At 42.0% G+C, this 132,426-nt stretch overlaps 1 protein-coding gene across 1 annotated transcript; it reads left to right on the top strand.

Annotated features, from left to right (window-relative positions):
* Positions 1-32,430: 32,430 nt before the first annotated feature.
* Positions 32,431-101,661, top strand: KDM7A (lysine demethylase 7A). Its single transcript, XM_074144640.1, has 20 exons — positions 32,431-32,560; positions 61,167-61,252; positions 67,789-67,906; positions 68,691-68,851; positions 70,673-70,814; positions 71,672-71,858; positions 72,533-72,695; positions 76,097-76,184; positions 76,914-77,020; positions 80,617-80,708; positions 85,197-85,286; positions 86,114-86,323; positions 87,767-87,891; positions 88,417-88,574; positions 94,201-94,298; positions 96,590-96,738; positions 96,887-97,092; positions 99,230-99,315; positions 100,382-100,658; positions 101,438-101,661. The coding sequence occupies exons 1-20, from the start codon at positions 32,445-32,447 to the stop codon at positions 101,530-101,532; spliced, it is 2,754 nt and encodes a 917-aa protein (XP_074000741.1). The 5' UTR covers positions 32,431-32,444; the 3' UTR covers positions 101,533-101,661.
* The last annotated feature ends 30,765 nt before the right edge of the window (positions 101,662-132,426 follow it).

The following is a 132,426-nucleotide window of genomic DNA, read 5'->3' on the forward strand; positions in this document are numbered from 1 at the left end:
TGAATGGCTTTGGGGATCACTAGTGGGACACAAATACTTTCACTACTGCTTTGTTATTTGAATTCTAATCAGTACTGACCAAAATGGGACTGTTGGGTGACCCTCTGAAGGCAGCTGGTGTCACTGATTTCATACTCATTGGGCAATTGCTCATCTCTGGCAAAGGAGAACCAGAACAGAATTAAAGGAATTTAAGGGACTTGGCTGCTCTCGGACACGGGCTTCCAGACAGGGACTGCAGCGTACTCATGGAATAGCATCACGGAGCGAGCGTTGCTCTCCTCCCCAGTGCTCCTCTGCCTATGGCTGCATAGGGGACCTCAAACTTCAGGGTTCTAGAGCTTGAGTTGTATCTTGAAGAGAAAGGTACATGCAAGTCAGCACTAAAAAACATGTGACTGCACTTAGTGTGGTGGTATTTGAGTGTTTTGCGGTGCTGCGGTAAGCAGGGTGACCGACCGACACCTCTGACATTTGTTGGTGATGGTAATGGGATCATCGAGTAACTTCTCAACAAATTGTTTTCTGCTTATGCCTTGAGATGTTTCGTTGCAATAGGTATGTGTTAACAGGCAGAATTTCTGATCAAACGCTCAATCTAACTAGTCAGTGATGCCTGGATGGGGTGGGGGGCAGGAATATTCTGGGGGCTGAAAATTTGAAACTTTTTAAATGGGAAAAGTTGCCTTTTTAAAATGTACAGTGATTTTATGTTATTTTTTAAATTTATGAATGTCAATTTTTAGTCACGTGTTGATTGTAATGAGTGGAACATTATTAGTGCCTTACGGTTCTACTGTATCGAATGGTTAATTGGCGATTGCTGCTTCTGCAGTGACGGCTCTGTGCACAGCTTTGCTTACTGTGAAACTCACTTGCTCCATTTTATACATTTTTTTTTTTTTTTTTTGAGATTCTCTCTCTTTCTTTCTTTCTTTCTTGGTGGAGGTGATTCTTGCCTTTTTTGCTAACCCTTGAAAAATTTCAGTGCTTGGGAAAGCGGTGCCATTAAGCTGATGAGGGACATGAATCCTGTTCTTGTCTCTTCTCATTCCTATTCCAATTTTTGCCTGTATAATTAGAGCAGGAGACTGAGAATCTATCATCCTGTTCTCAGAATTATGCCCTGGGGTTAGTGTTCACATCCCAAGCTACTCATTAGCCCCTGTACAAATAGAATCAAAACTCCCTGAAATTTAGTTCTAAAATTGATGGCGGCACCGTTTGCCCCAGCCACCGTGTCTGAGAATCTGTGGTTTCAAATTCCAACCTGGATGAGCTTTTTTGGCCGGGCCGTCTGGGCGCTAGATAAGCTTCTCATGAGAGGTGGGGTGGGAAAGGGACAGTCGCCGGCGCCCGGGGGGGGGAGGAGGAGAGGCAGGCCTCCATGACAAATGGTTTCCTGTAAACAGTTCTGTCCCCTCTTGAGAAGTGTCAGATGCGTTGTGAGCGCCGCAAGCACAAGCTGCCCAGCAGCTCGCATGTAAGTGCGCAGCGGTGCTTTGAGGCCACCTTCAATTAGCTGGGCGTGCCGAGGACTTCAGGATCGTTGTGGTGGTGGTGGTGTTGTCCTGGACTTTTGGTTCTGTGTTATTTCCTCAAGGTGCTCAGATGGAGGAAGGTTTTCAATCTGATCACGTCCAAACTGATGTCACATGAATAAACTTATTTTGACTTGATCTGCACTAATTCTTCTGTGTGCTTTATTCCATTTTTCTCAATGGGGTTCTGCTGAGCGTGTGTCTCTCCTGCCTCATTATAGGCCTACCTCCAGCAGCTGCTTTTCACTCAACCGCTGTGAAGACCAAAAACCAAACCCTCATCCCAGCCTAAAAGGGGACCACGTTCCTGCGTGCTGCGGTTCGTCACTCTTCCTCATCAGTCTCACGGGAAGCTTTGTGAGAGTCCCCTAACAGAGATGCCCGTAACAGTGTCATTAATGGTCTTAAATAAAGAAGCCAGAACATACACTTGTTTTTATTTCTTTATTTGTTGATCCGCATGTAGAAGTCAGGTGTTCTCCCCTTGAAATCAAACATGCCATGTGGCTGCTGGCCCTGCTGTGCCTTCTCTCCTGTGGCTTGTTTCTTTAAACACAAATCCCCACCTAGACTTAGCTGTGTTTAAAGGGACACAGCGGGGAGCTTTGTAATTGTGTTTGTGTTGTATAGTTTACCCTAAATTCAGAGTTGAGCACAATGCTAGATTGCTGGAGAAACCCCCATGCCTGCAGGTTCTGGTCCCTCAACTCCCAACTAGTGTGGTGGTGCTATGATGCTATTCCTCCAGAAAAGTAACGATTCATATTTTAACCCCTTTTCTGTCACTTTTTTTTTTCCTTGCTACTCATGAAGACCTTTCCAGTCTTCTCTGGAAGTACTCTAAGGAGAAGGGCTGAATGTTTGGGCGAGCAGAAGTGCCGGAATTACTTCAGAGGGCAAAGGAAGCACATTAGGAATGGATCTCGGGGCGCTTGGCTGTAGCCCAGGATGTGCCAGACTGTCTGACCAAATCGGTTATGAAAGAGAAGGTGTGCCTCAGCCCCACAATGCTTTTCCCAATCAAGGAAGGTCCTTGCAATAGATGCCCTAGGAGCAGCGCTGCTGGGTCCTGGTTTTCTCGGAGGTCTGGAACCCAAATGGCCTGGTGACAGCTATCACAGCGCTCTCCAAAGGAGGAAGAATTGGGCTTCTCCTCCAAGTGCTGGGCTGCCTTAGAGAGTGAGTGAGCTTCTTGTCCTCACCAAACCCAGAAGAGCAGCTTTCCCTTCTGCAGGAAAGGGGGAGGAGAAGCAGCAGCGTGTTTTAAGGATCATTTTTTTCTCTCCGAGATAAAAGGACAAAGTATCTATTTGGAGATAGTCCCACAGATCTCACCAGTAGAAGCACTGGCTGTTCTGGGACATCTCAGACACACCACTGATGAGTTACTCTTGTGTAATTTCGCCCTCTGTCCAGGGGTGGCCAAAGTGCTCTGCCAAACCTCTTTCCAATTCCCCCCCACCTCTTCTTTTCTAACTGAAAGTGCCTGCAGGGATGTTTTGGGTTCTGTATTACAAAAGGTTTCTAAGGCACAGTGTGGCCACCTTCCTCCATCTTTGTCAAGCCTTGTCTAATCCTTTTAGTAAACAGCCTACTCTCCTCTGAAGGCTGTAAATAAAAGCTCTTAGACCATTTTGTGGGGCTGGGTCTGTGGGGTGTGTGTCACGTACAGGCCCATGAAGGCGTCTTCATTCTATTAAAGCTTTTCCTAAATGACAGTTGCTTGGATGAATATGTGCAGTAATGCAAAGAAGAAGAATTTGGGCAATTGCTGTGAACGTTCCCTTTGGTTCTCCTGCGCTGGTGATGGTGTCCATGTACAGCCGGATCCAAAGAGGTTCTCCTGGAACATCTCCTTTGACCACCTCTGCAACAGAGTGCAGGTGTCTGTGAAAACCAGAAGCGGTGGGCAAGTCCAAATGTACTCCTGGAGCACAAGGGCAGAAAACAAAAGCTTTGTGGCTTTCTTGATAGGTTTAAGGTTACTGCCAGGAGAAGGAAGGTTTCTACTGAGATTACAGAAGCTCAGGTAAATGGTTTGGGGACAACCTATCTTGTTTCAGAATGGCTTTAAAGCAGCAGATGGGAGTTGATGGACCTCAAGGTGAATTGGTGAAGTCTCTGTCCATTGGTGTTCTTGCTCTGTTGCCAAGGGTAGGAAATCCATACACCACCCCCTCTTGTCCTTACGGGCCACATAAGTGACAATATAATCCAGAGTGTATCAGCGGAATGACAGCAGATGAGGATAAGATTATTCAGATGTGCTATTTAAAGCTTCTTTCCTTATAATGTGGTAAGAAAAGCATTGGGGATTCAGGATGGGTTGATTTCTCTGGGCTCCTGGATTCCAGCCACTAGCTCAGAAAGCTCCCACACCCGGAGACCTACATCCTCGCTCTTTTTCCCTGTTTGTCAGGTGGGACCAGTTTCCAAAACCTCGCTCCTCTGCTCTGGGGTGCCTGGCAGAGAAAAGCGACATTGGGCTGACAAAAGCTGGTGCGAGTGCCAAAGGTGACAAAGCAATTGGGTAACAGCTGACTGCGCTCTTCAGCCAGAGGGATGGGAGCATCCGAGCGGCAGTTTCATGGGGACTGGCTCCGCTATCCGCTCACCTCTCCTTCATCCTCCTTGCCCTCTGCTGTAACCCTGGCTTCCTTCTGGGAATATTAATGTTTCGTTTCTCCCGGTCAGAAGCAGGTTCATCCCAGGACCGCTTATCCCGGCGTGGCGACAAGAAGGACAGACGGCAACAGGCGGCTGTGGTTCCTGCTGTTGAATGCGAAGGAGCTGTTAACGCCGGGAGAGATGCAAAGGTGGGAGCCCTGCCTGCAACAGCAGGCGTGCGGCAGCGTCGTGCCAGCACCAGTGATTCCTGAATTAGTGCACGCCTCCGAAACCCCAGGTGAGCAAGCGTGCAGGGCTGGCAGGGTCTCTGCTGGAGCTGGCTTTTCGCTGCCGAGCTTTGTTTCTGTGCGCATCTGCGATGCCCTTCTGGGCTACTGGAGCTCCCAGGCCCTTTTTTAAACACCATCTTGGCCCTGCGTGCTCAGGCAGCATCAGGGCTGGTTTCCCTGAGGGGAGGAGGAGGGTGTCGGGGGAATACGGAGCCATGGCCCCAGCAGCTGGGTGCCACCTTGGTTCTGAGGGACTCTGGCCTTCGCTCCCAGATGGCGAAATCCAGATTGCTTTGTGCGGCTGGTTCTGCTGTACTTTGCCACTTGCTTTGGCTGCCGTTTCGCTGTCAGTTGGACGGGGATTTCTGCCTGTCTTCTGCGACTTCGCTGACTGCCGTTTCCTCAGCTGCCTTCTCTCCTTAAGAAAGGAGCAGGGAGTCGCTTTAGGGGGTTTATCATAAGTCAAGGTCTTCATTTGACAGATTTGCTCTTTTCTTCCTCCTTCCACTGTTTCACCTCAGGTTACCCATTCTGTCTCAAATGTGCAGGGCTGGATTCCTCTCTCTTCTGTCCTCAGCCCGTTTTCTTTGCTCCAGCCTTTGTGGTATCTCGTCTCCAGGACTAGAAAAGGAGCCAGTATTTTTCTGTGCTAACAAAGTGAGCATTGTAATGCAGTTGCCGAGTGGGTGGATGTGATTGCCGACAGACGTATTCCTCCTGCTAGGGTGTGGATTAAAGCTCAAGGTGACTTTGTTCCTGCATAAATTTCAGTAACTTTCCCCAGGGAACTGAAGGGGCAGGGGTGGGAGGGGAGAAGTATGATAAATGAAAGTGTCAGAAGGAAAAGCACTTACATCGCACGCACTCCCAAAGCGTAAATGTGTGCTCCGTAAGGAGCTTTCAACATAGCTTAAGGTAGCGCTCCATGGGTTAAAAAAAATACCCAGGAGGATGTTTAGCCGTGAAGTTGAGCCTGGCACTCTGCAGGCTGCTGTCCCAGTGTAATTGCCTGGGTAAGTGGATTAGTGAGCAGCAGTGTGGCTTGTTCAGGGCTAGGCAGGCTTCGAGGGGAGCGAGGAGGGCACTGTTCCTCACAAAAAGGATGAGAGGGAGGCAGGCTGCCTTTGCTGCTCTCCACCAGTCAGACCTGTTCAACACTGGAAGCTGTGGCAGACGGCTGGGCTGTCATCTCCTGCGCTCGCTAGGAAGGGTCCCATGGAAACAGTTCCTTTCAGAGCTATCGCTTGTCCTTATCTGCCGCGAGGTGGGTATGGTGACAGCAAATCACATCTTGGGACACCTCTCCTCTGCCTTTGTTGCCATGGGAATCGGTGTCTTCCGCAGCTTTGTCTTCTGTGAAAAAAAGAGAAGTACTGTTACCTCCCCTGGCTCACCCACCAAAATGTGTTGAGGATGGAGGGGGGTTGTGGTCAGCCACGTGGCACCTGGAGCAAAACGTTCGTGCCGCGGACGGGGCAGTGAGGTCGCTTGTCTTAATGTCTCATCCGGCCATGCATGTGCCTCTGCGGTAGTCACCACGTCTACGTGATGGCGTGGTGATGCAGAGCATGAAGCGGTGAGGCACGCTGGCCCAGGTAGCCCGGCTCCTCTCCCCCTGGGTGTCAGACGCAGAGCTATCTGACCTTGTCACCCTCTTCACAGATAGGTAGGAGAATCTGGGTCATGCAGATGTCTGACACGCCAAAACATGATGTTGTTTTGAAGGTCTGGCACAGCCCAGGGGTTCAGATGCTTTTCCAGGGGGGACTCAGGTGGGTCTTTGCCGGGGGGAGGAAAGAGGGTGCACTAGATTTATGGGGAGAGGTACTGTGTTTCAACTCCCTCCCTGGGTGATGAGCAGCCCCCGGAGGGGATGTGGGAGCCGCGTGGCCGGTCCTTCACAGCCAGGAGGTGAAGGCACTGCGAAGCCTCTGAAAGGGACACAAGGATCTCCCGGGCAGCCCAGTCGGGAACCTAACCCAGGATCTGCATCTCTCCTGTGCTTCAGCTCATGGCCAAGCCCTGACGAGTGCGGCAGGGAGAGAGGGGAAACTGCATTTACAAAGCGAGCCTTAACTCTTAGGGGAAACTGGTCCCTGGAATTTTCCGTGCTGTACGGGGACTCAAGGCTCTCGCTCTGAACTATCCTGAGGTGATTCGAGAAATCAGCTCGCTTCAGAGAGCTCCCTGCCTTTCTATTGCACGTCTCGTTCCCTCCTCCCAGCCTTCGCTTGTGTCATTTCTTTAGATCGTAACCGATCTCTATTTTAGTTACGCTTCTCGAGCGGATTCCGATACCCAATTAAAAGATATTTATCTGCCCAAAACTCCTACGAAATAAAGAAGTGGTGTTATTTCCACAGCATGAATGAGGAACTGAGTCAGCGGGAGGCCCAATGACGCATCCGAGGTTACCCAAGAGGGCTGAGAGCTGCTGGGAACCGAATCTGGCAGTTCCTCTCCCAGTGGCCAGAGCCCTCCCTTGCTCTTGCTCTCCACGGCACTGGATGTGGGGCATCGCCCCGCTCTGTCCCTGGCCTTTCATCTCAGCCTGGGTCCTTGGACTCTGAAACGAGCCATAAATGCAATCAGGCTCTTTCAAGGGGAAAGAGTGATTTATCTGAGCCCTAAACGTTTGGCACTGGAATTAAAAGTAGAATTTGAACTAATCTGTGTAAATGCATTCAAACTGCGCTGCTTCATGCTATGCAAAGAGTCTTCTTGGTCTTCAGCCATTCAAACTAGAAGTGGTTAAATGTAGAAATATAGATGAGAAGCGTGGAACTCTGGAGCAGCAGGAAAAAGTATGCCATAGCAGTTTAACCCGGGATGGAAATAAAACATGCAATTATCTCTCAAAAATGTGTGCAAGTGCTGTATTTTTAAATATTTTTTTTTAAAAAAAAAGCTGTTTTAAATGACTCATTCAAAAATGCAGGAAGTTTCACTTTCTCGTGTAATAGATGCATGTTTCTGTGTTTACCCTTTTGCATATGTATGAGTATATCCACATGTATAAATACATGAAATGCTCACACTGTTTTAGCTCAGTTTTTCCATATTTCTCCCTCTTCAAGTGGCGTTGTGTACTCTTCAAGGATATTCATTTTAAATCCACTTTAACTTGAGCACTGCTAGTTTAACAGAAAGGGGCTTCAATTACAGCTTGGAGCTGTTTTCGTTGCCCTTGACCTCCGTCCCCGAAAGGGCCTTCTTGGAAATTGTCAAGAATATTGAAATAAAGTGACGGGATAAAAACAATGAATAATGGAGGGTGGGCAACAAATGAGTCACCGCGAAATACCGTCAATGGAATATTGCTGAGCTGCAACTCAGCTCGCTCTGGCTGCCTATGTATCATTGCTGAGTTCTTCGAAATGTGCCCCTACAACCGGCTGATGCAGTCAGCAAACCGCAGCGAAACGGTACAACTTCAAAGCTCTGGGAATAAAGCGAGCCGTGTCTGCCACTCTCTGCTTACTCACCCTTGAAACGAGCTGGTACGAAAGCGGCAGAGAGCGATTCAGGCTCACAAACAAAATGACTCGCAGGCTGTGTGATGTGTTAGAAATTAGTCACGTTTCGGTCGGGGCTTCTGATTTTGCTCAGCAGCTGGTTGCGGTGCCTCGGCCTCCGCCTGCCGTCCTGGAAGTGGGGCAAGATGGGAGAAAGCAGGGAGACATGGGGGGAGAAAGGAAAAATTGAGCCCTCCGAGCCGCCCCGCTGCATGTGGGGTGTGCACGGTCGGGTGGTGGCGGGCAGCCCTCCATGCCGGGATGGCTGTGCCAGTGCCTCCAGGCAGGGATTTGCCCGGTGACCTGCTGCTGAGGGCTGAGATTCTCCAATGCTACCAAGCAGGCAGGAGTGATGGAGGTTGGGAAGCGCCTGTTTGAAGGCACAAAGGGATGCTTTATTGGCCCGGGGCTTCTCATTCAGCGGCTTCCCTGGTGTGGACACCTCCGCAGGGAGGTCTTTTACCTTTGCCAGAAGAAAGGAGGGGAAGGTCACCCCATTGTTCTCAGGCTTCAAAACTGTGTCCCCTCCCTGAAACTATGGGGCCAGTGGGGGTCTGCTTTGGTGGCATTTTTCTTTCATGGGTCTGGGGGTGGGTTAGCCTCATTTTCAAACACCTTCCTCCAGCCTTTCCCTTATTGTATAGCCATATACATCTGCCGACAGGCAGTAAACCAGCAGTTAAAATCCAACCCTGTTCTGGCCGGCTCCGTGAGCCCCCCATCTCTTCCTCCTCACTGCCGCGGGGCTCAGCCCTGCCCTGCTGCTTTTGGGGATGAATGTACAAAGGTGCATCCACCCCGGACGCTGGAGGTGGGAGCTCGGTGCCCGCCGTGCCCACAGCCCTGCCCGGTACAGCTTGCTTCCCCCAGCAAACTGCAAATGCTGCGGGCCAAAGCAGGGCATTTTCCCCTGCTTATTCTGTCCCGGGAGCCCATGAGGGCTGCTGGCATCTCCACCTGCTCCCATCGAGAAGAGGGTGGGATCAGGGGATGACAAACAAGGTATCACATGGGATACCTGTGCTGGGGCGAGCTGTGGTGGGAAACAACTGAGGGAAACGAGCCTGGGGGTGTCACTCCATGCAGAGGTGGCACCTCACCGTCCTCGCCCTCTGAAACACGGTGCCCAATGCACAGGGAGGGAACAATGATGCTGGAGTGGCACTGGTGCCACGCTGGGAATGCAAAGGGCCTGAGCAGTGGGTGGGTTGATTTGTGGGATGTGCAGTGATGTATTTTTAGGGTTAGGGTGTGGGTGTCCTGGGTTGTAAAGCGAGCTGAGACTGCCGGGTGCTCTGCCGGAGCCCGGTTCTCAGCAATCGCTTTTTCTTTCTGCCCAGTACCCAGTTACAGGGGACACAACCCAAGCAACGGCATGGCTGAGCACAGGGGATGCCCACCCACCTGGCACATCCCCTTGGCACATCCACCGACAGACACGGCGCTGCATGGACCCCACCTAAAGCTCACAGCCATCAGGCAAGAAAACCTGCATCGGCTCCGGTCTTTCAAATAAGAGGCGCGCAACGTTGATGAATCTGAGCAGAAGCTGCAACGGCTGCTTTTAATCAATGAGAGGACATCTCACAGGTGAAGCCAGCTCCCTGCCGTGGGGGCCTGCAAAGGGACCCCTCCTGAAGGGGTTACCCAGTGCTGCCGGCAGAGCCCCAGAGCCCCGTGTTGGGTTTGGGCTGCTTTAATGTTTAACGGGTGCAGGTGCAGCTCGGTGACGCAGGCGGTGGAGCAGGAGGCTGGCGACAGTCAAAAGAGAAGGGGTTTTACAGCACGTGCCGCAGGTGCTTTCTGAAACGTTAATATCACATCATCTTGCTCCTACTTTTCTGAAGCGGTGACGCCCAACTCGAGCAAAAATCTGCTGGAGCTAGTGAGGGTCACACATATCAGTCCCTTCAGCAACTAGGAATTAATACAGAATATTTTATCCTTTAAAATGCTGGGCAAACATTAACTAATCCTCTCAGCACCCTTCTGGGGTAGGTAAATATTACTCCCTCCCAGGTGCAGAAACTAAAGAGGAAAAGTTATGTGATTTGCTTAAAGCCACAGAGGGAATCAGGTGGGGGTAGAGGTGGGTGGGGGAGGTTTTTTATAGCTTGGGCCTGTGCTTGAGCTCGTTGCAGGTGCTGCCTCTCAGCCAGCATTGTTTTATAAAGTCATTATGGTAGCAGGGAGCATACTGGTGGCTCCTTAGCACTATAAGGAGTGGATTTCCACAATGTACCAGCATGCCTGTATCTGTAAAGAGCAGTGATGCTCTAGGGCCTGCCTAGAGTGCAGACAAAAGGAAGGGCTTCTGGGGACAGGGTTTTCCAGGACCACATGGCTCTGCAAAAGTTATCTTGCTTTGAAGTCAGTAAAGTTTTGGCCATCCTGCCGTGAAAAGCTTGTTGCTTCCAGACTGCGCTTACTGTGGGTGGGGGGTGCCTCTCAGGGGGCTTAGCCCCAAGCTGCCAGCCTTTAAAGTGGGTGATAAATGTTGTCTGCAGAGCTGGGCTTGTTTATCTTTGGGATTTACATAGCAGATACAGTGGCGGGACAGCCCTGTGTTTGCAGACCCAGAGGGGAAGCTGTGCTCCGGCTCCTGCCAGCCCGAGGAGGGGGTTGCAGCCGTGGGTGTCGGGGGGCTGCTGCTGCCCGGGCTCAGCCTCCCCCAGTGCCCAGCGCTGTCCTCGGCTCAGGGAAAGGGTGGCTCTTGGGAAGCCAGCGCCTGGTGCTCCTCAGGATGCTTGCCTCCTCTTCTTTGCGGCTGGGATTTTAAATGCCCTTGTAGAGAGGGGTTTCTCTCATTGTGCTTAATTACACCACGCTAACCTCTCTCTGCTCCCATTCCCACAGCGTGTTGGCTTCTCCTTGCTTGTTGCCTCATCTCTGAGCTGGCCAGGGCTTCGGTTCACAGGTGATCAGATAAAATTCAATGGAAACATTTGTGTGCAAAGTCGCTCTTGCCTGCAAAGATAAAGGTCACCTATGTGACTCCAAGGTAGCGCTGGGGTTTACTGAGTGCTTACCCAGCAGGCTGTGATTGTGGCCACCTCAGGGCAGTCGCCGTCCATTGGAAAGCCCTTGTTTGTCATTCTCTCATCCCACTTCGGACGGGGTCCGAAGCAGGGCCATGTATTTGGGATCTGTTCTTGTGTGATGGGCTGCTGGGGAAGGCTCCTGTCTCTGCTGCATAGTGCCCAGGCTCTTTTAATTAGAGACACATGGTTCATTATTTAAAAGAATATGCTTTCCCGATTGATTGTTTGTTAGGACCTTGTACCTGAGAGTGCTGCAGCTTGTGAGCCTTAAATTAAGCCATACAAAGGACATTGAGCACCTTGGGAAGGGGGTGCTGCAGAACCAGAGCCTATTGTTCTCGTCCTGAATTGCAGGGAAGCTCTTTCCCCACGTCGGCTCTTTTACTTGGTAGCCAACTAATACACACGGCGGTTTGTTTCTGTCTCCATCTGTTCCAGCTTCAGTTTATTCATGGCTCTGTAGGTATTGTACACTCTGCTGCTGCTTTTTCTTTTTTTTTTTTTTTTGATGGGAGAGCCTCCCCTTTTCATGGTTCACTTATTCATTTTGTAGATCTCTGGCTTCCTTGTCAAGTTTTCTCTTTTGTTGTATTAATTGGTCTTAAATCTATAGTCAGGTGCTGTGCGCGTGCTTCCTGTGTACACCTTAACCATCTGCTGTGCTTCATCTCCATGGCACCCAGGCCAAATTCCAGCTCTGGTAATGACATCCTGCCTCCCCACATTTTCCCTCTGCTTTTAATTGGCTTTAGTTCACTTTTTTTTTCTTTCTTTCTTTTGTCCTAATGTGCCCCTCTGCTTGGTGGTGGGGAGAGGTGGACGTGGATGATGAGGGTCTCCAGGGTGCCAGCACCCACCTTGGGGCAAGAGGTCTGGTAGCTCTCCTGCCTGCGAGGAGCAGCCACAGCACAACTTAATGACTGGAGAGCAAAATGGGGAAAACATTAGATTGGAAACAAGCTGCCTGTTTTCAGTGTTGAAAGCGGTTGCACGATTTTTCGAAGGCATGTAGTGAATTTTGTGTTTCCCTGAAGACTTTTGCAGGAGAGTTGGTGGCTTTGTGAAATGGGTGCCATTGTCCTTCTGTTGAAAAAGGTCAATTGTAGAGCAACTCCTGATAATGTTTACCTCTGGCCTTAGTCCTCGTAGATCTCAAAACATTCAGGGTAAAACCCGACATGTCCAAGTGATCCCAGAGCACACTGAAGCTCCAGGAGTCTTGCTGGCACTTTTGCCTGGCTTATCTGACACTTTAATAGCACAACAGTTGTTAGCTTTACAACTGGGTTTCAGGAGGACGAGACTGGTGTCTGTGTTTGGGAATTGCTCTGCGCAGCACACGTTTTCCTGGGGGAGAGCTGAGCGGGTTCTTTCTACTCTTTTTTCCTTCTTTTCTTTTTTTTTTTTATAATACTCATTTCTAATTTTTGTTGAGAAGATCCTCTAATGCTCAAAACTCACTTAAAAGCATGGCCTGAACTTCTTATGCACTTTGTTTATTCCTTACCAGCCTGGAAGCTTTCTCTTCCGTCTGCTAATCCTGTTACTTCCAGTGATGGCCCCAGCCATGGGGCTGAGCCCCTGGCAGGGCTCTGTCTCACTTGTGCTCTGCAGCTGCAGTCCTTCATGTCACAGCCCGGCTCCAGTTGTCGTGATGAGTCCTGTACCAATGACTGTGGGCACCCAGACCATGGATGGATGGATGGATAATGTCCTCCTGCTGTTACTGCCCACTGCTTATCATCTAATCTCAGTTTCATTGGAACAACTTTGTGCGGTTTAATGTCAGTGGTCAGACCTCTGCTACCTCAGTGTGGTTAGCTGCTTGTTAGTATTGCTTTACGTGGGGCAACCTGTCAGAGGATTTCTCCCTTGCTGTCACCTTGGTGGGCGTTCAGGGCACAGATCCATTTCTCCCTCCTTTCTGGTGCTGGCTGTTGGCCCCTGCAATGCAGAACACTCATGGAGGGGGCCTCTGCATTGGGTTTCCTAAGGGTGTCTCCATGTCCTGCTTTCAGGCATTGCCAAACAGGAGAAACAGCAACTGTTGTCTTCATAAGGATGATGGGTAAGAGCCCCAGGAAGGGGCTATGCTCTTTGGCATCCGCCTCTGAGCCTGGGTCCTGCCTTTCCCTTTCCTGTCCAGAAACTCAGTGTGCTCTGCAGATCGCACTGTGAACTCTTGGAGAGGACTGAAACTGCTGTTGTCTCTGTCCTTCCTGAATCCACCATGCTCTTCATGTGGATAAGAGGTTCCCAGGCGCTTTCTGAGGCTGCACTTTGGACCACATGCCCCTCCATTTCCTCAGCATCAGGTGGAAGCCAGCCTGTTTCCACCATCACAGAATGGCTTGTAGGGGCAAACAGTCCCAGTGGTCAAGGCAAGGGACCAAACTGGACAGCAGGGCTGGGTGCCCAGTGTGGGGCTGGACCTGAGGCACGTGCCACAGTCTCTGGCCGGGGCCACCACCAGATTCTTGCCAGCTCCTTTCTTACATCAATTTATCCACGCTCAATTAACTTCCTCCCTTTACCTTTCATACAATCTTGTGTGCAGGTTATGGGATGGGTTGGAACTCTCAGGTGCGTTTAAATGTTGGTAAAATGTGTATAAAATGAAATGCCACCCACCCCACCCCGCCTTTGTGTTTGTTGGCACTTGGCTACCCAGTCAGTAGCACTCTTACAGCTGTCACAGCAGTCTGGGTGCACAGCCTGGAGCTGCTGGTGCCCACTGAGAAGGTGGGTGCCTGCTGAGGGTGGCAGCAACACCTGCCTTTTATGCAGCATTTTGTAGCAGGTAAAATCTTCCCAGTTGAGTGAAGGACCAGTGGTGGAGGCTGGGCTGCAGGGAGCTCCTCAAACATAGGGCAACAATTGGCATCACCTTTTGCCTTGGTAGGCAAAATGTTCTTGGGACTTCAAATGTCTGGTGGTGGTTTCATCTGCATTGGAAATGCCAAAGGAAGGATTGGGACTGTGGGAGTATTCAAGGGAGGGTTGTTACATGAACTTATGTCACCTCCTGGGCTTCTGTGAACCAGTGGAAGGAATGTCAGAGTTTGTCCTTGCAGAAGTCCTCTCACCCAGTTCTGCACAGACTTTCCCTTGAAACACCAGTAAGCTGCCTTCATTTCCATCCTTCCACCAGTGGAAGATCAAGTACTTGTACTGAGGTCTCCACTAGCAAACCAGCATTGAAAGTGTAGTCAGAAAGACTAGTACTTAGCAATGAACAAAGCAGTACAGTTAGCAATAAAACCACCATCAGTGAATAACCCTGCAACCCCCAATCCAACAGAATCCTTGGAATATTATATATTATTTGTGAGCCTTAAAGTCTTTGTAAAGATGGTAGCCTGCTCAGCAAGGTGGTAAGCATGCAGGAAAGAGTCTGCCCTGAAGTATTTGGAATCCAAGTGCACAAGACTGTCAGGCAAGGGCCAGGGGAAAGAAAGAGCTATGGGTCCCGTTTCCCTGACAGGGAGTAGGCTGGCTACAAGACAGGTTTTTAAAACAGTATTTGGAAGCACGGAGAGGTAGGGAGGAGGCTTCCCTCATGAGTCACTTGCTGGGACGTTTCATAGCATGGCCTGGCCTTTGGTGCATCTCTGCGTGATTAATAGTCCTTGAGAATTCAGTCTTCAAGTTTCCAGAGTTGTAAGTTCAGCACAAAGTTTCTGACTTGGAAGTAGTCTTTGAACAATGGCAGTAAGCTTTTAATCATTTGCTACAAGGTAAGACTTCTAGATCAGCAATGAGTTGGGTCAGATTTGATTGTTTTGAATGCATAGGTTATTTTACCAGCGTAGAGGGTCAGTACTTTGCTTGCGTTCATCCCCCCTGTAGCTCTAATTTCTTCATTGATGGAACAGATCGTGAATGTTCATGGATTTCTCACTGCTCTCGCTCCCGTGAGTGGTTTTCATGTTTTACAAGTAGGCGGCGTGGCATAGAAGAAATAAGGTTTTTTTTACTCGTCGTCAGAGCAGAAAGCATTGGCATGGTGTTAGCATTGGTGGGCAGCATCCTGCCTCCCCCGGGGGATGCTTACAGCAGGGAGCAGAGGTCCCCTTGTTAAGGACTCAGTCAGTGCTCCCTTCCCCTGCCTCTTTCCTTGTTCCCACAGATCGGATCAGCCCTCTGTGCCACAGCCTGTCACCTGATTTATGGGAGCCATAAACTGCAAAGCAGAAAGAAATAAAAATACTAAACGCTTAGTTTCTTAAAAGGCCAACAGCGCATTGAAGTCTCGGTGATAATTTGCTTATAAATAAATATTATGCTTCAGATCATAATCCCGGGCTGCAGATGGAGGCTGAGATCTGGCCTGAGCCCTCCCACTTTGGCTGTAAAAGGGAGGGAAAGGGATGAAAAAAGCCACATAGCATGTGGGGATTAGGCGTGGCTACCTTCCTGTCCATCGCCTCCTGTGCCTGGGAGGTTGTGTGGAGAAGTACTGATGTTCTCCAGCAAAAAACCTTGTCCCCTGCTAGAGGGACAGCAGCCTGACAGGGGGATGGGATTTGAGAAGAGAAGGGAGGATAAAAATCCACGAGCAGCAGTCAAACAACTGAGATTATATATATATAGTCTCAGTGCAGAAGTGTTCAAATTGTTGGGTCGAGAGCTGTTCCCCGTGGACTAAGCACGGGATGTTGCTACTTTAACTGTAATATTGTCAGCCTGGCCAGGGCAAATGCTTGTTGATGTTGTTTGAGCCACGGTTCCCTTTGGTGAACACCAGTTTTGTGCAGTGCAGATGGGCCTATCTGTTCCCAGTGGTGAAAACCAGCCCCCAGCCAGTACCGCACCTGTAAGAGCGGAGAAGCAGTAAGTACGTGAGCAGGTTAGACCTTAAGTGGTGTCAGTGTTTGATTTTTAGAGAGGTCTCTTTGCTGCCTGAGGCAGGGGCCTGCTCTGGATGGATGAAATTCCTTTCTGGTTAAGCTTCCTGTGCCCATTTACCTACTGGGCTTGCATCAGTGACTGGCACCTGGTGGCTAAAAGCCATGATTTATCTGCCAGTTGAGTGCAGCTGTGTTTTCTCCTATCTGATCTTCTCCACCTTCCCCTGTCAAAACCACCTACTAGGCCACTGCCATCTCAAATGAATCCTGGTGTGATGCTCTAGGGTTGCAGGAGGGCAGGAAAGTTGTCGGCAATTTGATTATTTTTTATTTTTTTTTCCTTCTATCCTTTCCTTATGTCACAGAGTCACAGACCGATGTGGGGTTGGAAGGGACCTCTGGAGATCATCTAGTCCATCCCCCCTGCCAAAGCAGGTCCACCTAGAGGAGGTTGCACTGGAACTTGTCCAGGCTGGTTTTGAATGTCTCCAGAGATGGAGACTCCACTACCTCTCTGGGTAGCCTGTTCCAGTGCTCTGCTCATCCTCATGTTTAGATGGAACTTCTTATGTACAAGTTTGTGCCCGTTACCTCTTGTCCTGTCACTGGGCACCACTGAGAAAAGACTGGCCCCATCCTCCTGACACCCACCCTTTAAGTATTTATAGGTGTCGATCAGATCCCCCCTCAGCCTTCTCTTCTAAAAAGACCCAAGTCCCTCAGCCTTTCCTCATAGGAGAGATGCTCCAGGCCCCTAATCATCTTTGTGGTCCTCTGCTGTACCCTCTCCTGCTGGCAGGGAGGCTGCTGGCAACGTTGCCTTGCGAACAGCACAGAGCTTTGTTCCCTTTTTCAAGATTTCTTCATACAAGAAACTTCTTTAAAAGAGAAACTTGCTTTCTCGGATACGCATCCTAAATGTGGTGATGTAGGGCCATTTATAGAAACATGAGAACAGGGAGGAAAATCTCACTTCTGGTTTCTTTGGGGTTTTTTTCCTTCTTTTTTTGCTCTCTCCCAAAAATTAAAATGAACACATTTTCCAGGAAGCCCTAACTCTGCTCTGGGACTCATAATATTCATGAAGTCCACTATTCCAGCTCTGGTCCAGGTGCAGTGTTGAATCATCACCTTCCTTTGGTCTGCGGGCCACCCTGCCCCTGACATTGCCCGCTATGCAGTTGGTGGTGTTTGCAGTGAGAGCACACTGCTAACTCGGACACAGCTTGGCATCCTTGTAACTCCCAGGTCCTTTTCAGCCGGGTGACTACGCAGCCAGTCTGTTCCCAGCCTGTGCTGATGCCTGGTGTTATTCCTCCCCAGGGCAGAGCTTTCCCCTTCCTGTGCTTTGTGAGGTTCCTGTTGGCCCAAAACTTGAGTTTCTCAGGGTTGTTTTGGACCCTCAGTTTGTTGAGAGTATGATCTTTCTCCCTTGCTACATTTAAAGGTTTTTTATCACTCCTTGAGAACTACTGAGTTCAGCCTTGCTGCATCTTGAGGGCTTGCTGGTGATCTCAGCAGACACATGTTAATGGTAACCGAAGTAGCAGGGTACTGCATTTCAACAAGGACTTTCTTAATTAAAATAAGAAGGCTTTAACAAAAACAGATCCCAAGCTTAAGTAGCCTGGTTGAAAAGGGAATCTGAAGTATTTAACTTCTCCCACAAAGCCACCACTTGGGCAGTTCCTGTTGCCAGGGTGGTCCTGGGCTTGGCAGCGCCTGGGCTCCTGGGGCAGGAGATGCTCCTGCTGTCCTTGTGAAATCAGGAGAGTTTCAAACACTCTTTATCAACCCCAGAGAAGCAAGGGCATGAGTCTAGTTTAACTCCCCCTGGGGAAAAAAAATCACTTTTATGTTGTAAATTAATCTAGCCAAGAGTGTTCCCTTCTCTACAGTACTGTATATTCTCTTTACAGTATTGAATGCTGTAGGAGAAACCTCTCTGGGAGAGAGGGCTCACAGGCTGTTTCTCCTCTAGCTAGAGCAGGCAGTTCACTATCTTGGAGAAATCAAAACCTTCAAAGCTTCTGGCTGCCCCCATCTTTCCCTTAGTGTTTCCTGAAATGTTTAGCAGCATCCTCTTTGCCTGTTTCCCAGAGACTGAGTTCCTCTTTGTGGTCAAGGTTTCTCTTTCCCTCCTCCTCAGTCACGGAGAAGCAAGAGCCTTGTTAGTATGTCTTTGCAGGGAAAACAAATGATCGTGATGGCCAAAATGCACTGTTTCTTCTGGTAAGTGGCTGCAAAAGTGGACCTTTGTTCCTTTCTCCAGTTGTATTTGCTTCTGCAAACGTGAGGGAGAAGAGACGCTTTGTCCCATCAGACAGGAAGTAACACTTGGAAGTGTGGTGAATTTTCAGTGATCCCGTTTAATAATACACAGAAAGAAATCAGCTTCAAACTTCATTCCCCCCAAATCCAGCCTTTGATTAAAAGGCCACAGATGATGTGGTACCATCTGAAAAGCAATGAACATCTTGCTTCTAACAGGCCTAGAATACTCTGGCCCTTTGTGGGTCAGAGTAAGTAATAGTTGCATCTTCACAACCAGTGCCAGACGTGGTTGATAAATCAGTGATCTCTCCAATAAAATGCTCAAAAATGAGGAATGCTTCCAGTAACTTTACTTGGATGTTCTTAACTCTGACCTTCAGGGAGCGCAGACACTTAAGAAGAATAATACACAGATACCGTTCATTATAAAGTATGTAAGTAAAACCACGTTAAACAACATAACTATATACTCTCTGGACATCCACAGGTTTGGATAGGTGAGGTTGCATGCTTGTCTGTGGTCCTTTAAGCCAGTGTAGGCTTGTCTGTGGGTATCAGGTCCAACGCTGTTACCTCTGCTGGTCCGGGCAGTAGCTGCAAAGTGAATGAAACCCGTTTGGCTCTTTCGCTTTTTCGCCTGCAGGAAAGCTGTGGGTAGCAGAGGATGTTTGGCTGCTCTGCTGGTAGGGAGGTAGTTACAATTGCTGTGTAACCTCTTCTCGCTGGGTAACTTGATCATTGCAACGGGCATATGCTGTGGTAAGCAATGCCCATCCCAGGCCAGCCAGGATGCAAAGCATGCCACCTGCTCAGCGACTCTTTTGCTTTGATTTTCTTTCTGATGTTGCAGTGATACCTTTGAAAAGCTATATTTGCAGCTCCATCCACCAGTGCTTCTCTTCCAGGTTTGATCAGTGATGGGCTCTCATCTTCCTCTCTGCTTTGGTCAGAATCATAGAATCCTTATGGTTGGAAGAGACCTTAAAGATCATCAAGTCCAATGTTAACATACAGCCAGGTTACCACTAAACCATGTCCCTCAGCGCCACATCTACAAGTCTTTTAAATACTTCCAGGGATGGCGATTCAACCACTTCCCTGGGCAGCCTGTTCCAATGCTTGACAGCCCTTTTAGTGAAGACATTTTCCATAATATCCAATCTAAACCTCCCCTGGTGCAACTTGAGGCCATTTCCTCTTGTCCTATCAGCTATAATAAGAACCTCTTTTCCTCTGTGCCTTTCTTGCAGCTCCTCTGCATGTACCCTCGCTGCCTCCAGTGAGGTAGGCTTTCTGCCCACCATTGGGGTGACCACACTCCGTGTCTGCCAGGGCTGCTTTGCCTTCCTCTGCCTCCAAAGGAACAGCTCCCTAGGGGCAGTGGTCAGCACAGCAGGTGGCGGATAGAAAATTATCCCTGGGATCTGCAAATTTCTTTTGGAGGTGACCTGGCTTGTGTGGGTTTAATGGCCTGACTTGGCTCCAGGGAGACCTTATAGCGGCCTTCCAGTATTTGAAGGGGGCCTACAAGAAAGCCAGAGAGGGACTTTTTACAAGGGCATGTAGTGATAGGACAAGGGGTAATGGTTTCAAACTGGAAGAGGGTAGATTTAGATTAGACATCAGGAAGAAATTTTTCACTATGGGGGTGGTGAGACACTGGAACAGGTTGCCCAGGGAAGTTGTGGATGCGCCATCCCTGGAGGTGTTCAAGACCAGGCTGGATGGGGCTTTGAGCAACCTGGTCTAGTGGAGGTGTCCCTGCCCATGGCAGGGGGGTTGGAACTAGGTGATCTTTAAGGTCCATTCCAACTCAAACCATTCTATAATTCTATGAGACTGGCTGCAGAAACCACAGCAGCCCCCATGCATGCGACTATCCCCTGCTCCTGGGAGAAGCAGCCCCGTTGCTCTCATCTGATGCTGAGGTGCAATGCTGAATTCATTATCCATCCTCGCTTGTCCAGTGGCAGATCAATTAATTTTCCAAGTGACATAGTCTATTGAACACTTCTTTAAATTAGGGCACCGGAGGCATAATTTAGATTAGGGTTAAGTTCCAGCTGCAGGGGAGACACTTAAAACGTGCAGCGCGTGTGCTGACAAACCTGCTCATCCCACCAGAAAGCGAATACATCTGCCTTCTCGGAGGAGAATTTCCTCCAAAACCTGGGGACCATTTCAGGCTTTGCTGGGGTGCAGAGCTGCTCTGTGGTGAGAGGAGGAAGGAGCCGTGGCCTGATGGAGATGGGTGCAGTAGCTGAGCAGAGCTGACTCCTCAGGCACTGGCTGGTGAATGATCAGGGTCTCACGACCCAAATGCACAGCGGTGTGGTGGAGGTCTCCGGGCAGATGGGACAGGGGATGCTTTCTCTGGATATCTCTTTTATTCCTAGAAAACCTGTGCGATGTGCTTTTCAAGTCCGCTGTTCCAGAAAAGCAGCTAAATATGTGCTGTACTTTGATCGTGCGAGTGTTGGTGTTAATAAGTTACAAACTGGCCCAAGTGCTCTGCGGGAGCTGGAGGCAGCCTGGGGAAGTTCCCTGCTTTTCAGTAAGGGGCACCTCGCTACACCCCATTCTCTTCCCATCTTCATCACCCTCCCTCCCTTCCCTGAGCTTCATTAACTCAGGCAGCCTCTCCGGCTCGGATGCCAAAACGGCTCTTGTAGTCACTTTAGTTCATCTCTGGTCTGATGCAACCAGCCTCCAGCTGCTGGAATGCCGCTGTGCGGGAGCGCTCAGGGCCCAGGGGGACAGAACTGCCATGTCCCCATTTGCCCAGGGAAGGAGACAGGTGTCACGGATCGGGCACGGAGAGGAGAAGCCAGTAGCTCTGCCACCAGCCCACCACCAACTCTCCCTTTCTCTTGACCTTTTATAGTCCAAGATGAAGGTCTTTTGCTTGATCTGGCTTTTTGCTGTATCTAACCTCACAAAGTCTGCTCTCGGTGGCTGTGGGAATGGTGGCCTTGCTTCCGCAACTTAGATGTTACTGGGATTCTCCTGTCCATTGAACTCAGTGCAAGTCCTGCTTATAAAGCGTGAGCATACTTTACAAAAGCTGCTGAAGCTTCACTGTGAAGTGCAAAACTCAAAAAAGGAAGTGATGCTCGTTAGATATCATGGTTTCTACTTTTTTTTGTCATTGTTGTTGTTTTAAAGTAGGATTTTTATGGCTTTCTTTAGCAAAAATTTATTTCTGAACAAAGCTTGTTTGGCCATCAACAAGGTCTCCATTGGAGCTTTTTTGCAACAGCTACTTAGAATTTATTTTAAATACAACAAATATAATGAAAAACGGGAAGAGAAACTGAACTTTTGATAGAGCCTTCTTCTTTAACATGCACTCCTTAATATCACAAAATGTCAGAAACTGGCTTTCCCAGCACAAAGCTGAGAAACGGGCTCTTTATTTATACGCATAGAGCTGCTTCCTTACTATCCCTGCCCTTGCAGACACCCTTCAGGCTCCTTCAGCAGCCTCTGCATGGCAAGTCGTGCATCGTGCTCGTTCCTGGACCCTGATGCTCTCTATGCCGGAGTGCAGTGGAGCACTTGCACGTCAGGTCTCCTTCATGGCCTCAGGTGCCATCTCTCAGGACTAAGCTTTTCCCTCAGGTTTGGACCTTATCTTTATTTCTTTGCTTACGTCCTGTTGCCCACATTGTCTGAATGAGACCCACCTTGTGGCTGTTTCTGTGTGTGGCTAAGATCCCTTGTGCCAGCAGTGCCGGCAGGGAGGTGCGAGACAGCCGAGGGCGAGCAGGGCAGGGACTGCATGATCCGGTGTGCCACGTCCGGATGAGCGGTGCCTCTCCGAGGGTCGCTCGCTGGAGCCAGCCCACGTGCTGTGGCTGCCGTGGAGCTGGGAAGCGCTGGGTCTCTTGGGCAGTCCTTCCCCACACTGGAGGGACCTGGCTTTCCCTTTCTTCTCTCTGTCCTGGTCCCTCCGATGCCAGCGTGCGGTGGCGGTGGGAGGAGAGCCGAGCGGCGCGCTGCAGCTGGGGACTGACCCCTCGGGAGAGCTTGGCAACCATGGCTCTGCCCTGAGACAAGGGAGTCTGGGTCCCGCCACCAGCCCCGCAGATGCGGCTTGCACGGGGCGGGGGGGCCACAGCAACCGCTTGACAAAGCAGCAGAGGTTTGGCAGAGGTGTCTGCGCTGCTCCTGAGGCCGGGAGGGATGTGGTGGTCGTGGTGGTGGTGGTGGTGGTGGGTGCTGGGCGCAGATTGAAGTCTGTGCTGCCAGATCTGCTCCCGAAGGCAGCCCAGCAGTGCTTGCCGGCCCTGCAGCAGCGGTGTGGGGTGAGGCAGGGTCAGATCTCTGGATGGAGCAGGAGATGCTCAGGTCGGGGCTGTCGAGCGCCTCGTGGGCACGAAGAAACAAGCCCCCAGTGTCCATCAGTCTGTCTGCATTGCTCTACAGCCCTTGGATCCCAGCCCCGGGCTGGGCTTGGACTCTTCGGGGTGGCACAGCGGGGACCCTACCTGCCCCCTGGGGCAGAAGGCGTGTGGGCCCGTGTGCCAGACGGGCACGTACGGCAGGGCAAGGGCAGGAGGCTTTCTGCAGGCGAGGGCTTCCTTCAACAAAGCCGTTTCTGTCCCGCTCCCAATATTTCTGCCTGTGCGGTGGTGAGGGGGGGACCGTGTGTGTGTGTGTGTGTGTGTGTGTAGGAGCACAAAGGACTCCAGACAATAGGGCGAGCAGGAGCATTCCTCACACCCATGGCGGCCGGCGAATGAGCTTTGTCTCCAGCCATTGCCTCCCTCCGTTTCGGGGGGCAGTGGCTGCCGTCGCCCCCCCCTGCTCCTTTGTTCCCGCGCTGCCTGCCAGGGGTGAGACAGGCAGGTGAGCGGCGCAGGGGGCCGGGGGCTGGCGACGTGCGGCGGCGGGTGCATGTTAATAGATTTCCCCAGCCTGTCGCCGGGCGTTTGACTTGATTCATGAGACTCCTCCGTCTTGGGGACGACGATGGATGGGGCCGGGAGGGAGAGCGAGCGGGGAGAGAGCTATTGTCTGCCAGGCTTGAGGCCCTGCCGGTGACACTCTGGTGGCTGCCATCGCCGCCCCGAGCCCCAAAAGCGCTTTGCACCTTTGCCCCGACGTCCTTTCCACCCAGGGTGTCCGTCTGTCTGGGGTGATGGGAGGTGGGACCAGCTGATACCCACACACCATGTGTGTCCCTGCGGTGTGAAGCCGGGCAGGGAGAAGGCGGGCAGGCAGGCAGCTTCCCAAACACGCTGCCTTGAAGTGCAAAAAGCAATTGGGCTCCAGTCACAACGGGCTGCATCCACGCTAGGCTGCTCATGCGAGTGGAAACACTTCCAGCAGGTGCCTTAGTGAGTGGCATCAGAAATCAAACATGGAAAAGCCTTTTTGTGCTTTCTTTTTTTTTTTTTTTTTTCTTTTTAATGGCAGCTGTAGATTTTGTACTGTATTTTATGACTGGCTATGATTTTTGAACAAAATTAATAGACAAATGGTGGACAGATATTAGCCAGGCAGCAATCAGCCCCTGTCTTGAAAAGGCTGATTCAGGTACAGTATTTGATAACGCTCGTATGGAAAGGGTGTGGATGGTAATACCAGGGAAGGAAAACAAACCAGACTGAGCGTACTCCATCATGCTGACAAAGACCTGGCTTGTACATGATGGGGTGCAAATTGGATTGTTTGCATATTCAGCTGACTGTCTTCCCTTTCCCCAACCCCAAGCATCGGTGGTGCCTGAGCTCCTTGGCGACCTATTTGAGTGGGGGGCGGGGAGGATGACGACAAATGTGCATGGAGGGGGGTGTGAAGGAGCACATGGTGGAGTGATGGTGCTGCTTTCGGGGGCTACCATGGAAAGGGGCTAGCTGGTGGGATGAAGCTCCGGGGGTAGGGTTTATCAGACTGAATGTAGGAAGCTACAGATGAGCTTGTCTGACAGCGTTCCTTTTATATCCCTAACATGCAGCTCATCCCATCCTGAACTAGACATCGAACAACACATCTAAATCATGCTCCAGAGAAAAGTAAAGTTCCGAGGTTTGATTTTTTTTTCCTCTTCTTTTTTTTTTTCTTTCTTTTTCTCAGCTTTCGAGGAATGAAGCTGAACTGAGGGGTAAAGGAGCATTTATTCCCAGTGGGCAAAGAGAGGAAGCCTTAAATTAAGGATTTTCTCCAGCAATAGCTCTCCCCAGGTGGCAAGCCCCACGTCTGTTTCCAGTAAACCTACTGGGACTACAAAGCAAACAAATCAAGAAATGTCAAGGTGTATTTACTCTCCTGTTAACCTGCTGCCCCGCTCCCTCTCTGGCATATGTTGGCAGCACATAAGGCTGCACCCTGACGCTGCATCCCGGGAAGGGGACATGGCTGCGATTCTGGCCGGGGAGAGGTGACCAAATGAGGACCTGGCTCCCAATTTCCACTCACTGGCCATGGTAGTGCGGAAAGAGGGTGCTGGAGGGGAGCCAGTGTTGGGAACAGCGGTGCTTGGGGGCTGTGTCAGCCTTTCGTGCCGTCTGCTCTCAGCGGGGCAGAAAATCGGTTGTAAAAGGGAACTCGCACACACCTGTTTGCAGCTGAAGCTGGAGGAGCGTGTTAGAGGTCACCCGGACTCTACTTCTGTCAAATATTTCCTGCAAGTGAGATGGGTTTCCTGAACACCATGTTTTACTTGGTGACACATCCAAAACCTCTGGGAAGAACTTTTTCAAATAAGTTTGTCCTCAACTTATTTGAGGACAGGTCTCCTTTTTTTTTTTTTTTTAATTTTTTTTTTTTTTCTTCCTTCTTCTAAAGAGAATTAGGCAATCACAGCATTCTGATGAAGTTGCCTCTTTGCCTCTTAGCACGTAGCCTTCCTGAAGAATCAAGGAAACGCTGATAAATTGGTTGTAGGAGACTTGCCTGCTGTTCTTATCCCCGACTAATCTTCCTGCCTGTGCTGCCCTCGGAGCACGTCCTGCCCCTCGATGCTCTGTTAACTTGTCTCTGCTTATAACACGCTGTACGTAAAACACAACCGGGCGCTTTTCGCTCTGATTAAAATCATGCTGTGTGAAAGAAAATACAAATTAGCTCTGGCCTTTGGGCTCCTGACAAGTTTCCAGCGCCGCTTTCAGCACCACAGAGATTGTGTAACCCGGCGTCCTCCGTGGGGTGACGTCTCCCCCTCCGTCAAGAGCTGGGCCGCCGGGTCCAGGTTCAGCTGTTAATACTTCAAGCAGCTTTTAGCGCTGAAGGAGGATGAGAGATTGCCAGCAGCCAGGGGAAATGCAGGAACTTGCATTTTTCTTGCTAGGGAACAATGAGGAGAGGTAAAAAGAGGAGGATTTCCTGGGTAATTCCCCAAGTCGCAATGATTGCGTAAATACCTAAGGTGTGCCCAGTGACTGGGGAGCCCAGCACAGGGAGAGCTAATGCTTCAGTACAGGTTAACCCTTGAAGGAAGAGCACAGTAGCATCTTATACAACCTAAGGCTTAACAGGGCTATGAAGATGATTAGGGGACTAGAACATCTCTCTTATGAGGAAAGGCTGAGGGACTTGGGTCTTTTCAGTCTGGAGAAGACTGAGGGGGGATCTTATCAATGCTTATAAATACTTAAAGGGTGGGTGTCAGGAGGATGGGGCCAGTCTTTTTTTAGTGGTGCTCAGTGACAGGACAAGAGGTAACGGGCACAAACTTGAACATAGGAAGTTCCATCTAAACATGAGGAGGAACTTCTTTACTTTGAGGGTGCCAGAGCACTGGAACAGGCTGCCCGGAGAGGTTGTGGAGTCTCCATCTCTGGAGACATTCAAAAACTACCTGGACGCCATCCTGTGCAACCTGCTCTAGGTGGACCTGCTCTGGCAGGGGGGTTAGACTAGGTGATCTCCAGAGTTCCCTTCCAGCCCCTATCATTCTGTGATTAAGTTTGCCAGATCTTTTACGCAATTTCCTGCCTTCTCTGGGGATTTGAGCCGGGTACGCTGTGTTACACCACCTCGGTGTTGCTAACAGGAGGGCTGAGGCTGCAATCTTTAAGTCTCGGTGACTTCCTCCAAGGACGCTGAACCAAACACCATCCAGACCCGTGAGCGAACGAGTCGCAAGTGACATCGCTGGTTCGAAACAGCGCGTGGGCAGGACGTGGGTGAATGTTCCCTGTGCTGGGTGTTTTCTAAAGGTCTCTGAGGCATGAGGCATGACTGAATGACTTGTGTTTTCTTTAAATGACGAGTGGGTGAATCTTGAATCGTTGGGCTGCTTTTATTTTTGTTAGATGTGTGTGGGCTGACAACATGACTCAGTATTTTCTCCGCAGATGCAAAGATCATATTGCCAATTCTGGGTACACTTTGGGCAGTTTCATGCAGGGAACTGGAATGTTTTTTTAGTCCAGAGCTTTGCTTTTTGGCAGCCTTAAGCCTCTTGATGTGAAAATAAATAATTTAAAAAATGAGTGCTTTTCCAAAACGTACAAAAACACAGTGAAGAAATGACTGAACATGGGAAAATTAACTCTACCCCCATATTTTCCCAGCAATTTATCTGATTATTTTCATGTTATTCTGGAAATGTCCATTAATGTCTGATTTTTTTTCTCTCTAATTCTCCCTAGTCTTGATTGCTCCTGGGCCATCTTTTTGTTTGCTGAATGTCATCTCCAGTACTCGTTCAACCAGCTGTGCCTTGCCAGGTGAGAGCCACTGTCCTCTGACTGATGGGTGTGAGTTCCCCCCCTGCTCCCAAGAGATAAGTAGGCATATTTGTATGTACATGTATGTGGTTTGGCCAGTATGCAGAAGTGACAAAAGTCCCAGAAAATTCCTCTTTCTACCTTCTGGCAACCTCCCTGCCCTGCTCCCCCTTCTTTCTCCTCCCTGTATGCCACCTAGAGCATCTGGCATGTGCCTCAGGAGATGCACGAGGCCAGGTGTAGGCTGTGGATGCGTTTATTGTGCAACAATGAGTACCCTCTTCTCCCATCCCCTCTTCTCTGCTGCTGAGCAGAGTGCTGGTAGTCATGTCCCCGATAAGAATAGGTTGCTTGCTAAGACCTTTACCTGTAATCATAGCCCAGTGTCCTAGAGCCACCTATATAAACCATTTTTCCCTGCTGATACCAGCCCTCAGCTCACCACGAAGATCTGGGAATGGCTAGACAATAGTAGACTTGTGGGTGAAGGATGTTGTATGGCAAAGGTTGTCTTTTGGGAGATCAGAAGATAATGTGCCTATAGATGTATTCTCTAGAGCGTGCTGTGTGAAATGAATTCCAAACACCCTGGTTTTTTTTTGATTTCTAACAGTACCATTAACCTCGGAAAAATTCCCACACTCATCCCCTAGTGATGGCCTTGGCTAATGTGATCTGTGCTTAGCCCCATGACCCAAACCCCACTACTGGCCCATACAACAGTGAGCCATACCCGACCATATTCACAAGCATGCACTGTAGTGCCAGGGGACTGTATCACCTTCCTATCATTCTAGTTCCTCAGTCCTAAGCTCTACTCCTTGTTCCTGACATTTTCTCTAGCCTCCACCGCCCACCCATGGCAGTAGTTCACCCCAAACTTCAGGTCGAGCACATCCATCGTCCCTCCAGACCTTATGGGAAGCCACTTGATTTGGTTAGCTCGAGTGCCTTTGCAGCTCTGTCCCAGAATGACCAGATCTTATCATATCTCTGCAATTCTCACATTATTCAAGAATAATCCTAGACTTTCAGCCCTTTTCACCCCAAAAGCCTGATTCCAGCTTTAACCATAAACTATCAGCCAACACTTCTCCAAACACAACCCAAAACCTTCTGCCTCGCTGAGCACCAGAGATTGGACTTGTCCGGGGGCGGGGGGGCAAAGAAAGAGGTGGTGCTCCTCAGTCCTCGGTGTCCCCATCTCTAACCCTGACTTTAGCGTTCACAAACCTGATGCTCTTTATATACTGGCTGGTACCTCTGACTGCCAGAGGTGTTCACTGCTGCCAGCCCCAGCCTTCGTGACTGTGTTTCTAAGGTCTTTGCTGGAGTCCGGGCACCGGGCCGGGGGCGGCCAGTGGGGCTTCCTGGGTGTGGAGACAGGAACTTGTGTTTGTCAGGGGTTGTGGCACGTTTTGGTGGAGTTTAGGGTAGAAAGATATTTTTTTTTTGGGGGGGGGGTGTGCATGGCTTGAAGGATCAGCTGGCCTGCTCCAGCTGCTGAGGGGATGGTAAGCTGGGTGCAACCTAGAGCCTGGAGCAAGGGGGAGCGTGACAGTGTCTCTACATCAGTGAGAGAGCAGGGGGGTACGCGGTCACAGAGAAGCAGCAATGGGTCAGGGATGATTAGAAACACCTGAGAATGGCTTATGCGTTCCACTGACCCCGCTCCTTGCCTAAAACAAGCCTCATTGCTCCTGCCTGCTTACTTCTTGCTGCCCTTCCACTGGTTCTTTGTCACCGTCCCCACCTCTTGTCCTCCTGCCTCTGGATCTCCAGAGCTACTTGCTCCTCTAGAGCTGGTTCTTCAGCCCTCCCCGGCTCCATGGTGCTGCTGTCTCACCTGCTTTTGGCAGTCAGATCCCACCCAGGGGCCAAGCGTATGAACCCCAGGCTGCTTATTACAAGGCGCTCTGCACCCCACATTGCACATTGGCATGTCCTGCTGGTTGGAAGCCAAGGATGGAGAGTGCTATGGCCCCGAGTCTCTTCAGGTGTCAATGTGGTGTTGTGAAAAACCAGCCTGCTTCTGAAGTTTTTTGGGGATTGGGCTTTCAACTTGCTTCATTTACTTATTTACATTCAAGGTCAGTACTGTATTTTTTGTTTCGAAGCTGCATTTAATAAGACTGTCACATAAAAGCTCTCCAAGTTTCTGGGAAGAATACTTATTAAAAGTGGTTTTGTAATTCTCTTCCAGTGTGTGGTCTTTGGCTTTTCTGAACCTTTGCTGTGCTGCATTCAAGTACAGTTTAGTGCGGCTGGAAAGAGAAAAGCTGACAAAGAGCAGATGAGACCAAGAGGGAGACGGAGCTGTTTTATCCTTCTTTTTTTGCAACAGACCAAGTAGGTATTCCCCACCTGCTTAAGGATCGCCCACAGCAGACTGACTCACAAACACACCTTGTTCTGAGAGAAATCACAACAGCCAAAGAACATTGTTTGTGGCAGCAGAGAAAGTGCTTATTAAATGGCCAGCTTTGCTTTGCACGCTTAAGGTTGCAACTTCAGTCTTTTCCAAAAAACCCAGGTTTGTTGCAGTAATCAAGGCTGGTGAAAGGAAGGTCCCAACGGAACCCTGAGACCAACCTGCTTCCTCATTCTTTGCCCTCGCATCAGTTGGGCAACTTTCTTCTGTGTCAAGCAAAAACTTCCTCATCCAACCCAGCAACGCTGGGCTCACCCTGAACAAAACAAGGTCTCCTCTCCACGTCACGCACCAGGCGAGGCAGCCTCGCCCCCATCTCTTACGGGAATACCCCACGGTTTGCTTTACCACGGTGATTAAGGGTGTTCTCATTTGCAGACACATCCTGAAATGCACCCTGTGTGTGTTTTTATGGCCACTTTGGATAAAGTTACCAGTGCAGCTGGTAACTGCGGCTTCAAGATAAAACTCGCCACGTGACAACCCGAGAAACAGCAAGCTGAGGAGTGAGTAATTGCTCATTCTCAGACTCCAGCGTGGCTACGTGCACTGACGCTTCGTTGCACAAACACAGAATAACGACTTTAACTTGAACAGTTGTCTCTCGGTAATTGTTATATTACCTGTAATTGTTTCTGTGAGAGTTTGCAGGCCCTATCGTTAATACACATCTTCATGGCTGTGCTTTTGAACCAGATTAATAAAGGAAAATAATATTTTTCATGAGAAAGCCTCTTGATAGGTATTATTTCCAGAAACCCTGAAATCTTCATTTGCTACCTTATTGGTGTTTTTAGAGGACTGATTGTCCGTGGCCACATTCTGAGTTGCTGAAGTACCGGGATGTGCTGGAAAACAGAGAGTACCGATACAGGTCAGAACTGCATGCACTTTCTAAGTAGGTCAGGGTTTGGTCTGAGAATCAGGTGTTTCTTAAAGATGCCCTCTACACTGCCTATATTTCTCTACTTCATTCTCCATTCACTCACACAGCCTGGGTGCTGGATTTATTTGTTTTACATTGCTTTGCTGTCCAATTTCTGCCAAATCATCATCTCGTGTTGCTGTCTTATATAAATGTTAACATTAGCTAGCTTCACAATAACAGCCTGGAAAGGAAACATTTACTTCTGAGCTTCCCCCTGCCAAACAAATGCACAGTGATAGTTCTTTTGTGGCTACTGGTGGTTAAGGGCATGGGATGTAAAATTATAAAGCTGTATGCACAGTCAGTCTATTACAATTATGATCACAGTAACACGCACTTCAACATATATATTGTTTCACTTTTAAATTGGCGCTTTTAGCGTGGAGGACATGACTCCCCATTCCCTTATACAACATAATCTCTGCAGGTCTTTGAGACTCTGCCAGCCAGCAGGAAAAAAAATATCTCCAAAACTCTGCTTTTTTTGTCCTTCATGACATATAATGAATGCATCAGTGTTACTTTTGTGTCCTGAAAGAAAGGGTGATGGCACAGAACGGAACAGTGAGACAAACATATGCAGAGAGTTTGACAAGAAACAAACCCATTGCAAACTCCAGCTCAACAGTATGAAGAACACTAGACTTCATGAAACCAGGTCTTCCTTGGTCCTCAGATCCCCCAGGAAGAAGGGCCACTACATGTCCACTGTTGCACTCAACATATGGCATTCGGTTTGTGCACTGGTAAATTGGGAAGAACGTTCTTCAAAAATCACAGCAAACAAATGCTATTTCATTGACTTTTTTAATGATCCTTGGTTGGGTCTTCAGCTACTTGAGTCCCCACGAGAAGAAGTAAGGTAAAGCCAAAGCTCCAGCAGCCCCAAGAGCAGAAGCAAACAGGACCTGGCTGCTCCCACCAGGTCAGGAGGGAGCCACCAGCCCAGGCCGGGAGGGTGGGAAGTGGGCAGGAGGTGACAGCGCTACTGCTCCACCACACCTGCCCCAGCTGCACTCATGGAATCACAGAATCATCTTGGTTGGAAGGAACCTTTAAGGTCATCGAGTCCAACCATCAAACCAACACACCACTAAACCGTGTCCCTCAGTGCTACATCTACCTGCCCTTTAAATACCTCCAGGGATGGCGATTCCACCTCTTCCCTGGGCAGCCTGTTCCAACGCTTGACTACTCTTTTGGTGAAGATATTTATCCTAATATCCAATCTACACCTCCCCTGGTGCAACTTGAGGCCATTTCCTCTTGTCCTATCGCTTGTTCCCTGGGAGAAGAGACTGACCACCCCCCCCCCCCCCCCCCCGGCTATGCCCTCCTTTCAGGTAGCTGTAGAGAGCAGTAAGGTCTCCCCTCAGCCTCCTTTTCTCCAGGTCAAACAACCCCAGGCCCCTCAGCCGCTCCTCATAGGACTTGTTCTCCAGACCCTTCAAACAGCTTCGTTGCCCTTCTCTGGACACGTTCCAGCCCCGCGCAACGTCTGCCGCCCCCTCAGCGGTGCCCGCCGCGGAGGCGTCTCCGCGTTCCCTCAGCGCTTGGGCCGGAGGAGCGGGGGCTGCCACTGCGCCTGCGCGAGCGGCGCAAGCCCCGACAACAAAGTCCGGCCTTCGGGAGTCTTCGGAAACGCTCGGCCACTTCCGCCGCCGCCGTTACATAAGGGAGAGCCGGCGCGCGCCGCCGCCCGCCTTCGCTCCGCCCGTGTCCTCGCGGAACCCTGCCCCTCCCCCACCCTACACCGCGTGACGCTGCCCGGGGATGGAGAGGGGGAGGAGGGCAGGGCTAGCGCGTGCCTCCCCGCGCCCCGCCTCCCGCCGGGGGGTGTCGGAAGAGTGGGGTGGGGAGGGGAGGGCGGTGGCACGTGCGCGCCCCTCCCCGCGCCCAATGGGAGCCCGCTCCCCGCCCCCCCACCCAGTGCGCACGCTCAGTTTCGGGCGCGGGGGGGGGGGGGCGGGGGTGTGTGTCTCCGCGGGGCGCAGGCGCGGCGGCGACGGTGGCCGTGCGCGAGGAGGGCGGGGCGGAGCCAGGCGGGGGGGGGGCGGTTCCCCCCTCCTCCTTCCCCCCGCCTCCGCGGGGGCCGGGTGACGCACGTGCGCGCGCCCCCGCGCGCTGTTGTTCGCTCGCTCCCGCGCCGCCTGCCCGTGCGTGCCGTGCCGTGCCTGCCGGCGGCGGGGCGCGCGCGCGGCGTGTGGGGCTGGCACGCGCGCTGTTGTTATTGGTGCCGGCGGAGGGCGGGGGGGCGAGCGGGCGCCTCAGTCAGTGAGTTCTTTAAAGATGGCCGGAGCGGCGGCGGCCGCCGCGACCCCCGTGTACTGCGTGTGCCGGGAACCCTACGACGTGAGCCGCTTCATGATCGAGTGCGACATCTGCAAGGACTGGTTTCACGGCAGGTAGGCGCCGGGAGACGCGCCGGACCGGCGGCGGGTGGGGGAAGAACCGGCGGGTCGGCCGGTCACCGGGCACAGGCGGTGGCAGTCAACACCCCCTCACACCCCCCGCCCCCTCGGTAACGGCCGGGGGGACAATGGCTGCGCGACGACGGCACGGCGGGGGGGGAATGGGCTCCTGTCCGCTCCGGCTCCCCCCCGCGGCGGTGGCAGCGGACGGTGCCGGCGGGCGCTGCCGTCCGCGGGCACATGGGTCTTGGCTTGCGAGGGGGCGGCCGGGCCGGACCGGGAGGGGGAAGCCGGTTATGAAAGAGCAACAGATGCAGAGCCGGCGCCACCCTAAAGTTCGGGCTTCGGGCTCAAGTCCTTCCCCCCTCGCCCAGTTTCCCCGGGGTGTCTCTCCCGGGACAGGGCGGTCTCTTCGCCGAGGGGGCACCGCGCCGGCTGCCGGGCTCTCCCCCGGCGGGGCCTGGGCTCCTGGCTGTCCCTGCGTCTTCTGTTGGGGGCGGGGGGCAGCAGGGTCGTCCCCGCTCCTCTCGCCGCTTTGACGTTTCCAGCCCGGTCCCGAGCGGCCGCCGCCGACTCGCGTGTGAATAATAAAGGCCCGGCGGCAGCCTGCCGGCTGCGGGCAAGGGGAGGAGGAGGCGGCGGTGGCGGCGGTGGTGGCGGCGGCGGTGGGGATTCACGGGCAGTTAAACAAAGGAGCAAGTTGGGGGGCCCCCGGTTCAAGCGGCTTGGCCGGGCTGGGGCGGCGGGGCTCCGAGCTGCCGCCCCCATTATGTGCCAGAGCCGCGGCGCCGGCGTGCGGGCCGGGGAGCAGGCGGCGGTGTCGGAAGTGCCGTGTGATTGACAGCAGGACATTTAAATACCCCCCGTGCTAACAAAAACAGGCTCCCGGCCCGGCGGCCGCCTCGCCCTCTGCCGGCGAGGGGTGGCGGAGTCCGGTCGAGCTGAGCCGAGCGGGGTCGGCCGCCCGGCAGGGCCTCGGGTCCGGCGGTGCCCCCTCCTTCCCACCCGCCCCGGGTCCCCAAATCACCCCGAAAGCCGTGACCGCACCTCGCCGGCGCTGCCGGCCGCCGAACAAAGCGGTGCGGCAGGGAGGGAGGGAGGGAGGGAGGGCTTCCCGTCGGGGAGAGGTGTCGTGCGGCAGCGCGCCGGCGGTCCGGCCGCCTCTGCCTTTCATCTCCTGCCCTCCGCGCTTGCGGCAGAGAAACGATGATTGTGTGGAGTGGGTTGTGGTGGTGTTGTTGTTTTTTCCCCTGTCGCTTTATTTAGTTTTGTCTTTCTTCCCCTCCATGGCAGAAGAAAAACGCTGGCTTAAAAGTAGGTTGTGTACCTAGGTGTTACTTAACAGTAATTATTACACATGGGTGTTTTCTTGCCACGTTTTAGGATGAAAGGAAGGCTTTCAGTATTTCAGCTGTTGACTTGTAGACACCTTGAGTTGATATGCTCTTTGTATATGGATTTCCCTCGGCTTAAACCACAGTATAATAGGAACTATGAAAAGGGCTTTGTAAACTCTAAGAACTGGCAAAGCAGAATTGTCATACCTTTAAAAACAACCCTTCATTAATATTTTTAACTAGACTGCTATTATTCTTGCTAGTACCGTTGTTTGAAGCTAGACGCACAACAGCTTTTTTGGATTAGGGGAGTTAAACACAAGTTCGTCAAAACTTGTTTGGTGCTTGTAGTAAAGATGCAGACATTGCTTGAAGGCCTTTGTAAGGTTACAGGTTCTCTCTATTGCAAGTATTTTTCTGCATTTGTGTGTTTCTCTGTCAGCCTGTCTTGGCAATTGCTCAGTTTTCATGCAGGCTTAACTTAAATGGCAGTCTTGTGCACCAATATTACTAGGGTACAAATGAAGTAATTTCTGAAATTGTTAAGAGAAAGAAAGTAATGACTGATGTGAAGGTGGGACAGAACACTGTAGCTTTCTTAAATCTTGATGTGCATAAAGATCCACAGTGGTTCCTGTGCTCTGTCATGCAATTGGTAGAAAAACTGTGCAAGCATAGAGCTGCTTTGACAGTCTGAAACCCTAAGTGTGGAAAGTAAGTAAGACAGCAGGAGCTGCCAACAGCCATGTTGCACTGGGATTTAGTTGCTTACTCACCCAGTCTTGTGGCAAAGGGACAGGATCGTGGGAGACCGTTGTTCTCTTCCAGCTGTGGTCTGTTCTGGGAGTGCCTTTTTCCTTGGTCTAAGAGTATATGAAGATTGGTACATAGCTTGTAAAAGAAAATATGCCCTCTCAACTCTTGAAGATTTTGGTGAACTTCTTGGTTTCATGCTTTCATGTTTGTTTGTTTGTTTTTGTTTTTGTTTTTTTTTTTTTTTAATTCTGTCCCTCCACCCCCCAGAATGGAATGATGTGACTTCATGTTAAGAAACTTACAAAGCCCATGCTTACTTAAGGCTGTGGTGCACTAGCATGATATGGATCATGTGTTACTGGATTACAGACTCTTTGCTGCCTTCCTATGTATAGTCAAGAGAGTGCCTTAGGAATACGCTGGAGGCAGTACAAAGTCTGTTCTGACAGATTGGCACTAGTCCCTTTAAATTTTATGTGATCTTTTATCTGGATGTTCTTGTACTATCTGTTTTCAAATGATTGTACTTTGGCTTACTATCAATATATTAGTATTATCAAATAAGCATTTTATTGCTTCTGGCAAATATTTGTGTAAAAACAAATATTTTGATATGCCTTACAAGGTTGTGAACCTACATTCTGGGTTTTAGTTACTCACGAATGGGCCTAGCATCCGGCTGCAATCTTGTGCAATTACTTATTGCTGAACAAAAGAGCATAACGTGTGTGTGTCTGTGTGGTGTTCTAGGCTTCATCACATTCTTGAATGGCTTGCAAGAGTGCAGAGACTACAGAGACTGAGATGTGACAAACTGCCAAATCTTTCAGATGGGCAAATCCATTTATATTTTAGATAATTTCTGTATTTTTCTTGGTCTTTTTATCTTCTTTAAATGAAAACTTCACATTAACCTGCTTCCCCCTTTTTGGCTTAACACCTATTTAAGTTCTTGACTTCATGTTCAAGTGATATGTATTGTAGCATGATACTTCTCGTTCTGTTTCATGTCTCCCTTTGTTTTTTGATGCTCTACCTCAGTTATTAGGTTAACTACATACTGTTGTCTTTTCTCATTTTTTATTGTGATACATATAACTTTATGCACAGAATATCTTTTTCTTTTTTTTTTTTTTTTTTCCAATCTTGCTGTCATCTCTGTTCTTGGAACATGTTTGTGCAGTTTGCGGAAATTCTATTGTCAGCTTTGAAATTTTTGTCCTTTTTCTGCCTGTGATACCTGTACTCGACTAGGCTTATGTGCATTGCACAGATGTCACTTATTCTTGTAGACTAGATTTCAGACAGGTAGGAACAAACAAGTTTAAGCCTATAATCCATTTTTTGTCTGCTCAACATAATGTTGTCTGTAATGCTTCAGGAGTAAGTGATTGTAGAGTTAGCTTTATAAGGCTGTTTGCTTTGCAAAGCTGTGCTGGTACTGTACAGGTTGTAAAGGAGCATGGAGAAGACAGTCAGTTAAACGGAGAACTGAAAATGCAGGTGCCCCTATGAAGTTTTCTGTGTAGCCCTTTTCCAATGTTTTGTTTGTCAACAAACATACAGTGAGCTTCTAACATGTCTCAGTGACAAATAGGGGAAGAAGTTATCAGATGTATGAATGTCAATTACAGTAACAGTCTCCGCCTTTTAAAATGCCTGTAGCCTTTCTAATGTATTTTTTTTTTTACATTAAAACCTGATTTTTTTAAACAATATTTTATCCTTCAGAGCCAGAGCAGTGGGGAGTAGGAAAAGAAAGCATCCTTTTTTGTTCAAAACTAGTAACTTTCCCCAATTCATTCCCCAATTCCCCAATTTCATAATGGTGTCAATTTTGGTGTTGAATTGTGTTCTTTGTTGAGAAGACAGAAAGAAGTCAGCTCATCCAGCTTTGCTCAGCTCGTGTCTTTGGCGTTTTGTGCAAATGAAACTTAAATTTAGAAGCCATAACTTCTTTTTCTTTTATAATTTTTTATGTTTACAGAAATCAGCATTTCATTCAAGCAAGTTAGAGGGCAATAAAGGAGATACAGCACTGATCTGTATGTCGTGTACATATCTACATACATCTGTTGCAAAGTGAAATAAAATTGATTAGATCTATATGGAATTTTTAAATTGATAGCTCTTGCTCTCAGGATTAATTCTGTATTCTGTGTAGCCATCTTGAAAGAATTAACTTTTTTCCCCCTTTCCTAGAGCAGTTCGTTGATGGTATATAGAACCTTGCCATTAAGCGTTTGATGTTTTTTTAGAGCTTTTTCATTATTAAAAAACATCTAATAACATAATTTGAAAAGAAAGGTGATTCACGTATCTTTTGAGAATGATTATTTAAATTGCAGGTGCCTTGAGGCTTTTTTTCTGAAATGGAAAAAAAAAAATATTCAGTGCCAAAATCACATCTGGGCTAAGTTTATGTAGAACATAGTTTTTCTGATATTGTATAGATTTGAACATGTCTTCGTTTGGTCTCTGAAGAAACAAAATTTCTCAACCACTCCTTAATCAGGTCTCAATTTCAAAATCAAGGTTTCGTCTTGCAGCTGTTAGGTTACATGGTACAGGTCCCTCATAATGCACTGGTTTGTACTCTGAAGGCAGACTTTCTCCTTCAGAAAAGAAGGAAATGTACATGCTATAGTGACTACTTTTCCTGAATTGGTTCTTTGTTTTGGAGCTTTATACATGAGGTTCTGCACGATGGGCTTCGCCAGCTCTTTGCTGCTGAAAAAGGCTGTCCCGCTACTGGCTGCATGCTACTATAATTTCTCTTTTGCTGGTTCAGTGCTTGTCTGATTGTTTGGTAAGTCAACTCTGCTCAGAAAACTGACAAAACCCATTCTTTTGCTGGATTAGCTTTTTGTTGGGTTACTGAGCTGAGCAGGCTCATCAAGGGCTAGGATGAGTCCCAGACTGTTGCAAAACACTGGCAAGAACTATGTTGCTGGAGGAGATGATAGTGGGTGGGAAAGACAGAGGAGTTGCCCATTTTTCTTCCTCACTGCCCACTTTGGGATCAATGGCTCACACAGTTTTGTGGAGCCTTGTTTTTGTGTCTCAGTCACCATATGTGATTTTGCTTTGAATCTGGTGGCCTCAGCCCAGACTCATCTGCTTGTCTAGTGGGGTCCAGTAGCAAGCAAGGCATTTCCAGTGCAGCTGCAGCATTGCAACACCAGAGCATCGTCTGTTTGCAGAGACAGGCAGAGCTCCTGCATCTGTCTTAAAGGGACTTAGAGGACAAGGTATGGCGATACTTATGTCAAGAAATGTGGAGACTGCAAAGAAAAGCTGTTACAAATGTCTTCTGGTGCAGACCTTCTGTTTACAGAAAATTAAGGCCTTGTAATTATAAATGTTATGGGGCCTGAACTGAATCAACAAATTATTGCCTGGTCACTAGAGCTTTGGTCTGGCACTAGAGGCTCTTGAGCTGACTTTCTGGCTTTTATAACATATAAGCCTTAAATTCTTCCTGTGGCAACTGATTGTGTATTAAGGAAGTGTTTTAGACCTCAAGGGAAAGTTAATGTGTTTGTTAACCTCACTTTTCTTTGGTTTAGCCTTGTTTCCTCAGAGGCAAGATGGAAGCCTCAGCTTAAATCCAGAGGACTGTGTGTCCTCTGCCAAAGAATTAAGTGACTTCAACTCACCTCGTCTAACAATACAAAAGCTGAAACAGTTTTGGTTAAACTGAGAAGAAATTAAACTACTAAGGATGCCAGTCTAGCACTTGTGTAATTGGATGTCTGTTTTCAATCCTTTTATATTCTTCATTTGACCAAGCCATTTTTTCCCTCTTGGTTCCCATCTGTGAAGTGGGAAGACTTATTAATATATATTAAACTAGATGTATTCTACCATAATAAGCACTGTAGGGTAGTAAGTATTCAAATGTCTTCAATTTTTGAAACTGTGTAATAACATGTAGAATTATACATACAAATTTTTTTCTTTACAGTTTTCTTGAAAAACTGGCTTTATTTAAAGTATGTATACTTGGAAAATTAACACTTATTTCCTTCAGATCTGTAATTTGGTATTTTTTTTCATTTGACGTTCTGGAATTAACCATAGTAGATGTTTTAGAATATGTATTCTGACATAATAACTAGGACAAGGAAAAAGAAAAACTATTGTCCAATAAAGATCTGTAAGAGAATTGAAGGGTACATGATTCAGCTTTTTAAATTAGAATTGCAACGAGATTCTAGTGAGTTTCTAAACAATTGTTAAATGCTGATAGTTCTAATTTCTAAAGTACAAATTAATTGTTGCCTATTACTTAAAAGATACAAAGGTTCAGAATTAGTGATTTAAACACTACCTTTAATCTTTTGTAATGTTGTAGTTGATCTATATCAATATTTTTGGTATCATTGGTTTTTTTTCAGCCATTCTTGACTGTGCAAATGAAGGCACTGGAAGTCTTTATGTGTAATTTAAATGGCTAAGAGTGAATTTATTAGCTAGTTAATTTATGATGATTTTATATTCCAAAATGTCTTTTGTTGATGCTTATGTAGCACTCTAGTATCTTCCTTTCCTTTTGTTATATTTATTACATGCTGGATTTGACTGAAGAATTAAAATGTTTTCAGAAGGCTCTGTTTTGTGACTTCTCTATGTACAAACTGTAGAGGTAAGAGAGCTCTGGGTAGGGGGCTGCTGCTTGGTACACTTAATCTCTGTATACATCTGCTAGGTGCAGAGCTACAGTGCAGAGTGTGAAACATATTCCTGTTTGTTTGGTTTTGTGTGGTTTTTTTTTTTTTTCTTTTTAAACTTATCTTGATTTTTTTATAATGCTGAGTTCTATTATGGCAACACAATGGCAATAAAATGGATTAAGCCTAACAGTGGAGTATCACTCTGTTAACTGCCAGTGGGCAAAGTCATATTAATTTTGTTTTCATTCTTCATTTGTGGTTTCTACCTTTTTTTTTTTTTTTTTTGGTGGACAGTTTTCATATTCATTAGCAGATTTCTTACGCTCAGTGCAGTTTTCTGTGTACATTCTATATCATTGTTTGAAAGATGATGTGATAGAGTGCCTTCATTCTGTTTACATGACGGTTTGCACAAGTCAACAATGAACTCATACTCTTCATCTTAATATTTGTACTGTCCCTACATAATTTTAAAATAAAATACCATTGTCTCAGAACAACTGAGTAATCAGTAAAGACTTGCAAGTACAATGTACATGCTTAAAAAACAGAAACCTGCTTAAGTTTTACATTTGTCTCATTGCTGAAGTATGAACATTCAATTAACAACATTGCTATTGCCTTCTTAGCAATGTAGAAGAGATACTTTAGGGAAATATACAGCTTTTAAAATAGCTAAACTATTTGTCAGTCCTTTCTAATGCATTGTAACATTAGCTCATGAATACATAGAACTAACAATCTATGGACTGTGAATAGTCTTGAGATGTCTGCTATACGGTAGTAATGTGGATTTATGTGGCTAGTTACATCTCCTCAGGTCAATTCTGCTTTTGAATGGAATTAATATTTAATACTGTTTTCTCCATTACTTCGGCATTAACTAAAGTAGACTTTAAAACTGGTCTTTCTTTTTGAAAATATTGAGTTCATTGTTGCTCAGGCAGGCATAAATGCTGATGTTTGCCACAAAAGCAAGAAAGCCTTTTTTAAAAACCCTCCCACATCATTCTGTCGTAAAAGCCAACTGGAGTGAGGATGACTGTTCTAAATTTTTAATATATTGTGGTATGAAGTCTATTTATTTTCATTTGAAACTGTCAGCTAACATTGCAGCTAGCCTGGGAAACTCATTTCATAAATTTAATTGTGTGTGTTCCATTTACATTAATGCTTTATTCACTTAAAGGCTCTTAAAGCACTATTCATGACGAGGAGTGCAAGGAAAGGTGACTTTCTGAGAAATGAAGTCTTTGATACTGAGGCTGTAGGATTGATCTGATCTGTCATTCTTGCCAGTTATCAGGCAATATTTTCTGAACAGACTGACATTTTCCTTTTGGGATATTGATGTTTGAGGGCCAATAAACAAAGGCCAAATTAGGTAAATGAAAAGCAACCAAAGAAATGGCTATGTCTTATGACCCAATAGTACTTGTAAAACTTCTGATTGACTTGCCCAGGGTACGGATTTTTAGTTTTGTTTCAAAACCAAAAATATTTGGATCTTTTCACTGAAGGATTATGTCATGCTGTTGACTTGCAAAACTTGGTGTCAAGAACAAGTGGAAGTGAAATGAGACACTGCAGAACTTAATGTACGGCTTCCAGTGGTACTTACTGATGGGCAGGTCTGTGAGTTGCACAGTATGAGCAGTCTAAGAACAGTAACAAAAGCAAGATAGCCATGCTAATGTGATAGTTTGCCCAGGCAAATGTTGCCAGTCTACCTCTCAGGATAGTATTTTCCCTTTTTATTTCATAATGGCATGCTGTGTTGACATGCCACCACTTCAAGCCCAAACACACTGTCCTAGCCATTTCTCTGTGCTCTATTGCTTATGTAAGATAGGACCAAAAGCATGTTAACAAAAATGGTGTACGCATGTAGTCTGTTAAATGTCATGTTAAGTTCTGACGATAGTATTTGTCTGCCTGGAGGATACATCAATGTGATGCAAAGGTGAGCAGCGACTTGCTGCCTCCAATGCTGTGCCCTCCTGTGTGAATTGCTAGGACCTTTGGGGACATAATTTTCAATCTCTTAATGCTGCAGTAAAATATGCTGCTCTGATGTAATGAAGACAGGAGAGGTAGTTTAGAATTCTGCTCTTATTCTTGCTAAGAAAGAATGGGGCAGCTGTAGTATTGAGTGATTGGACCAACATCCTTGCCGAGAAGTGAGTGTCTTAATTGAGTGAAAGCAAATGCCTTAGCTGTAGCTTGTCACAGAATGGTAGGGGTTGGAAGGGACCTTCAGAGCTCATCTAGTCCAACCTCTCTGCCAGAGCAAAGCAGGTTTGCTTTAGAGCAGGTTGGACAGGAACACATCCAGGCAGGTTTTGAGTATCTCCAGAGAAGGAGACTCCACAACCTCTTCTGGGCAGCCTGTTCCACTGCTCGTTACCCTAAAAGTAAAGAAGTTTTTCCTCATGTTGAGATTGATTTTCCTGTGTTCCAGTTTGTGCCCGTTACCTCTTGTCCTGTCGCTGGGCACCGCTGAAAAGAGTCTGGCCCCATCCTCTTGACATGTGCCCTTTAGGTATTTATAAGCATTGGTGAGATCCCCTCTGAGTCTTCTCTTCTCTAGGCTAAACAAACCCAGGTCTCTCAGTCTTTCTTCAAAAGAGAGGTGCTCCATTCCCTTGATCACCTTCATGGCCTCTGCTGGACCACCTTCAGTATTTCCTTGTCCCTCTTGAACTGGGGGGGCCCAGAACTGGACACAGTACTCCAGATGTGGCCTCACCAGGGCAGAGTAGAGGGGGAGGATGACCTCCCTCGACCTGCTGCCCATGCTCTTTTTAAAGCACCTCATCTTCCAGCATGGTCAGCTAGCTTGTGCTTGAAGAAGGAAATCCTTCTTACTTTAGTAAGAAGGATTTAGGTATGAACTAGAGTTAGGAGTATCATTTCAATAGATCAGAATTTTCTGAAATGAAGATGTAATTTTTAAGTGCTTCTGCAAGTTTTACTGCTTGGCTTTTATATCTTACTACTATGGGCAAACTCTAATTTTGTCTTGGGAGTTGGTGTCTTGGCTGGCATCACCAAATGAAAGTGTACTGTGCATTTGATTTCCATCAATCAACCACAAACCCTCCACTTTTTACTCCTAGTTAGTTCTGGTATTGGATACTGAATAGGCTTATTACTGTAAGAGAGATCAAAATCTTGTGTATTGGTGAAAGGAGGGTATCACCGTTGGTGCTAGTGCTCGACTTGTTAACGCGGAGTTACCTATTTCTTGCAAAGGTGAGTACATGCCTCGTACACAAGTGGTCTTTTCCCAAAAGTTGTTTCCTTACATTAAGGAATAGATTTGCAAGAACTCTACAATCCTGTTTATTGCGTGTTGGTGCTCTTATACCTTCAGCCCCCCAGTGTGAGCCAATGTGTGTCTCCACCTTAATTGGCTGAATCTGTGTCTTTCATAGGGTAGCACTGCATCTAATTCCCTTTTTTCTTTGATGTTACACGTTCTTAAACAGTGATGTTACGTGAGGAGGGGGACAAGGAAATGAGACAAAATTTTGAAAAAGTACTAAAGCAAGGGAAAATAAAACTTTAGCCTTTAAGTATGGTCAGATTATCAGTGAAAGGATTTTGAGCAAACATCTTGTTCATCTTGACTGAGCTTACATGAAGCTCCAGTACATTTACATCATGTAATTAAGAGTGAATTGCGATGTATTCCTTACTGCTCTTGGCATGCGTGTGCTGAGAATGGAAGTGAATGCATCCCTGCAGTACGTGATATCAGTTCCCTATGCAAACAAACTTCAGGGAAAATTCCCAGGGAGTTGCTTGTGGACTATTTAGAAGCTTGAAGCAGGAAAGTCTCTATCTATAGTTTTCCACGCTGTCCCAGGGCAACACTACTAAAATATAATATGCTTTTTATAGCACATCATATTAGTAAAGGTTTTGAATAGTCTGTTTTTCTGTTGTATTTTTTGTACAGCTAATGGGAAATTTGCACACAAAAGTAGAAGGTAAATGTTTTATATACTAGATCGGTGGTTAACACAGTATAGTGAAATTCTGTTTCTTATATGCTAACCTGAGAAAGCTGGACAAGTCTCTTTCCAGTGTGAATATATGCCTTACTTGGAGCTTCTGAGAAATTAATCAGCTTTTTGTGAAGTTTGTGCACCATAATACTTTGGAACAAGGTTTTTGTTATGAAATGTTCTCTATCCCTTAATGTGCTTGCCAGCGTCATGTGTACCCTCATCATATGTGTTTGGAAGAAAAACTGTGGATGTCTAAATGATCGTTGTTGGAAACTTACTGACTATATGCTAAGAGGCTGGGAGTAAAGCAGATACTTCCTTTTCAGAGCTCTGTACCAGACACAAAGAAACCTCTAACTGGATGTGACTTCTGGTTTTCAGGTGTCTGAAAAATCAGAACTGAGATTAGGAGATTTTTCTGTTCTCATGGGGTATCTACAAAGAGAGTAAGCAGCATAGTGAAGAAGAGGCCATCTTCTAGGTGAAAAGCTGGATGGAGAGAGGACAGCAAAATGAAGAAAATGCAGAAGGAAATGGTTAACAGAACAAAGAATACTTGGAGAATATGAACTTGTACTGCAAGAGTCTGGAGTTTTAAATTTGAGCATTAATTTGTGAGTGAAAAAAGCTTCTGTGCTAAAATACCCACTGCAATGACCAATCACTCTGAAGCAAAGTATGGAAGATCCATGTTCTAATGTAGTCTTGCTGATCGGCTTGCTGATGCTGATACAGATGTGTGGTTGAGTTTTTGATTTGATGGAAACTACTTTATGGTGTGCAGAAAATAAGAAATGATAATCAACATTAAATTTAAAATGTAGCTTTCTATATCTTTCTCTGAATGGAATCTAACCACAATCAGCTGCATCAAGTCCAATCTTTAATTCTTGCTTTTTCTGAAGATGAATACACAGTTTGAGGTTGTCTTGTGTAACTCTGTGATTTGAATTGCTAAAAGTAAAACCTCTCTTTTTAAAGAAAGCTGACTCTGGGTATATTTAAAATAATGTACTACAAATTATATTGTAAAGTTGGGGAATTCTCTGTCTTCAAATAACTTGATTATTTTTTCTTAGTATTTTTAGTTTTACTTGTTTTCACAGCTAGTGCTATGTAATACAAACTGATAAATAAATTTTTCTTCTGTAATTGAATTGTAAGAAAATGGCTTAATACTTGCATTCAGTGAATTATTGAACTCATTAAAGACTCTTTAGAGGTCATTGACTTCTAAATCTTTATGTAGGAAACAGTCATGGTAAAGGATTGTTCTCATGTGAAGTATTTACTACTTTTTGCTAATTATTAAAGAAAAACCTTTTTGATGCTTTTGGATTATGTTAGTAGAGGTTGTAAAGAAGAGCAAAACATTATTATCACTTTCAAACCAGAAAAGCAACAACTGTTAAGTGTTATTTATACTCCAAAAAGTCTGTCAGGTATGAGTCAGGTTTTAGGCAAATTTTAAAGTCCTCACCAGTTTGTGAAGTATTTAGAGAAATAGACAGTTCTGCCTTTTAAAAAAATGAAAAAAAAGGTGCATTTATAGTTAGGAGACAGGCTGTTATGTTCCTGTAGAAAGCACTATTCAATCCTAAGACAAAGAAAGTATTAGTATGTCTTAATACCTGCAAAAGGTTGTGCTGTAATGCATGCTCACTGTATGTATTTATTCTCTAATGTCAGGAGCAGGGACCAGAACTCAAGATAATCCTGTCTACATCTGAGTGCCCTAACCAGAAGACTATGTCTGGGTCATGTTCTGTTCTGGGTCTGTAATTCTTTGATTCTTTTCTGTGGAGTAAGAGGTCATGAGTAGGGGAGATAGAATATCTTTACATAAAAAGTAACCTGGAGATGAACATTCCCTTGAGATGTGTGGGCTTGAACTCCAACAACCTGAATAACCACTGCTGCCATCTCACTTGGAAAAGCAAAATAACTTCTCCCTTCCTCAGTCCCAAGATATAACTATTTTTTAGAGCCTGGTACTCTGAAAGCATGGCAGCTGTGTTTGCCTTCTGGCTTAGATGCCAGGGAGTGTGGCACATGCTGGCTGGGTGTGCAGGGCAAGCAGAATGCTTTTGGAACTTTTGGGTTAAGTGATGAGGTGCCAAGTTGAGTGTAGCTACCCCTGTGGTTAGCTGTCCGTCTTCTGAATTTAGGTAGGCTTTAGGAGCCAGCATCCTTATTTGGATATTGCCCTAATACCCTTATATATGGGTATCCTTTTTTGTGTGTGTTCTTGCGATTTCTCACTCATTCTCCTCTACTCCAGATTTGAAAATAGTTGTTTCTTACAACTGTTCATTCCAAGGCTGCATCCTATTATACTTGCTATTTTAAGTAATCCACTTAGTATCAATTGTTGTGGAACAAAAGTCCTCAGGTAGTCTTACTTTTGGTTTAAACCAGATTTATAACAGTCTAGTGATAGATCCAAATTAATCTAGAAAATTTTGTTTTAATAAATAAATTTCACAGAACCACTGAGGTTGGAAGGGATATCTTAAGATCATCTAGTCTGCTTTCCCTGCTTAAGCAGAGTAACCTACAGCAGGCTGCTCAGAACTGTAACCGATTGGGTTCTGAATATCTCCACAAATGGAGACTTTGCAGCCTCTCTGGGCAACCTCTTCCAATGTTTGACTGCTCTGGCAGCTAAAAAATAAACACATAATTTTTTTTTCTTGTGTTCAGATGGAATTTTGTATGCTTTAATCTGTGGCCATTGCCTTTTGTACTGTCACTGGGCACTACTGAGCAAAGTCTGTCACCTTTCCCCTCCCTTCAGGGGAATTTATGTATGTTGATATTTACACACATTGATAAGATCCCCCTGAGCTTTCTCTCTTCCAGGCTGAAGGGTTGCAGCTCTTTCAGCATCCTAATTGAAGATTCTTTAGTCCCTTAATCATTTTAGGGGCACTTAGCTGGACTTGCTCCAGTACGTCCATGTGTCTTCTACTGGGGATCCCAGAACTGGACCCAGCACTCCAGGTGTGGCGTCACTACTGCTGAGTAGAGAGGAAAGATCACCTCCCTCAACCTTTTGGCAGCATTTTACCTAATGCAGGCTAGGAGGCCATTGGCCGCCTTTGCCCCACAGGGTTGCATTGCTGGGTCGTGATGAGCTTGTTTTCCACCAGGGCTACAAAGACCTCTTGAAGAGCTGCATTCCAGCTGGTTGGCCTCCAGTGTGTAATAGTGCAGATTACTCTTGCAGACAAAGCTCAAGACCTGTAATAATGTGTACTTTCAATCTTGAATTGCAAGGGCATAATTTACTTAGCTTATATCAAAACATTTTAATATGATCACTTCTTGTAGTATTGACACCCAAAATAAAACACTTGGATGTGTTGCTCTTTGGCAGACTTCCTGTCTTCTCTCATAAAACAGTTAAGCAAGATTTGAGTCAGAAATTTTCTCCTGAAGAATTAATTTTGTGTTTTTCACAATGTGAACCATAATGCCCCTGTAACTTTTATAGGAATGGTATATATAGGTCTGTACTCATTTCCAGGGGACCTTCTGTAGCAGGTCCGCTGCTTCCTACTTTTCTTGTGCATTTCTTTGAACATTCTTGTTTGAATATTATTGGTGTTTTGCCCACTACGAAGGCGGCATTGTAAGAGCTATATATATGTACACTAGAGTGATACACAGGTGAAATCTTTTTTCTCCATCTAAAAGCTGAGGAGCTGACTAGCATAGACCGTGTAGTAAAGATTACCTCTAAAAGTGTTTGTGTGTAAAATCTAGAATAAAAGATACGGGTTTATGCTTTTGCAAATAATTTAGATGACTGTATATAGCTTATGATAGAGCAAAACTGGTTTCAGTAACCTGGATCTGAGCTTTTTAGAGTTATAGATTAAAATCAGTATGTCAGATTGTATCCAGAATAGAAGTAATTGATGTAGATAAAATTCAGTCTTAGTGCTGATGTAATTCAACTCCCAAACTCTATTTAGCTTTGTTCTGCACTATTTGAAGTTTCCATGTGGTCTCAAAATTGCTGAGCTTCATTAATTCCGTCTGAAGAGAATTGAACAGTTAGATTTCTGTAGATGGAATAATGTGTAAAAATAACTTCTTCATATGTTACGGACTGCACGGATGCAGTTTTTGGCCAGTATGCCCCTCTGCACCTCTATAAGCAGCTGAGAATCCAATAGAGATCTCTAAATTATAGGCATTATCTAGTTGATTGAAGGAGCTTATTCTACTTACTGCTCTGCCAGCCAGCCAATGTAACATCTGATATTTAAACTCATTATCTGTGTATCTGAAACAGTTTGCTTGTATCATAGCTTAAATAGAAGTTAATGTAATCAGCTACTCCATCTGTGTTTGAAATGGGGATGGTGAGCTAGAGATGAGCCAGTTTGCTCTCAGGTTTCTTCAAAAATGAAGTGTCTGTCTCTACTTGCTATTGACTGCAAGTCTATTTGCTTTATAAAAAGTAAGGTATTTCAAAGCTATAGGAGCCATCATATATTATTTTCTGTTATTGTTAGATACAGAAATTATTCTGCTTGCTAAAAAGCTTACTAAAAAGCTCTTGGCAGTGTCTGAAAAATACTGTAGGCTGGAGGGGGAATTACACAATTGAGAAGCAGAGGAGTTTAAAAATATCTTTGAGTTTTTCTTTCCTTAAAGGAGGAGAACTATTTAATGGGTTGAATTTTGAAGGCAGTAAAAGTTTCATTTCAGATACGTCTGCAGAGACTCTGAATTACTACTGTTAGCGTTAAGGCTGCTTAGTAGGAGGCTCCAGGAGGTCTTTAAAACCAATCTAGTTCAGAAATTATTAAACCAGTTAGGTGATAATACTGTTTTTGGTGTAAGGAGCCGGTTAAAAGGTGCGTAAAGCAGGCTGAATCGAAGTTTGCTCTTGCTGCAGTCTGTAGAAGCAGCAAATCAGTCATAGAGTAACCCAGGAATAAGGGATTTGCAGCAATGAAGTCTTAAGGTTGTGCTCATACAGGTTACTGGTGCTAGAACGTGGGAGACAGAAAAGGGTATTTATTGCCTAGTGTTAGCGGAAAGTCGTATTTTCAAATCATGCCTGATGTCATTTTCCATTGAAGGGGCACAGTTTAAAAACAATCATTAGCTCCCTAATCAATCCCCTCAGGCTAGGAAGCCATTGTGGGTTTGGTACTGTTCATCTCCAAACCTTTTTTTATCATTGTGCTTGAGAACAAGACAGATCTGATGGTGCTTACTGACAGCATTACTCAGGATGTCGAAAGCTTTACAGAGTGTGGATTGCATAAATAACTCAGTACTGATAGTACTTGTCAGGCTTCATGATCTTTTTAAACAGCTCATCTTTATTAGGCAACCTGATCTTTCTAAACAGCTCATCTTTATTAGGCAACCGGAATAACCAGCTAGTACTCTCTTTGTAGGAGGCTGCAGTCCATGCCCTTCGTTTATGAGGAGCAGTCAACACTTCTACATGTTGAGAAGGGAATGGAACTGCTGAAGACGTACCAACAAATTCCCAAATGAATTAAACCCTGCTTTTATTATACAATGCAGATCGCCTGAAAGAGGTGGTTGGCCTAATATCTAATATTGAAGAGATACTCGTAACATAAGAATATTAGAGTAAGTCTTTTTTTGTGAAACTTGGGTGTAGGTAACTCTGGAATTTAAGAACTGCTTTGAGTGATTATGCAAGAACCATTAGTGAGATCTTTCTAATTAGTCTCTAAAAAATAAACCCCAAGCATTAAGTCTTGCTGTTTCCCAGCAAGCTGGCATTTCTTTAAGAGCAGTAGATATCTTCGCACTTCAGAATGGTCATCATGTTTCTCTCAAACTAGAAGGTGAGAATCTAGCTGAAAATTTGTCCTTCTGATCTTGTCCTGCTTTATAGAAAGCCATGTTTGATGTAGTTTGGAAATGTGGCTTTTAAACTGTTTGTGTTACTCGTTTGTTTTTCTGATCTGTTATAGTTACTGATGTACTTCATTGAATTACTGGAAAGAGTGTTTTGTAGGCAAATAACATATTGGTAGTGACATAAATCATATATCTGCCTGGTACGTGCCTAAGCTACTCTTGTACAGGTAACTAGTCTTAAGGAACTGATAAAGCTAATGCTGTGCTATCTAAAAAACCCTTGGTTTACTTATGTCTTCTAGTGCCAGCATATGCATCTCTTAGACTTAGAAACTTCTTTTTCAATATTATGCAGGATATACAATTAAATTCTAGGAAGTTTTACAGATGCATGGAGTGATGTTCCCTGCAATCTGGTTGGTGAGCTGTTGGCAATTTATTGGAATAGTTCTGAGCGTATGTGAATAATGAGGGTGAAGTTACACAGTAGGCCTGACTGGGTCTAGTGACTTCTATTTCCAAAACGGGCAGTCCTACTCCTCATGTCCTTCTCTTCAGGTTACATAGTCCAGCTCCCTCTGATGGATTGGCTCTGATAGTTGTCCGACTGTGCTGTAAACTAACTTGAGAAGCAGGCAAAAAACTGGCTAGGTTAGTTTCTGTCAGATAAGTGAGTGAAAACAGGTTGGCTTGTAACCGGGCAAGTACCAGGACCATTGCAGGGAAGGGGAATGGGATGCTTACTTGGAAGAGAATGAGTAACCTGCCTCTTCCAGTGGCTTCAAGCTGTTAGATCAATGAAAGCTATATCATGTCATTGCTTCCTAAGGTTAGTTTGTCATTTTGGGTTGAACTTCAGCTTCTCTTCATAGGCTGTTTGTGATTCAGTTAATTTCTCTCATTTCCTCTCCTTCCAGTGCCCTCTGTCTTAGAAACAAGTAACTAATATGTCTACTCTTTGTACAAAAAGCCCTTGCTACCTCACAGGAAACTATGCACTGGAACTGGAACTAAAATTTGTGTTGATTGCGGTCAAAGGACTTGGGATGCCAGTAATTCTTAAAACCACATCATAGGCAATGTTTCATTGAGATGGCTAGAGACAGTGTGATAATTAACAGAAGTCTGTGTAAAAGTGGAAGGAGTCTGTGTTGCTGAGGAAGATTGAGACAAAAAACAAAGAATGAAAAAGTTGGGGCAAGCAAACGTGGACAATAGATAACAAAAAAAAAAGCTTCTTTAAATTTCATTTTTTTATGTGTTCATTCAGGAAAAGGGTTGGCCTTCATTTGCTGTATTACAGTTGTCAGTTGCTTTATTCCTGAATGAGTGAAGTATAATTAACTTGTATACTGACTTCCCTTTTCCACCTTCTCATTATCTCTGTAGTAGAACATAGCTTATTTCTTCTTCTTTTTGTGCTGGGGAAATAATGGTAGCAATTTTGAGTAGTAGTTTGTTCTTGGGTAGAATACAACTACAAACGCACTCAGTTAAGATGTCTCTTTCAAGATAACTATGGCAGCTATTTTAAATGGGTTGAAGATTTTGTGGTTTGGTGGGGTTTTGTTTTGTTTTTCTTTTCATAGAATTGAGACAGAGTGTTAGTTCTGCCTTTACAACCACTGTGGTTTGAAGGTATTATTTTAAAGTACTTTTTTTTTTTTTCCTCAGTTGTAAGTTTTGGATTTTTTTTTTTTTTTTTTTTTCCTCATTTGTAAGTGTGGTGAGTTGACCTTGGCTGGACACCAGGTGCCCACCAAGCCACTCTATCAGTCCCCTCCTCAGCAGGATGGGGCAGGCGAGAAAATAAGACGGAAAAAAAACTTGCGGTCAAGATAAAGGTAGTTTAATAAAGCAAAAACGAAGGCTGTCCATGGAAGCAAAGGAAAACAAAAGATTTATTCTCTAATTTCCATCAGCAAGTGATGTCCAGCTACTTCCTGAGAAGCAGGGCTTCAGTACGTGTAGCGGTTGCTCTGGAATTATTGCACAGTTAGAATAACCCTGGCTGGGAATTGAAATAGGGCAAATTACATAAATAAGATGCAGTTACATGTCGGGCTTTTACTAGATTCTTGAATATCTTAGAGAGGAAGAGGTAAACTTTTGTTGGCTTGAAGTTTTGAGGAGGAGATAAGAATGTTTTTCCATGATGTATTTTTAAAGATCTAGAAAACCTTTGTCATCATTGTATAAGGAGATGGTTAATTTCTGTCTTCTTTCTTCCCTTTCTAGTGTCTTCTCTCTTTGAATCAAATAACTAATATGTGTGATCTTCTATGTATGTAAGGCCCATGCTGCCTGTCAAAACAAAGCTGTTACAGACTTGGGTTATAACCAGAGCTGAAATTCATGTTGGCTCTGGTCAGATAAATTGGGACTCCAGTATTCCTAGAATTACTTGAAGTCCAATGTTAATCCTTTTTTCTGCATCAGTTGTGGGAAGGACAGGATAGCTCTCATTTATTCCAGCATACTTCTAGCAGTTACAACTTTGCTAAGACACAGTGCCTGAAGTAAGACTGAGCTATTGTTTCTCCTTTTCTTTGGTATGTCAGTCTGGGAAAACGAATGGGGAAAGATGGGAGGCTGAACTGCTACAGAGAATCTTTCTGAATTCCTGAGCAGAGTGGATGGCTTCACATATGAAGGATTACACCAATCACTGGTTTTAAAGTGCTAAAAAAATATTTTTTCTTCAGATCAGATTGATGTACCTTTTTTTCTTTCTTTCCTACAAATCTGATGTCTTGATTCACTTGTTGGTATCATCCTGGCTTATCTCATCGGTTTCACACTGAAATAAGGCCTTCAACTATCACTGTTGCTTTTGAAATGCCTTTTCGTTCTGCTCTCACTGTCATGTTGTTTACTTTCAAGGTCTGCTGTAGTTTTCTTAAGTGTTATTTTTCTTATCTTCTTGAGGCAGCTTATTTTGCTGAAATCTACACTAAAAGATCTAGGCTCCTTCAGGCTGTCATTTCTGTAAAACAATGATTTTAAGAGGACAAGGACAAAAGTTAATTATAAATACTCTTTTTAAGCAGCTTGATGCAATCAATCTAGTTGAAAGAATTAAGTAGCGACCTCAGTTGGCATAGGAAGGAGGGAGGAATTGGGTATGTGCTTAGTAGATGTTACTAAACAGAAGGAATACATCAAAAGTAGTACTTTGGTATATTAGGAAAAGTACTTCTCATAAACTGCTACACGTAATCCATGATGGTTGATGCTAGCATGAATTTAGATGGGCTATATGTCTCTTCCTAACAGTCTTACATTGTAGTGAAAAGGTTGTTTGACTTGATTGTGTATTTTTGAATGTAGAGCTCTTTGGATTTCCTGAGCATTGTACTTATTTTGACTGGAGTTTGAACAGTAATTTTACTTTTTTTTGCTTGGATTCCTAATAGTTACATGAAACAGTTGTATAGAAAATCAGCCCTCCACACAATCTTTTCATAAATGTAGATGATTAGAAGTAAAATTATGCTGTAATTATAGAAGTAAGATTATAACAAATATTCACATGTCGAAGTATTTTTTTTTAAAGCAATGACCCTTTCTGTCTTAACTTCATTCTTCCAATTTCAATAAATTGAACTAATTATACTTAAAATCCAGATCTTGGAAAGAAGCATGTGTTCGGTTTCAAAAACATATAAACTCATTTTCAGACCAGACTGGAATTACAGAATGGAAGAATCGGTGTACAAATAATGTATGTCAATGTTGTTTCCCCAGGTTTTAGGTACTATGGTGATTATGTTGAATACACGACTACATCCCTAAATATCGGTAGAAAGTTTTGTTGTATCTGTAACTGAACCTGTATCATTATGTAACTTGATACTTTTGTTCCATTGATCATAATTTTCCCATTAGGTTTCAGCTTTCCAGAATCCATTCTGTGGAGTTGAGCTTTCTTTGACAAGATGTCACGTACTCACCTATTTTAGTCTCTCTGCTTTGAGGGAGTGAAAAGCACCATTACTTGAGAGAGAAATTATGTGTACTGATTTTCTTAGTGGAAGAATGTGCATGAGTATTGCCATCAAAAGTGCATTCTGCAACAACTACACTAGTATAACTATCAAACTTTAAATTTTATTTCTGGAGGTCTAGCAAGTCTGAGCCTTTGGAAAGCCCTTTGGATGATATACGTCTACATGTTTGTGTTACTGCAATAATTTGTTTCAGAGAAATCTTACATAATTTAGAAGCAATAGCGTACTTCAAATACATTAGAGGGAAGTCTAAAGCTATGTAACGAACATTTACGTTTTTAGTGTGCAACATGATGGTTGATCTAAAGTAGACTGAGAAATCAAAGGTCAGAGTTTTATGTGTATTATGTCATGGAGCACTGCTGTTCTTGGGATTCTTATGGGTGTTGTAGGATCATGCAGTATTGAATAAGTTAGTGTATTTTGAAGTATTTTGGGAGTTGGCCTAACATGTCATTTTTCTGTTCTTAAGAACTTGGTTGGTGGAAAGTGTGTGAGTGAATATGTACTAAAACTATATATGCTATTAGGCCAACATGCATGAAATCAATGCAAATCTAAAAAATTATTTTTTTTTTTTTTCTGGAGAAAATTGGTAGCTCTGAGAGGGGTGAGTAATTGCTACAGATAACCATTATTCTGTTTTAAAATTTGATTTTTTAAAAAATTATTTTTAAAAAGTATATTTATGCATGCTATTTGAGTTGTATTTATACCGGTCATTTGTTTTTAAAAGGCATTTTGTTTTGGAAAGTGAATATGGCAAAAACAAAAGCTCAAATATCTTTATGTTGGGAACTTATTTCTGTAATTTATTTTAAGGCAGTATGGTTCTGTATCTAGTATTTAGAAGTTTGTCTCTTCTTTAAAATTATTTAATTGCCGAAGTATATTATTGTAAGTCTAAAATTACTAGTATTGTGATTCCAGAATTGTTACCATGCTTATCATGGTAAGACTGAAATAGCAGGTAGTTCTTTGCACTTTCCTGTGTTACTTTTGTGTTTTTCTGTCGGTTCTGTTCCTTTGTTGTAACTGCATGCATTTTTGAAGGGGGCTGTGGAGGAGAGAGAAGGGGAATCTAGCTGGCACTTGAGGTTCAGGTTTTTAAATCTCACTACGTTTATTTTGAGTTTTAGACTCTCCTTCAAATAAACATCATTTTTTAGCTGGTTTTGCGCTATGGGATGGTATGTTGTCTGTCAACTGTATTGTCACACTATGACTTTGTCTTTCTATTCCTAATTAAGTATTTTAATTTTGTCCCTGAATGAGTGGCAGATGTGGCTATTTGGTTGTGGCAGTGACATCTGTAGTACTTCCATTGTTTTAACCTGTAAATATTGCCTACTTGGCATCCTTTTCCCACTTGGAAAGAATAGTCTTGAATTAAATGACTAATTAAAATTCCTTAAAAATTGCCAAATTGACTTCCTACCACATGCTTTTCTTTGCGTTCTTGAGATGGAATAGGAGAAGCTGTTCTTTGCTTAGCTTGCAAGCTTGCTAATTAATTTTGACAATAAATGCAATAGTATTTTGGGTTTTACTGCGCTCAAACAGATAAAGACTGAAAGTAGCAACTGCAGACCTTGTTACAGGTAAAGTTTGCTATAATACTTGCCTACTATTTACAGAGTTATTTGCTCAGTATATTAATAGAAATGCCTCTCATCCATGATGATTTGAAATTCAGTCATAAGACCTGATACTAAAAAGACAAGTGTCAGTCTCTCTTTCTTATACCTGTATATTGTCAGCATAAGATTGCTAAACAGACATCTCTTTCCTATTGTTTAGTAATCACTTTTAGGAAGACAAAATACTGTAGAGATGAAATAACAGAACATTTTCAAATATCATGTATTGAAAATAACATGAAGTTATATATTTGGTAAATAACTACACATAACTGTAACACATACCATTTTATTTTTTATTTATGGGAATCTTATTGTTAGGGCTTCAAAAACCTATCTGAAAAAATGAGTTGGGTGGTGGTTAATTTTTTTTTCTTTGGATCTGTTGAACTGACTTGCCATGTAGCAGCCTGATGGTTTAGATGTGGTGAGAGAAACAATGGAAGTCCATGGTCAGACAGTTGGAGGAAGGAGGGTGGGACTCCTTTCAGCAGCAACAGCTACACTCAGTTTAATGTTATGTGAAACTGTGCCCTCTAGTAGTGAGTTCAGGTTTTGGACAATTAAGGCTGTCCTGTTACTATTGAATCTATGCAACCTCTAGAATTGACTTATTTCTTTACTCATCCCTGTTAAGACACAGTAGGGACTCACTGTCTGTACATCTTCTCAGCTGTTCTGTGGATAACTGGAAATTGAAAAAGGATTTTGGGGATCTGCTTTCTCAGATAATAGGAAACATGCCTATAGCCCTAGTAATTGTCTATAGCCCTGTAATCCTAGTAACAGGGAAGATGCTCTAATACCCCTAGCGTTTTTCCACTGTTCCAGGAATTTTGTTGATTTTTTTCCTACTGGATGTGAAGACACATGCTTTTTTCTTGTTTTACTGGATAAAGCCTGCAGTGCTTTCTGAGGCATAGCAAGGAAAGGTTGTGGGTGCTGGTGCAAAGGTGGACTTGAAGAAGATGATGTGCAGAGTTCTTGTTCAGAAATAACATAGTAGAGAAACAAAAAGAACATTACCCATAGTGTTTATTCAGGGAGAACATAGGGGGATCTTGGAAAATGTAATTTTCGGTAATTTTATAGCTTGGGATATATGCAAGGTATTGTGCCTAATTAAACATGCTAGCAAGAATCTTGAACCTGCATTTTTTTCTGCACAATGACAGCAAAAAAGTCAGATAGTTCAGATCAGACTGTGGAAAACCAAGAGGTATTTAGGCCTGATCTTTGTGTGTCCCAAGACTTAAAAAAACCTTTGGCTCAATTTTGAGCTGTAAGGCAATGTGTAATTGGGAAACAATATCTACCTAACAATAGCTGTTGAAGAAATAGTAGATGTTCCTGTGATGGCCTGTCACGTTTCCCCATCTGTTAGGTGAAGCTTATAGATACAAAGTTTCATGCTGGTGTTGAGAGAAGTGGAGGCTACTGAGGGAAGCTTCACAAGAAGTACAATTGTGTCTCGACAGAAGAGTCCATTAGATTGTGTTCTGCGTGCTACTGTAAGAGGGAGAAAAAGGCGCTTATAGAATTGCAGTGATGTTGGAAAGGAACAGAAGACAGAATCCAAGAGGATGGTGTCCTCTGTACAACCCAGCTTCTTGACAAGTTAATTCATTTTTTTCATGTTGAGTATGATCCATCTGTTTTCTGCAGTCCTTTGATTAGATTATCAAGAATTACTTGCATCTCTTGATTTTCAAGATTGATTTTTTTCAATATGCCTAGTATACAGAAAATCTCAGAAATTTCCTAATAGGAATAACTTGCCGACAGTTGATAATCCGGCCTGTTAGTCTTTTCAGTGGTGACAATTAAACTGGGGAAGTGGGCATCCAAACTTTATTCATATCTTGACAAGTGTTAACTTCTGTAGTGCTCTGTGTGTGTAATCATTCCCTTTTGTACTTGGAATTTTATATAAAGGTGGATTATATATGCTACTTGTTTTAATAAGATAAAACAGGTTTTCAAGTAGTCATATCCCTTTAAGAACACTGAGGATAAGGCCTTGAATCCAGAGTGCTTCGAATTTTTTTCTTAAACCAGGATTCTTTCAGTCAGACCAACATAGGCAGTTAAGCAATCTCAACAAGTGTGGTCGTGCTTGATAGTATCAGAAGTAAGGAAAAGCCAGACTGAACTGAGAGTAAGCACGTATTAGATTTGGAAGGTGCAGCAGCCTGTGTGGTGACTGATGCGGATCCAATACTTGTTCACAATGTCATGCTGCTGTAGGAGAGAAGAGGTGCCAGGTGCTTTGGGTGTTTTACTTTGGACAACCATGCAGTCTTCAGGGAAAATGCTCTCTTTAAATGTTTTAGACTTCTGCAAACTCCTTGTACAAGGCATTCCGGCATAATTGTGAAGTAGTTGTTGAATCTGTCATACCGAACTATTTGTACTCATCTCTTAAATTCTAAATTAATAACAATACTGCACTAGAGAACAACCTCTGAAGGATTTTTGTTTCCCTTGTGAAAGAAGCCTTATTTTCCCTTTGCAGAAAAGCAGAGGTCCATTGGTATCTATCAGATATGTTAGATAGTCCCCTTCTGATTGTTTTTGGTTTACACTTGCTCTTTTTATGTAGCTACAAATGTAATAATCACATAGAAAGTTGAGACTAAATCAAAAACATTCACCTTCTACCGAGACTTAAGTCTGCAGAATTGCTTCCTTGGACTTTGAATAACAAGGGGTTTCTTCAGTTGCCAGGGGTGGACATGTTTTTGTATGTGAGAAAGCTTAGGGCTTCCCCAATTCTTATACTGCCTCTTGCTGACCTTGCATTGATACTAGACACCTTGGGGAAGTTATGAAAGTCTGACCATTCAGAGACTGATATCACAGAGTCTTATTTTTAACTATTTTTTTCTACTTTGCTACTGCTTCAAATGAAATTGGGCCTGTTCAGGCCTTCTACCTTCATGAACAGAATTAGAGATGTATTTTTGCATATCTCCTACAGTTGGTTTTTTAATTATGATTGCATTTTATTTTGTAATACTGTAAACTTTTCACTATTTCTGAGGATTAGTCTACAGCCTCCCTGCAGGAGATGAGCAATTCAGAAACTAGGTAATATATACTAAAAACATTTCAACCCAAATGGATGGCAAGGTGAAGGATAATAATGATATTTCATTCAGGAAAACATCAGTGGATTGGGAGTGTTACTGTGTTTGAGTATGTTAATGCTTTCCAGGCTCTCTGTTACCTCTTGGTGACCTCGCTTTGATGCTTGAGGTCTGAAGTTGCATTTACCACAGTAATTGATTGCTCGCTAGTAGCCAGAATGATTAATGTCAGATTCACCTGTGTATGTTGGAGAAAGGGACTCAGGAAAGTGACTTGTAATGGTGCTGTATGTGATTGATGTGCTCTGTGGCATCCTTGGCAATGCTTGTTCTTGCAGGTGCTGGCACCTCATTTGCTCTTTGCATCAGTCAGGTACCTGCTAATAGATTAACTTCCAGTATCTCCCAGTTAGTGTTTTGCCTTTCCAGTTAATTCTGAGTTTAGAGCATAAAGAGTAGAACGAAAATGTTTGCTTTCTTTATTGAATGGGTGTTTCAGGTACTCTAATACCATTCCAGTGTCACTTGCTGTCTCTGCACACAAAGCCCCATGTGCCTTCAAGAAAGGTTATGGAATTAATCAAGTCAGAGAAAGTGTTTAATACTTAGCTTGAAAATAAAGCAGAAACACTGTTATCTGTAACATTCTACAAAAAACAATAAAACTAACATCCTTAAACACAATATTCCAGACAACTATCAAAGCTTGGAGGTATTTTTACTACACTTTGATGCACAGGTCTTATTGGTAGTCAGCAAGATAATCTGATTGGGGTGATGATGTATATATCAGATATCAAGAAAAAGGGAAGGGTGTAAGTGAAGTTTTCCCATGGAGCACTATGTTTCACTGAGTAATTGTGCAAACTTGATCAAGATACATTCTAACATAAACATCTTTAGCTGATCAAAAATCAGAAATTAGCTAACTGCATCCTGGGCTGCCTCAAAAGAAGTATGGCCAGCGGCTCGAGGGAGGTGATTCTACCCCTCTACTTTGCTCTCATGAGACCGCACTTGGAGTACTGCATCCAGCTTGGGCCCCCAACATAAGGAGGACATGGACCTGTTGGAGCAAGTCCAGAGGAGGGCCACAAAGATGATCAGAGGGCTGGAGCACCTCTCCTATGAAGACAGGCTGAGAGAGGTGGGGTTGTTCAGCCTGGAGACGAGAAGGCTTCAGGGAGACCTTATAGCAGCCTTCCAGTCCCTAAAGGGGGCCTACAGGAAAGGTGGAGAGGGACTCTTCATTAGGGAGTGTCGCGATAGGACGAGGGGTAATGGTTTTAAACTGAAAGAGGGGAGATTTAGATCAGATATCAGGAAGAAATTCTTTACTGTGAGGCACTGGAACAGGTTGCCCAGTAAAGTTGTGGATGCCCCATCCCCGGAAGTGTTCAAGACCAGGTTGGATGGGTCTTTGAGCAACCTGGTCTCGAGGGTGATGTCCCGGCCTGTGGCTGGGGGTTTGGAACTAGATGGTCTTTAAGGTTCCTTCCATTCTGTGGTTCTATAATGGGATTCCTAAGAATGTATAAAACCAGCCTTCTCATTTGGGGCTTTTAGAATGTACATTTTTTTAAAGTTTTCTTACAATACATAGGATTGAGTCACTCATCTATTCTATAAAAAGAGAGAGAACACAAGCAGAAGGAAATGGGACATGCATTTTAAAAGACTGCTTCTGCCATCCTTTTTATGTATGTCAGCTGACTTTCCATGTAGTAACAATTCCTGTAGTTGTGGTCTTAAAACAGATACTAAATATTGCAAGAATTGTGATGAACTGTGGCAGCTGAGTTTTGTATTTACATTTTAAAATAGTATGTATATAAAAAGGCTATATAATTTTTAAATTTCTTGTGGTATGTAGTGAATGGCAAAGTAGAAGAACCAGCTGAATCTGTTTACAGAGAATTCAACACTATCACTTCTTGATAGTGACATGGGAGATACTCTTCAGTTTCAGATTTTATTTGCTCATTGGTGTGCTTTGAACACTAGACCGTTTAGTGTATTGTTCTGGCAGCATGTACCAACACTTACTGGAGCATATCAGCAGTTTTGGCACTAGGCTGCTAGGGAAAAGACTTCTTGTCTGGGTCATTTCAAAGCTTCGGTGTTTAAGCTGTCATTACACTCTTGATGTGAAACGGGTTACCTGAATGGAGTAGTGTTCAAGTTCTCCTGTTACTACAATGCATTGAATATAAATATCTAATTTTGGTGTAAATGTTCAGTGTTGTAATCTTGCTTCTGTATCTTGCTTAAAGTGAGCGATTTTGTGTCAATGAACTTTTGAGAGAAAGAACTATGCCAAGATTTGAATTCTACCAGCAAGCAGGCATTACCTTTTTTTTCCTTGAGAACTTTGTGCAAAAGCACACCTCCAATTGACCTCTAGTGTTTCAACTTCTAAGAAAATTAACTTCATTTTGGCTTTAGAATTGTGTTATTTAGATATACAGCAGTGTAGATGTTTTTGTTGTGAGTGTTATGCAGATCTTCAACTTTAATCCCACTTCGACTGTTTTATATGGGAAAAAACGGGGACTGAGAAAATGTTATATCTCTCCAGTGGTCTTAGAGATACTTGTTGCTATTTTAAAACAAAAACACTTTTACAAGTGATTTGTGTGGTTATTTGTGTAACTTGCATAGCTAGTACTAGTAGTGTAAAGATTTCAGGAGTATACTTCATTCATTTGTCTTGGGGGGTAGGAGTGAGTTATGTGCTTTTTGCAGGAAAAAAAAAAAAAAAAGAAAAAAAACCCCAAGAAAAAATCCACGATGTCTTCTCTAAACTGACAGTACATAGACTTCAGATTTTTTTTTTTTTAAATCATAAATTTTATAAAGAAAGTTGCTTGAATGATTTCTTGAATGATTTTGCGTAAACTGTTTCCTGTAATTAGGATCAAAGCTTATTTTGGGGATGAGGGGTAGTGGTATATATTATGGATTCATTTTTAAATAAAATTGATTCTTACTTTCTTTTTATGAGGTTTTTTTTTAAAATGGCATTTTTTGTTCAGTGATAAATAAATTATTACTCAAAATTTATGTGTCGACCCAGTAGTTGAGATAATTTTTTATCTCATTATGATTTTGTAGACTGATCATGTTCTGGTAAAGACTTAAGGTTTAATTATTTTTAGCTTAAAAAATAAATCACGCATGTATTCTCATTAACATTTTAAAAATATTATTCCAGCTGCGTTGGGGTAGAGGAGCACCATGCTGTTGACATTGATCTATACCATTGTCCCAACTGTGCAATTCTGCATGGACCTTCTCTAAGTAAGTATGGGTTATTCAAATTCCATTTTACACTTTCAGACTGTTTTCTCTCTATGTACAATTGAAAAAGACTGTTCAGAAGAACATTCAAGATGAGTTTGATTATTTAGAAGGTACTGGTTCTACATGACTAACTCTTGAGCTGATAAAAACCCCACAAACCAAAACAAACCATCCTGAAAGTTTCCGTGACCTGGAGATGCTGATAAAATAAAAACTACTGCTATAGATCAGAGAAATCAAAGTACACAGAGGCAAAAGAAAACAATCTGGAATTGACAGAGAGTGAGAGAATGAAAATTAGGGAATCATCATTAAAAAAAATCCAAAAGATGGCTTAAGTTTCCTATATTTGCCTAGGAAGGCAACTTTGACAAAACGTAGAAGTTAGCTGTCGTACCTTTCTTGATGATTGTAGATATATGCCACAACAGTCTAGTGAAATCTGGAATATTAACTTCCAGATTTGTTGTGTTGTTTAGTTTTGTTTTTCTATTTATGTCCTTGAGAGTTACACAGCTCCAAATTTCAGGTTTCTGATTTATAAACAAGTTTCCACCAAGTTCCTCGTGTGTTTTTATGAGTTGCCAGAAGAGACTGTGAAACAGAGCAGCCAGAGACACCTCTCCTCTGGTCCTCCTTTCAGTAGGTAAATGTGCTATAGAGGTCTGCAGTGGAAAGATAGTGGCATAGCAATTCTGAAGAAAATAGTTTTTATCTCTCTGTAACTACTGAAAGGATACTGCTTTATCCATACTTTTTTCCTTAGATTTTTCCCCATGATTTCTGTTCTCAAAAGGAAACAATGTAAAAAGGAATTTTCACCTTTCCAACAATGAATTAAGTTTCTGTGTTCAGACCTGAAAAATGTTTATACGCACCGTATGTCTTTAACCTCCAAGTGCTAAGTCATGGTCATCTGTGTTTTCTAATGTGTTTTTTTTTTTTTTTCCTTTTACTTGAAGACCATGTAGTGATTTATAGTCAGCAGTGACTTAAGATCTAGATTTTTTTTTAAAAGCTGAATTTACTTTACAATTTACAAATAAGTTTAAAACCACTCCACTCTCACTGGTAGTGATAAAGCATCACTTATGGATCTAACTAATGTACGTTGTGTGATATGTATCTTGTATAGTATTTGAGTTCAGGGTTAGCTATTTCTAGGTTACGGGCTAAAAGGTCAGATAAATGCTGGTTTACATGCTTGTAGTTTTTAGTATTCCAGTTGTCATTTTCAGTTAAAAATCTGCATGTCGCTCCTGTAAATCAGAATATAAATAACAGCCGTTTATTTCCCCAACTTTCTGCCTGTTTTTTTAATGTGAATTAGAGGGACTAGGAGGAGTAGAAGGGGGATTATTATCAGACGTTCAAAATAACAAGCTAGTAAATTTGAAACTTCTTTTCTCTTTTTCATTTGTGAAAACTAGTATGCTTCACTGTGATGCCTGTGAATAACCTTTTGTGTAATGCAGAGGCAGCTGCTAGCTCTAATGTAAGCTCTGTCTCACCTGCAGCAATTTGACAGTGAGATAACAGTGATTTCTGTGTTAGAAGTCTTTTCAAAAAGACAAGAATCTGCAGTAAAAATTATCCTTATTACTTCATATTGCCTCAAGTAAGTAGATCATCCAGATTTAGTAGAAGCTTCAGGCACGCCACTTACCAATGCAAGCTGAGGTGATATGTTGAAATATGTCTTCACCTGGAGTTTTATTAATTGTCCTCAGCTAAGCTGTCAGAATCAAATCTATGATGGTTTGTTGTTTGGGCTTTACTTACTTCAGTGTTTAGAAAGACTGATAAAGCCTCACAACTTCCCACACTCCAGAGTGCTTTAATCATATGAAATTATGTACATAAGTAAAAAAGGCATTTTTATTTACAGCTTCATATTCTAACATCCCTTTGTCTAAGGGAATTTTGAAAGAGACAAAAATTCAGCTGTTTGATTTAAGAGGGCAAGTATATCCATGATTTCAGCAGGCACTTGAGTATATAATCCTATGTAACCAAATCGCGTAGTGCAGAAAATTTACTAAAAATATACAAGAAACATGTACTTCATACCAAATGGATGGTTACTTTCAGTATCTGTTGTGGTTTTAGACCCAGCCAGCAACAAAGAGCCAGGCGGCCGTTTGCTCACTCATTCCCCCCTGCCACTCTGCAGTGGGATAGGGAAAGAATCCGAAGAAAAAGGCAAAAGTTGTGGGTTGAGATAAAAGCAGTTTAACAGAACAGCAAAGGAAAGCGCAAAAAAACAATAATAGTGAAAAAGGAATATACAAAACACGATTAACATACAACTGCTTACCAACTGGAACTGGGAAAGCCCAGCCCACTCATGAAGCAGATTCCTGCCTTCCCCACTCCTTGGCCAACTTCCCCAGCTATATCCTGAGCGTGACATGGTATTGAATACCCCTTTAGCTAGTTTGGGTCAACCATCCTGGCTGTGTCCCATCCCAGCTTCTTGTGAAAATTAACCCCATCCCTCCTGGAACCAGGACAGTATCCTACAAAAATTATTACGTAAAAGTTCCAATAATGAAAAGAAAGCTACTTTGTAGTAGATATAAAGATCAAATTAACCAATCAATTTCTTCTTGTATTTTAAACAAAAATAAATCCTCTTCTTAGTTTGGAAGAGTAACAATTTTACAAGAACTTTAGTAAGCAGATGTGTAAAATGCTAAATAATTAATCCTAAAATCCTAAATAATTTTAAAAGGGGCAATTTTAAAAAATAGTAATAGACTGGGGTTTTCTTAGCTTATTTGGTTTAGTCTTCCTATTATATTTTGTTATTTTGAAAGCTTTCTCAGTAATCCTTAAGTCTGAAATGTTTGCATGAATGCTGGGAGTCAGATCTGTCACCAGACTCTAGAATCCAGCGCTTTAAGAGAGTATGAGGTACAGTAAATGTTACCAGGACTGTAGTTGTCAGGACATTACTTTCTTAACCTGATTTTACCATCTCAAATTCTGTAAATACCCTCCTACCTTTTTTTTTTGGTTTGGTTTTGGTTTTTGTTTGTTTTTTGGTTGGGTTTTTTTTTGTTTGGTTTTGTTTTTTTTTCTTTGGCTGTGGTACTAATGCTGGTATTTGATCTGAGCTGACAATGTGAGATGATGTACCAAGGCTTAGAAGTTGTATTATGTGATTTATTGTATGCTCCTCAAAATCTTTTCTGTCTTCTTATGCTAACATTTCTCTTGCATTTTTGCAAGAGAAATGGGAATCGCCTATGGGACCACTTCCAAGACTTGAGGCCTCATTGTCCAGCTGTGTACCTCTTGATGGTCCCCATTTGAAGTCTAGCATCTGACCTCTGAGGCAAACAGACTAGTATTGTGAGGGGCAGGGAATAGTGTTTGCCTAAAGTAGGTACAGTTATTGGCCTGTTGTTTTATTTGTATAAGGAATGTAATCTAAAAATAGCTTTCTGCTTAGTTTTCATGAAAGCTTCCAGCACACTTCTTTCCTTTTCTCAGTCCCCCCAGTCTAGTCTGTTTTTAGTGTATGTATTTTTAGTGTTGATACTGTGGGTTGTGCCTCAATTTTCGGGAACAGTAAGGGTGAACACTAGTTGCTTCCACTAGTTTGGAGTGATTGGGAGAGGGAGGTGTTATATGTGCATTTCAACTTCGGTAGTTTGGGTTTTTTGTTTTAATTTGAGCATGAGGATCCATTCAGTTAAATTGTTTTTCTTGCAACCGTTATTGTAATGTCTTAAGGGGTTATAACAGCTTTAGTATTAAGGGATACATAAGCGGGAAAAGTTTTCATTACTGTTTTTTGTTCTTCAGTGTTCTCTTACTTATAGAGTGATGATGCTCATAGCCAAGTACTAAGTAAAGCAAAAGAACAACTTTAACTTCTAGTTTTTAAGTGTTGGAAAAACAGATTTTTAAAAGCTGATTTTGTGCTCTAAAATTTCTTAAGCAGCTGTATCATTTTACAATTTTAATGAATTGTTATAATGAGTGAATTTATGAGAAACTACTCTATGGCAAATTAGTATCAGCCACTAATTTCTTGTATTGTTATCTATGACTGAGAAAATAGCTTTGAAAACTTAATAAACCTGGCTTCATTATTTATGAAGTTTTACTGTATTTGGATAGTTGGCTCATTAAGCAAGCTCTTCAGCACGGGTTTTCAGGTTAGCAAATAGCTATAAATGTCAGTTTATTCTCTTAAATGTCTTCTGAAGGGTACATTTTGTCACTTCTGTAGGAAACAGATTATCAATAGGAATAATTTACCTCTTACGTGTAATGATGATAAGATGTCAGTTATTCCTACATAACCAACTGGTTTTTTCTGGAGAAGCAGGATTTTTTTTTTCTTTTTAGATGCTACTCTTTTTTTTTTTTTTTTTTTTTTTTTTTTTTCATCTGAAATCCTTAGCTTCCTGTTACTGTTAGCTGTGTTTTCAGTAATGCTGGCACTTTTTTAGATTTTGGGTGCATCATGAGTCTGCTAAACTTAAGGATGAGCTATTTCATAAAGTTCAATTTTGTATTAATGCAGTTGCTTAGCTGGGTGTTGTATTTGCATTGCAGGCTGTTTTATATATGCCTGTAAGACACCATTTGTTTTGACAAGTGACAATAGATTTTCCTCTTCTGTGTTTCCTCAGCAGATGTAACTAAATTTCTGCTTAATATTAGTTAAATTATAGATCTGCTCTTACTAAATCTTCTTGGAGCAGTCTTCTAGTAGCAACCGTCTAATGCTGTGGAACAGAGTTTGGCTTCTTTCATGACAAACTGAAATGCAACCTAAAAATTACTGTACCATTAGTATATTTCTTAGTGTGGTAAATGATATGCTGTTAAGTCAGAAGAACGGTAGCAAGTTCAGCACTGGTGGAGCTTCTTTCCCAGACGAGGACTTTTTTGCTGAGGCACCTGCTGGGAATTTAATAGGGCTTCTCAGCCTGTTGAATGTTTGAGTACAAGAGATACAGGTTTATCTGTATAGACAGAAAGTGCTCCAAACTGCATTTTGCTAACAAATAGATAGATGATACAATCAAGAGCTTTCTTGCAAAGCAGTAAGCTTGTGTTCTTTATAAATAAAGATACAAAATGAGTGGTTGATGAATTAATGAAATATCCATTATGAAATAATTTGTTATGAAATAATGAAAATTTGAAAAAAGGCAGTAAGTTCACCATGATATCGTAAGTAAATTTATCTTCTGATTCACTTAAGGCCAAAAAATTAAAATGGGGATGCTGCATACAGCTTACAATGTTCTAAAATGCAGCCTTTCAATATATATGAAGGGGGCTTCTAAGACAGAAGATGACTTTTCCAAGACCTGTAGTGCGAGGACAAGGGGTAACAGTTTCAAAGTGAAAGAGGGTAGGTTTAGGATGGATGTAAGAAAGAAATTTTTTTTTTTTTTTTTTTTTTAAATGATGAGGGTGGTGAGGCACTGTAACAGGTTACCCAGAGAAGTTATGGATGCCCCATTCCTGGAAGTGTTTACAGTCAGGTTGGATGGGGCTTTGAGCAACCAGGTCTAGTGAAAAGTGTCCTCCTTGCCATAGGTGGGGAGGTTGGACTAGGTGATCTTTAAGGTCCCTTCCAACTCAAACCATTCTATGATTCTGTGAAAACAGATGGGGTTTTTCTTGTTTGTGTTTGTCTTTTGTCATGAGGAGACCAACACAACAGTTTTTATGTAAATGTCTAGTTTTTCATTTTCCTTGGCACTTTCAGTACAGAGAACTGTTAAAAATGCAGTTGAGTTTCAGATTATCAAAGTTGTAATAGAACATTAATTTATCCTTTGCTCTTTATTAATATGTTGTAACGGTCCATTAAAGTTTCAACCAACTCAGAAGTTGGTTGTTTTGGGGTGCAATGCTTGCGTAACATGCATTGTGCTTGCGTAGTAAAGATCACACCTGCCCAAAACAGTTTACACCCAAAACTGTTATGTAGACGTAAACAGTGCATAAAAGAAAGGTGGTTTGGTCTTGAACAATATATGGAAGTGAATAGTAGTAATATTATCAGACTGGATATGTGCATGCTTATATGGTGAAATAGCACAGTGGGATTAGGTCCTGTTAATTCTGTGTTATTACATGAAATGAAGTCTGTGGATCTCGAAGAGAGAAGATTCTTCTGTTTATTAAAAAAAAAAAAAAGTCTGAGATTTAGGAACTCAAAGTTCTATTACTAGTTTTGTTGCTGACTTTTTAGTTTGGGGCAGCTTTGAGGCTGCTGCTGTTTACTTGTGCTGCACTGCATATAGAGTGTTAAATTGTTGTGTATAATGTGCACTGAGGTTCTCAGATAGAAGGAGCTGTAGAAGTATAGAGGATTACTGCCAGGTGTCCTGAAGATTCTGTTTGTTGCAGATAGGTAGAGTGTCACCTGCATAAGCAATAAGGTTTGTTAATCATAGTAATGTGATTGAGGCATGTCTGGCTCACTGATGGGATGACTGCTAATCTGAGCCATCTGATTTAACTAATTCAAAGTTCAATCCTTCTGAAATTTATAGTGAAAAAGAGGAGGAACTGGCACAGACATGACTATACAGAGGTGGATGATGGCTCCAAACCGGTGCAGGCTGGAACACGGACCTTCGTTAAACAGCTGCGGGCTCGCTCTTTCCCAAGGTACAGAAGCTTACTTATGCATTTCAGTGAAAAAAATAGAGAAACGTTGTTGGCTGAGGGTGTCTTAGAGGAGGTGACTGACATTTCTCTGGTTCAGAAAATGAAGGTTGAGGATGACTTCCTCCTCCTTTAGAATCGTTTCCTGCCCCATCTCTGTTTCAGATGGATGCATTTACCTTTTCATGTACTAGCTTCCCCTGTTTAGTTTTGCACTGGGATATGTTGTCTGTCAGCGCTGCTATAGGGGGGGGGGGGTGGGTTGAGTTTTTTGGGGTTTTGCTTGTTTGTTTTTGTGAGGGAATGGGGGTAGTAGCGTGAGTGGTTGTGTTTTGTTTTTTGTCAGAATCTGATCTGTCAGAATATTGTCTGTCTATTCCTCTAGTCCAGGAATATTCCTCAATTTAATTCTAAATAACATAGAACATTCATATGAGCTGGTAGTCGATCTGTTCTCACACGCTTTAGAGGAAAGTGGAGAAACATGGTTGTATTTGATCCTGAGCTATCTATGAGAATTCCTTTTCCCTATCCTCTTAAATTTCTCTGTTCAGTCATATAGAAAGACAATGAGTTCATAGGTTATGCACAAAAGTAAGCATTTCCTTGCTGGTTTAGGTCTTCTTTGTCTCTTAGTTGAATGCTTAATATAACAATACTGGGTCCACTTCTTTTGGATTCAAATGTAGGCATTTCCATCTGTCTTCCCCTAACCTGTGACATTTTTTTTTTCAGTAGTGCTGGAAGGATGCTTTTCTGCTAATATTCCATTATTTCTTTCCACCAGTGCTGATGAAGTCATTTTGAAAATGCATGGAAGCCAGCTGACACAAAGATACTTGGAGAAACATGGGTTTGATGTTCCCATTATGGTTCCTAAATTAGATGGTCTGGGGCTCAGACTTCCTCCACCAACTTTCTCTGTTTTAGATGTGGAACGCTATGTAGGTAAGAGTCACTCTGCAGTACTTATAAATAATCCTGTCTATAAATTAAAATAAATATTTGCATGATTATAAGAGCTTCCAGGGTGCTAAATATTGTGTTGTTTTGTTTGTTTGTTGTTTTTATTTTTTTAAATATGTGGTAGATATGTGATAAGAGTACAGTCTTACTTTTCAACTTTCAAACATGTTTATTTTGGTGCAAGCTATACATGGAACGCTAGGATTTTTTTCTGCTACATGTTGTAAACCAATAAAGTGTAATGACTTTTAAGGTTGTTCTCTGTGGGAATTGAATGAATCACTCTTATGATCAATAAAGTTTAACCATTGGTTAGGATATTGCAAAACTGTTTGGGCTCAGTAAATTGGCATTTCTGAATTAAATGTTTCTTCCTGAAAAATTTCCTACCTTGGCTTCCTTTGACAGGAGAACTAGAGCTTCCCAAGGACCATTTCTTTCTTTCTTATCAGATCTCTTTAACAGTCTGCAGTTGTTTCAATGTCATGTAAGTGTGCAGTACAGAGAAAGAGAGACTGAGCCGATCGCAGCGTGATATTTCCTGTAACATACAGTACAGTTGAGAAATCTGTATATGGTCTTGTCTGTGTTCCTGTGATAACCTAATATAATGATGTGTGCTGAAAGTTTCCATCCATCAGCATTTTACGATAGCACCAGAACAAAGGAAATATGTCGTATATGCAATGCTGTTACCATTATTACGATTATGAACAGAAATGTGTTCTGCTTTAAAGTGTAATTATAATTTTGTTACTTCTGAATCTTTTCTTTTGGAATACTGCCTCTTCAGATTCAAAGAGACACCTGGTCTTCTCGTTCTCATACATATATTTTGATGTACCAGGTTCTCCGATTTCGGGGAAGACATTGGAATGTCGCAGATTTACCTTTCTGTTATTGAAATTGAAAATAAGAAAACTGAATAAATACTATTCCAACTGAGATGATACTAACTTGCAACTTTAAAGTGATTATGTTTATAACGTACATCTAGGTATATTTCAGCATTCCAAAGTTGTCAAATTTGACCCTTGAATAACTACATGGACATAAAACAGTTACTGTTACAATGTTGTTGTTAGTCCTTTCTCTTGGCTAAAGGTTATTTCTTGCTTGTCTAGTTCTACAGATGTATCACTTTAAAATACATGTGTAAACCAGTCCTTGTTGTCTTCAGAAATGAATCACACTCATTACAATTATTCAATGAAATTACTCTGTGCTTAAAAGTTATGCATGTATATAAGGAGGGTGGGCTTGTAGAATGTTTGTGAAGGAGTATTTGCATAGTTTTTAATGTTAAAAACTTACCAGTACTGGCGCAAGTTTAGTGCAGTTTGCTAAGAGTTACAAGCTGTGAGCAGTAGGATTTATTATTTGTAAAGAATTCTCAGTGGTCCTTGTGTTAAACATTCAAGTGCTGTGGTGATGATTAATAAGAAGAGTGAGGAATAGATCTGCCTTGATAACTCTCTATACCAGTCTTTACAGTTGCAGCCACAAACCCAGTTTTGTTTTTAAACCAGTTGCAGTCATCCTATACTGCTTTTTCTTTATGGTTAACCACAGGAAAGGGAATTTATTTTTAGAGTGTTTCCAGTACTGCCCTTAGCTGATTATAGCAATCAAAGTTAGACCTAATAAAAAGTTGGTTTATCCTGATGTGTCTCGGTTACAAGAGAATGCTGATGATAGTGGAGTTTTTGTGCAGAATTGTTTTGATACAGCAAGTTAAGCCTCTTTTAAATTGGCTGGTTTTTATCTGTGAAAGGTTTAAGAAAGTCATGCTGTTTTTCACAGGTGGTGACAAAGTGATAGATGTAATAGATGTAGCAAGACAAGCAGACAGTAAAATGAAGCTCCATAATTATATTAAATATTTCACAAATCCTGACCGACCAAAAGTATTGAATGTGATCAGCCTGGAATTTTCGGACACAAAGTGAGTATTGACTTAAATTCCTTGAATGTAGGAAGTGATTTTTCACTAAGTTAAACAGGATGTGTAGGAATATAATGTCACTAGTGGGAAAGATAGGAGGCTGCATATTTTATGCAAACAGCTACTGTGATGTAGAATCATAGAACCATTCAGGTTGGAAAACACCCTTGGGATCATCAAGTCCAACCATCTACCCTACTCTACAAAGTTTTTCTCTACACCATATCCCCCAACACCACATCTAAACGACTCTTAAACTCATCCAAGGATGGTGACTCAACCACCTCCCTGGGCAGCCTGTTCCAGTGTCTGGTCACTCTTACTGTGAAGAATTTCTTCCTAATGTCTAGTCTAAACCTACCCTGTTGCAACTTGAAGCCGTTCCCTCTTGTTCTATCGCTATTTACTTGTGAGAAGAGACCAGCACCAACCTCTCTACAATGTCCTTTCAAGTAGTTATAGAGAGTGATGAGGTCACCCTTCAGTCTCCTCTTCCTCAGACTAGACAGTCCCAGCTCCCTCAGTCGTTCTTCGTACGATTTATGCTCCAGGCCCTTCACCAGCTTCGTTGCCCTCCTCTGTACCCGCTCCAGCACCTCGATATCTCTCTTGTATTGAGGTGCCCAAAACTGGACACAATACTCCACAGGTGTGGCCTCACCAGTGCTGAGTACAGGGGGACGATCATCTCCCTACTTCTGCTGGTCACACTATTTCTAATGTAATGCGTGTATAAAACATTTTTACTAATTCATAAGTAATAACTTTGTAGGAAACAAAAATTTAAAGCTGTCATTTAAAAAGAGGTGTTCTTACTCTTGATTATATTTATGGTTCTTGTTTGTTTGTTTTAAAAGGATGTCTGAATTAGTGGAAGTACCAGATATTGCCAGAAAGCTTTCATGGGTGGAAAATTATTGGCCAGATGATTCTGTCTTCCCTAAGCCTTTTGTTCAGAAGTATTGCTTGATGGGTGTCCAGGACAGCTATACTGATTTTCATATCGATTTTGGAGGAACATCAGTTTGGTACCATGTTCTCTGGGTATGAAGGTTTCTTGAATTATGACTGTGTGAAACAAAGTTTATTCAGTGTGCAGCTTTCTGCTATGGCATCATCACCTGTATGAAATTTTGTGCTTAAAAAGCCAGAGAAGGAGCTTGAAAGTGAATTACTGGTTGTTGGTGTTGCATTTTTGTGCTTTTATTTTAGAATGCTTTTGGTGACTTCTAGACTGTAATTGGTTGACTGATCATTTTAGTAGACTGGTAGGTGATATAGTGAGGTTTTAGTATGAAACAATGAATTGAATGAAAATCATTGACATACTCAACTTTTTATTCTTCTCGCAAACTTTGACCATGTATATAAATGATAGAAGAGGCAAATTGGTTTCATTGTAGGTTTCTCATTTGGCATGTGTGCACTTGTCCATAAATTGTTTATAAAAGCTTGGATTCTTTATACTCCAATTAAAAGTTTTGTTTGGTTGTTTGCTTTTTTTATGTGACAAGACACCAGCTGGCTAGTGGACTATTGACTATGCTTTTTGGTGGATTACAGTTGTGAAACACTGGAGCTAGGAAGCTCAAACGTTCCATAGTGGAAATGTGGAATACTTAGCATTTAGATCAATCTGTTACTTTATTAGGAATGACTCAGAGGTTGTATTATGCTTCCACTGATTTATTTCTTTATTTGATATTTGTGTTTAATAGGGTGAGAAGATCTTCTATTTGATCAAGCCCACTGATGAAAATTTGGCTCTGTATGAGTCTTGGAGTTCATCCGTCACCCAGAGTGAAGTATATTTTGGGGACAAAGTTGACAAATGTTACAAATGTGTTGTGAAGCAAGGACACACTTTATTTGTTCCAACAGGTAAGATTTTCCCCTTATTACTAGGACTTAGCATGTTTAATCACTAGTGATTGTGTTATCAACATTTGGTTTCTCCTAAAATTTTGGATAAGAGAAAATAATAAAATAAATTCAGAAATTTTTTTAAATAGGTAATTAGCTTGCCTGACAGTAATAACAGTTACCAGGGAAAGAAAGGGTGTTTATTACCCAATTACAAGACAACAAATTAAAGCTTAATTTGGATGTCAGGCAAATAGTTCCAGTTCACAGAACACATATTGTTCACCATTTGATAGATATCCAGACTGAATTCTTATCATAATTTTATAATACAATTTTGGTTTTGCAGCTTTTGAATTTTGAAGACCTACAAGGCAAAATTATTACAAAAAACATGACATAACGTTATTACGCTGCAGGCTAGAGGATTAAAAATAAAAGTTGGATGTTTTTTTTGGTTGGGACCCATCCCGTCCCCCTTGTTCCCCCCCAGTTTTTGTTTTCTTACAGCAGGAAATCTAAACTGTGGTGAAGCCTGTGGAGACTGTCTGAATCAATATGAAATGTCCCTGAATAAAATTGAAGAATATATGATTGAATTCATGTGTTAATTCCTTTTATTAAAAATATTTTTAGATATAGTTTATGAAACTGTCGAGTTAATAAATTCATTTTAGCAGCTTCCTTTAAAAACGATGCAGTGGCATTGTCTTTTCTGATTTTCTTTAACAACATTTCTTGTAGCCATCACCTAATAGCATCTGATAAATTATATGACATTTCTAAGAGATGAGAAACACTGAGACAATTAATCTATTTATAAACTTTATCTATTTTAAAAAGCAGAGAAAAACCCTCAAAACAAAACACTCCACGCTTACACCCCTAAACTCACAAATACCATAATCTTAGAAGTCTTTAATAAATCAAACCATATTTTGCCAATAAAGCGAGTGCCAGTTAATTTCTTATATTTTCACTTATCCAGCCCATCCATATACATACTTTTTACTGTAAAAGGTTTGTCCTGGGCAATATCTTCCCTTTTTGGGGGGAGGAAGCTTTAAATACACAGAGAAGGAAAATGGTGCACAATTCTACTTCTGAAGATTGTGTTCAGTACCTTATTCTGTCACAGACTTCTTAGACTACTATATTTTTCTCATAGCTCAGTTCCCTACCTGTGAGGTTTAGTGTTTACTGTTCTAGTTCATGGCTTGTGCAGAGTAAGTACTACATGGTAAGGAGCTGAATCTGCACGTAGTATTCCTGAACACCCAGAGCTTTTAAAAACGATATATTTTTGGCAAGAGAGGACATCAATTTGCTGTTTATCTGAGTGTAAGGTCATACATCTATGAACAAAGAATGCAGAATGACAGAATGAAGAACTTTATTGTGACCCACTTTATTGTGATCTTTGAAAATAGTTACTGCTTCCCAAGTAATCAGCTGAATCTGAGCTCTCACTCTGATGTGGTCAAAAAGTATCACAAAATGATAATTTCTAATGTATATGTGCATTTGTGTGTGTATACATGTGAAAGGGTACCTTTTATGTAAATGTGTATATACACATGTGAGTGTGTGTATACACACATACATATTTATATACATATGATGGAGTACAGTGTACAAACCAATACATTAAACTAGGGTTCAAGACAGTGTTTAAAAAAATGGGAAATTCTTGAACACTGTTTAAAGGCTTTAATAAAAACCTAATGTCTACTGAAAACTGCTTTTGCTGTTCCTGCTTGCACTGATGCTAGTGGATGTCATAATTATTTGATAATCTCTGAAATATGTTCAGAGTAGACCTCTGATTTAAAATTAATCTTGCGTGTAGATGAATAACATCTTCTGGGAGGCTCTTGAGAGTTATTCAGATATCATTTAGGATATTCTGTGTGGTCTACACCAAGTTTTCTTGCCTTGTTACATAGACCTTGATCAGAACTATACCATAAAAATAGCAAGTAGGAATGTAAAAAAAAAAATGATAAAAAATCCCTTAGTTGATGCAAGTATGCCGTAAAAATCCTTGGCACTGATGCAACAGTGAGGATGCTTTGTTGTCTGTTTTGTCAGTGTGTGGGGAGATGTGTGTTTGAAGGATTGAAATACACATATTCCTTGGAGAGTCGGAGGTATTCATCAAGTAGGATGATGATGATGAGTGGAAAATTGAAACCATGTTAACAAATGCAAAATGCAACTGATAGTACAAGGAAATCTTCATTGAACTGCATTTCTCAAAGAACAGAAGTAAAATTGAACCATATGTAATATTAATTAAAAAAAAACCACTTAGATCGCACGTGCCATTGTATTCTACATTCTCTCATGCACCATTCTGTGACTTACTTCCTTCCCAAGCTACACATAAAGCATGTTGCTTAGTCAGCATTATTGCTAGGTTTCAGGTCTTTTTACATGTGGTAACACAACAACTAGAACTGGTTGTTCTTAAATGAATTAGGGCATTGATTTAAGGGTAGTTTGCAATATATAGTTGCTTGTGATTTGGTCTGACCTCGCCTCAAGTTGGGGAGCTTCATGTGTTCGTACATCCTGCCTATACTCAGTCAAACCATGAAGTAATCTGCAAATGTGTGGCCAACTAACTCATCTCTTGTCAAAAGATGACCCATGTGCATGCAAAATCAGAAGAAAAATTTTGAGAGAAGAAATTCTATTTGTAGTTTATTTACATTAAAGCTGCACTGTATAAACTTTAAAGGTAACTCTTTTAAATCGGGAAACCAGTATCATATGTTCTTTCGTGTACTTGAAATTGCCCAGTAGTAGTAATCTGCTAGATTGATAGCATAATGTTGATCATGGTTTGCCATGTTGAATAGCATAGTTCACAAGGACAATGATGGGTTTTAAACTGATCGTAATTCCACTGGAATTAAAATAATTTCACTGTATTTAGAATAATTAATGGAACTACTTCTGAATTATTATTTGAGAAACTTCAGTGTTGCTAAATGACTTATGTTGTGCAAACAGCTCAGTTATTGTAAGCAGCGTGTAAATATTTAAATTTCTATATTATTGTTATGACTTTATCTTTTGTTGACTATGTTTTTCCTCTCCTGACTTGCTTATTCATGTTGATTGGAGGGAAAACTTTTGGGATTTTTTTATCTGAAAAATCAGTAGCAGTCTTGCATTCTCCCCACTCCCTCCTGCTAAAAAAAGTCTTAAACTGCTTCAGAAAACTACAGTTCCACTGGATTTCTGAAACACTGTAATTTACATATTGTTAAAATTTAGATTAATTGTTCCCAGCACAGAATACAATTATTTTTTTTTGTTTCCAAAACAGCATTTTTACTTACATATGTATTTAAAAACAGTCTTAGAATAATTTATATGTATGTATTAAGTTTCAGAATCTGTCGTTTCAGGCTGGATTCATGCTGTGCTCACGTCTCAGGATTGTATGGCTTTTGGAGGAAACTTTTTGCACAACCTCAATATTGGCATGCAGCTCAGGTGAGTCTCAGCTCTTCCTATACCTTTTTCTCAGTAAGTAGGATGTTTTTTTTAATAGATATTTTTTTCATGCTCTTAACCAGGATCAAATTGGTACAGGCTCTCAAACAGAGAATAATGGCATTTTCAGTTAGACTGTATCAAGCACATACTCTTATTTCATTTTTGCAAAGTTTGTTTCAAAAGCAAATTGAAGTGTATGCAAGAATTTAAGTGAATAAAGGGGAAAAAAAAGAAAAGAAAAACTCTACTTTGGAGATTAGTATAAGTGAGTGAAACAAAACTGAGCAAGCCCAGGTGTGCGACACAGTTGAAATGAGCGTCCTCAAGTCAGCATTGCTCTAAGGGCAGCTGTATTTAGTTTTTGTCCAAGATGTGGAGCTGTCTTCTAAACATATTGTTTTTATTTATTACAGTGGAATCCTGATAAAATTCCATCTGTTAAAAGATCACACATTGGGTTTGTATCCTAGTTTTATGAAGTCCAACTTTATTCTTAGAAGTGCCGCAGTCAAACTTGATAAGGTCAGAGCCTGGATGAGACCAGAGTTCAATCTTGTCTGTGGTCTTGTTGGGATTTAACTATGTGGTACTTGACTTCTTTTATTTATCATGGCCATGGTTATTTTATTTTATTTTGGACATTGTGTCAATTTGAATGATTAGATAGTTGAATAATGAATTTGATAATTAAAATATTCACATTTTGTGATGTCTCTATTTATTCAGGTGTTACGAAATGGAGAAGAGGCTAAAAACCCCAGATCTTTTCAAATTTCCTTTCTTCGAAGCCATCTGTTGGTTTGTGGCCAAAAACTTACTGGAAACATTGAAAGGTAATCCTTGTTTTGTTTTAAGAGTTATACATGTATCTGCTTTTTTTTAAAATTTTATTTTATTTTTTGTTTTAGTTGATAATGGAGAAAATTATACTGTTGTTGTGTGAACAGAGGGAGCTTCTTAAGCTGGAAACCAGACTTGAATTCCCTTTTTTGGAAAAGTCACATTATTTTTTAACCAGATTTTAGTGAATGCTGCAGTGTGACAGTTCTAGATCCAGTGGTTCTTGGTTTTAGTAAATGGTATTTCTGAGAACTACTTAGGTGATTAAAGGTTTCTAGGGTAACGTGCTGTGCATAAATCTTAGTGCAGTTGATGATGCCTGTAGCAAACACTATGTAGCATGCTGCTAGAACTTTTGAACTATTTTATTAGTGTTTTCCACAGAATCATGGAATTGTCAGAGTTGGAAGGGAGCTCTAGAGATCATGTAGTCCAACTCCCCTGCTAAAGCAGGATTACCTAGAGCACGTTACTCAGGACTGCATCAAGGTGGGTCTTGAAAATCTCCAGAGAAGGGGACTGCACAACCTCCCTGGGCAGCCTGTTCCAGTGCTCTGTCACCCTCACCGTGAAGAAGTTTTTACTCATATTTGAATGGAACTTCCTATATTCCATGCTGATAATGTATCTCGTCAGTGAAAATATTCTAGGTTACCAAAACAGAGTATCTAAAATCCAGGCACGGTGAAATTATACTACCAGCAAAATAGGATTAATTTGCCATTATCTGAAAAGACCTTGTTAAGGAAGATAGGAAACTTACTTCAGTGGCATCAGTTTTTCACTCAGGCTTCTTCCATGTCAGTTACAATCTTTGAGTACCCTTTGGTAGCCTTTCTCTCTTTCAGCAAATGACTCTCTAAGTGATCCCATTGACTTATGTATGTGTGTTTCTTCTTGGTGGCTTTACAGCCGAATGAATCATAGAATCATAGAATGGTTAGTGTTGGAAGGGACCTTAAAGATCATCGAGTTCCAACCCCCCAGCCACGGGCAGGGACACCTCCCACTAGACCAGGTTGCTCAAAGCCCCATCCAGCCTGGCCTTGAACACTTCCAGGGATGGGGCATCCATAACTTCCCTGGGCAACCTGTTCCAGTGCCTCACTGCCGTCACAGCAAAGAATTTCTTTCTGGTATCTAATCTAAATCTCCATGACCCCTCCTCCTGTCACTACATTCCCTGATCTTTGACATTTTCAGTCAAACTACCTGTTGTTTTCTGCTCTTTCTTGTGAAGGGAAAGGTGTCTGTGAGGGCTTTTGTAGGAAAGATACATCAGTTCCTCTGAGCTGTGTTAAATCATTTATATGAGTGCTTATCAGTAGACATAATCATCTCCACAGCATCTTGTTCTTTACAGTTGCAGGTCCTTTCCAGACTTCTAGCTCTGTAATTTCTGTATCTGTACCTGTGTATAATTTTGCTGGAGAGAGTGCCTGTCTGACTTCACCTTCTTTTCCTCAAATATTTTGTCCTCTACCTGCTCTATTTAATCTTGATAATAAATGTCATATTCCAAATGATGTATTTCAAAGGAGGGAAATGAACCTGCAGAGGAGGCTGCTGAATTCAGCTTCTGCTTTGGAAGAGATCAGAATCTCACGTAACCTTTTTCTAATATGAAGAGAGTCACAGTTACTGAAAATTATCTAGTCTCCTTTCAGCAAATGATGGCATTGAACAACGATTGTTTCCTAAATGAGCATTTAAAGTTTCTAGATGAACCTAAAGCAGCTCAGAAATCTTAGCAAATACAACAAACTTGCAGAAAATTTTTCCTTCAGAAAAAAAAAAGAGTATTTTCTTCTTGAAAGCTTGCTTTGGTTGGTCTCATACCTGCATATTTAAAATTTAAAAACTCATCAGAAGACATTGGAGCAGTTTTCCTGCTGGAAAATCAGTGGGGATGTATGTTTTTAAATCATTTAGCTAACTATGAGTCCTGCCCTGGGTCAGTCCCCCCTCTCCTCCCCCTCTCCTTTAGTTATCCCATGACTTCTTGAGTACATAGGCTAGGAGCCTCTTGTGACTTGTATCTTAGGGGAGGGGTATGAAGCTTATTCTCATGTTATTTTTAATCTATGGATCAGCAGATACTTTGTTGCAGAATAATGCTATGATCAATGAGTCCATCATAAAAAATAAAAATTGAGGTTTCCACGGCTAGGGTGAAGATTATGTTGGACTTTGGCACCAAGGCTCATGTGAATTAGGTGTTTACCAGTCAGAATCCTTTGTTTTATAAATAAGGGATCATATCAGTTCAGTTGTGAAAGGTAACAGTGGTGACCAACATGTAAAATGCTGAGTGCATGGTTGTTAGCAGTACTTTATGTGAAATTTAGGTCAGTAAACAAAATGAGCACAGTGTATCTTTCTGGTTCTTTTTATAAAATGATAGCAGGGTCATAAACATTTGGTTTTGTCTTTGCATTGGCAAAGAAGTGTTTTATGATAATGTAAGTGTTGTGGCATTCACCTACACTATTTTTCTTTATAGTTCTTGGGGCTTCAGAATAGGTAACTTGTTCATCTATCCAATACTCATTAATTTTGATTACTCTTATGTCATGCAGTCTTTTCTATTGCAACTAAAAAATCCAGCCTGTGGTGCTGCTCTGTATTATCAAAAATTTATCATCTGAGTCAGCTAGTGGGCAGCTAGTACCTTTTTAACAAGTAGGAGGCATCTTGGAGGGAAGAATGGCTGTTTAGTAACAGAACTTCCCTTTTTCTGCCGGCAGACTAACACATTATCCCTAAGAAGAGTGTTTTATTACTGTATTCTTTTAAGGGGATAAAATTAGCCAAATAGTTCTAGTCCTGGTGCATTTGATATTGACAAGCAGAAGTATTTCTCAGGAACATGGGGAGAGGTTGCCACCTACTTTTGACTCTTTACGGAGGATTTGTCTTTTCCCTTTTTTTTTTTTTTTCCCCCCCATGAAGGAAAAGAGAAAATTGAAAGTGAATTGCAATCACTTGGGACTACCAGCTTTCTTAAGAGCAGCTTCTATAGCAGAGTGTTTTCCACCCACTGTCCCCTTTGATTTTGGGAGGAAAGAAAGATGTAAACTGTGTGAGGGAGAACTGTGATATTTGGAAGGGTGACAGAAAATGTTTGGGCAGTGAAAGTGTGATAGTGTGAACCATTTGCTATATATATGGGAATAAGCAGTAGGGATTCTAATTTAGAGATACATCCCACATCCTTCTGGTCCACTTGGACTAAAATATTTCTGAATGAAATAGAAGTGATTTCCTTCTTCAAACATGTTTTCTCTTGTCCTGTATTTCAGATCTGTGTTGTTTTAATTGACCCGTAGTATGTTGTAAGCTATCCCAAATTCACCCAAGAATATTTCCAAAAAAAGATGATTTTATGTAGAATCACTTTACGGTCGGGTTGGGGTTTTTTGGTGTTACAGTATGCACACAAATACAGGATGTCATGTTTCATTTGCTTATACAATTTTCCCTTTTTTGTGCTGTTGCATAATGGCAACTTTATTGGTTGAAGGGTAGGTGTCATCCTATTGTTTTCACTGTTAGTGTGTTTCTAAATTGCTATCTGTATCCTTTTTAGAACTGAGGGAAGATGGTTTCCAGCCTCCAAGCTATTTAGTGCAAGGAGTGAAGGCTTTACTTACTGCTTTAAAATTATGGATGAAAAAAGAAGTAAGTATAAGTGATTTTCTTTGCCATTTTGATGAGCTCTGTTTCGATTTAGAAGTGAAGGTCTGTGCCCTTTTTAAGATTGTTTTTATCTGTTGGTTGTGTACTGAAAGACTGTACAGACAATACGTACTGCTGATCTGGAGAAGAATCGTCATGACAATTTTATATTCCAAGATGCTAATAAAGTAGTTTTAGACCAATTTATAAGGTCTTGTATTGTTGCTGATAGAAGTAGAATCTTGCTTCACCTCAGGATGGGGTAAGAATGCTAGAAGATAAGCTGATAAGGTAAGGCTTTTTTCTAACAAATCTCTTTATAGAGTTGATTCATTCTAGTCTGAGGCAGTGAAGGGATGGAATGCCCTGATATTTAGCATTTTCCATTAATGTTGGCGCTTTGGAGAGCACATTTCAGTTACACTTGTGTTGCTGAAGAGTCGGTTTAGCTTCAGATGAGGATATTCACTTCAGTTGAATACTGTCCCTGCAGAACATTGGGTGACTCCTGTAAAATCATTAATGTGTTGTCTACGCTGGCTTTGCTGGTGCTCTGCTCTCCAGGAAAGCTTATTTGTTTTGGCACAGCACAGGATCTGGCCTAACTCCATGGGTTTTTTCATGTGGCTGAGCTAATAAGCCCTCTTGGAACCTATGCTTCTGGGAAGTGCTGTTCACTGACAGGCAGTTTGGTTCTGACTGAGCTTATTAATTCTAGTTTGTTGCTGGCCATGCTGACTTGGACTGGCTTTTAGAGATCCTCTTGTCTTTCTTCCCACAAGGTCTCCTTGTAAGAGAACTTACTATACAACAGATAGGAAATTTACGCAAAGCTGCATCCAGCAATTATGCTGGCTCATTAGAGCTTTGTGGAAATGAACACAAGGTGCAAATGCAGAGGTGGTTACTCTGGGTGGAATCAGCTGGGCTCCAGCCTGTGTATTGTTACTGATTCCCAGTGAACCTTTGTTGGCCGTCTGTAAAGCCTCTGAGTTAGTTCTCCAGCGTCTCTTTGTCTATGCCATTCTGGATCAAAGCTAGCTAGTGTGCAGTGTAGCAGTATTTACAGGATGGTGTGCCTAAGCTGTTAAACCATGTGTGAATCCAAGCTATCTCTGCATCCGTGGCATGGATAATAAGCAAGCTGAGTAATCAGGCTGCTGATAACTGAGATCAAACGTAGACTGTATAAATCCTTATTTTAATTTGAAATTGGATTGGAATTCTTCTTTTCTAGATTGCTGTAGCATAGTATTGTAGCATTTGTGTACTGTCTAGTAACTCATTAAGTAGTTTGATTAATACTTCATCTAAAATGTGATATGTTTCCTGTTTTTCTGTGGAAGAAAATTAGTTGCGCATGCTGCATTCTGAATGCTTATTAATGAGACCTGTGAGTATTGCCAAACCACTGGCTGAACACACTTGAATTGTGAGGAAACTGCACAGCATCAGTGATCTAGTCACAATGTTGTTTGCTGTCCACCAGCTATCATGTTTCGTACCTTGCCTTCGTCTTTTCTAGCTACTGCTTCAGAAGTGAGCTGTGATCTTTGCTTTGCAGCAGGCCATGTGCATGATAGGATTGTAGTTGTGTGCAGCTGAAGACAGGAGGAGCTTTGTACATTGCTGTATGATCTGCTTATGCTGGGGATTTCAGACAGATTCAGAAAAAGAAATGACAAATGAATACTCCACAAATGAGAAGCCTACTCATGAGGTTTCACATTTGTATCATGGAGCATGTCTTTTCAAGACATATGTGAATTATCTTAGTGCATTGTTTTAAACTACTCGGTGGAGAATTACAAACTCGTCTGCAGCAGGGAAGTAGTATCTTCATTTCTGCAATATTTAAAAAGTGCCAAAAATTACAAGATGCTGAGAATAGAGATTGAACGCCGCTGAAATTATTTTAGTTTCCATGTCTTGTTTTGAATTCATGTTGTGCAAGGCTTTTATCAGTATGTGTATCCACTGGTTACTTTGGTGCAGATCATCAGTCTGCAGATTAGTTGATATACACAATAACGATGATGACCTCTCCAGTCATCTGCCTCTTGGATTTTTAGCTCTGGCTTCCTTCCAGCTTGCATAAGCAACAGGTCTCAGATTCAGTTTTTCAGATGTTTGATTCATGTACCTGTAAGATTATTTTGGGCAACTGTCCTGTATTTTAAAAAAATATATTAATTACTGTTGTAAAAGAAAAAAAAAAATCAGTTTTTTTTGTAAAGAGGGAGGGATGAGGGGTTTAGTATTTTTGTTTTATCTTTATTTTTTGTGTGTGTTGTTAAATATTGATATACTGTATTGTGATGCTAGTTTCCAAGGATGAGTGGATTCAAAGGACGTTTTTTTATCTGTATCTCTTGATTTAAGACAAGTTTCTTTTTCCTTTGTATATTTCCAACATTTACAAAACCATTTCTTGAAGCTCATGAATGAATCATAGCTTTTCTCATTATTTTCTTTACTTAAAATTTACATCTGACATACTTAGGCCATTTTGTTGCTACTGTTCTCCCTAGAACAAGAGAATTCCTCAGTCCTGTCCATTTTCCAAGAGGCAGTATGCAGACACAAGTTAAAAACAAATTATTTAATAATGATAATAATTTTCAGACATGGTGACTGTAGGTGTTTGTATTTCCTGCCCATCCTTTTCTTCTGTCAGGCTGTTAGGCTATATATCCATTTGAATTTGTTTGCATATTTAAGTTGTTTAGATGGATTTTTTTTTTTTTTTTTTAATAGTTACTCTGCCATAGCTTAATTGAGAAAGCTTTGGTGTAAATAGATATCTTTTTAGTGACAAACAAGTGAGCTTGCCAGTGGAACTTAGTTTGCTCAAGGAGTTACTATAAATCATACTGGCAAAATAATGCTTCTGATACAAACTACGTTTGCATTAGGAAGGCTTTTCAGTATTTTTAAACCAGAGAAACTTTGAAGTCAGTGTTTTGGAGGATTGCGTCAGTCACTTCCTTGTGAAGTCTGTGAACAGGAAGGCTTTTGGGAGAGTGAAGTCCTTAAGTAGAAAGGATTGAATGGTCCTAAAATGACCAGCAACTTTCTGGGAAAATTACACAGTTTAGTGACAGAGGTGCTGTGTTCCCATGTATGAATATGTAGAGGTGGTGCATTCAAAGAATGAACAATGGTAAATAATGGCAGCTGATTTAATCTTTCCTGTAGAATTAATGGCACTGAAATGAATGATTATACAATGGTTATACATCCATGTTGGTTTTTTTGGAGGGGAGAGGGCATTTTTTTTAATGACTGAGAGGAAGCCAGGTTCACTGAAATCACATACAGTATCAAATTGCTTCTAGCAATAGTGTTGCTGCTGAATCTTATTTTTGAAATGTGGGTAGCCGAAAGTGTTTGTGGGATATTTTTCTATTTAAATAGTCGATTAAGGGGATACCAGAATTCATGTCAGTCATTCTCGTGTATATGTGAATGCTGTTTTGTCTGTTTAACTCTAACTAAAAGTGTTTTGAGGCACATTTAAACTGTACATACAAAATATTAAACATATTTTTTACTAGGTCTAACTGTAGAGTATTTGGACTTACTCAGATTGGTGTTACATATACAGGAAATCTGTCTTTGATACTGTTTCAGAGGTTTAAAGGGAACATAAATTGTTACAGCTTCCTAATTTTTTTTTCAGGCATGATTTTTTTTTTTTTAATTGCTTTCTCCAACCTACTAGATTTTAAATAAGCTAAGAAGGTGATTTTTAGGAGTGAAATTTTCACTGAATTTCACTGAATTTTTAGAGTTGGAAGGGACCATAAAGATCATCTAGTCCAACTCCCCTGCTGAAGCAGGATTGCCCAGAGCATGTTAGAGCATGTTACTCAGAATTGCATCCAGGCGGGTCTTGAAAATCTCCAAAGAAGGGGACTCCACAACCTCCCTGGGCAGCCTGTTCCAGTGCTCTGTCACCCTCACCGTGAAGAAGTTTTTTCTTATATTTGAGTGGAACCTCCTATGTTCAAATGTGAGACAGTTGTGTAAAAATCTGCATGTTGGTTACTGCTTATTAGTCTTGATTTGCTCTTTAGATTAAATTTTTGCCATAGTGAAATTCCCTTAGTCTTTAACCGTTTTGAAGGTCATAACTCTAATAAGTTCCTGAAGTGTGGCTCTCTACTGACTATGCTAAGGGGAAAAAAAAAAAGAAGCTGATTACTGTACTGACAGGTGGGGAAATTAAGTGGTTTTCAGTATGGCTTTGTACTACCCCTTCTTTGGATTCTTAGAGACATTGAGGGATATCTGCTGCCTTCTAAAGCTTGGACTGGAAGCTTCAGTGTGTGTATGTATCTGTCCCAGCAGTTTGCAGGCATTATTACAGAAATTATTCTGTTTTTTTCCTTTTCAATTTTTTCCCTGTAGATTTCTTTATTTCATATTACTTCTGCTTTTATCTGAAACAAATTAATTAAATATCTTTTCTTCCTCCTTTGCATACAGCTTGTAACAGAACATGCCTTTGAAATTCCAGACAACATTAGGCCTGGACATCTCATAAAAGAGCTCTCAAAAGTGATTCGTTCTGTAGAGGTAAGAACAGAGGCAACCCTACATAAGCCTGAAGGGAAAAAAAAAAAAAAAAGGTCTTTGAACCAGGGAATTCCATAGTAATTATGCTTCTGATTGACTGTATTCACCTTTTAATTTATTTATCATTCATTTAATAATAGAAGATCAAGGAAAACTGTTGGGAATGTGGAAGGTATAGGTATTTCAGATAAAGAAAATGTATAGCGAGGATGTTTTATGTGTTTGAAAAAGATATTTTTTTTTTTATTTTTATTTTTTTTTAATGCTGAAATTACTCGTAGGTCAGTATTTTCTTACTCATAACTACTTAAAATAATTATTGTGAATATGCTGCTAAAGACTTTAATTTGAAATTCTGTGCATATTCCATTCTCCTATCCTGTTGTTTGTTAGTTCTGGTCCAGTTGTCATCTCTTCTGCTCTTTTTCTTATGTTTTGTCTCTATTTGCTATATACTCAGTGGGTTGTTTTTCTTTCTATTTTCCCCTCCTATAACGGTGTTTTGCTCCTTTAATCCTTAATGAATATTGATTCTTGAAAAATTCTCACATTTGCACGTGGAGAGAACAGTTCTTAGAACTGAAGAGAAGCGAGATCTGTTGCATACAGTACGCATCTACCCTATGAATAAAACCTTATGTTTTGGTGATAACTTTTGGTAGTTAAACACTACTATTATGGGAGAGTTTAAAGGCCCCAAATGGGAAAGAGGTGCAGTAGAACTAAGCTTTATACGTCAAATCCATAGGAAATATGTGATGTTTCTTTAAAAGGTCTAACAGTTTATTCCTCTGAGACTTTTCTGAAATACGTGTTTTTAATTAAAGGAGGAAAACAGCAAACTAGTTAAAACTCAGGGAATTCTTGGTGTGTGTTCAACTTCACGGTCTTCGCATGAAACAACTTCCCCTCACCACTCCAGACGAAGGGTGAGGAAACTGCGAGACCATGCTACCAAAACTCCTTCTAATCTGGACATCCTGGAACTCCACACCAGGGAGGTACTGAAAAGGCTGGAGATGTCACCGTGGGAGGAGGCAAGTATTAAGTTACACGCAAGAAAAACAAAACCAGAATAAATTTCTCACCTGTATTGAAAGACAAAAGCTTTTAACATGCATAAGAATACAGGCTACTACTCTTTGTCATATGGTACACGGATAGATTTGGGTTTGGTTTCTTTCTTTCGAGTTTTCCTGATAGGAATTTCTTTCTTCCTAGATAATTTTTTTTTGTGGAGGCTCCTTCAACCTTTTCCTTCAGAAGGTGCCCTGAATCTGCTACTTAATTCAAGTATAGTTTTTGAATTAGGACTGTTGTAGCTATCGAGTATTACTTTGAATCAGTTCTGTGAAGAAAAGGTAGCTTGAAAAGCCTTGGTTTGGTGAGGCTTTGAGCCAGATTGCTTCTCAATGTGTTTTTAGATAGCTGTTTCTTATAGTTCAGTTACTGCAATTTGGTTAGCCTTGCTTTTTGGTCATGTGTCCTCTTTCCTGTTTGACTGTGCCTCCCTGCCAGTAAGCCTAAGGCTGCCTTTGGTCTCCATTGTGGGGCTGTGGACTTTGTGGTCCTATTTTAAAAGTATCATGGAGTCAATGAGTGAAATGAAATCTCTTGAAAAATTCTTTTTTTTCAGGTTTGATAACGTGGTGTCAAAAAAACAGCAACAGAAATGGGATAAAGAGTGAGAGAATGGAAATAAGTAGCTTCATGAAAGGAAATAAGTAGCTTTCTGAGAATGCTGACAAATTTGTTTGGGACAGGATGGACTGTCATAGTGGAGAAACACTGGTTTGGGTCCTTATATTGATCTTTATAAAACATGAACAAGACACATTCATTTAGCCCTCAAAGACAGGAAGCTGAACTTAAAATTTACCACAGATAATTAACCTGTGCAGTTCATTCCTACAAACAGTTTTCAAAATAAAACGTTCAGGAGTATTAGTCATTGTCATCAATACAGAAATAATACTGTTTACTGTCAGTATTGACTTGTAAAAAAAAATACTATTTTACATGTTCCTGGTTTGGCACATAAGTATATTGCCAATTGTCTCAGAGTATATGTCAAATGTAAATTGTTTAGAGCTAAGAAAGTTCTGCTTATGGCAGGTTAGTTTCCATCATTGATATTTTACTGTCCTATAAATTAGTTCTGTGATACTAATTCCAGAAACCAGATACCAAATTCAGGAATTTCCTTATTCTCCAAAGGAAACATAAAAGGAGTATTATAGTGAAGTTGTAGTTTCAGATGCTTCAGGAGAGTATGGATGATTCAAAGAAGGAGGAGGAGGAGGAGGACATGCAGTCTGCTGTTTTTTACATCAAATTATTTTTTGTCTGAGCTTTCTTCTGTTCATTATCAGGAAGGTAACCATCCTGGTGCTGAGTTTAAGCTTTTGTGGAGTGCAGGAAAAAAATAAAATTGAATGTATAGAAATAAATAATAAGCAACACTGCTTTTACTTCTTTAGGATACTGCAAGCTCGAAACTAAACGGGAGATTTAACAAGCCCTTTCAGCCATCTTCTACAGTACCTGAATGGCGAACAAAAGACAATGATCTTCGCCTTCTGCTGTCAAATGGAAGAATAATTAGGTACAAAGGGTTGATTGTGGATCACTTTTTCCTTGTCATTATGGTCTGGAGCATGCTAATATTTAATAACATTTCTTTTCTGTTTGTGGAGCTCTAAGTTCCCATTTATCAGTAAGATTGGTGTTAGAAATATAGAAGGTATGTGTTGTCTGTTGTGTCTGCTGTCCCCTAGTGGAGCCACAGTTACGGAGTGAAGAGGAGGAGATGCTTTGCATGTTCCTTTGTTACAGCATTTCATTCAGTTTCTTAGTTGGGTTTGTACTGAAGGGAATACTTGAAAGTAGAAATGGTTGTTTTGTATCCATCTATTAAAGTGATCCTCATTAAAAATATTCTGGTGTAAAACTTCGCATCTTTATGGAAATGACAGTTGTACAGGGAGTAAAATGGGAATATGTACGACTCAAAATGAAAAGATGAGCATAAGAGGATGTGGCTTGTATCTTGAGAGCATATTTTAAATAATGAAAAGAAAGAAATTCCGGTTTGTAAGAATAACATGACCTTTTTTTTCTTGTGAGACAGAGATGAGAGACGCCCATTTACAGATCGAAGTCTTTATACAGCAGATAGTGAAGATGAAGATGACAGGACAAGGTCGAAAAAGATGACTGTTAAGGTAGAAGACCAGCCCTCAGGACTTGAAGGAGAAGGGAATGCAGATGCCCAGAAACCACTGAACAGTAAGCTTGTCTCCAAGTCCTGTCGGTTGAACTTTATGATGATCTTGAGAAGGGTCTAACTGTTGTGAAGTCTGACTGAAATTTTACCAAAGTATAAAGAGGATAAACTAATAGATCGGAGAAGTAACATTAGAAATTACCACAAAACATTTGTCAAATATTGCTTGTCCACTGAAGAAGCTAACAGGATCGAGTAGAAAAGTAAAACTCACCTTTTTATGTTAGTGCCATCTTGAATACTATGTACAGCATTTTTCAGAGTGGAGGTTTAATTGGTGTTCTAGATGAGTATTTGTTCCTTTTGGTCTGTTTTGTAATGCAAGAATGCTGATTTTTCTTGACCAAAATATACTTCAGTGCGAAAGGTTCATAGATTCATAGATTCATAGATTGGTCCAGGCCAGAAGGGACCTCCAAAGGTCATCTAGTCCGACCTCCCCGTAGTCAGCAGGGACACCCCCAACTAGACCAGGTTGCCCAGGGCCTCGTCGAGCTTCACCTTGAATATCTCAAGGGAAGGGGCCTCAACCACCTCCCTGGGCAACCTGTTCCAGTGTTCCACCACCCTCATAGTAAAGAACTTTTTCCTAATATTCAATCTAAATCTCCCCTTCTCCAACTTAAAACCATTGCCCCTCGTCCTGTCATTGCAGGCCGTTGTAAACAGACCCTCCCCAGCCTTCCTGCAGGCCCCCCTCAGGTACTGGAAGGCTGCTATGAGGTCTCCCTAGAGCCTCCTTTTCTCCAAGCTGAACAACCCCAGCTCCCTCAGTCTGTCCTCATAGGAGAGGTGCTCCAGCCCCCTGATCATTTTGGTGGCCCTCCTCTGGACCCACTCCATCAGGTCCATGTCCTTTATATATTGAGGGCTCCAGACCTGCACACAGTACTCCAGGTGAGGTCTCACCAGAGCAAAGTGGCAGAATCACCTCTATGGATCTGCTGGCAACTCTTCTTTTGATGCAGCCCAGGATGTGATTGGCCTTCTGGGCTGCGAGAGCACATTGCCTGCTCATGTCCATGTCATCACATCATTCACTGCAGAGAGTAAAGATCATAACATGCAGCTAATTTTAAATCTACCTTATATTTCACTTTTCCGTTCCATTTGGTGATTACATACTTGATCATACAATTTTGTATGTTTTGCTAATGAATAGGTTAATTCCATACAAGTGGTCAGACATAATTTAGCATTAATCATATCTTATACTTTGAACCTTTGCCATAATCTGCAAGGCTAGGGAAGAATTTAGGTTATCTATAAAACACTTTAACCTCACTTTTCAATACTTTAAATCCTGCTTCACTAGGAGTTAATATTTTTTCATCTTTCTGCAACCTTAAGCCTTCCTGCCAAGTGTTCAGCAGTGCTGTTCACAGAGCCTATTAGTAAAGTATCAATATTGAATGCTTGTTTTCTGTGCCTATTTTTAATAGCACTATCTGTGCACAGTGACAAATTGGTCCTTGACATAGGTGTTCAGCTGTTTAATTATAAAAGTCACATCTTTTCACAGTAGAGCTTACAAGGGCTCAGAGGGTATGTATTGGGAAACTGAGGTCAACACTTAAAAGATAACAAGATTCCTCTAGAGACTTATAGTTCCCTTAGTTTCCTGCACAACAATCTGTAACAATATTTGAGTCCATTGTCAGCCTGGATAGAATATTTAATTATTTTTGTTAACAAAGCAATTTATAATCCCTGTTGACTGCTCCTCCAAAGGTCACAGAGGACTGTATTAAAAAATTTGCACAGGAAAGCAGTCCCTCTTGAGTACTCAAGAACCAACAAGGCAGACGGCTTGTTGAGTCAAGGCTTAGGCATATGTGGTGTTTTTCAACTTTCAAACGTGCTCTAGCAGAAAATTTGCTTTGGCAGAGGGTGGTGGACTAGGTGATCTCTGAAGGTCCCTTCCAACAATGGATTCCAACAGAATCCATTCTGTGTTTCTGTCTGATTCTGTGAAAATTGAACTAAGTAAATTAAACTAAGTTCTACACTTAAATCAAAGATTAGATCATACAGAGAAATGGTAGGTTTTCTTCAAAATGATTGCTGTTATTTGATACAGAATGAATATGGCAGTGTGTATCTAAATGTAAGAAGTGTACTTAGAACTAGAAGTTAATGTTGAGATTGTTCTGCCAGAAATTGAGTACTCAGGCCTATCACTAATATTTTTAGTTGAATAGTAGAGTCTTCAAACTTCCCTATTAAAGATCATCTACATTTCATTGTTTTGCCTTAAATGAAGGTCTACAGGGAGAGAGAGAAGATACTTTTTGCAGAGAATTCCATAAAAGGAACTACCTGTTTTTATAACAGCTGCCACCTTCCATTGTTCTTACTGGGATTTAGGCCAAGAGGCAGTGTCCACAGAGAGAAGCCTTTAAACAGATCAAGCTTTATGTAGCTTTGTGCGTCATGCCAAGATCCTGGTTCTAAATGGTGACCCAGTGTTGTTAGAGAGACAGAGATCAAGTGCTGTGCTTAATAGAGCAAGATACTTTGTGTGAATGAAGGGAAGGTGATTTAAGGTACTTTTTTGAATTCACACTAGCTTAGCCTGATCTTACAGATAACGACTGCTTTCATTCACTGGATTTCTGGAGTATTCCTCCCAGTGTCTGGAAGCATGCAGAGCCATAACTTTACTTGAGGGTAGACCGGTTTGTTTTAAAGTAGCAATAGTAATTACCAATGTAATTCACAAAAACAGCAAACAAAGAAAAGCAAACCCCAACTTGTATATTTAGAGCGAATTTTTTTAAAGCTCAGTTACAATTTACATTCCAAGCTGAAGAGATGAGGGGTCCTAATAACAAATGATGTGTTGGTGTGAAGATCAGTAAATGTGTCTGAAACCTGTATGTGCAAGAGAAGGGATTTTATATATATATTTCACTTCTTTTATAGAGGAATATAAAGGAATGCTGCTTCCCTGGCTTTTTGAACGATATAAGGCAGAAGGAAAACTGGGGAGGTATTCTCTGACTGCTTTGCACAGAGCTTGCAAAAAAAAAGAAGTGGTAAAAATGGACAAAGGTTTGGCCATATATGAGGTTCAGATTAGGTATTAGGAAAAATTTTTACACAGAAAGGGTTACTAGGCATTGGAATGGGCTGCCCAGGGAAGTGGTTGAGTCACCATCCGTGGAGGTATTTAAAAGACGGGTAGACATAGTGCTTAGTGACATGGTTTAGTGATGGTTTTTATCAGTTAGACTGATGGTTGGACTAGAGATGATCTTAAAGGTCCCTTGCAACCTACACAATTCTATGATTCTATGAATACTGGCATAGCCAAACTGGATCAGACCTGAAACTCATACAGTGTGCTAGTACCCAGCCCCAAACGAACCAGGAATGTCTCAATAATGTTAGGTGGTTTTAGCTGTTCAGTCTAGATCATATTTCTGGATAGTAGGCAGATAAATAATTTGTCTCTCTTAGTAGGTCATCATCTGTTAATATCTTTGAGAAGGCAAGAGGGCTTCTGAAGTATGAGACTGTATTTAGCATGGGTTTTAGTATATAGCTACTTATGTACATGTCCAGTTTCTTTTCTTTCTTGCTGAATATTTGCCTTCTTACAGGAAGACTCACATTTTTGTTAATAGTTTTGTCATCTTAATAATTAGGACTTTCCAGTTCTTTAAGACAGAAAGAATAAAAGTTCCTAAGGAACATTCATGAAGTTTGTTTATTTTTAAATTGTAGTTAATTATTTACGCAGTAATTTTTGCCTAAGATCTGAATTTCCACGTGTGAGCATATTTAGATATCCTTAATTGTTCTTGCATCTTCATCTAAATTGTCTCTAAGTTTGGAGCAGTCTTTTTTTTTTTTTGTATCATGCATGCTGTTGCTTATCCTAGAATCTTGTTTGCCTTTTTGAAGTGAGCCGAAGGCTTGAGTTATCAGAAATCCCTTGGGTTTTTTTGAGCTATAGTAATTTAGGATATTCATTTTGTTGACATATGTTGAACATTATTTAGCTTAACTTCATATACAGCGTTGTTGCACTTTTACTGTGTTTAGATATTTCTCACAACTCTTTCTAATACTATCTTAAGTTTAGTCTTCTCTAGATTTTGGTCCCAGCTGTTAATTTTATTCACTTTCTGATAGTCAGCTTTCTTCTGACTCTAAAAATAATTTCCAATTATGCAGTGTTTAGAAATTAATAATATCCCTTGAAATGTATTTGACACCTATTTATGAGCTTTGCCACAGTCTGCAATAGGAACAAAATCCTAGTAGAATTGCAGTGTATATAGGGTTGTAGGTCTTTTATGCTTGCATAATTAATGAGTTATGAAGAATCACGTTCTGTTTCTGTAGTTTCATACAAAACTATGTTGAAACCAAACCAACGCATCAGAAATTAGCTCTGGAATGAAGACAAGTAAAGTTAAAATGTTAGTTTGCTTTCAGCATAGTTTTATATGAAGCTATAAGTACTTGAAAAAGTTACATTGCTTTCTTTCTCTGCTACCTTCTTCACACACGTTCATAATTTTTTTTTATTCTATTTGGCTTTTCTCCAAAAAACTTTTGCTAGTTAAACTGCATATTGTAGTCTTTCAGAAGTTCATACTTAGTCAAGATTTCTGCCAGCAGCCTTGACACAGGTATATAGCCCACTGACCTTGAGCCTTGGATTCCGAACACTTATAAAATGCATTTTCTGCTTGTGGTTGTTTGGGCCATATGCTGTCTTTTAAGAGTACATGCTTCTGAGAACTGCTCAGCTACTTCATGTTTGAGTTCTTTCAGCACTTGAAAAAGTAAACCGTGTGGACTAGGTGGCTGATTTGATTGATTGCTTTGTCATATGCCAGTGTTTTTTATGTCTATTTTGACACCTCATTCTCTGATTAGTACTTTATCTTACTACTAGCAAAAAATATTTCTAAGGTTGGTATTTCCTCTCCTCCTCTTCCTTTTCAAGTGTTTCTGTGATGAAAACAATGCAAGTGTATTGTGTATCATCACACTAATATTTTAATCTTATTTAACAGGTCTGAATTTAACCCTGTCTGGCAGCTCTGTAGTAGCACAAAACAGGCAGAATATGCTAGTAAATTGTTACGTAAAAGTAAAATTGCAAGTAAGGCAATGTTTGGGTTTTTTTACCTTTAAATCACTTAATATCCTCTGACTTCCTTGTTTACCGTTTCTGTAAAACTGTTTTTATTTTTAAACAAGGAAATTCCAGGTTCAGAGTCTTAAGACAAAGTAATATTGAAGATTTCGTCTAATTTAACTTTTTCTGATAGCCACTTCTCTGACTCTAGCCTATATACAAAAGCAGAAATTGCCCAAGGTGCCATCTGTGGAGTATGTGTTCTATGAGCGAGAAAAAACACATGCTCCTGCTGCTTCTGATTTCTCTTCCTCTGGCTTCATCCAGTGAGCCACTTGAGGAGTCTATTGGTCAACTCACTAGAGTTCTAAGCAAACTTGATTTATGAACCAGATCAGTGTGTGGATGTGCTTTTGTTTACGGATTGTTAAAAACTAAATACGTGTTTCTTATTTTTTACTTCCAAAATAATTGTTAAATGTTACATGTAATAGATGTTGAGTGTTATATTTTATTTTTTCTCTCCTCAGTGTTCTTCGAAAGTGTGAAATCAGAACTCAGGAATGGATCCTCAGAGTACTCTGATATTTCTGATTCAGAAGAATCTGAGCCTGATTGCACTACACAGGTATAACTAGAAAAAGTCACACAAGTTAATGAAGCAATTAAATATAATTTTGCTTGCTCACGTCAGATTTATCTGGTTAAATTTTGTGTTAAAACATCAATGACAAAGTATTTAATTCTTGTTCAAGTTAATATCTCAAGCTTACAGTTCTGCCTTATTCTTCATTTATTCTAGCGTTGAGAAAAATTACAAGATATGCTGTCTTGAGCCAAATTTTATGATCTTCTCTGTCATTAAAGTGGAGCTGGCAGAGGATGAGCCCTGCTCTGGAACATGCAAAGTCAGAAAAAATTTAGCTCCTAATTGCTTTGTTCATTTCTTCCATAACAAGTCTAAATTTCATCATTAGAATTATGAGTTTCTACCACACAATTTCATTTTGGAGCTTGGTTAAATGAAAACAATCTTATAAGCCTTCAGTTTTTAAAATAAGCTGAAGTGGCTAAATCCTATTGAGATGTTTTAGGCTATTTGAAATAAATGCAAATCCTCCATTGAGGGTCTAGGTTGTAGTGATTTCTTTACAACTAAACAAAATATAAATGCACAAACACGTATGTACATGTATATATATTTGCACACATGTGTTTTAATACAACTTTCAGTATTTAAAAATGTGCATATGTATATACAAATATTTTAAGGATTTTTTTTTTTCCTTTCCAAAATTGTGCTCTGGCTATACTAATTTCAATTTTAATTGGATAGCAGTAAAATTCTAGTAGGGTGGAGTGATTACCTCAATTTTTTGTTTTATATTTCTAGAAAGCTCATACTTTGGTCTTTCTTTCAATTGTCAGCCTATTATAAGACTTTACAAGAAGTCTTCAAATTCCTACTTTTTCCATGGTGGTCAAAATCTATTTTTAATATTTGTTATCTTCCATCATTACCGGATCTAGATGTTGGAATAAGTGATAAGAACCTTCATGGTGTAGCTTCTTCTGGTTTCCTAAACTGCATTGTCAGCGACTTTGGCTCAGCAGGTTTTCGTTTTCAAGACACAAAATCAATAATTATTTAGAAATGATGTATTTCTTCTTCACAGGAGAATGTAGATAGTTTTGGATGACACTGTCATTGAGTGAAATGTTTTATATTAGTGCCATTTACTCTGTCGGTTACTTCTGTATTCTCTGCTTCTTAATTTCTAACAGTATGTTTAAATTTGCCTTTTGTAACGCTATATCCAAAATGAACTATCTCAGTAGATCCTTAAATCCTTTTAATGTTTTTATATTGCACCAAAGAAGATCTTAACAAAACAAGATAATAGCTTTATTACTAACACTGACTCATAGTTATAATTTCATTGCCCATTTGTGTCACTTTTGAAGTGTCAAAGATTAACAAGCTGCTCTTGTGAATGAAACTATTGTATAAAAACATCCCGTTGTGATGTGATGCACTTAATTCATTTCAGTTCTGTTTTTGAGGATAGGGATAGTGGTGTCAGTCTTCAAGCTTTATGATTCCTCCATGTTCTGATCTTCCACTTTCAACACTTTTATTGAATGTCATGTATATTCTTTGGCTTGAAAAAAAATTGTGGTGTTCTCTGTACCTGTTGAAAATAGATTAGTCTGAATTACTAGGATGGAACGTGTCTATTGTAGCCCTTGCTTCATGTCAAGGCATATTGAGCCACATATGGTTGCTCCACCTTTGAGAAGCTCCTGCCCATACAAGCTGTAATCTCAGCAGGAGCTGAAAAGCCCTTTCATTCATGAAATGAAGCTGTGCCACTGTAAGAGAGGCAACAGCTGCTGCGTCTCTGTTCCTGCTGTGTTCTGGATTTACCCAAGAGCTTCTGTCACTCACAAGAGAGATGCTGCTGCTGAAAGTTATCTTTTGTGAGAGCAGGAACCAGAAAGAGTTATTTGGGGCAGGTTGTGTCCCATTATATGTAACAAGCATCAATTCTGGCTGCTGCTTGGAACCATGCTTCCATATTTTTTCCTCTACTTCGAATATAGAAGATCAGAATAATCAATGCTCTCTTTAAGGAGAATACAATGATTTGTGCATGGTTTACTGTGTGTAGTGCTTTCTGTAAGAAAATGGAGATGCTTTCTATATTGCTTGAGCATGTACTCGTCAGTGTTACAAAATCTGGATGTATAGCATCTCAGTTGTTATATTCAAATTAACTGCATTCTGATTACTGTATATATATATATATACAAGTTGGACCTGGAAGCTTTTGAATTTTTTACTTAGCGTAAATTAAGGTAGTGTCTCTGTTTAGGAGACATATCAACCATTCTGCATACTGTTTCCTCTTGTTTCAGCAGAAGGATTCCTCCACAGAGGAGTCGGAAAGCTCAGGTGATGAAGAGAAACAGGAAGTAACATCAAATTTCAAAGAGGAATCTAAGGTCGTGAGAGACCTTTGTCAAAATACCCAGAAGCCATCCAGAAATGAAACTCACAGTAAAAAGTAAGCACATTATGGGCATTTGTTTATAAACAGTTAGACCTTTTCACACATATTTATGGTTCTGCTTTATACCAATGTAAAAATCACTCCTTCGGAGATAGTTAGGGTTCTGTTTTGAACTGCTTAATAATCCTTTTTTTTTTTCTAGGGAATGTCCTACCTCGACAAGTACAGAAGAAGAAGCTATTCAGGGCATGCTTTCTATGGCAGGATTGCACTATACTACATGTTTACCAGGTCATACTCAAAGCACAGACTGCACAGATAAAAGAACTCTTCAGGAACACAGAAGCTACCCCAGGAGTCGGCATAAAGACAGACAGCCATCTCAGAGCCACAAAACAATAGAATGTGGTAGGTATCTGAACTAATGACACCACTGCACTCTGCTCTTGGACAAACTGCTCACAGTAAGCACTTAAATTTTTAGATTTGTACACAAGTTTTAGTAAACGAGACCAACATTTTAAAAGGTGTGTTCTTTGCTTTTGCCTTTTTTTTTTTTTTTTTTTTTATAAAAAGGAATTGTTACTTCTGGAGACTGGGACAAACTTAGCTTGAGAGGCCATCAGAATACATCTTCTAAATATTGCCATCTGAAAGTTTTGCCACAAGTGGCAAAGTTACGGTTAGATTGAAAGTGTAGTTTCCTTATTGAAAGTCTAATCTCCTTCAGAAAAGATTGTCAGAACATTCATGCTTGCAGCTTTCATGGATTGTGTGTTGCTTAGATATCCGTAGGAATCTGCTTGGTGAATTTTCATGTGTTTTTGGAAAGCGTATTTGGCTTTACTCCTGAAATTCTGCTATGAATGCAGTGCATTAAAGGAGATTCTGCTCTCGAAGAGGAGAATTCAGAGGTAATTTTTTTGTCGGTGGCATTTTGATGTCAGTGGAAAACAGACATCTGTTAAATGCATTTTGGGAATGACAGACAGCAGAACATTAACACTAATCCCCTCAAAGGAACCAAAATCAGTTCTTGGAACAGAGAGAAAGAGAGTCATTATGCTTGAAAATTCTGTGCTTGAGAAGGAAATGGCAGAGGATTATAGCTTTGCTGATGTGAAACAAATAGAACCCCATCAACAAATAGGGTGCTAATTTGAAGAAGTAATAGTACGTTTATTTCTGTTTAAATAGATAACAGGAAGGCTTAATGTGGTGTCATGGACTGTGTAGTGGTACTTGAAGCTGTATGTCCTTAAAACCCACCAACGACATAAATAAAAACACCACCACCACCACCAAATCCTAACCAGAGAAGTACACACGTGCATACAGTGTCTCTCCATCTTTGTAACTTTATGAAAAACATAATATCCGAGTTTCTAAATTGTGGTGGGTTGACTCAGGCCAGCAGCTAAGCTCCCACACAGCCACTTATTCTCTCTCTCCCTGACCTACGGCATGGGGGAGAGAATAGAAAGAGCAAAAGTGAGAAGATTCATGGGTCAACGCAAAGACAGTTTAGTAAGTGGAGGAAACAAGCGGTGAAAAGGCAATCACTCACCACTTTCTGCAAGCAGACTGATGCCCAGCCAGTCTCTGAGCAATTACTACCTTGGAAAACTGCCTTTCCCCCCAGCCTCTACTCCACTTTTTATTGCCAAGCATGATGTTGTACGGTATAGACTATCCCTTTGGCCAGTTCAGGTCAGCGGTCCTGGCTATGTCCCTTCCCACTCTCTTGTCTGCCCCTAGCCTACTTACTACAGGGGGCAGGGTGGGAAAAGAGAAAGCTGTGACACTGTGCAAGCACTGTTCAGCAACAGCCAGAACTTCGGTGTGTTATCAACACTGGTTTAGCCACAGATCTAAAACATAGCATTATATGAACTGTTAGGAAAAAATTCCATTCTTTCCAGACCCAGTACATGTGTTAAACTCCACGAGCGTGGGTGAAGAGGTTGAAACTGTGCTTCTTAACTAGCACGTTTTGCAAAACCTTTTGGTCTCTACAAATTTGAATTGGTGTCTTGGGATACCCTTAATTTTACAAGTTAACTGTATTGTAAATGTGTTTTCAATGTGGACGCTTCTTCTATAGGCCTATCAGCATAGATCTTCTGGGTGTTGTACCTGAATAGCGCATCAGTGCTTAGAAACAATACAATCAATAATACCTGAAAATTAAATGTCTATCTTTGTATGAACTCCTCATGATACAAAGCCATGGTGGAAAACTGTAGCGTAACAAAGAAAGAAAGCTGTCTTCAACATCAGTACTTTCAAATTTAAATGATTATATTTGACCTTCTTACTGTGGTATATGAATCTTTACTCGATGTATTTATACTGTGAGATCGTTTTCCCGACGTAGTGTGTGAAACCAAGCAGCTCTGACAACCTTTGTTTTATATCTAGGAAATATTTTTAATTGTATTTTCGTTTCTTTCTTGTTTTAATTTTAAAGTCATTCAAATGTATAATTAACTTTGTATTCCTAGTTACTGATTTTAAAATTTAAGCTTTTTGAACTTCTCTTTAGGTAGGTCTATGAAGGAAGAAGAGAGAGACTTGGGGACTTCAGCATGGACTAGACACCTGAATGAAGCTTCGAGGATTACCCCTCAGGTACAGCAATACTTTGAACATTTTGGACACCTTTTTATAGGAAAAAGAGATTGTGAATTTCTAAGTACAGAAAGCATGGTAGACAGGTCTTTCAACACTGTATATCTGATAATAAATACTTCTGGTGCTGGTAGCTGAGTATTATATTTTTGTTATGCTTTTTTTGATTATTGTTGTCTTCTGTCATAGTGGCTGGTATTAAGATGCTCAGGGCAGTATCTTGACAAATAAAAAATACATTATGAGAAAAGTGTGAATTTACATTCAGTCGAACTGAGGAAGCACAGTATTGTTTATTCGTTGTTATTGCCAACCAGAGCATCAGAACAAGTGGAACCTGTTGATAGTATTTCTAGTAAAGATACTTGCTTAGGAAATTAGTACTGCCAAACTGATACCACCTTTCAACAGCCAGGAGGTAGGAGTATTTTTGCTTTCTGATGTCCAGGTGGAATCCAGCAAGGAATATATAAATGAAAGGTTGCGTGCCTTACACTCTTAACTTTTTTTTATTTCTAAACTTGTCTATATTGGAAGTATTAGAACAATTAAACAGAACAATTAAAGTTGAAAAATAATACTGCTATTTAATAGCTGTATGATAACTGCATGCCTTGTAGGTTTTTTTTTGGTAAGAATATCGAACTACGTGCTACTCCTTACAGTTTGTAATTTCCAATTTGGCATTTTTTCTCTCGTCAGCTGAATATTGAAGACAAATTGCCTGTTTAAGTAGTCAGTGCATGCTTGTTATAGTGGCCAGTTTAATCAAGAGCAACTGCATTTGTTTTGATCACTGCAAACTAAACCCAAAAAGTAGAGAAATTGAGTAAACTAGTATGTGTAATTAATCCATAGTATTGCCCTTAAGTGCATATGAAATAATACCTTACTTTTAAGAGGTATCTATACTAAAAGAAATGATGGAATCATAGAGTGGTCAGACACTGGTGGAACTGAAGTATCTTTTTCAAAGATACAGCAGTATAATTAGAAAAACGGGAGTGAACTTGTAGCCAGAAGTTACTAACTTCTGCTTTGTTTCTTCTTCTCATTTCTATACTAGGATACAAGTAAAACTCAAAAATATATCAAGAAAGAGGGTGTGTCAGAAGCCAGTCATAAGGTTCAGGAAAACAGGAGTATAGTTCACAACAACGGCTTGAGTTTTCAGCATGGCAAGTATACACGAGACTCCAATCTAATTCAAGGAGAATGTCGGCTGAGTGATGGCAGCCTTAGCCCTGACAGGCCGTATGGTGAAACGTCCTTGTCTGTACCACTTCATCCAACAAAGAGGCCAGCATCAAATCCGCCCCCTATCAGCAACCAGGCGACAAAAGGTAATGTTTATCTCTGTGGTCCTCTTGCCAGGGTGGGGGGAAAAAAAAAAGACTAGGAAAAGAAACTTGCAAACATCTCAAAGAGCTGTTAGATGCAGGAACTGAGAAAAGGACAGACTTAGACCTTGAGGAAAGATATAAGATGGGTATCCTGTGGACACTCAAATTTTGGTACAGAATGTGTGGAGGCAGAATTAAGAGAGGTCTAACTGGGTGTGTGGCCAGATGAAACTTTCACAGTTACCATTGCACCTCTGCTGGTTTATCTGTTACACATTTATTACAGGGAACAGTACCACAACTGTACTCTGAAACACTGGCCTGAATCAGATTTGTTTATCAAAGTGAAGTTTTAAAAGCTGCAACACTTCAAAAATAGTCTGATGATCATACTGTTTAGTTTTTAGTTTCTAGTTCATTTTCTGTAATTTACTCAAGGGAATAACTTACTTGAGCAAAATTCAGGAAGCGCAGTTTAGGTTTTTCCTTACCACACCCACCCCTAGACTGGAAATGTTTGTAATAACTTTCTTTATGATAGTGCTAGCCAGAGTTTAGGGAAAACAATTCCTGGCCTTTTGCAATTCTAATTCCCTGTTTGTTTGCTCCCAAGCAGACAAATGATGATCTTTTGGGGTTTTTTTTTGTTTTTTCTTTTGAAACTAATTCAGGTGAAAATTTGGCCTGCTTCAGCTTGAAAGCTGGGTTTCATCTTTGTTCTATGATGATAAAAATTTATTCTGAAATTCCTGATTGAAGTACTTGATTTCGTTTTTCAGGTAAACGTCCAAAGAAAGGAATGGCAACTGCAAAACAGCGCCTTGGGAAGATCTTGAAGCTGAACCGGAATGGCCATGCACGCTTCTTTGTTTAATGTAGCTGCTACTTCTACTACTGCTGTCTTTCCTACACAGACCAGTATTGAGGTCAACAGAGCCTGGAGCTGCTGTGATTCCTCTGCTTGAAGCAGACTTGCATGTACCATATAAAACACTGCCTGATGAACAAAAACGAGAAAGAAAGAAAAAAAAAAACCCACAAAAACAAGAAAAAAAATCAACCCAATGCTGCATTTTCACTGTGCCACACCTGCTCAGCAATAACCATACGGGAACGGGGAAATCTTCAGAGAGACATGGACTGTGAGAAATAGTCTCTCATCAGGGCTTGAATATCATTTGTTGCTGGTAGTTTCTGACCTAATTAATGAGGGGAAGATGATGAAGGTGGTTTATCAATAATTTATTTCTGATAGATTTTGACGACTTTTAAATTCATTTAAAAAAACTATTTATTTGGAAGACTTTTTTTGTGGGGTTATTAATTTAGATTTAAGAATGTGAAAGTTTTTAATTGTTTTGATAATGTATGTTTGGTGCAGTGGAGAGCCACATTAATTGTGATTAGTCTGGACTCCTAAATTTGATATTCAGGTTATAGTCTTAAATAGGGGTGAGATGCATTATTAATTATTTTTTAAATTAAGGCATATGGAATCTTTTTTTTTTTCCTGCTTTTTGTAAGCTATTGGCTGGGCTTCTTTTGACTTGCAAGTTGCATATTCTCTGCCAGCTTGATTATTTTTTGACCTGTCCTCTTTTATACAGATTTATTTATTTGATGGACTAGAAGAGACTCCTAAAGACAGAAGAATCTTCTTGTGTCAGTCCAGTAGCTAACTTGTTTGAAACTGCACCCCTTTCCTCCAAATTGGAGTGCATACTTTTCCTTCTGATGATCTATCTGGGATGGTTTTCTTCTGTAAAAAGGCTCCCTGAAATTGTATTTTTACAGGTTATTTAAGAATTGGTTCAAAGGGGGGAAACCTGATACATCTTTTTGGAGGAACGGGGGCATCAGTTAAGATAAATGTTTCTTCAGAACAATTACTCTGAAATAACTCATAAGATATACATTACAGTCTTAAGATTTGGCATATTACTTAATGTAGCATGGAAGAAGCATTAAAGTATTATTATTGTGCTTTAAACACATTTTACTGAAGAGTCAGGAAGGCAGGAGAATGTGTGTTGCTTTCAAAGCTGGGTGAGACAGCCAATTAAAAGTCTTAACTGGTGCATATATAAGCATTAAGTAGCTTACTGGTATCAGAATGATCATTTGTGTTAGGCTTCATACAGAGCTGATAGCAAATGCCGATTCTGAATTATTGTAAATAATTTTGATTTAAAGTTTGTATTTTTCTGTAATATAAAATTAAATATTTAACTTTGGGGGGATGGGGATGAAGGCAGAAAAGCGAATACTTTTACTTGATTCTGGAAAAAGGGCATTTTGCAGGGTCCAGCCAAAATGAAAACAGTACTATGCTAGTGAAAACAATATTGTTGTTTGTCTAGTTTTTTTTTGGTTGCTAAGAGTAAAAGTACTCAAGCATAGCTATCCAAGTAATTGAATTGATTTAATTTTCCATACCAGTTTTTCCTTCCTCCATATTCTATGCTGGAATCATCTTCTTTTGTTGTGGTTTAAAAACAAATTCAGTTGGACTTTCCAGAATATTTATACAGAGTTCTCTTCATCTAGGCTAGATCATGAATGCCTTTACAAATCTCTGGAAGTAGTTCTGAAGTCAGGTGTCTTTGATTGTTGCAGGGTCAAAACTATTTAGCATTATGTTATCCTATTTCTAAATTGAGAAACATCAGAACATAATGCAACTGCAAATAAGTCAGGTAGCTTTCATGGCTTTACTTCCTCTGGAGCTTGGAAAGTATAACTTACGGTGATTTTTGCAGCCCTGCTTTTACATTATATTGGCTTGACTTCATAGTTTTGTGTGTGTGCGTATGGGTGAATTTTTTTTAACCTTTTTTGTTTGCTGATTACGGTTTCATAAAGGCATGTTTTCAGTCTTTTTAATTTTTTTTTTTTTAAATTTAATAGAAACTATAACCTTGTTTAGACTATTGGGAACGGAGGTAACAAAGGATTTCTAAAATGCATAAGATAAGCTAAGAGGTACTCTACAGGTGCTGAAAGTGACTATAAGTACTTGCTGTTCTCAGGTGCTAGGTTTTCCAGATGGAAACAGTTAAAAGAGAATATTTCAGCTATCTTCTAATACGTTCTCACCAAAGTCAGTCAGAGAAATAAACTATGTTGTCAATATTAGTTAAAATTATATACCCATATAAATATTCTCTGTGGTTGAGCTTGAGCAAATGGATTAATTCCTGCCAGGCTTTGGAAACTGTTTTTTAGCTTTAGCATATTGAACCAAACTGTTTCCTTCTTGCTGGCTGTATAATTTTTAAGAATAGAAAAATTCCAATTTAGTGCAGCAATCGGATTCAGAGCAGAATGAAGAATGAGCTCTCTCTCCTTAAAGGCAGATTTTTGAGAATGCTTATCTGAAATAGAAGTATGCCAGAATAGAATCTGGAGTAAGGAATTTTAAAATATGGAGTATGCTTTCTTGTACATATAACTGATTTATACAAAGTCTCTTTTCTGACCATCCGTATTATTTATCTGTATCTTACTATTGGAACACAGATGTGGCTGGACCCATATATATTATTTCTTCTTGGTTTTATTCTTTCTTTATTCTACTTTCTACCTTTTTTTTCAAAGTGGCTCTCCACTGTCATGAATTTTTGTAATAGTCTCTTCACGGGCTGTCAACAGGCAGAGGTTCATTCCCATTTTCTTCAGATATCCATGCTTCCAGCAGAAGTTAATTCTGATGTTCCACCTCAGAACAAGTAATTTAAAAGAAATTGCCATGATGAGCAGTATTTAAAAAAAAAAAAAAAAAAAAAAAAAAGAAAGAAAACAAAGGGGGGAAAAAAAAGTCTCCTGGTAGCTCATGAAGAGGATGTGGTGACCTCACTTGTTTTGTGTACTTGTATCTAGGGATATTTTTATTGTGTTCTAGATGAAAACACTACTGCACCAATCTTTCTGTAGATGGACTGAACTTTGTGGTGTTGTAGTGGAGAGAAAAAGCCCTACTTTTTTCCTTGCTGTCTCACTTAGGGTGGAAGAGGGAGGTAGTAGGAAACACTGACTGGACAACAAAGAGAATTAAGCCTGCTATGGTTACTCGTTTTCAAGAATAATCTTTTTTGAAAAGTCAGAGAACTTTGATTTGGCATAAAACTGAAAATTTTTTTTTGTAGACAAAACAATAGGAAGTGAAATAGTGTAGGGGTTTTCGTGTTCTCTAAGTTCTCACGTTCCTGCAATTGGAAAAAAAAAAACCATGAAAATGGAAAGACCACCTAGAAACTGTATCAAAGACTCTTCCAGCAACTTTCCCTTTTCTTCTTCTACTATACTTGTAATAAACCCTGGCTACAAGGTAGCCTTTGTTGACCTCTGAGGTAGATAACCTATGCAACCTATAATACTTTACATGAATCCGTTCTTAAAGACAATTTTGAAAGGGTTAGATGTTGAGAGTTAAAATTGTTGCATTCTGATCACGTGGGGGATTTGGGCGGGGGTGTTGTTTTTTGGTGGTTGAAGTGCTTGTGTTACCTTTAGTAGACAAATTAGAGAGCACAGTGTCCATGATCACATTTTAGAAGCTTCAGCTTTCCCTGGGCTTTGCTATATGGCATAAGCTACCTTTATTCACAAGGCCATGAAGTTGTAAATGTTGAAAATCTTTGCAGGGTTTTGGAGTCAGAGCCGATGTGAGTCTTGCTACCCCCTTTTTGGTAATCGTGGAGACTTAAATAGAACTGAAACTAGAACAACCTAGTTCTAGGCTAGTACTGGAAGCCTATGACTAGTGCCCTATTTCGGCTCCACATGCCCACTTATCCCTTCACACCCCCACCATGACCCCCAAATCTAGTGTCTTTCCAGAGTTTGATTTACGTGATACTTCCAGACCATTAAAAGCTGTTTGTAGCTCTGGGGTTGAGTGAGCCCAGAGCTACTCTTTCACAGAAGAAATATAAATGGAACCAAGGGCCTTAGTATTTGTGGTTAAACAAGAGTAAAAGCTGCAACATCCATTTTTCCAAAAAGAAAAAAGAAACCCAACAAAAAACCAACCTAGTAACCCTCTTTGTGGGAACGTATGAATGATAAATCATGCAGTGGATGGGAAATATAAGTAGCACTGATAAGGAAATGCATGTTCTTCATAGGCTGCATTTCTGTTTGGAAAAAAAAGACTTTTTCTACTTTTAATATAAATTAAGCCATAAGAGTTTCATGCTGTGGGAAGGAAATTAAAGGGATCACTTTAAGAGATTATATTGATATGTATTGTCACTTCTGCTGGGAAATGTCTATTGCTGCCAATGCTTTGGTGAATCTTTTTTTAAAAAAATCCATGGAATTTGAAAAAAAAAAAAAAAAAGAAAAAAAAAGGGGCTAGTTCTTGGCTATATTTCCTAGTTTTGTAGTAACGTTTTGCTGGCCCGTTTGTCTTTTCCTCCTTTTTCTACTCTCATAGTCTAATTTCTATCTTTCCTTCTAATGTCTCTGAAAATATTAGCTTGTCTGCTCAGTAGGGGTCGGTGTATGTGTGTCTTCCTTTTTACAGAAACGCACTACTGTGTTAAGTATTTGGCTGGGAAATGGGATGCTGCAGCTTTAAGAGCATTTTTTTCAATTCATAACAGTATTTCCCATCCTCTTTTGCCTGCAGGCAGGGAAAGTGTATGTACAGTATTTATTTTGTTTTGATTTTACTTTAAATTTGTAAGTTTCTATAAGTAGTTCACATTGATTATTCTAGCGGAGGACAAGTGGCTTTGTTTAAATTTGTATTTGATATTCATAGTTTCAACTTTCTGTACTTTAAAATGCTGAAATTAAAAAATTGTATTGCTTATGTTTTGATTTTAGCACTCTAAAGCGTTTAATTTCTTCAGACTTCTGCTCATTTGCTTCATTGTAAATACAGAAAACTACAGAGTATTGAGGAGAAAACTGCTTTTCTAGGTCCAATCTTTGTGCCCTTTACTTGTCACATTTTAAAGAAAAAATTTTCTGTAGAAATGTGAGACGGAATATTCTCATACTGTTTTTTTATTTTTTCAAAGTGCAAATCTCATTTCAATCCAAGTATAAGACAACCATATGCATTTTGTGAAGATGTGTGTATTCTTTTTGAATCCTAATATAAAAGGGGAGGTGGAAGTGGGTTTGGTCTGTCATATTAGCAGATCTAGAACTGTAAGAAGGGTCTCAAATGGTATTGTCATGTTCTTGTTCTTGCTACTGGTGACTCATCTCTTGATTTCTTTTTTTGTCCTTTTTTCTTTTTTTTTTTTTCTTTTTTCTTTAAGCGTGTGCAGTTTCTGGAAGAAGAGATTTGTCTTTCACACTTCCATGTACTTTGTCATACTGGCTTTTATCCTGGATGACTTCTCTGCTTGTTTCTCCCACCACATGTTGTCTTCTGGTTTACAGTTGTCAGTGCTCCCTATTTTGACTCCGTATGGCAGTACGGTGTTTGCATATGGGTACTCTGCCTGGGGGTAACAGAAGCATTGCTGTGTCCCATTCCAAGGTCGTGTAATATATTTTCTTCTGCAAATAGTGCTCCGTGCTACTGAACTGCTTCGGTGCTGTGATGGGCAGATGCTTAGATTCCAGTGATGGTCGCTTTCTGAGAGCCTAAAAACCTATAAATGATGCAGCAATGGCATTGGAAGTACCAGATGGCAAAAGGTGTTTGATTTGAGCATCCTCTGCAGCTGTTCAAGTTTACTTCTTAGCCTGGCTTTTAGTTTACAGAGAATTTCTGGTTGATTCTAACGACTAGGAGATCTTTTCATGGACAAGGACTTCATTGTGCCCAGGTGCTTTACACACAAAGACCAAGAATGCTGACTTCATCAAACCGTGCACTGCTTAAGTGTAAGATTGAAGTAGCTTTAAAAAACCCAACAAACTAGTGAGTTCTGTGGCCAAAAGTTTCAAACATGGTATTGCTGTAGATTTTGGGGGGCAGAAGCATCTGTGCTGTTTCAAAAATGAACTTCATTTGAGTGGTGTAAGAAATCGTGAGGAAAAATCATGATTTAAGTACAGAGGATGAAGATTAAATATTTATATATCCAGAAGTCAGTTCCTGCTGTATTTTGACATGCCTTTACATCTTTTCAACTAATGTGTTAAAATCTTTTTTTAATTTGGTTAGCCAAAGATTTGCCAAAGATCTGAAAGAGGTATTTGTCTATCAGAGCAGCCACGCATTTTGAAAAAGTGTTGATCACTGTGACTGAAGAACAACGCTACAACCTATGCATTTCCATCAAACAGATTCATCTAGATTTGTCACACTGAGCTCACTGCTCATGCTAATGTTTTGGTCTTAAAGCGATAGACTTACGAGAGCACCTCAGTGGGCCACAAATACAAGTTTCATACCCATATAAAAACCTGTATAAGCACCTTTACTATTTGTCCTTTTGTTTTTGCCAGCTATGCTCCACAGCATTTCTCTTTGATTGCTGTTTGGTGGATAATAGATGGGATAATACACTGGAAAATAAGTGAAATATCTCACAGTGCTGCTTTAAATGCTACTGGATAGCCTTCAGCACCTGGAGCCATATTTCCATTCTTGTTTTCTGCTTTTCTATTTGGGGAGGGTGGGGAAATATTTACCTGGATTGTTCTTTCCTAATGGACAGATGGATTTTAAAGATTTCAAGGCTACCAAATATAGCAAAACAATTGAATTTCTAAAGTCAGGGAATAGGCAAGATACCTGTCTTGCTATCTGAAGACTAAAGATGTTGGGTTTTTTTTGGTTTTGTGTTGGTTTGGTTATTGTGTTTTCTTTTTTTTTTTTTTTTTTTAAATCAACAGTGTTCTACTGGTTTTGAGGTAGGGTATCCCCTTGTAAAGTGCCTACAGACTTGGTTTTGTGTACATTTAGTTCAACTCTTTCACTAGAGGGTTTGTCATAACCTGCTTAAGTTGTGAAGCTATTGTGGTGGTGGCGTCTCTTAGTTAATCCATTCAACCAAACCTTTTCCTGTTTGTGTTGTTTAGATATAACTTTGGATTGATAATGGAAACCTGAGTAGTAGAATGAATGTAGTGAAGTCAATCATGCTAAGTGTTAGTTTCTGTAGAAACTTTTTTTTTCTTTGTATAGAATTATTTTTCCTGAGAGCCCATGAAATTACACTTTTACTGCTGGTAAGTAATATCAACTGTCTCAAGCCAAAAGTTAATGAGGACTGAAACTGTAAAACCAGAATGTTATTGTTACTGATTCTGATACAACCAGGAATTTTAAATGCCTTTGTTTCTACAGCGGTCAATGACTAAAGTTTTTACCTGCAGAAGAAATAGCTGGTGATCAAGACAATGAATAAAGTCTGCCATTGCCAGAGCTCATAGTATTCCATCTAACAGCTGGCTAATAGGACAGTTTGCTTTGTCTAGACTAAGGTCTGATTTCTCTGAAGCCAATTATATTCAGTCTTTAGAATAAGTACTGCAAATTTTTGAAGAACTGTGTTTGGCTTAAATAGATCTATTTATCTGTACTGCTCCTGCTGTATTTGCTTTGGTCTTGGAAAAAATACTCTACTTTGGAACGTATAAGTCAACTAAAAGAACGGTATACAAAGAGTCTGCTTGTTTGTGATGCTTTGCCCCAAAGTTTATTTCTCATAAGGAATGTTTTATTTGCTGCAATGAGTATGAGTAAAGTTCCCACCCATAGTTGGAGAATGGGATATTTATCTGGAAGAAACATTCACCCTTAAATCATTCACCTTGGTGGTAAGTCATAAAGATGCAGGTCAGCTTTTGTTCCAATAAAACTAAAAGCCAACAAAACTCCAGAAACTGCTACTCTGATCTCCTAAAATAGGATCTGGGCTGTGGAAATGTGGTTTAACGCGGCAGCTTTTTCAAGCTAATGTTTCTTTGAAAAAGATACTGTCATGTGCTTCATTCTGAAGTTGTTGATTTCTCGTTACAGAGGTTTTGCTTTTTTTACAAAAGATCTTTGAATAGATTCACTACTGGTCTGGCCCAGTGAGGATTTTCCTGTGCTCAACCAGCACTTGTAGAAATTGTTTTGAATTCCATCATGTGGCAGTTACTGCATAGAGCTCTTCCCACGTGGCTAAAGTGCTTCTCTTCAAGAGGCCACGAACCTCTGTGTTCCCTCCAAGCCATATACCTAATGAGGAAGGAGAGCATTCAAAGAGCATTTGCCATGCTAACTATCCTAAAACTGGTGTCGGAACTGGGTGGCTCAGATGAGGTTAGCATTGAGAGAACCCTTTTGCCTTTAAGTCCATCTGTCCGTATTCAGCCCATGTCCACCGTGAGGTGGGGGGGAGAAGAAAAATCTCCGAGCTGTGCAGTCCTCTACTGCAAAACGAGTTGGTCATATTCCAAAGACTGCTGGACAGCTGTGCCTGTCGTAAAACTAAGCACCACAAGTGAGGCTGAATTGCCGTAGTCTTAGGAGGGAGACCAAGCATTAAATGGGACATGGCATCTGAATCATCTCTTTCTCCCCAGGCTTTTGCAGCAGCCCAGAGAAGAGGTATTAGTGAGATGCCTTGGGAAAATGCTAAAACATTGCATAATGTACCCCTTCCACGGCTACATGAAATTATTTTAGGCACTGGTTCTGTTGATCCATTTTCTTCAGTGTTAAGAGGATTTCACTTGAAGTTCAGTTTGTACAGAAAGTAGAAAGAGATTTCATGTTAGACATCCCCACAGTTACTCTGTGAGAGGTTTTTAAGGGGAAGCTGCAATGTATTAGACCAACTGATTCATTTGAGAGTGGGAAATAAATGTAATGTTTAGCGCTCATGGTTCAGGTGTAAGATGTTTCCTCTCCACACAAACCTTGCCCTGCTTGTGTACTAACAATACAGGGCAGCTACGCTGGTAGCTTATAGACTGTTTTCAGTAGTGTTGCCATTAGGAGCTTTCTTTAAAATAAGAACATTTTAATAAGTACATTTTAAATAACACAGTTGTAATTGAGGAGAAAAATTATGTCATTTGGATGGATTGAATGCATAATATATGTAGTGTCTAGGAGGAGATGTAGGAATAAGGCAGATTTCCCGGAAGTTAATGTGTTCAGTACATTTAAAAAATGCAACAACTTCAAAAAGAGGACCATTCACAAGATTACAAAACTGAGGAAGTCAGAAATGCTTAGCAGGCCACAGGATCTATATATGTATTCTTTTTACTATACTAAGACTGTCTTCCACCATGGCAGGTACATTACACACATATATTTATTCTGTCCCGTGTTTTCCGTTGCCTCTACTTTCAAAGAATTTTAAAGAGTAGAATGTCAGGTACCAAACTCCAATAATATCAGTATTTTTACCGTAACTATGATTAAAGGAATGTCTTCACTAATCCTTTTGCTACACATTTTAATTAACAACAAAATAGTGCTGTCAATACTTTTAAAATACTGTATTTAATTTCTTTTCCACTTGGTTGGGACATTCAGAGATTTCTTAATTTTTTTCTGCACTGATGCTAACTCTCACTGTATTTTACAGTTCATGGCTTGAAGAAAAAAAAAAAGTATAATTCTGTGCCAGACTGTTGTGGTTCACTGAAAAGGACTCTAAAAGACTGGGAACAACAGAAAAAAGAAACCTCTGATCTGTTAAATGCTCTGTGGAGCCTGTGCCTCCGGTCACTATCTGAAGCACTAAAGCACAGGTTACAGTATAACTTGAGATCTTAAAGATGCTAAGTTGACTAATCAGATCAAAATGTACATAGTGGTAGAGAACAGAAGGGAAACCATATGTATTACATGAGGTAATTTTTTCTTAATTAGCTGCAGGAATGCTAGATTTTTCACTGTTTCACCAGCATGGAGGAGTTACACTGTATGGGCTTAATACCTGAAAGACTTAGACTGACAGGTGATAGAAATGGTTGCAAGTAACAGGGTCAAAATAGGGTTGATTTCTGGCTAGAAGCACCACCATTTTCTTTTTTAGGGAAGAATCTGCTTAGATTTGCACACCTTGGCTACAATCCTACCCTTGATTTCTAACCAGTTCAGCTGCTGAACATGCATACACTGATTTTAATGAGGTCTGAATTAGTGCCCCAGCTGATGTAGTGGCATATCTTTAAATACGTAGCTGTGCTTCTAAGGGTTTTTTCAGGTGATGCTGCAGTTTGCTCTTTCAGGGTCCTCGGTCGAGACTTCCGATGATTTGGAACTCCCAATGCTCTCTTGGAAAAAAGCTGTCTTGGCGCATCCCAGCCCAGCCTAGTGTGGGAAGGGGGCAGGGTGGTCCTCTCTGCTGCCTGGGGAGTTGCTTTCTCCTATGCAGGAATTCATTTATGGGGAAGGCTTTGGATTGTGCTGCTGTATCTTAACCTTTGTTTTGCTAATGTGATGAGGGCCTCTGGGGTGTACTGGTGAGGGAAGGGAGCAGCAAGGGTCAGAGGAATTGGCCAGTCAGGAGAGGGTTGTTTGCCCTCCAGGAGACTGAAGCAGCAGTCTGCAGACATCACCGAGGTACCTGCAAAAGGGGATTTCTCCCATTTTGACTGGTTGACATGCCAGCTGCTGTGGGGCTATCCTTTTCATCTCTTTCCTCACATATACCAACCCTGCCAGCCCACGTGGTGAAAAGCATGGAAGTGGTGCAACTCCAAAAGATAGACATCACTTGCTTTCCCCTGTGTTGCGGGGAGAAGCAGTAGTCAGGCTAAGGTGTGACCAGTCTCACCAGGGTCTTTTTAGAGGAAGGCTTCCCTCCTCAGCCACTGCCCACTGGGGACTGCTTCTAGACGTAGAAGCATTCTTCTGTGCTTCCCTGGATTGATGGCCTCCCTGTCCTTTGCATGGATGTTGGGTTTGGAGAGGTTAAGCAAGTTTCTGCGATAAACAGGACAGAAAATAGTATGGAGGTATCCAAGCTGATGCCTGGAATGGTGTGAACTTATAAATGCAACCCCTGGGGTCAGCTTGAGTTTGAGTATTTTGAAGTATTACTTAAATCTTACTTTTCCAAATCAGTCTTTCACTTACACTGCTGGCATAATATGAAGTGAACCTCTCCATTTTGCAATTTCGGAAAAGCTTCTTCTAAACCGTTGTCATTTTGCTATGTTTCATTCCTCAGTTGTTACTTTGAAATGGAGTGGAATGTAGCTTTGTCCAATGTCTCAGTCACCTAATAACGTAGCAGCTTAGCCTGGAAAGCCATGATATCCCTGCAACGCTGAATCATCAGTTTCAATCACTGTAGTAAGAGGACGGAAGGAGGTTGAACAGACACATTTCCTTTTCTATAAAGACATCTAAACCAAGCGACCTCTTTGAGAATTATTTAAGATCTCTGGGTCTTTCTGCTTGAATTTCTTTATCATCAGCCAGGAAGACTGGATCCAGATTCTGGTTGGTTTTGCAAAGGATCTGAATTGGAGGATATTTAGTGACTGTTACTTTTTAAAAAATTTTATTTATTTATTCCATTTCACTAGTCACTTATGCTTAGGTTTGTATTCTGTTGCAACCAAGTTTGATGCAAGTGAAAAATCACAAGTCTGAAAAATCTTAAATGGATTATTTCTATAGACTTTTAGGTTTTGGAGCTGAAGGCTACAAAATCTTATTGGGCATTTTAGGGAGCTGTATTGATTTTTATTTTTTTCTCCACCTAATTTTTTGGTTATGCTTTGCAGTGTTTCTGCATTGGAACACTTAGTCCTTTTCACAATGTAATTCTTCTATGTAAGCTAAGACATCTCCAGCCTTTCATTGCACCACCGTCCAGCGTGATCTGGACAGGCTGGAGAGCTGGGCAGAGAAGAACCTAATCAAGGGCAAGTGTAGGGTCCTGCACCTGGGGAGGAAGAACCCCAGGCACCAATATAGGTTAGGGAGGGATCTTCTGGAAAGCACTACTGAGGAGAAGGATCTGGGAGTCCTGGTGGATAGCAAACTTTCCATGAGCCAGCAATGTGCCCTTGTTGCCAAGAGGGCCAATGGGATCCTGGGCTGCATAGGGAAGAGTGTGGCCAGTAGGTTGAGGGAGGTCATTCTCCCCCTCTACTCTGCACTGGTGAGGCCACAACTGGAACACTGTGTCCAGATCTGGGCTCCCCAGTTCAAGAGAGACAGGGAACTACTGGAGAGAGTCCAACATAGGGCAACAAAGATGATTAAGGGATTGGAGCATCTCCCTTACGAGGAAAGGCTCAAAGAGCTGGGGCTCTTTAGCCTGGAGAAGAGAAGGCTGAGGGGAGACCTTGTCTATGTTTACAAGTACCTAAAGGGTGGGTTGAAGGATGATGGAGCCAGACTCTTTTCAGTGGTTCCCAGTGATAGGATGAGGGGCAATGGGCACAAGCTGGAACATAAGAAGTTCCATTTAAATATGAGGAGAAACTTCTTTCCGGTGAGGGTGCCAGAGCCCTGGAACAGGCTGCCCAGGGAGGTTGTGCAGTCCCCTTCTCTGGAGATTTTCAAGAGCTGCCTGGATGCAGTCCTGAGCAATGTGCTCTGGGCAATCCTGCTTTAGCAGGGGAGTTGGACTAGATGATCTCTAGAGGTCCCTTCCAACTCTGACAATTCGGTGATTCCGTGATTTCTACATTTTTCAAATTCTCCTAATCTTTGATGGCATTTCTGGCTGCAACTGTTGCTAGCTGATTTTTCTGTCTTCTCAAATGGTATTGATATCTTAAGGTGCTAATTAATGATGCAGTGCAAGCCCAAAGGTTGGCATACCTGTGAATAGCCGAAAGAATTCAACAGCCCAAAGGGCTTTCAAATCAACACCAACAAGATCATCATCAATAACATCAATAGCTGGGCAATTAAAAAGGCGTAATAGTAAAATTTAGAAAAAGAAGGGACTTACAGATCACTTTTAAACAACAGGACCTGCATCACTATTAGTTCATAAGGTGTCTTAGAGGTACGCAGAAGAAAAGGTATGTATTTGTGTGTATGTCTGTGCAGCTCATTTAATCTGTGCATTTCCCAAAAGGGGGGATTGACTGCTGAGGCAAATACTGTCTACACAAGAACGTGGTCTGACATAGGGCCAGGCTGTGCCTCTGATCTCTGCTGTAATTCACTGCTCTCTCTTTGTGACAGACAGTACCTGAGCAAACTAGGTTTTGGAAGCCCGTGGTCTGCACTTGTGCTGAATAAGAGACAGTGATCATGTAGAAGCAGCGAAGGTGAAAAAGGAAGGGATGAAGGGATGTTGAAGATGGTGGGAAAAATGGATCCTCTGATGTTATGTGGATCAGCTGCTGTACATTTCTATCTCAAGTCATCAGAAGGATATCCTGGACAAAATGTTTCTAAAATGAACCTTTCTGATGCAAGATGCTGTGTTTAACAGTTCTGATATGAGACATTTTGGCTGCGTACTGAAAATGAGCAGGATTAACAAAGATTTCTACTAGCCTCCCTGAAGAAAGCGTCTGATGAAAATTTCAAAGTACATCAAGTCAGTTTTTAACAAGGCTCTGAGCAGAGGCAGATCTGACATGAAGGTTTTGTTTCTGCTGCCTGGCTAGGAGAGTGTGTATAAAGAATTCATGTAATTGCATTTATTCAACTTTTTACATATTCATAGCTTCATGTTATGAGATCAGAAGATACTCTGCAGTGCCCTAATACCATACACTAACGGCCAGCTGGAAGGGGAGCGGAGACCTTCGCTAGTGACAGCCTTTGCAAAAACTCTTGTATTGTTTTCTTTCCCACCTTTTGTTTCACTTAGGTGTTACTGCTTGTTCTTTGTAATGTAACCTTTTTGGGAGAGCAGCTGTCGGATGCCAGATGCTTGTGCAGTGCCTAACAAACTAATTTCCTTTGATGCCTTGAGCCAGGATTATTTATAATTTATCTTTCTGTAATATTTTTACCCATGCTACTTGAGTAGAACAGAATTTCCTATTCTAGCCATTCCATCACAATCTCAGAAAATGATACGGATGACTCTCCTTCCTCTTTCCCTCTTCCTGCCCTGCAGACTCAGCATGGAAAAGACTATCTTGAACAGACACAAATAGTTAGGAAGGATGTATTTCTTTGGGTCTGTGGGTCATAGGACAGAGTGGAATCTGCACCAAACAAAATTATTTCTTCTGCTAGGAAGACTCTTCATTTTCATCAATGAAAACGCTTCATTTTTTTTATTTTTATTTAAAAAAAAAAAAGAAAAATCAGTGCAAGGGGTAAGGGTGAGCCTTTCCATCACTCTCAGAATATATGTTTGGGTTTTTTTTTTTCCGTTGTAAAAGGTGTTCCTTGAGTATAGAAGAAGGGGACAATGTCCAAAAGCTGGGGGTTTGGTTTTTGTTTTTTTTTTTTTTTAAGCTCAAGCACAGAGGAAATTAATACAATATTGATGACCACCAGGAGGAGCTCACGATACAGCCTGCAGCGTTACCTTCCTGCCGCTCAGCTTGTCGGAATTTCCCCAAAGAAGAAACTTGAAGTCAAAGCACGGTAGGCGCACCCATCCCCTTAAAGCTGTCAGTGCTGGCATTTGACATAGGAATGCACGAAATAGAACTGCATCTGGAAAAGGCAAAGCGACCCAAGACAGAGGGCAGGTAGGACAACTTGCTGTAGGCAGTTGCTGGGAGGTTAGAGAACAGGATGATCTATCGTGCTGCTAACGGCCCCGTTCATACAGGGAATCCCAGCCTCAAACTTTACTTCTGAAATCTCTGTTTTTCTCTTGGTGAAAAAGTAAGCCGAGGTGGCATAAAGACCAGCTGGCAAACAGAAGCAGGGGGGAGTGTTCACTGTGCTCGTTAAAGTTTTAGTAAAGAAAGCTCTTTAGAGCTCTTTATAGGTAACTCCACTCTGTTTGCTCATGTGAATGTTCCCAGCTACCCAAGGGCGGCAGAACAAATTTGTAAGTAAAAGGCTGGTCATTTTTATTGTGGAAGAGATGCTTCATTTCAGAAAGCACAGCTCTTCACCTTCCAGCTGCTAAGTTTCCTCTGTCCGGGACAAAGCAGGAAGGAGCCACCAGCATTGAAATTGCTGAGGAAATGATTTTAACAACTTTCTGCAAAACTCCAGGATGAATGAGAAGAACCCACTGTCTGTCACATCTGTTCTGCTCTCTTTCTATTTTTTTACTCGTTTTAAAATCCAGTATTTAACACTGCCTCAATACTAACCAGTTCTCGTTTCAGTGGGGCAAGAGACTAACGTCTGTAAGTCCCCAGTGACTGTGGGCACCTTTCTTCTTGCTAAAATAAATTAATACTGAACAGAGTCTTTTTATCATGGCCACGTTCTTATCAGACCATCTCGCTTTATATTCCTTCCTTCCCCAGCCATTGTGGAAACAGACATCCTGCCCAAGGCATCGAAATCCACAATCTGCTGCTTCTTCTATGGAGCCTCTGGATTTTTGCCAACAGCCCCTTGAGATGGTCCCAGATGCGATTTGCTTTTTCTGTGCTACCCTGAAAATATCCGGTAAAAACAAAGGGCTGCACTCACCACAGTTACCGCTTTGGAGGCCAGCACTTCCTCTGCTGTCAGGGATGTACAGTGGGAGATGTTAGTCATGATGTACCCCAGAGTAACCATGACTGAAATGGCAGGGTCACAGTCAAAGGGATATTCCTACAATAGAATAAAGCCAATCTTTTTATTGCGTCTCTCAGCTGTTCCTCGAGTTTACCTCCAGTTCCCATGAAGCTAGGAGATGTGTAGGGGATGTCTTTCCCACAGCTTTCTTCTGCGGGGAAAATGCAGATTCCTTGCACCTACATTTTGTGTGAAAGGAAATTAGGTTTTGATACTGCTTTTCTTCGGGGAAGCGGGAAATGCAAACAATGCTATTTTTATTTCAAAGTGACTTAGACTTAAATAACAAAACAACCAATGCCTTAAAATAAAACCAAAATGTTTATTGACTGACTCAATAACTTTTTTTGGGAGAAGGTTGGAGGAGAGAGGAGAGAAGTGGAAATGCCAACTCGTGACAGTTTTTGTGGCTTGGGTTTGTGGAGGTCTTGTGCTACTTTGGTGGGCTTGGAAATTTTTAGTAGTCCTGTCTATCAGAAACACAACATTGTAGTCCTGGCTGTTAGTGTAAGTGGTTGAGAAATCATGGGGATGAAGGTATAGCAAATGCCCCTTGCTGCTGGGTTTCCTTGTGCGATGTTTTGTAACCTTTTTTCTTGTTGCTTAGACCTTCCCTGCAGCTTCCCTGCTTTGGTGTAAGTTGCCTTAACTGCCGGAGTTCCCGTAGTCTGACTGTCCTTGTCTCCCTAAGTGTTTGTGCATGCAATAAAACATTCAGAAGGGTTTTATTAGCCCCTTCATTGATTTTTAGGCATTCACCCACTGAGGAAGGACAGGTGAGAATCCAGTGTGATCTTTTGTGTGAGTCTGTGCTTATTGGTTAAAGGCTTTACTTCAGTGTCACAGCAAAGAAAAACTTCAAATGTCTCTCTATTGGGATCCATCTTGCAATCTTTCTGCCACTAGAATGAAGAGATTGGAGGAAAGTGAAAAGAAGAGAAGAAAAAAGATAGATCCCAATGAAATCCACACAGATCATGTCTCAACCACTCTAGAAAGTCATGGCAGGTTCAGTTGGGCTGAGGAATTGTTACCATTGAAGGAACTTTAAATTAGGAAAACCCTCTGCTCTGCAACTTATTTTCCTAACAGAAAGCAACTCAAGAAAGTTGGTGATGCACTTGTCTCTTGGAGTTTGCGGTGTCTTTTGGAAGAACATTTATGTAGAACCTGAAATAAATACAACTTTTCAGGACTGCAACTAATTAGGTTATTCTCCCCCATCTCTCCTCACCAGTCTGCAGATAAATCCAGTCAGCTTTCTGAGATCTAGCTCATGGCTGTCCCCAGGGCAATGCAGTAAGTTTGTGTCATGTTGTGGATGTGTGGGCATGTTCAATATGGCCTTCATGTTTATTTTCAGAAACAGAACTGTATCTCTGTGGCATCTGTTCTGTTAAATATTGACTTAGAGGTAAGGAACCTCCCTGGAGAAAACAGCTCATGGGGATTTGGCATTTCTATGGCTGGAGGACAGGTTTTTTTTAGGTTTCAGGTTTTTTTTGTTTTGTTTTGTTTTAAGTGAATTGGGACAGAGATACTTTTTGAAGTGTCTTTTCAAACAAGGCAGGAATATTGCTTCAACAAACCACGATGGCTGATAGTCCTTTGTGTGCGAGACCGATAAAGCAGAGTACCTTAGTGACTGATGATCTGAGATCCATTTTAAAATGGTGGCTGCCTTTTTGTTGTTACTTTTCAGAAATATCCTGACCTTGCAGACTTACAGACAGGCTTTTCTTAACAATATATGCAATGTCAGCACCAGTCAGAAACATAATCGCCTTCTGTAAGCAAACAGCCTGATATAAAAGGTGGCTTGTAAAAAGTCAGTGAGCTTGAGTCCAAAGCAGGATGAAAACTTTCATAGGAGAGGAAAATACAAGAACTAAATATGATGGTCACTGAAAAACTGGTGATAACACCTAAATGGATATGAAACCAAGAAGGATGTGAGCACAGTGGTGACACAAACCCAGCCAAATGGTTTCATAGATTCATAGATTGGTCCAGGCCAGAAGGGACCTCCAAAGGTCGTCTAGTCCGACCTCCCCACAGTCAGCAGGGACACCCCCAACTGGACCAGGTTGCCCAGGGCCTCGTCGAGCTTCGCCTTGAATATCTCAAGGGAAGGGGCCTCAACCAGCTCATGTGTCAGGGGCTCAAGTTTTTTGGGTCAGAGATGTTTGAGCATTAGGTAACCCCCATAATCATCCCCCTATGTATCTCACGAGCCTATAGCATATCTCCTAAGGAGGCACCTTCATTTAAAGTCCTTTACTACTGAGGATGTCCCATATGAATTGGGCATCTTTCTGACAGCTAACAGCTCTTGCTGATTCAGCACTGGTGTAAAGTTTTGGGTTTTGATCTACAGGCCTGTCTTTGTGTAGCTGTAAGTGACCATAGGTGCTTACTGGTGCAAATACTTAAGACAGGAAAAGGCAACTGGAGCGGGTAGGAAAAGTAGGAAAAGTCATACAGATAATTTTGGCAAGTTTGAGTAATTAGACTGTAAGAGGGACAAATATAGGGGTATTTGTTAATTAGCTGCTTTGCGGAAATTTTATCTTCCCAATAGTAGGAAGAATGTTTTGAGGAATGGATGTGCACATAAAAAGCAGTGTATTATAGTGCCATGTCAGAGATTATATATTTTATAAAACAGGAGCTGGAGCACCTTGTCTTTAGACTTCTGCCTGCAGGTGGCTGCTGCCCTGCTGTTGGTGATCTGGTCCATGTGCTGGCACTATGCTGTTTGCTGTGTTTCCAGAGTAAAAGAAAGCTCTGGTGACATTTCTGGCTGTGAGCTAAGTTTGTGGACAGGTAGAGGATAGCTCATGTCAGTTGATGGGAAGGGTGAGACTCGAAGGGCTGACCCCATCATTTGATGAAATTCCTCCTTAGCCAGGCTCCTCTCATTGTCTCCCTTTCTTTGTGGAGGTCCCAAGTCTAGGATTGCTGCTGACTGCATGAGGTGTAGCGGTACACATATTAGTGTGAAGCAGAGAGATGGCTCAGGGGCCTGGCAGTCCCCAGCTTCTGGGGTGCAAACGTGTGACTTGGTATGTGGCTTGGTCCAAGCAACCAAGCTTTTGCACCTTGTTGTAACCAAATAGTGCGAGGGATACTTTGCGTCTCTGTGCTCTTCCTCCCTGCAAATGTAGGAGAGAGGACATCTCCCAATGTTAGCGATGATTCGTACAGTCACCAGGTGCACTGAGCTATTTATGCTGAATTTCTCTATGTTCTTTTGTTTTGAAGACTAATACTAAAGGCAAGTATCAGTCTGATAACTCTGAGAACTGTAATCTCTTTATCCCGTAGGAAAGAAAACAAATGGGCCCCCTCTGCCCATTTATTCCTGCGTACTTCTGCCCAGAGCTTCAATGAGGAAACCAAGCATGTGGGTGGGAGCTCTTGCCCCATCTTTCATACTTTTATGTTCCCCAAACCACAGAAAAGGAGAGACGTGCTATTGCCTAGCGTCATGGAAGTAATGCTGTGCTAAAGACACCAAAAGCAGCTGGCTGCAGAGCAGGGACCTCTGCCTGCATCCCCAGGTCCTTGGCAATCTGATAGTTGGCTGTGTTTATTTCATTTCTAGGAAAGAGGCTGATGCTATTGACCCTGAGCTATTATTTGCCTAATGAAATACAGGGAACTAAGGGGTGGGAGCTAGATGTGTGAGGATCTGCGGCTTGCTGTCTTTCCTCCCTCTCCGTCCCTGGAAGAGTTTTGCAAGAATGCCTTGATACTGCCAGAACACTAGTGTTGATGGTTGGTAGCAATGTCCCTGCTCCAGGGGTGGCATATCCTGAAATGCTCTGCGTTGCTGTCTGCAGCCCTTACAGATTGAAACCACGCAGCTGGAACTTTCCTGCCTGACAGAGGAGCTATGGTTTTAATACTCCAAGGACCTTTGCAGAAAGACAGTGTTTTGCCAGATGCCCTCAGCCATTCATTAATGGTCCTAGGCAGCCCCTCGTGTCTGGGGCCCTGCCTGTGATGCTGAGCCTGGCCGTCACCCCAGCTTTGTGGCCCAAGCAGAGCATCCTGCCCGTTTTGACAGGCCTGTTCAGCTCAGAACATTGCACTTTAGCAGGCACCAGGAAGGTATGGCCCTGCCCATGTCCTGCCTGCCTTCTCCCCGGAGTTCTGCAAAGGCTCGGCTGTGAGAGCCAGGTGGGCTCTGCCAGACCTGCCTGCTCCAGCAGCTATTGCCACTGAAGGCGGAGGGAGGCAGGTCATGTATCAAACAGATTTCTGGATAGCATGGGGCCTTTTTCTGTCAGAAAACCCAATTGAATTTGCAGATAACAAAGAAAATGCCGTCTGCCTCATTAGTGGGCTGCAATCTGTTCCTTCTCTCCACCCCCCCCCCTCCCCAGTTATATTCCTCACCAGGGATTTATTGCTCCTTTTCAATCTGATGTTTTAATCTCCCATTCCGCCGTCTTTGCCCTTCTTGTTTCCCTTTCCAGAGCTGCTGCTCTTACTTTTGTCACTTCTGCCCTTGCCAGCTGGAGTGAGACGCTTGCTTGCATGGTGTTGTGCTCAGAAAGCGCCTTTAACTGCCCGCCACCACGAGCTGCCAAGAGAGAGGAGATGTCCTGTAAACACAGCAAACTAAAATACTGCCACAAGGCTGCACAGGTCTTGCCCTTTCCACAGGGCTCCTGTGGCCAGGCATTAAAAAATACAAGCTGGCAGGCACAGGCTCTGGGGTTTTCAGGAGACATCATAAACCTGGGGGGCCCCTGTGCTTGCCCCGAGATCTGTGTAAGACAACTGGCATCAACACAAAGCAAGGAAGGAGAATGTACATGTTTGCATTGCTGTTGCGCACACAGAGGTGAAGATGGCCAAGGTCCGTGCTACCTTCGTGCTCAACAAGTTCTTGCTCCGAAGAACCTACAGCAAAGCAGAGGAAAGAAAATGGCCCTGGCTACTTGCTTCGCAGAGATAAACAGTTGGTGGCATCTGAAAACGAAGACTTTAGTGACAAGGCCATCTTTCCATGCAGGTAGAAACGGCCTGGGAGAAAGGACCGAGCCATACTGCATTTGAAGAGCTCCCAGAAGAGCCTGACGATTACATATTTCGGCACATGTACCCTTGTACCAACAACCTAAATAGTTATGCCTAAGAAGGCCAGCGCCGTGGTAGGGCAGGGACATAGTGTTTGCCCTCCAGTGCCAAACCGACACATCCCTCCTCCGCGCTCCAGCGTCTTTGGCGTGTGCTGTACGACGAGTCCTTTCTCTCCTAGATAGGGACACGCTTCCTGTGGTTTGTCCTCTGGTGCCTATTTTTCAGCTTTTCCTGCTGAGGGGGGACGGGAGCCTCCAGCGATGCCATCAGCTGGAAGGGAGCGGGTGGCAGCGGCGAGCCCGCCTGGCCCCAAGCTTGTCCCCCCGTTGGCTCGGCAGCCCCGGCGGCGCGTGCCAGGCGTTGTGCAGCTGTGGGGCTCGGCGCCAGCGGCGAGGTCTCTGCCTGCGCCGCAGAATGCCTGATTCAGCAGCAAAATCCCCGAGCTGCCTCCAAGCCCTCCTGGAAAAACCATCTGTAGGCGTCCTGCTTGGGTGGGAACATCCAGTGCCGGACGTGCCTGCCAGTTCTCACCCTGTCTGCCGCGCGGCGTGCGGCTCCCCTGGGGACAGGGCAGCCCCAAAAGGCTTCACCTCGAGTGTCCCGATTTCTTTGCTGCTTGAGGGCATGAACGAATTACAAGGGTTTGGGTTGCTCTTCCTTTCTTGCCCTGAAGGTCTTATCCAAAGTCCGCTGAAACCCATGGAAAGACTTGCGTTGGCTTTCCTGTGTCCTGGGACTGAAATTGCTGCTTGCTTCTCCGTCAGCCACACATCTGTAGTGTTCTGCTAGTGCCTTTTAAAATTAGATTTCCTAGGATAAAACAAAAAAGACTAGAAGGGAGGAAGGGGAAAAAGAACACACTAAACCTTTTCCTTCATCTAAACCAGTAGTTGGCTGGGGACAAATTGAGATAGTTACAGGGGTTGCCTGAACACAGTGGCCTCTGCCTGGCACTGAGTGGCCACAAAAGCATCTTAAGTAGAAGCAGTTAAATGCATCTGGGATAATCTCTTAGTACTGTTCCTACTGTCCTCTCTCTGTTGATATACAGGATATGTTGAGTCTTCTTTCTGGAAGTTCTTTATGGAAGTACAGCAAGAGGCTAGATGTGTTTTGCGTGTCTGCACAGTCCCACAGTGTGTAGCACATTGCTCTGGGGCTGAATGACACTTACCGTTTGGTCTGGAATGGAAACTTTTTCCCAGCTTTTTGCACCAAACTTGTCTCAGGATGCCTGGCAGGTGGTGGCCAAAGTGACACCAGGAAAAGAGAGGGCAGCTGTTTGACAACTGTTGCTGTGATGGCTGAGTCCAGTGAGCAACACTGACCATCATCTCCCCCTTCATTTGTCTCCGTGTCTCTCCAGGCCTCAGCAGCACTGATGGCCCAGGTCAGCTGCAAGCAGGGGCTGTGCCTGGATGGAAAGCTGCTGGCAGGGACCAGCACCTCGTGCTGGTTGTGTTGAGGTCTAGGGATGCTCAGCATCACTGCTGGTTGAAAGCAAGCACTCTTAGTGGCCCAGTGGTCCAATTCTGAACGGGCTGAGGAGTATTCCTCTCACCTACCTAAATCATCTTGGCTGATGATGCTTCAGTCCCAAGCTTTGACAAGCGCAGAAGCCCAAACCATGGCCAGAGGCTTTGTGTCCCTGAAACCCCAACTTTGCGTGTCAGGGGAGCCCACCGGGGTTCACTGGGGCTGTGACAGGGAGCGAGGGCTTGTCCCCAGCTCTGCAGCTGCTCCCTTTGGAAGTGTTTTTGTGTCTCTGGAAGCAACGCCTCAGCTGGTGCAGATCATGCTGGTCCCAGGGACATGTGGAGACTGTTACATGCTTACATCAATCACAGCATGCCAGTTTATTTTGTTTCTCCTTAGCTGTTTTGTAATGCCTTCCCAATTCAATTGCTAATATTTTTCATAATTATATTTGAGCAGCTGCATTGGTCTGGAATTTGTACAGATGTCCTGAATTCTGCAATGTTCTCACATGCATGGGGCACCGCTCATAAACCACTCACTCCATAGAGAGGATCCTGCAAGCAAGCCAGCATTGCTGATAGTGAGCAGGGATCTTCCTCAGGTAAACATCCTCCTCATCCCACCTCTGTCAGGTGAGCAGTAGTCACCCTGCACAATCCCCCTGTTCTCCTTGTTTTATGTGACAAGTCTGCTGGGGAGAGAAATGAGCAAAGGTTTGAATTGCTTGTGCCTGCACAGCAAGTACCCCCACGATGGAGCTGTGTGGAGAGGACAAGGGCCAGGGATATTCTGGCAAGTATCATTTTAAGGCATCCCGAAGAGGGGCTGAATTCAGGTCTTCCATGCTCAGGACAGCAGGTCCTTGGTGCTGGCCGCAGTGACCCCAAATTCCAATGTCTCACATGGCTACAGGAGGTCCTCCCTTCCTCTCTCCATGTGTATGGTGTGTCTGTGCTGAGCCACAACAACAAGGAAGAAAAAAAACATGTGGTATTTCTTCCTTTGAGCAGTCAGCGGTAGAGGCTTGCTGGGCTGCCCTGGCCCGGTGCTCAGTGCTGTGCACAAAGGAAATCTCCTTCTGAGATGCCCCACGGCGCTCAGATTTGCCTCTGAAGCGGGAGATGCAGTGACCTCTATTTCAACATGAATAATCACAATTGTAGTTCATGCCCATCCAATGATGCAGGTCTTTATTAGACCTGACTGGGGTCTGTAACCTCTGCTGGCTGCAGGTTCTCCCAGCTGCCGGCATGCTGTGTGAAGTGCTGTTTGTATTTCCTTCTATTCATGCCAACCTTACCTGCCATGAATGATGCAATCATGCGGACAAGAAGAGATCATAGGGAGGCTCAAAGTCCAGGGTGGAAAAAGGGGAGAGAGAAAGAAGGGAAAAAAAAAAAAAAGAGTCAAAAATAGAGTTTCCAAGGCTGGAGGTCATTTGGGTGTGGGGCTCAGGGGACATTAGAGACATGCTGGAGCCTCCAGGTTGGAGGGGAATATCCACTTGGTGCCTTTCACTTGCCTGTAGCTATCTGTGCTTAAGCTACCACAGCCCACAGCTGTGTTGAGTCCACTGACTTCAGGGAAACCTGAAGTGAAGTGAGTCTCTGGGAACTGGTGGAGCCCTCGTTGCTGGAGAGGAAGGGGCGGCAAGGACCATTAGCAAAGGGGAGTACAAGCTTATCTGTGCAGGAAGACATGAGGCTGAGCAGAGGCACCCAGAGGTCTTTCCCAGCAGATAGTTCTGTCACTGTACTTACACTAAAATTGAATAAACATGTCCTTGTGTTGACTTAACCTTCCCAGGGACTGTGTTGATCTGGTTTTGTTGACATGCTCATTCCTAGAATCTGATTCTCGCTGAACATGAGTATAAATGGGAGGTACCCTATATGTTACCTGAAAAAAACATGTGAGTTAGGTTTTTGATTAGTTTCTGGTGCCATCTTTCAGGCTCTGGGAAAGTTGGCAGGGTCTGCACACCCATCCCTGTGATGACACGATGCCAAATGTCACCTTGTAGCAAGCTCTATAGATGCAGTTATTGGGATAAGACTCCTCCTTGTGATCAGGAGCCTAATGGCCCTTCAGCGTGTATTTCTGTTATGTCCTTGCACTTCAGCTTCTGCTGCAGGTAAGATGGGCTGCAGCTAGTGAGGGCTTTTGGGGAGTCCAGTGCCAGATGCTCACCCTCTCACCTCTTCTAAACCATGAGATGCAATACTGTGTTTCTGCTTCACTGCAGGCACAAAACAGGACCTTTGAGGGATTGGTGTGCAAAACCGGAGATCCTCCTTTCAGACCAGGGTTTAAAGCTCTGCCCAAGCTGCTCCCAGCATGGAGTATACTCCCCTCCCTTCCAATAACTGCCACCCTTAACCAAACCTTCTCCCACTCCCATGCCCCGCCAACACCCTTGTCTGGTAACTCCAGCACAGCCCATACCCACAGCTGGGCTAAAGAGGTCCTGTAAGTGTTGGCAGCAATGAGCATAAGTCCCATTTTCCTTCTGGCAGGAGGGCTGGCTGTCTTTTTACAAGGCACTGCTCCCTGTTACTTGGGCCAGGTCACCAGAAACTCTGGATGTGCATCCCTGTATTTGTCTCATGGGGGATGAGATAGCAGTTCTGGTCAGAGAAAACCCTCCTTGTTCCCCTCCCCTCCATCAGAGGTGTGGGGAAATGGTGAGCAATTAATCTGAAATATAAATCCCCATAGCCTGAGAAATTCTGGATAAGAGCCAGAAAGAGTTAACAAGGAAACATGTTCCCTCCAGCATAATTGTATATTTGGCTTATATTTTAATAAATGAATAACAGCTGAGCAGAGAGGCCAAAAGGAGAGACTCCCCCCACCCTGAGGTACTTTCAAGGCAGTGTTTGGGTTGCGTATGAGTCAGGTACTGGAGTGGGCTTTTAGCACAAACACTGAGGATTAACTGTGAATTAGACAGCTACATAGACAGTGAGCAGCAATCGGAGCGAGTAGCTAATGCAGGTGTGAAGGGTTGAGTTTTTTTAATGTTTAAATTTTCTTGTTGAATTCCCTGAAGGCAGGAAGAGGAGGAACAAAGCCAGGCACTGTGGTCGAGCCTTAGGGGAGCTGGAGGCCTGGGGTGATAAATCAGCAGCGCTGCAGTGAGATTAAGAGAGAAACTAGTGTAATAATATATGAGGCAATATGGAAAGAGGAGTTTTATTACTCCAGTCAGCTCTGAAAGGCTTCAGTTCCAGATGGTTAAAGTGGGGGTAAGTCAGGAACCTCCATCAGATGGGGCCCATCATCTGACAATAGCAGAAGCAGAGGAGGGTTTCCTCTGCACCCAGAAAGGGTGCCAGCTGGAGAGAGCTGTCTCCACAGCAGGATAAAATAGCTTGCAATAGTGGAGAATTTCTTCTTTGTGAGGAAAGCTGGTGATAAGCATGGTCATTTTGGCATTTGCCTCCATTCAGGAAATGCCTCTTGTTCTTGCAGAATATTTCTGGGAAGGCTTTGGGATTAATTTGCTGCTCAAAAGCAAATGCACCAGGTGGTTCTGGATGACGGTGCTGTTGGCCTAACATTGATGATACCCATCAATTTGCCTTGATAAAGCCCCCTGCCGTAGCAGCTTCACAGACTGACGGCCCCGGGTATGGGTGGTAGTTTATCACCCGCTACACTGTGATGGGGACCCATGTTCCCCAGGGAGCAGCTTGAAGCTGTTAAACTTGTTTCTGATAAATCTCCAAGCTGTGGCTAGGAAGCAACGTCTTTTATAGCTCTCAGCCAGGGCGAGAGGTAGAACAAAGACCTGGTTCGTGGAGGAATTTCTCCTGCAAGAGTAAGAGCTGTCGGGAGTTGACGCTGCCCAGCGCCACGTCAAAGGCAGGGTAAGCTCAGACCACAGCACTGATGCAGCGTCACAAATTGCTGGGAGGAGGGGGGATGTTACTCTATCATGTGATTTATTTTTTGTCTTAGTTTGAAATGGTTAAGGAGAATTCTCATTTGGGGAAATTTTGGCTGTACTTTGCTACAGCATTAGACTTCTCTGTTGGATCTCTTCTGCTAGAAATGTTTAGATTTATTTTTGTTTGTGTTCTGTCTTACGCAGCTAAGAAAACAGCTTCAAATAGGACAAATTGTCTTGTTCCAGGGAGGAGGTCTGATCTAGAGAGTGAAAACAGCTTGCTACTTGGAGAGCCGTCCACAAAAGAGCAAAGCTCTAAGGACAGTTCCCTACACGGTGCCCCACAAGAGATATTATAGAGCCAAGATGTGGGCCTCAGGAAGCACTGCTATGTGAGACAATCTTCTTGTTAAGTGTCTTTTTGTCCTAGATTTTATGTGCCCCAATGCCTGGTCCTCTGGGTGCTGCTCTTTTGGGTACAATGGGCAGGGAGGCAGGTGCCTGGCGTATTCCCTTCTCCTGGTTGTAAGAAAGGGGAATCATATGAGTTCATTTCACAGAGATGCTGGTGCACCTTTCTGATAGTCTTTAATAGCTGGTGCTGTAGAAGAAGAGTTGAGTCTATTTTGATCAGGAGTGTGTCTCTCCCATACTTGTGTTTTGCTTGTCACTGGCAAGATGAAAGGAAGAAATGCTCGTGGAAGAGCCAGTGTTCCTGCAAAACACTAGTGGAATGTCAATTCTGAATGCACAGAAGTGTGAGCTTCTTGCGGCAGTTGGATGGAGAGTTACGTTCAGAAGCTTAGAAAAAAGTGCAATGACATCATATGACCTGTACATCTTGTGAAAATGAATCAGTGCTACTGTTATTAAAACATCTCCACTTGTAATGGCTGCTTTGGCAGACTGGTAATTAAACTTGGTGTAGGATATAAAGCCTGGTAGGAAGGAACTCTAAAAGCAACAGGAATTTTGCGGCTTGAAAACCACTCAGTTTAGTCCAATTTCTAGCCAAAGAGCCAAAGTGTGGATTCCACACTTTTAGGCTCTCAATTAAAAGGTCATAATCACATCATCAAGAGGTCCAGACTCACCACATCATCTGTCTGTTTTCCAGAAAAAGTCACTCTTGCCCAAAGGACAAGTGGAAATGCCTAAATGAGATGATAAAAGTGCTAAGAACCGTTTTGCTGTCAAGGCTTAAAAAATACTTTCATTAAGAAAGAAATGTTAGGAAAATGGCAGTCTTTTGATAGACAGCTCACAAGACTAAATTTGTGAAACTCCATAGAAAGAGGAGCTGGTGGAAATTATTCTTACATTTACACCTAAGGCAATCACCCTGGATTTATTACTACATCTCGGGCTGCAAGCCTGAGTCTGATTTAATAACTACTGTTCCTTTCAGTTTCTTATCCAGGGTGGTAAAACAGCTGTAGAAAGCTGAAAAGAAGTTGAACTGCGTGTCTTGTCTTTTCAGCCTGTTTCTTGTGTTCATTTTGGTCTATAAACAAACATCTCTCACGTCTCCTAAATAGATTTTCTGATCGAGTTCCCAGAACAGACCACCACCAGTCTCATTAAAGCTTATTTATGCTACTTTCATGCATGAATAAAAAAGCTTCCATTCACTGCTGATTTTATTTAGTTAGATCCTGTGCCTTGTGGTGGACATTGAATTGGAGTGACATTTTTGGCAACAAAAAAATAAAAAATAGTGGGACTGCGGGGAACAGTTCAATGCCTGCAACTTTTGCAGTATGAAAAGCAAGGGGTTAACCTGTTCTTGGCTGTATGGTATTGATTGAGGCCCATGCAAAGAAAATACAGCTGTAAATAGTTAGGAGTATTCCCTAGTAGCTGGTTGTTTTTGTTTTGGTTTTTTTTTTTGGTAAGTAATTGAACTGGGATTCTGGAGGTACGACCTGTTTCCCAGGGATGCCACCCGCTTCCTGCATGATAGGAGGAGGAGGACGAAGGTCACTAGTTGCTCTAGGTCTCAGCTCCCCAGCTGAGAATGATCCTTTCTCCCTCCTCTGCTTTTTCCAACTTGCTTGTTTATATCGCTGGCTTTTCAGCAGAGTAACATCTACTCTGCCTCTGTGCTGATCATGATGGGTCCTGGTCTCAGCTGGGGTCTCTAAACATCACTACGAATAACAAATATAATTTTCCCTTTACACTTGTCTCCATCTCCATCCATGCTGAAGTGCCTGTGAGGTAAGATTAATAGCTAAAAATAAAATAAATTAAAAAAAAAAAAAAAGAAGAAATCAGTAAAGATGAAGAACAAGGGAGTAAAGATCCAGCAAATGTGAAAAGTTGTGAAATGGGTTTGTTTTTCTCCATTCCTGCTGGCTGATGATCTCTTGCAGAGTTACCGCATTTTGGGAAGAGAAGGATTTGAGCCTGTCCTTCAAGTCAAAAGGGTGAACAAAAAGCAGCTTTGTGCGTTTCCTTTGTGCTAAGCACATTGTGAATATTCTTAAGCATTGCCACAAGGATTAACATCTCTGCATTTTAATGTGCCTGGTGCTGGAATGTAGCTGGAAAGCGGAACAGGCAGGAATGGTCTCTCCAGGCGCTGGGCTCTGCTAGGTGTCTCTTTGAAGTGCTATTCAATAACTTTCTGTTACTTTTTCTTTTTTTTCTTTTTTTTTTTTTTTTTCCTCCTCCTTCAACAGCTTCTGGAACAAATCCTGATAGCTTTCACATTTCTGAAATTTACTCGAGTGGACTGTTTTATCTCCAAATACTTTTGCATGGCAGTAGTATATATATATAAAAAAAAAAAGCATGTGGACAGAAGTACAGAGTTTGGTATTTACTTTGGATCATTAACCTGGTCTGTAAATTTGACTTGATATCTCCTTTTTTTGTTCCTCCCCCAGCTTTGTGTAATTTCAGAGCCCGCGAAGAGACGCTGTCATTTGCTGCTTCGGGATCCCGGCAAGAAATGGGAGTCTGATGGATTGTAAATGCACCTGCTTTGTTTAAAACCCAGCCAAACAGATAAGTGCCCTTTTAATTATCTCACAGCAGCATTTTAGACATAGTTGTGCACAACATCTCTCTTCAGTTCGGTTTCAATTCGGTGAGCCCTCTGTGTTTCACCATTGCAAACAAATGCTCTGTGGTTCTCCTTTCGGCTGAGAAATCCCAGACAATATCAGTATTTCATGTGAGATAATTAATTAGCATCTGTGGGAACTGCAGCTGATGGCTCGGGAAGCTCCCGTGGGTCTTTCCTTGCCCCTCTGGAGCCGCCGTCTCCAGCAGCCCTGTGAGGTTTTGGGACTCCAAGAAGCAGCTCTGTGGAACCAGACGAGGCTGATGTGACCCATCTGAGTCTTAAGGAGTCCTCCGGGACTCATTAGAGTTTTAATAACTAAACTTGGCTGGTTTGATTGAGAAGATGCTTGTGCAGGCTTGGCGGGATCTCAGAGAAACCAGCTAACGCTGCTGGCAGGAGAGAGGGCTTTCTGCATGTGCTATTCATATGTGTGTGGAGAAAGTGATAACCCCTACTTCTTCCTGCCGTTTTCCAGGTGGGAAAATAGTCGGGAATAGGAGTCCTTAGTTATACTGAGTTTATACAAGGCACAAAGAGGGATCGTGGGTGAGTTGTAACAAGTATTGTCCCCTCAGTGTTGTGGGGGACATGTATATCTATGGATAGCAAATACAGACTATCAAGAAAACAATTTCTGGCAGCTTAGTTCTGCTTCTATATGTGACCACTGCCTGCTCTTGGATGCTGCAATTATTAAATAATCTAAGAAATCTGTAAAGTGTGATCTCGTGCACAGTGTAAGTTTGCAACCCTATACAGGCATGGGGCTGGGGCAAATATTAACTATAGCTGCAATTTGCTGTGCTAAAATAATGAAAAAATCACTAAAGCTGAGCATGTGAGCTTTGGAGGGGATATGTGGCAGCAGGAGGGACAGGAGCCAAATTATCTACTCCAGAGCTGTCTTGTCTGCTCTACTAGGGTTAATTAGCAGTGTAAAATGTCTGCCTCACTGCTATGAAAACTAGAAACAGGTTTGCTACAGCAAATCGGACTGTAGTAAATGATGTGAACTCATCTTACCATATTCCTAAGCAGAAGGTGAATTTCTTGGTGAAGGTGCCAGCCTGGGACCGAGAGAGATTGGAGAGATGAGACGATGCAGTAAGGAGGTTACTGCCGCACAAGAGAACTGGATCTAGATCAGCTCGGGTGATCCCTGGAGTTTCTGATGTTCCCTCTTTTCTAGGAAAAACTTCACTCCTGCTGTTATTACCAAGAAAATTTTTATATTAATAGAAGAAATGACTTGTCCTATATCAATTACTATGCTCTGACTTAAAATTGTAAACATTACTTATTCCTGGCTCTTCAATGCTCTGATAGCAAAAAGGCTTGACAATATAATAAGAAACACTGATCAAATTAAAGGACATTGTAGAGAGGTTGGTGCTGGTCTCTTCTCACAGGTAATTAGCGATAGAACAAGAAGGAATTTAAGCTGCAACAGGGTAGGTTTAGACTAGACATTGGGAAACAATTCTTCACAGAAAGAGTGGTCAGACACTGGAATAGGCTGCCCAGGGAGGTGGTTGAGTCACCATCCCTGAATGTGTTTAAGAGTCGTTTAGATGCGGTGCTGGGGGATATGGAGTAGGGGAGAACTTTGTAGAGTAGGGTAGATGGTTGGACTCGATGATCCCAAGGGTCTTTTCCAACCTGAACGATTCTATGATTGTAT

This window comes from Numenius arquata, chromosome 2, assembly GCF_964106895.1.
Source record: "Numenius arquata chromosome 2, bNumArq3.hap1.1, whole genome shotgun sequence".
Taxonomy (NCBI): Eukaryota; Metazoa; Chordata; class Aves; order Charadriiformes; family Scolopacidae; genus Numenius; species Numenius arquata.

Bases quoted from the DNA above. Each gene is read 5' to 3' on its own strand.
- KDM7A (XM_074144640.1), top strand. From the start codon at position 32,445: ATGGCCGGAGCGGCGGCGGCCGCCGCGACCCCCGTGTACTGCGTGTGC. The intron at 32,561-61,166 runs GTAGGCGCCGGG...ATATTATTCCAG, and splicing joins AAGGACTGGTTTCACGGCAG to CTGCGTTGGGGTAGAGGAGC. The intron at 61,253-67,788 runs GTAAGTATGGGT...TGAAATTTATAG, and splicing joins TCTGCATGGACCTTCTCTAA to TGAAAAAGAGGAGGAACTGG.